We start from the raw sequence: 132,396 nt of genomic DNA, 5'->3' as shown, positions 1-132,396 counted from the left end.
TGTTTATTTCTTTTAATGTTGATGATTATAACTGACAACTAATGAAAGTCCCAAATTCAGTATCTCGGAATATTAGAATATTGTGAAAAGGTTCAATATTGAAGACACCTGGTGCCACACTCTAATCAGCTAATTAACTCAAAACACCTGCAAAAGCCTTTAAATGGTCTCTCAGTCTAGTTCTGTAGGCTACACAATCATGGGGAAGACTGCTGACTTGACAGTTGTCCAAAAGATGACCATTGACACCTTGCACAAGGAGGGCAAGACACAAAAGGTCATTGCTAAAGAGGCTGGCTGTTCACAGAGCTCTGTGTCCAAGGACATTAATAGAGAGGCGAAGGGAAGGACAAGATGTGGTAGAAAAAAGTGTACAAGCAATAGGGATAACCACACCCTGGAGAGGATTGTGAAATAAAACCCATTCAAAAATGTGGGGGAGATTCACAAAGAGTGGACTGCAGCTGGAGTCAATGCTTCAAGAACCACCACGCACAGATGTATGCAAGACATGGGTTTCAGCTGTCGCATTCCTTGTGTCAAGCCATTCTTGAACAAGAGACACCGTCAGAAGCGTCTCGCCTTTGGACTGCTGCTAAGTGGTCCAAAGTTATGTTCTCTGATGAAAGTAAATTTTGCATTTCCTTTGGAAATCAAGGTCCCAGAGTCTCGAGGAAGAGAGGAGAGGCACAGAATCCACGTTGCGTGAGGTCCAGTGTAAAGTTTCCACAGTCAGTGATGGTTTGGGGTGCCATGTCATCTGCTGGTGTTGGTCCATTGTGTTTTCTGAGGTCCAAGGTCAACGCAGCCGTCTACCAGGAAGTTTTAGAGCACTTCATGCTTCCTGCTGCTGACGAACTTTATGGAGATGCAGATTTCATTTTCCAACAGGACCTGGCACCTGCACACAGTGCCAAAGCTACCAGTACCTGGTTTAAGGACCATGGTATCCCTGTTCTTGATTGGCCAGCAAACTCGCCTGACCTTAACCCCATAGAAAATCTATGGGGTATTGTGAAGAGGAAGATGCAATACACCAGACCCAACAATTCAGAAGAGCTGAAGGCCACTATCAGAGCAACATGGGCTCTCATAACACCTGAGCAGTGCCACAGACTGATCGACTCCATGCCACGACGCATTGCTGCAGTAATCCAGGCCAAAGGAGCCCCAACTAAATATTGAGTGCTGTACATGCTCATACTTTTCATGTTCATACCTTTCAGTCAGTGTCGGATTAACCAATAGGCACATGTAGCATATGCTACGGGCCCCGTAATTTCGGGAGCCCCCAAATGGTGGACCCAATATTTAATGAAAAAGTGTAGCATTGAAACCTGGTCTTTAAAAATATTATCTTTATGTTTTTAAACAGTAAATTGCTTACACAACAAAACTTTAGGGGCCCAACATATAAAATTCACATAAATATTATAAGATTCTTATTACAATCGAGAGTAAAATAATTATTTAGTCCGGTTTGAACTGTTCAGAATCTAAACTTCAGGTGATGCAGACCAAAAGGGCCCCCAAAGCTCTTAATCCGGCCCTGCTTTCAGTTGGCCAACATTTCTAAAAATCCTTTTTTTGCATTGGTCTTAATTGATATTCTAATTTTCCAAGATACTGAATTTGGGACTTTCATTAGTTGTCAGTTATAATCATCAACATTAAAAGAAATAAACATTTGAAATACATCAGTCTATGTGTAATGAATGAATCTAATATACAAGTTTCACTTTTTGAATGGAATTACTGAAATAAATCAACTTTGTCATGATATTCTAATTTTATGACCAGCACCTGTATAGTATTTGGAAAAAACAATCTGAATTAAACAAGTAAAACTGTCTAAAAACGTGATAACAATGAAACAAACTGGTAAGACCAGGCCTGTAAGGCAGCTGATTTAGCAGATCGTCAGGTGCACAAACCTCCACTTACACCCCATACTAAGTGACTGAACTCCAGCTTTGTATTATCGTAGTATTTCCCTCTACTTACCCTTTACCTGTTTTCCCTCAAGGGTAAGTGTACTCGTCAAGTTCATTATCGGGTTGGTCTACTGTTGCACTTTAAGATGAACACACACAGACTCTAAACACAACAGTGCCCCATGAATGACACACACGCTGATTAACCTTTAGCACTTTAAACAACACAAGTGCTTTAGAAATAACACAGCCTGTCACTCAGCACTTCAAGAGACTTATTATGACATGTCATGAACAACATACGATGTTTTAATGATATCTCAGACCTAAATTTAACTTTTGGTCTACAAGAATACATTTAAACATACAAAGACTCAGCCCTCTTGACTATAGGTCATTTATTAGCCAAGAATACCTTCTTTACGTACTGTTCCCTACTATCGAGTGGAGCTCTCACTTGCAGCCTTAATAAACCTCACAGCACAGAGGTAATGGCAAATTTACGGCTGCGCTAGGTGCTCAAAGAAATCTAACTTATTATTTCAATCACTCTGTAGACATTAAGACAAAGCATAGAAAGTTAAAAGCAGCATGGTATTTATTACAAGAATAATAATAATACCATTGGAACAAAGAATAATAGAAAATAGGTACTGATAGGAAAGTCTGGATATATATAGTCTTTAGGAAAAGCTTACGAAAAAGAGTAGAGATGACAAGGATGAATGTCCCAGGGCGGTGTTTGATTTAGCAATCGATGTTCATGAAAATGCTGTTAACTGATGATCGGATGAAAACTGGTTATACTGTTTCTCTTCTTCTTCTGATGCTGCTTTCAAATGAAACATATTTATTATAAACTTTCATGCCGTGGTTTCACAACACATGAATGTTCCATGTACCTGATTGGCTGGCTGTCAATATGATGGATGAATCTTGCTTAAACTCTTTAATCTATCCTTTCCCAGACTATAAATCAAATTGTTGTCCCAGATGTCCATCCTTAAAGTAATCAGTATCCTGAGGCATTAGCTCAGTCTTCCATTCCCAGGCTGTAAAACCATTTTAGCACTATGCTGTGAACAACTGTTATAAAAGTGAGGTGTAAGGGAAGAGGATATGCCTTTTTATTATAATGCCTCCTACATTTCAATTCATCTTGTTGGGATTGAGCAAAATATAATAATAAAAATATGGAGAATAATTTGTAGATTTTATACACCATAACAAGCTTGTACCAAGATCTGAGTGGACATCTCTCCAAAGGCCCCTCTGCAGACATCTTGAGCCAAAAAGTGCAAAATGGATTCAAGTAAAACCAAAAAACTGTAAATCAGTGAATGATGGCTCTGATGGACAGAAGAACTTGCTTATGAGGTCACACTGATTTTGTAAATGGAAGTGATAATAATCCAATCAGGTGAAGTTATACATTCTCTTAAAACTTGTTTCACTCCTCCTATCTGGGATACACTCTGGATACTTACTGAACTCCCTGGAGATTTTCTCAAAGAGGCAAAAATCTGCAAAATGACCTCTGAAACTTTAAAGTTATGTGCTTCTCTTCCTCTAAGTCATTTCATTCTATTCAATAAATGAAGTGCAGCTCTTAAATTTCTGTTTATATTTGAATGCCCTTCACAGTAATGTTATAATAATTGTAATATATTATTTACATATAAAAAGGAAAAACAGGCACGTTAATATAATAAAAATAATAAGTCAATATAATATAAACTGTATATGGTATATGAAAATAATCTCATGGGCAGGTTATGTGTGTACAGTAAATACACTGCTAAGGCACAAATCAAAGTGCTGCATTGAATGTGAATTAAACTTCATTGCTGTCTGGAGTGATCGCTGGGACAATAAACAACATTAGAGCAGTATCAACGAGAACAGACCATTCAGCCCAACAGAGCTTGCCATTCCTTCTACAATAATATCAAGTCTAGTTTTGAAGGTCCCTAAAGTCCTGCTGTCTTCGACACTACTTGGTAACTTATTCCATGTGTTCTCTGGAAAGAAAAACTTCCTAATGTTTGTCTGACATTTACCTTTAAGAAGTTTACAACTGCGTCCCCATGTTCTTGATGAGCTCATTTTATAGTAACAATCTCGATCCACTGAACTAATCGCCTTCTTAATTTTGAACAATTCGATCATGTCTCCTCTTAATCTTCTTTTGCTTTAACTGAAAAGGCTCAGCTCTTTTTGACGTTTCCTCATAACTCATCCCCTGTAGCCCTGCAATCAGCCTAGTCACTCTTCTCTAAACTTTTTCTAGTGCTTTTATGTCCTTTTTGTAGCCTGGGGCCTCATGTATAAATGGTGTGTACGCACAAAAATGTTGCGTAAAAACGTTTCCATGTTTAAATCGCAATGTATAAAACCTAAACTTGGCATAAAGCCATGCACATTTCCACAGTAGCTCATACCCTGGCGTACGCAAGTTCTCTGCTCTGTTTTGCAGACTGGCAGAACCCAGCGTCAAAGTCTTTGTATTTTAAAGTCAGTTTTGAACAGCACAGGTTACCAGTGTGACACCCCTAAAACTGGTGAGATGTGCTCAAATGTTCTTTTTCTAGTTAAGATCCTGGCTGCTGCATTCTGCATGGATTGCAAACGATTTCTGTCTTTCTTAGGTAACAGTATGAATGATTACTTAACTTACTTGATTCATGGCACTGGTTAAAGAATAAAGCAGTCAAAAAACAATTGATGCAGCTCATTTCATTTTTCTTAAAAATAATTTTTAAACAACTTTTTTTCAAATTAGCTCACCAATTAACATAAAAGTAGTTCAAACTGTAGCGGTTGTTGGATGTATTTGCTGTGTCCATTTGTACCTTTCATTGTTTTATAATAATACATCAATCAACTTTCAAGGGCTTTTCAAGCATTGGACTGCTTTGGAGGGACCACTTGACTCGGAGGCTATGGCGTAGCAATGGATTGTGCAGATCATGCAAAGCGCAAGGGCCTATGAGCTTGGGGGGCCCACTGGGGGGCCATATAGTTTAAAATTTTTTTTAATAACTTAACTGAAACAGCAGTTTCACAGCCTTGATGTAGTGGCTTCAACGTTCAGTATCTTGTTACCATCAACTCTGACCTCGATGGCTGATGATGAATTGTATTCTGATGCCGACCTTCTCATTGAACGCTATACTGTAGCACCGACATTTCACCGGCGTTTTCCGCTCAATTGTTGTCACTTCATACATGTTTTCTTTTTTTTTTATTTTATTAATTTTATTGTAATCATTCCATACAAATAAATCAGTTTTTACAAGAAACAGAATTGAAAACAAATCGACCCCCACCCCTGAGAAAGAGGGTAAACCTTAAAGCTTGTAAACATACCTAAATTGATTAGTTTAATAGGGCAATAGAGATAAATGGAGAAGAGAAAGAAATGCAGAGATGTCTTGAGAGAATTGCTTCCTCAGTGCTTTATGAGCTTATTCTAAAATATTATTGATTAGATCCTGCCAGGTTGTGAAAAGGTTCTGTACAGATCATCTAACTGAGAATTAGATTTTTTCCAATTTCAAATAGTATAGAACATCGGTTTCCTACTGACTTAAAAGAGGAGAATTAGGATTCTTCCAGGTTAGCAAAATAACTCTGCGTGCCAAAAGTGTAGTGAATGCAATCACAGTTTGTTTGTCCTTCTCCACTTTAAACCCATCTGGAAGAACACCAAACACAGCTGTTAATTGGTTAGGAGGGATTGTGACACGAAGACTGTCTGAAGGCACTTAAAAATTTTGGTCCAAAATGATGTTAATTTGGCGCAGGCCCAAAACATGTGACCCAGTGAGGCTGGGACTTGATTGCAGCGTTCGCAGGTTGGATCTTGCCCTGGAAACATTTTGGACAGTTTTAAGCAAGACAGATGTGCTCGATATACAATTTTGAATTGAATAATTGTATGCTTTGCACATATGGAGGTCAAGTGAATTCTCTGTATTGCTACTTTCCACTCCCTTTCTGATATATTGATTAAGAGATCTTTTTCCCATTGTCCTCTTGGATCTTTGAAAGGGAGGGACTGTAAAATAATTTTATATGTTGCAGAGATGGTGTTTACATCCTCGAAATTGAGCAATATTTTTTCCGGCATGGAGGAGGGTGCAAGATGATCAAAATTGGGCAGGTTCTGTTTAACAAAGTTCCTAATTTGAAGATAGTGAAAGAAATGTGTAGCTGGAAAGTTAAATTTGGAATGTAATTGTTCATAGGATGCAAAGCTGTTGTCTATCTAAAGATCTCTAAGCAATTTAATCCCAAATCTTTTCCAGATATTAAAAACTGCATGTTTGCGAGGGTTGAAAGAAGTGGTTCTCTTGCAGAGGTGCCACAGATAAAAGATTCTACATCTTAAAATGCTTTCTACATTGGTTCCATGTTCTGAGTGAGTGAAGCACAATTGAGTTATTAGTATATCGGCGATAACTTGCATTTATTGGGGCACAAAGCAGGGAATATAAAGAAGTACTGCAGGATTAAACTTCTATTGCGGACCAAGCCTGTGTATGTTCATCTATTTGTTTCCAGGTTTTTATAGCTTGTATGTTTGCTGCCCAGTAATAGAACTGAAAGTTGGGTAGAGCCATGCCTTAGGTCTTTGTAGGGTCGCTCTTTGGATATGTGGATGTTTTGAGTTCCAAATAAATGAGGTTATTGTTGAATCTAATTGCTTAAAAAATGATTTATGCACAAATGTTTGGGCCAAACCCAAATTTCTCTAAGGTGAAAAGGTATTTCCATTCAATCATGTCAAATGCTTTTTCTGCATCCAATGATAATAATATTTCTGGCGTATTTGACTTTGCTGGTGAATATATTACATTAAACAGGCGTCGAAGATTGGAAGATAAGTGTCGACACTTGATAAATCCAGTTTGATCTTGTGATATTACTGAAGGCAGCACTTTCTCCATCCTTCTAGCTATGATTTTTGACAGTATCTTAACATCATTATTCAGAAGTGAAATTGGTCTGTATGATGCACATTGTAATAATTCCTTATTTTGTTTAGGAAAGACAGTGATTAATGCTTAGCGAAAAGGTTGAGGTGGAATTTGATTGTCTCTAGCTTCTGTAAATGTTGCTAATAGGAGGGGAGCTATCTGAGTGGAGAATTTCTTATAAAATTCTGCAGTGTAGCCATCAGGGCCTGCTGCTTTCCCGCCTTGAAGTGACTTTATAGCATCTAGTAATTCTGATTTACAGAGGTTTATCCACTTCGTACATGTTTTCAATTCATCCTGTCAACCAAGTCGACTGTTTTTGAAGTAGCTGAACTGTTGCTGATAGTAGACAACAGTGCACAGTGATCTTTCAGTGACGTTTGCACGGCTTACATGTTACTGCTGACTATGCCAGTGACTGTTGCTGCGTGTGAACGATCATTCTCCAAGTTAAAACTCATCAAAACTTTCCTCAGAAGCACCATGTCGCAAGACAGACTTAGTGGTTTGGCTGTACTCTCAATCAAAAACGAGCGTGCCAGGCAACTTGACATGTTAAACATCGCTGAGACTTTTGCGCAACAGAAGGCATGCATGTGAGTATTTTAAGGTACTAGTGATGTTATAAGTAATATGACTTGTGACTTTTCAGTCAGTTCGAATTTTTGTAAGCTAACAGTTTAACATATCTGTAATCTGTTTTATTGTGTACCTTAGTATGGCTTACTGTGCATTTGTGTCACTACTGTGAGGATATGTAAGTGTGACCACTTTATGATGTCCATTTTCTCAGAACGTATGTAAAACAGCTCGATTGTGTAGTATCCTGTCAGCCAGTGTTGTTGTTTCTACTTTCTAGCTTACGGTACATTTTAATCATCTTCCTTCACAAAGTTCTCTTGTAAAAATAAGTGGGTCCACATTTTACATACTACTACTACTACTACTACTACCACCCACACCTCCCATATTCCATTCCCACAATTTAGATTATTATTTTATTTTTGCTAACTTACAGCGGCTATAATAAAGCGATTAAAAAAGTTATTACAAACTCCATTTAGAGAGCTGAATTCTTTGTCACCAGTATGTGATCTGATAGTGACGCGGTTGCGAACGCCACTGCCCAGGCGGCCCCTAGGATCTAATTACAAATAAGTTGTTAACAGTTATGCTAAACAGGAGGGGCCCACCTCAAGGCGCTGCACAGGGGCCTTCAGCAAGCTAGCTACACCACTGCTCGGAGGGTCCAATAAGAGCCATAAGTAAGTAAGGGAGGCCAGCGCCAGTGTAAAATAAGGAGAAAGTACCAGCTGTCAAGGAAATGCACACCTGCAGGAAGCCATTAGGTTTGTCTGTACAGGAGCGAGAAGGTTAATGAAGGGTGGGAGGAGCAGCGGGAACTCTGGAGAGGGCCTGGTGGACCTTTGGAAAGGGACTTTGAGTGTTATTTCGGCTGGTGTCTAAGCTATAGCTTGGCGAAACCCTCTCTAGCATGAATTTCAAGGGATTTACAGTCAAACTTATAAAGAGTACAAGGACTTTTTTGACATTGTACTATCACATTAAATATAACTGTTATTTGGGTATTATTGGTTTTGTTGTTGGGGGGTTTTGGAAAGAGAGAAGAGGGGTGCGCTGCAGCGTGGGGTGTGGAAGTAACAGATCATTTTTTGGGTGTATGTGTATAGTTACTTTTTCTACAATAACATTATTCATCTCCGTCTGTGTGTTCTGTGCCTCCTTGTAGGACATCACTGTGTTGGTCACTCGCGCTCCAGCTCGTTTATTATTTCAAAAGTTGGCTGCCGCTCTAGGGCATATTATAATCGTGCCATCTCGGGCAGAGAAAGGATCTCAAAGAATGGTACAAAGCAGTTCAATATAGCCCAATTTTCTTAAACTGTTCAATAAACAGAGTAAAAAATGAGTTGAATTATTCCCAAAGATGTATGCACTATTTGTTTTTTATATACTGTAGTGCCTGGATAAATCTTGATGACTAATTTGGTGAAATGTCCAGTTTGAAATATTTAATGCTACCAACTGACATTGTCCTCAATGTCTTTAACTTGTCTCAGATTTGAATATTTTCTGATGTTCTTACAGCTCAGTGGTCATGTCCTTTACACTACCAGTAGATTGAGACACTTTAAAACAGGGGTGCCCAATACGTCAATTGCGAGCGACTGGTAGATTGCGTTGCATTCAAGAAAATTTTTTTTAAATGTTAGTCTATCATATATCCTCCTTATGGCATTTGCCACTTGATTGACATACAGGGCGGCTAGTCTGAGATCTCTTTTCTTCTAACACACTGATCATCCCACACGCACGATCAAACATGCCAGGTACTGCAAAACTCCGGCTGTGATCTAGTTAGCCTTCCAATTTATATCGACTAAAGAAAGGATTTAAAAAAAAATTGTCTGGATGTGGAATTGAAAAAGGATTTTTTTTCTCACAATGTCACAATTGAAGTGTGTTTGTCTGATCTGTCAATCTATCATTGCTATTCCAAAGAAGGAAAATGTGGAAAGGCACTTTCAAACTGTTCATAAAAACCACGCAACTGACTTCCTTCCGAAAAGCGATCTGAGAAAGAGAAAGGAGAGGGAACTAAAATCGCAGTTAATCGGATAGCCGTCATTTTTCACTCGGCTGAATTTAAAAGCAAAGGCAGACACACCGAAGCATCGTTCCGGGTGAGTCACTCAATCATTAAGCATAAGAAGGCCTTCCAAGATGGAGAGATGATAAAAAGAGGCCTTCGTTGAGACAGATGACTAGGGAGAAATTCCTGCTGAGATTTCAAGACCCCTGGCCGGAGAAAAAGGAGTTTCTCCTTGTCATTAAACATGCAGAATACAAGCAACTTAATAATGATCAATGGCCACTAGACTTGGCATTTTTTTTCCTGATCTGACCAACATGTTGAATGAGCTTAATTTACAGCTGCAAGGAAAAGAGAACTCCATGGTCAATATAATTAGCTCAGTTAATGCTTTCAAACGAAATATGCAACATCTGTCCTCAAAGCTGCAGCTCCTTGATTTGGGGAACATCCAAAACCTCGAGTCAGAGCTGGAGATGCAATGGAAGGCGTGTGTGCAACTTGACAGCGTACGCAACACAGAGCAGATTGAAAATTGTCTGTCAGACTTTGACAGACGGTTTCAAGACTCAGCTTTACTTGAGCCAATTGCTACATTTAAGTGCTATCCATTTAGGGAAGATGTTGAGGGAGATTCACCCGCATCAAAAATTGCAACACTGTTTCACCTAAAACTTCTCTACAGTGGAGGATGAGATTTTGACACTACAGGATGACATTTAGCTGAAGTCTGGGGCTCTTGGACAGTTTTGGAACTTACTCACAGAGGAAAAGTACCCAAACATGAGGAAATGTGCTACCTCCTTGACTGCATTATTCGGCTCTACTTATTTATGCGAGTCAACCTTTTCCCACATGAAGATTATTAAATCCAAATACTGTAGTGACCATAAATGTATTGAATTGTTATTGTGCCATAAAAGGTATTCAGTTATGCAAAGTATGACAACATATATTTTATGTATAAAGTATATATATATAGCATTTTTAATGTAGGTAGATCATTTCGACCTGGTCATTTTAAAAGTAGCTCACAAACCGAAAAAGTGTGGGCACCCCTGCTTTAAAACAATGTTACGGGAAGGGATTCTTCCTCACTGAGGCACATTAAAATTCAAGCAAAATCTTCTTTACGCCTCTGTTACAGACTTAGATTTAATTTCTGTTGTAACAGTGAGCACGCAGTGAGGCACCAACCAGTTGTTCATGGCCAATGTAACTGCTTTTCTGTATATAGCTAACTCTGTTCAGTCGTAAAGTGTGCTACACCCGTTAATTTTGTTTCAACATTTCACACTAGCGCCACAGCCTTTTCACTTCACAAGCTCATCCGTATCTCCCTCCTCTCTCCCTCTTTCTTAAACAGACTTTGCTGGTCAGTCACTGAAGTTTGATTGTTGTGAGAGGGTAGGTAGTGTCATGGGGAATATTTTTTCTTTATATTTTTTTGCCATAGACAAAAAGGGTGTAAGTGATGCATCAATGGCATTGTTTCACATACTACCACAATAACCAGTATGGTGAATAGAGAGCAGTGTATCACTCATCACAGAACTGAGGCTTGGATTAACTAGGCTAACTTTACTCCACAATTCCATAGAGACTCATCACAAACATGTCTGACCCATAGTTTTAAAAATCGACTTTCTCGTATACAGTACTGAGATCAAGGAAAAGGTCATCAGAACCACTTCCAGTTGCGCAATATTACTCAAATATCATATCTCTTTGTTTCTCATCATAATTAATTGATAGTATCGATACACAATCATTTATTTCTATTTATATTCAAACTTTATATTAAAATATTTTCACACTTAGGGAGGATGAAAATGGTGGTGGAATTTTTTCATGATTACATATGCATTACCTCGATTATGTGCAAAGTAAAGAGAGTTATAGTCACCTACCTAAAAACATAGAAAAAATGTTAGTATTATATAAAATTTGTTGCAATAAATTGCTAAGGGTAAAACTGCATTTCAGTTACATTATTATAATGATGGCAGAAATAAAAAAAAATCATAATATTAAATGTGTTACCAGGAAAACAACGGGGATGTAAGCAGCTTATTGTTCCCATCACATCTTTATATTTACATGGCATGTTCATTGTTTACATGTTATTGTTAAACTGATGATGTATAAATTAAAATAAAATTACTAATAGTTATTGAAAGAATGTGTTATATTGAATACAGTGGACCCTTGACTTACGAACTCAATTCGTTCGCGAGGGCTGGTTGTAACTCAAGTTGGTTGTAACTCAAGACTATTTTTCCCATAAGAAACAATGGAAATACCCATAATGCATTCCGAACCTCCCACAGCAACACTTACTTAACCTTTTCATAATAAAAAAGGGTTGTATAATGTGCATAATTTACCAAAACACCAATAATTTTTCTAATGCACTAACCAAAAAGTTATAAAAAGTGCCTAGCCTACCAGAAATAACAATTTCATACTGTACTCACCATTTAATTTGACATCTTTGGGCTGCAGGAAGGGAGGAGGAGGAGAATAAAATGGAAGGTGGTTATTGTTTGGAAGGAGCCTCCTTATACAAATCTTTTCTTTGTAAAATTGTCGAGATGGTGGATTTCAACATGCTGTACATATTAGCGAGATCGGTCACACGAACACCACTCTCATATTTCCACACAATTTCCTTCTTTGTTTTGATTGTGATCGCTTTCTTTACCTTCGTTACCTTCTCTTCCTTCCTTAGCAATTATCGAAAAAAATTATATAAATCACTGCACTGACCGAAATTACATCCACAAACACATGTACAGTATCTGGGCTCCGACTGACGCTTACAAACGCTCTCGGCTGTTTGTTTATAATCGTGCAAGCGGATACACGTGACCGCATTCAGGTCGTAACGCAAGATGTTGGTCGTAAATCAAGTTGTTCGCATGTCAGGCCGGTCGTATATCAAGGGTCGACTGTAGTTTTTAATATTATGTATACATTTACATTTCCATGATACAAAAAACTCGGATGGCTGTTTAAATAAAATACTACTTCTGGTCGAGTATTTTTTCTCAAATTTCATATCTGTCTGCTTTTTATCATTATAAATATCTACACAAAATTTGAATCATCTATCTGTAATTATAACCATAGTTTACTTGAAAATTCGCAAAAGTATTCAGTTACAGTAAATTACCAATTCCAGATGCAGAAAGTGGCCCAAAAGTTGATAGGATTCCCTATTTTTGATATAAAGCAGGTGTGCAAAATCTCAATAACCGAAGTCAAAGCATTTGAGTTATCGAGTTTACACACAGACATAATTTCAAAAATGGTATTTTCAGATTCAGGAAAGTCTAAAACATCAAGATTCATCAAAATCTCCCGGTTGAATTTTTTCACGATTCCCACACTTTCTCTGTACTATGTATATGAGAAAGTAAAAACACTGCAATAGTCTAATCTACTGAACGAAAGGAAGCAAGTTTTTAGGGTTCTGCAATCACCGTCTACTGTTGAATTTTGCTCTGTACTTGTAATATTTCTATTGCACTATTATATTGTAATAAGGATTACTTGTGTTCTGTTTGGTGTATTGTATTGTATTTACACCTTTTTTTTTTGACACCCACTACACGCCCAACCTACCTGGAAAGGGGTCTCTCTTTGAACTGCCTTTAAAGCCAACTGTGGTACTCCTTGTGTGATTTTGAGCTATACAAAAATACTGTAGATTGCATTGTATTGAATTGTAATTGTATTGTGAGGGAGCGTCAGTTACTGCACTACAGCCATGTGGTGCAATTCCCTTATGGTGATCTGGCTCACAGGATCCTCATTGTTCCATTGTTGGCTGCAGCAGATAGATGGTCATTTCCGGGGGGTGGGGCTGGACTGCACGTCTGTCTGTGGTGTTGTCAAACGGGATTCCCAGCTGTTTCGTCATGTGTTGGGTACAGCAATGCCCTGTATCAGTGTGTGCTCCCCAAACTGACTTGACCTGTTGTACCTCGACATCTTGCACTTGGCTTGTCATTTGGATTCCCGATAGGAAGTGAAGCAGTGTGATTGAGGATTGCGCACCCTCACTACCACCGATATCAACAATTCTTTTGTGCAGGCTCTTCCTTCCATCAGTCTTACTCGTCATTTCTCCTTCATCAAAGTCCTATGATGATGGGCAATAGAATGCGAGTCTTGGACTCCCTTTCTGCACACTAGAAGTGTTCCACATCCATTGACTCCAGAGGCCTCATGTATAAGCGGTGTGTATGCATAAAAATGTTGTGTAAGCTTGTTTCTATGCTCAAATCGCAATGTATAAAACCTAAACTTGGCGTAAAGCCACGCACATTTTCACGCTAGGTAAAGCCCTGGCGTACACAAGTTCTCCGCTCAGTTTTGTGAACTGGCGGTACCCAGCGTCAAATCAGTGCTTTTGTTCCAGTGTGGTTTCCCTTTCTTTTTTAGATCCACATCCCTGACGCGGCTTTATAGTAACACTAACATTAACCGCATATTGTTTATTAGTTTAATGCATCTGATTGTAATTAACCTGTAACACTATAATGGTCCACAGAATGGCCAAACTATTCTAAATACCATAGCTGCTTTAGCGTTGTTACTCTCACTGCACCTTCTTCTTCTTTCAGCTGCTCCCGTTAGGGGTTGCCACAGTGGATCATCTTTTTCCATATTACTCTCACTGCACCACTTGGAGTATTTATCCCACTGTATCTGAGTGGTGAATCACAGCTCTGCAGCAGCTGATAGGAAAGAGAATTATCGGTATACAGCATCAAGCACACGCTGCCTTAGCCATGCTGTCTATTGAACTGCTCTCACACGGCAAACACTTCAGAGCCTTTCCTGTACGGACCTTGCGGTTGAGAAACAGTTTCATCCCAAGAACTGTAAACGTACTCAATCAGTCCCATCAAGTGCTCCTTGTAGAACTGTTTGTACTTATTAGTACAATTACCTCACTGTAAACTTGCAATGCAGCTTTAATATTGCACAACCTGAGCCACTTTATAAAGCGTGTATTTACATGATGACGAAATCATTTTTAAGATGAAATACAGCAAAATATGTTTATTATATTATACAGGTAAAACTTTAACTTCATTTAAATAATCTATATTGTTAAAAATTAAACATGTGAGGACACGGTGCCGCAGCGCTAGCAAGGAGCTGGTGCTCTGTTCACGGATCGTTCCTTGCCTCGCGCTGTAGTCTTGCTGGGGCTGGCGCGACACTGGAAGGATAGATGGATGGAATAAACATATACTATGAAGATATTTCAAATGTTCCTTAAAAGTTTTGAAGAATCAGCGTTCTAAGCTTACAGATGGCTTAACGTCTATTACTGAGCTGAGTGTGTGGCAATTGGGTATTTGGAGAAAGAAAAGTAAGGACAGGAATAGGAGGTTAGTACATTTGAAAAAGACAGTACTGTTACAATAAATTATTTAATCGAAGATCGCACAGCAAGCATCTTGCGTGAGGCATAAACAATCACTGCACCACCATGTTCCCATGTTCAATAACATGCTTTAACTCCTATCATCATGAAAATGATATCAAGTATACATCTCAGAATTTTAATTATTCAGAGAACTGTAATATCACAAATGTAATGGATTCTGTGCCCTGTCGGAGGAAGAGATAACCCGTTTAAGAAGCACATAGTGATTCACGCACATAGATCAAATGCAAAACAAAGCATTTAACGTGCTACTTTAGTTACGATGGGATTTGAGAAACTAGTAAATTAAACGATTTTAAGATGGAGTTTATGATGTTCTACTTTAATCTATACATATTAATAAAAAGCAAAGCCCTCACTGACTGACTGACTGACTGACTCACTCATCACTAATTCTTGAACTTCCCGTGTAGGTGGAAGGCTGAAATTTGGCAGGCTCATTCCTTACAGCTTACTTACAAAAGTTAGGCAGGTTTCATTTCGAAATTATACGCGTAATGGTCATAACTGGAACATATTTTTTGTCCATATACTGTAATGGAGGAGGCGGAGTCACGTATCGCGTCATCACGCCTCCTACGTAATCACATGACCTAAAAACAAGGAAGAGATTTACAGCACGAGTCAAACGCGGGAACGAAGGTAAATGACGTTAATTTTTGACTGTCTTTTAATACTGTGTAAGCATACATATTAACACATGTGCAATTAAACGTGTGCATTTACGGGGTGATTTCTCAGGCTTAAAAGCTCGCCTTTTACTAAAAAGGTAAATGCAAAACTATTTTCAATCATTCTATGATCTGCTTCTCACAACTGAAGGCACCGTGGCTGATGTTACGTCACTTGCTGTCCGACCATAAGCTTTACCTGGTAGGTAGCCGGACACTCACTTCACTCCCTTTCGGGAATCGAACCTCTGAGGTTTTCTTTTGTTCTTAATTAAAATTTAAAACCAATACTTCACCGCTGCTAAGCCCCTCTACTGCTGACGTCCGAGGTTCGATTACCGTAAGCAAGTGCAGTGAGTGTGTAATTACATTCACGAAAAAAAAATATCCATTTTACTTTTTTTGTATCTCTGTAGTAATATTTTAGTGTAAAAGAATAACCAGTATTTAAACCTTTTATGTTACTTTATACATTTATTTTACACAATGTTGAAAAATTAATAAGAAAGCTACATATTTTGGCAGCTGCTGCTTTCATTTTCAATGAAATGAAAAAAGCTCTCCAAGAGAAAACGTCAATAAAGAAGAAACAGTTTGCACTATCTAAAAATCAGAAACCCTCATTTATAAAAGTTTGCTGCAGATGACTTAACTGAAAATAAATGAATAGTTCCTATGTGTATAATACATATTTATCTATTTTACTTATGCCTTTATTCCACCAACTTACAACATCTGAGGTACAATTTGTTACATTACTTTTGTTTTTTGCACAACATGCAGGTGAAGTGACTTCCTCAGGGTCACACAGTGGTGTCAGTACCAGGATTTGAACTGACAAGCTCCGGGTTTGCTGAAATATTACTGAAGAAAGAAAAAAAACGAAAACGGGCAAATGGGGCTATGCATACAAATATATATAGCAAAATGTTTCCTTTTCTTTTTCATAACCTCTTTAACACACTACTTCTCTGCTGCGAAGCGCGGGTATTTTGCTATTTATCTATATATATAAAGGACAATTGGGATCCGAGAGACTGTGTTTGTGTGTTTGTGGAGGGATGGAGAGTTAAGGCGGGTGTTGGAGTCACGTGATCATCTCCCCTCCCATTCACCTCATTTCATTCACTTCATTTCGCTCCAAGCTGAGCTCCGCAGCTGGCGCGGTCTTGCTGTTCTTGATTTGCTTTTCACATGGCCAAGTATACATTGCATGCTCAAGAGTAAGCTCACCGCACAACTTGGTCATATTACAACCGGAGGGTCGAACTGACAACATGGTATACAAAGAGATCCTTAACAATTATTGGTATAATTTCCCTCAGTTTATTATTTAAAATTTTAAAGCAGTACTTCGCCGCTGCGAAGCGCGGGTATTTTGCTATATATATATATATATATATATATATATATATATATATATATGTGAATGTATGTATGTATATATGTATGTCTATATTTATATATATATATATATATGTAGATATGTAAATTTGTATATGTATATATATGTAGATATATATATATGTAGATATGTAAATTTGTATATGTATATATATATATATATATATATATATATGTATATGTGGATGTGTGTATGTATATATATATATGTATATGTAGATATGTATATACAGTATATGTATATATGTTTATGTATATATATGGTTACATAACCTCTTTAACACACTACTTCTCCGCTGCAAAGCGTGGGTATTTTGCTATATGTATATATATATATATATATATGTGTCTGTATGTGTATATACTGTATATATATTTATATATATATATATATATGTGTGTATGTATGTATGTGTGTATATGTATGTGTATATATATGTTGATATATGTATATATATGTGGATGTCTATATGTATATATATATATATATGTACATATGTAGATAAGTGTATATGTAGATATGTATATAAGTATATATGTTTATGTATATATATGTTTACATAACCTCTTTAACACACTACTTCTCCGCTGCGAAGCGCGGGTATTTTGCTAGTGACAAAATAAACTACGTGATTAAAGTGGAAATTTAGAGATTAAAGTTGACATTTTGTGCTTTCCCCACCTTGTGTGCCTATTTTTTCTTCTCTGTACCCTAATAAGCTTTCATATGACACGCAAACGGTGGGCTACGACTCGTCTTTTCACGGCGACTTTGATATCGGACAACTTCTTTTTTATTTCGGGCTCTATGCGACTTTGTGAACTTGAGCTTTCGAGTTTCTCAGACACACTATGTCACTCGATCAACTTCCTTTTGTTGTTCATACCACTGTTTAAACCAACAAATAGTATGTTTTTCCTTGCCTCCACTCGGTATTCACTGAAATTCGTTTATTTCCCCCCGTGTTTTTGCCATTGCCTTTTCAGAGAACGCTGAGCTTAAGGGCTATTTATATTGATTTGCATATTCAAAGAGGGGTAATTCTGGGAGGAGTTTGGGGAGTGGCAGCAGGCGCGTGCACGTGTGTTACTTTTCACGCTGACCGGGATTTATGGAGCGGAAGAACGTGGAAGTTGGCGAATGCACAGATTTATGCATCTGGATTTTTTTGTGCATACGAACATTTCCGCTTTTGTCCTCACGCCATGTTTTAGTGTGAATTCTACGCACAGAGTTATGCATGAGGCCCCAGAAGATCCTGGGCATTATTTGGGAGGACAGGGTTCCACACACTAAAATTCTGGAACACTGCTCATCAATTGAGCTGCTGCTCAACCATGTCCTCCGCTGGACTGGGCACATTACTTGCATGGAGGAGTCTCAGTTTTCCCAGATGGTCCTATATGGTGAAGTCACGGAAGGATTCTGACCTCATGGTAGATTGAAGAAACGCTGGAAGGACTGCTTGAAGTATTCCACACATGCAGCTTCAGACACTTGCTGCGGAATGCGTGCTTTGAAGACAGAAGGACAATAAATGAAGGAGTCTGTCACTTTGAACAACAACCGAGACATCAACAAGAGTAGAAGAGAATGGCAACACATCACCATCGAAACCAACCCACTGTGCCTGGGAAGCAATTTCCTTGCCTATAGTACCCCTGTGGGTCTGCCTTCCCTGAATTGGCCTGCTCTCCCACCAACGTACACACAGGAGGAGGAGTGACAGAGACAGACAAACAGATGAACAGTGTCATTGTCGGATCTACGGACAGCCATGTCCATTGGTGTTGTATTACTGGTACTGTTCTGATAAAAGACATGCAAGTAAGAATTTCCTTGTCCTCTATATGAAAATGTGCCTGAACTATCATTCTGGGATAGCAATCAAAGAGTGCCTCATAGAGAGAATGTATTTTTTTAAAATATCTAAACAGTTAGTACCTTCAGTTCATACAACTTTATAGATCTTATTTTGTAACCACCACCTTTCCTTCTATTTTAAGAGTGACAGGCACACAATAAAATTAACATGCCCCCAACTCTGTGAAATGTATAAAGGAAGGTTTGAAGGAAAATTCACACAAGGTTAGTCGTTCCAAGACATAGCAGTAATACTTGTCAATAACTTTGTCTTTTGAAATAAATGAATAAACAAGACTAAGAGTTGTATTATGCAATAGTAACCCAGAGACACAAAACAAAACACACACAAATAAAACAAACAATGTAAACTTAGATGAAGACTCCAGACTATACTGAAGATGCACCCCTCTGAATCTTTACATAAAATATAAAACTACATCACAGCATACATGTACAGCAATGGCAGCCTCTTCCTCTCCTAACAAAAAATATTTACAAAGTACACAAATGACAAGAATGAACCATTGTATTCACATAATCAATTTACACATAAATGACCACAATTAAGGCAAAAAGACTGATTTAAAAGGTGGTGAAATAACACGAAGTTCCAGCTGGCAATAAACAGATGAATCAGTTCAGTGCTTCTAAATATACAAGTCAGAAATGTCTCAAAAAGTGGAGGCTGCTCCTTGCAGTTTGCCACTACTGTCTGTCACCTTGCGAGTATGCTTCTCCTCTTTTCATTTCATCTGTTTAACAGCTATTTTCCAGGTATATCAGCTGCCCCGACAACCTTTCTCCTCCACAGACCTATGCATCCTTTGCGGTAAGTCCCATTTTTTTTTTTCATATCATCTGACACCACCTTCAAGCACGGCTTTATCTCCTCCGCACGCATCTTGATGCATCTCTTCATTCAATCATCCTCTTTCGAAACCATTAGTCTGCATCATCACAGCTCACGAAATCTTCCTCTCACTCTGCTACACGCCATAAATTCATTTATTTTCATCTCTGCTCTTTCTAGTTTTGTGTTATGTTTCATTTTCATTGGCCATGTCTCACTTTCACACAGCTTCAGTGAAAGAGAAGGGCAGCACTTAGAATTTCTTCCACTAAGCTCCCATCCTGACTATCACTGCTCTGCCCACAACCTCATCTACAACCAATATGTCATCTAAATAGCAGAACTCCATGACTGATCTTTAAGTTTTACTTCTTATACAATCATCCAGCATCCTTTTCACACACATTGAACAAAGGTCATGACTGCCAACTGCATATTACCCTTCACAACTCTACATCTTTTACACATCCACTTCCAACAGCACATGCATTGGATTGAACTTCTCCCAGCACCGCTGCCAGACTTGCTGCATGGTCACACATCCACCTCTTCCACACGTCATACTCTCTTACCTCCAATTACACCACATTGGTCTTTCATGTATTTACCTTGCTGCTTTTGCTTCAAAAGTAGCTTTCTGTTTGTTTCCCAAAGAAAGATTCTCAATTCCATCTGATTCTGACACCTCACAGCCCAAAATGGGACATCATGAGAAGGTTATAAGATTGTACTTAATGTGACACTTCTTAGTGCCTGCAACTTCCTCTCTAACCTTCCATCATTTATTAAAAAACTAGACAAAGAGCCCGTTTCGACAACGTAAGATGAAACGGGCACGAGTTTGTGTCAGCAGTGTATGAAGAACAAATGATAAGTAACAAAGAAGTTATTTTGTAATGATTGTAGTCCGCTTTACTCATTACTGTACAGGCTTGTACTGTTAGTTGATGAATGTTCCAGGCCAATGTTATAATATTGAATGATGAATGTTCCAGTACAATATGGAATAGTAATAAGTATAAGCACCACAAACCTGATATAGGTGTATTGAATGAATGTGTAATTGAATCAGAATGCGTAATTAGGCCTCGAGCTGTAGTCGAAATCGCCTTTCAGCCCTCTAGAGATTTAATCGAAGTCGCCTTTCTCTTTGAGTACTTGCGGCCGTAAATCCGCCGCCTGCCGCGATGTTGGGGTTGGATGTCGGTCTCGTAAGGTTTTTTGGGCAGCTGCGCAGAAGGTGACTGCACATTCGGCTTCGGATAGAAGTAAGTGAGTGAAGAGGCTGGCGAATTATGTATTAAGATACATGCATGCAAAGTGAATCCAAAACTCCTTTAGAGCTGTGCTGCTGGGATTCTTCTGACAAGATAACCATTTTAACAGCAGCACATCACCAGCTACTTAACAATGCTCCATTTTATAAACCAACGATCAATGGCAAAAGGAGTCGAAAAGAGTCGATCTACAGTTCTACCCTCACATATGGTCACGTGCTGTGGATAATGAAAAAAAGAACTAAATTGCAAATACAATAAACACAAATGAGCTTCCTTCACAGGGAGTCAGTGTTGATTTTTTTTCTTTACTTTTCTAAGAGCACTGTTAAAATATTCTGGTGACCTGAGCAAATCAACATTCCTGAGACCGACACCCTTTTTATTTTCAGATATTGTATGATGGTCACAGTTTGCTGGTCATGTTTTGATTCATTTTGTATCTCATTATTGTTTGGCTGGTAATTAAGGAAAAAGAAACAATTACTGGGTCTGAGTCTTTAAGAGCAAGTCAATTAAAATTAATTCAAAAGAATTAATTAGCAGCCATAACAGGTCACTAATTAAGAGAAAGGTTAGAATGAAAACCTGCAGCCACTGTGGCCCTCCAGGACTGGAGTCTGAGCTCCCTGGCTTAAGACTACTGCCCCCACAATTCAGACCTGGATAAGCAATAGAAAATGGACGGAAATGTAATAAACTGTCCAAAAGCAAATATCAGACTGTCCCAGAAATATTCCTCAAACAAAATTTATCAAAACTAAATGTTTAACAGGAGGATTTATGCAATACAATTCCTTTTTACAGTCTCAATGTGCTTGTAAATGAATCTGAAAATCAGGAGTTTGGGGTGACAGGAGCATATCACAGCAGCTGTGTGTGCAAAGTAGGAACCACCTCTAGATGGGCTGTCAGCGAGGATTCAGACAAAGGGGTAAGGAGTGCGTCACGTAAGTGGTTTTTTTTTTTTTTTTACTAATTCTAATGAAGTGGTGTATTTTATGAGTCTCCGTGACTATGGTGTCAGACGATGGCAACATGTTGCATGTTGGTTTTACAAAAAAACTGTACACTGTACCAGGACAAGCCAATGTTACTACTACTTACATGTACACTGGCACTGTAATTGGTAGCCTTCTAACATAATAAATTGGTTGTTCTCATTTACTTGCGACAAATTCCTTTTCACTTTAACTACCCTTGTTACACAAGGAGCTAGCATGCTTTTCACTAAAGACTAGTAATTAATATTATTTTATAATGTCAAATCTTGAAAATGTTTATTTTTAAACATCTCATAATCTTGGTTCTAAATTAAGCATTTACTGGCAAGGGATGAAGTAATAAAAATAATTAAATAGTTGTTTGAAGTGGGTTCAGTGGCAAGAATGATAATTGTACTCTAAATGTTAACATCATGAGTCAGGGTTAGGTCATAAGGTTACTCAACAGCCTCTCATCATATTGCATACATGAATATAAGGTTTGTTTCTTATGCATATTTTTGATGTTGCATTTAATGTAAACTGTTGTATTCATTGCCTGCTATTGACATTGCACAACTCTTAACTAGTATGTGGGAAAGATACAAGTAAGAATCTCATTTTACTGCGTAACCATGAAAACAAACTTGAATTTACAATTCACTCCAAATTCATCTCCTCCATCTCTAATGGATGATATACAAAGGTAGGTGAACCACTAGGAGAAGACTCAACTAAAGGAATGATCTGTATTTTTACTCCAAACTTCAGTAAGGAAATAAATGCAAGACTTTGTGTTCAAATTAATAACTACAACTGGGCTGTTTTCCTAATGAATAAATATTTAGTTCATAATATTCAAAAATGTTTTCAAGTGTGTTTTTTTTCCTCTGCATTAACATCTAATAGATAATTTAAGTACAGACCACTTTAAAATTCTCAGATTTTAATTTGTGGATAATTATGGTGTCTAATAGTTGGCTGCACTTTTTATTATATTTTACTTTGAAATGATACCAAAAATATATATCTACATAGTGACTATGGCATTATATTATAGAAAAAACATGAATAAGGGGTACAATCACAGAGGTCTAAAACAGCACATTAAGGAATATAAATGGCATATTTTGATGAAGACCACTTTTCATAAAAAGCCCTGCGTCTTCTTAAATAAAAATCCCAACGATTTATATGGTACGCTTTTAGATGCATTCCAAGTTTGTAACCAATAGTGGAAGATAAACACCCTACTATAGTCTACATCTATTCCATACACTGTAAATTTAGTAAGAGGCCACAAAATTCTGACATTTTTGTTGAATTCATGTGCAGACACATATAGTGTGCATCTGCAATACAAACATTTTTGAAATTCAATATTTATGTAGCAATTATATTGTATACCAGCTCAGTCAATTAATCATCAATGTAAGAAACTCTTGTAAACTGAAACCATTTAATTTGCACTCCTGGGTTTTCTTAGCAAGGAGCTCAAACATTTTAAAGTATGGACTTTTCCAATTATGAACAATTTGTTTTCTGCACTTATTGTCAAACATTACATTTTTAAGATTACTATATGGCAATATACACCTGCTGCAATTTTTGGCTCTTGTCGCTTATTACCCAAGGGGCCAAAAATTAGACAAGAAATAGCGAAATGGTCTACATAAACTGAGCAAATCCAAATTTCAAGTTATTCTTGTGTTATTGCTCTAACCCATCTCTTCATTTCACATTTCTCTCACACCAGCTCTAAATTAATGAACAGTTCTGGCATGTACAATCTGGTTAGGAAAGGATGAGGCTGAATATACCATATGACTTACACGAAACACACCAGCTGGGGGCAGCATAACAAAATGCAAACAAAAAAGTTTGCAAAGGTATCCCACTGAACTCACACAAAATTGTAGTTCACTCAGACCAATGCAGTTTATTATGACCTACTGCTTGATAGTCAGTACACATCTATGTATTCATTTTTATTGTATTAATTCAGTGCAATTGCTTTTGACCTTTGTGGTGAACTGCTATAAATTTTACAACTTGAAAATAAATGACTGTAGAGAAATTTTACAAAAAAAAAAAAAAATATTATTAGCATTGGGTAGAAAGTATTCAGACATACGAGTCTCATTTATGCAGACCGTCAACCAATTAAAAACACAAATTGGTATTACAACAGTTCCTTCTAAATCATCCAACGTTCAGGATATCACTTGGCAAAACAGATGCTCTCCCTAAAGTTAAAAAAACACTCCAAACAGGACTAGTCAAGCCAAGTCTACAAAGTAGTAGTGGTTTCTTCACTTAATATTTAAACGTCACTCACAACAACAGATGTTAAAGTAACATGATTTCCAATCTGTTCCTAAACAGCCAAAGAAAATTTGCTTGCCAATGTATATAGAAAAATAGACAGGACACTTTGTACATTGGACAATTAAAATATTAATATTAACAGATCTTTTTGTACAATGGCTGAAAAAGACTTTACAAAATTTAAAATCCAAAGAATGAGGATGTTGATGAATCATTGAAAAGTAAATGAAGGTTGGGGGTAATGCTTTCTTCTTGAATAATTGATTTACCAATACGTAACTGACTACAGGTTGAATCATCAGTAAAGCCAATAAATTCATAGTCATTATCCTCACTAGACTGAAAAAGTTGCCATAGATCCTGTGTAGAATGGCATGAAATGGCTTCATGTTGTTGAAACTGACATTCTAAGTTTTTCTTACGAACTATGACTGAATTCATTTCTTTTTTATCCTCCAGTTTAGTTCTTTTCCGACTTTTAGATTTCCTTTTAAATTTTATTTCAGGTGATGACGTTATACAAGCAATATGAGAACTGGTGGTACTTGCTTTGTCTCTTTGCACATTGTTTAGAGTTTGATTTGTCTCGCACGCAGCTAATTGATCATTATTCATTTCAGCTTCAACAGCACTTGCATTTAGTGAACTTGATGTACCAGTCACAAAGGTTTTAGAATGGTTAGAAGCAAATGCTGCCTTTTTACGTTTTTGCTCTGGACTACAATCCCAAGGAATTCTATTAATGTTCCATTGTTGGTTAGTTTCAGTAACTGGAAGGTCTAATCTACACAACTGGAGAGTAACTTCAGAAGATTTTCCAAGAAAACTTGCATGTTTAGGGCTCAGCTGCTTTTTATTTTCAGTTAAACATGTCTCACAATTTAAGAGTTTTGAAGGTGACACTATGCATCTCTGGATGTTATTGGGTTGCTTTTTAATCAAGCAATGTTTGGTTTCACTTGTGTGCAAATTTCTAGGTTGAGAATGTGATATCTGTGGCTCTTGGTTTGTTGGCTGCTTTGGAGACTGGATAGCATTTTGTGTGGCAGTGCTGTTTGCAATATTTTCTGGAAATAAAACAAAAGGTCCAGTACAATGGTTATTCCACAAAGATGATACACCTTTATCATTTGTGTGGCACAAAAATGGATTACTTTCATCAGATCTCTCCATTTTCTTTGAGAAGACGTGTGGAGCAGAGGAAAAAGTCTTTTCCTTTTTTTCCAAATTTCCTGTGTTGATATCTTTTGTTCGGTCAGCATTTTCCTCCATAGCTATGGCATGAAAATAAACACCCAAGCTGCATTTTACCCTGGGAAGAAATAAGGTACAGTCAATAAAAACATGATGACAAAATTTTGGCATCTGTCTTTTGAAGATCTTGAAGAAACCATGATGATATCTAAAGAAGCCATCTGTCAGTACTTTTCTCTGCATTTGTGAACATTTAGAAGCCATGCCATTAATGAGAAAAACATGGTTGTTACACTTTTCCCATGAGAGGATACATTGAGAAAATTAGCATTTTGTGAAATTTCTGGAAACAAAATAATGGTTTCTAAATAAAGTATATACACTGTACATTTTAATAATTATAAAGAGTTAAGTAATTTGTTATATAAAAGAGCAAAAATGCTCATGCATTATATTTACATATTAATAAAATGTACAAAGAATGTACATGTATGTTGAGTATGGATGCATTAGATCTCACCTTTTGGTATCCTTCTTGTCTAAAAAATTATGCACAAGGTTAGAAGCAACTTCATCTACTATATCATACTCCTTGCTCTTTGAAAAAGACTTGTGGCGCTCACCTTCCAGGTGCTGCAAAAAAAAAGTAAAGTCAGCCTAAACCCGTGAAAAGGCAGTATGTCTAATAAAATATCAACAAAATGTAAACTAATGTGAAACATGTTAAGAGAATAAAAAAAGCACATTAAAACAGATAGAAAGCGATGAACTGATTAATAAAATGCACTCACAAATACTTTCCACCCAGTCCTTCTGGTAGTGGCATAACAGGCTACCTCTTTGTCCTTGCATAGGGAGGTTATGGAATAGTTGAAAAATCAGGTCTACATTTTGAAAATTCTTACAATTGCCAATCCTGAGATATCTTGTGGGAGGCTTCCTAAGAATGTGAGCTTCCAGAATCTTCCTCTCTCTGCAAGTACTAAAACAAAAGTGTACCCATTCTTTATTTCTAGGTAGATTTAGGACTCAGCTGAGGTTCTGCCCTGCATTTTTTCCTGCCCAAAAGTTTTACAGAGATAATGTAAGCCAAAAGAGTGTCCAATTTGAGGATGCGTGTATTGGATTTCTTATGTTGCAGAGTGTAATCTCTAGCATGGAATTGAATGGTTTACAGTTGAATGTGAAGAGAATAAAGTAAGAATTGCCACCAGGAAATCTGAGGTCACAGTTGTCTCCCAGAAAACATAAGTATTTATACAGTTGGAGTGGGGAGTAGCTGTTGAAAGTTATTTAATTAACTTGGGAGTAATGAATTCGTTCAGTGGCAGTATTACAGTACTTCACACATATTATTAAATGACTTAAAGTGGAAGAGAATTTGTTTTAAGAATGCCAAACACTATTCTATTGAAATGTGTATAGCAGAAAGTGTTCTTCCAGAATAGAAGGCAACACAATCTTTACTGCTCCTTTGGCCAGAAACATGGGCAAACCTGTGAGGTATGACAGACAAGTCTGCATTAGAGAAGACAGCATTTCACTGTTTGTACTGGACTCCTGGTTGTAGATGGCAGTCATAAAGGTACACACTGAGGAAGAGAATTACTTAAAATAAAAAGAAGCAGTTGTGGCAACAAAACCTGTCCAGACCAATGGATCGTGTGAAGCCTACTATGTGAACACCAGATCTCATCATTACACATACCTAGTGATGGGTGGAGTGAAACCTCACGAAGCAGAAAAACATTTGAAGCAATTGTGTTGGAAATCGTGTTGAAGCTTTGAAGCATTTGCCACTCGCCTCTCTAGTGACATCTTCTGGCCATTTGCATTAATGTTACACAAACTCAATCAAATTCAATGACATCTGTTAAACTTTTATTTCTTTTATGTTTCGCTGCTACGGATTGGCAATGAACAGAAGGGTTCATCAGTGGCTTCCAGTGTCTGATGTCTAAAAATATATAACTAATGCCGACAAGCGTAATGTACTATACAACAAATAATAGATTAAATAAAACAAAATAAGACGCTTCACTCATGGAGTCCTGGCTCTTTTAATAAATATTTCCTTTTTACACTGCATTATCATTATTATTACTCCTGTTATCACTTCCAAATGATACGCACAATGACTGCAACAGCAATTGAGAATTTAAAAATATGTTCTAAACAACTGTAGGGGCTTCAAAACACTAAACTCTACCGGCACTCCTTGGTTCCCAGGACAGAAAATAAGACACAATTTTACTGAAGATGCAAAAAATCATATATTTAGTTACAGTTACATTTGTAGTTCACAATTTCCTATTGAAAAGTCATAGTCTAAGATTTCTTAGTCTCCTGTTGTCTTCACAGCCTAACAAAATTGGCAGTGCACAGCCTAATTCAAGTGTACAACAGGTTGTCAACTGATTTATTAAAAAAAAAACCCAAAAAAACCACACACAACTTTGTTTCAAAAGCCAAATATTTATCAAGTAAAAAAATGCAAAAGTTTAGCTTTCAAATAGTTGCTCATTTGCCTCTGCATACTGCAGTATTTGCCCGATGGTGCATTTTTTTCTTTTTTTTTTATCAAAATGGGGTGCAGCTTTAATCGGGTCCAGTCTCTGAAATCCCTTTCTAAGACATATAGACTTGCCTCTGTAAATTGCAGAGATTGCTTAATAGGACAACAAAACTCAAAATAAGATTTAGTCTGTTAAATACTTCTGGAAAATCAAAGCAGAGCATGCAGAGGCAACAAATTCATACAGGATTTTGAACTAAAGACAGACCTCTTGGCCAATAAAAGAGCAAGAGATAAGTGACGAACACCTGAAGGTGGAAGTTGAAGCAGGAACATTATGGCTAAAAATGTGCTTTAGACATAATACAAACACCTCCTGCTGTGCTGATAATAATCTTAATTTACAATTGCCTTTCTTCTTTCCCATTAAACAAGGGAACCAAGTTTTTAACTTTTACTAATATGCCAATATTTACTAAGCATATACTTAAGAGCAGTTCAACATATGAGAAAATTATATATATATATATATATATATATATATATATATAAAAAAAAAAAAAAAAAAAAACCATACTCACAGCATTAATATCTTCATATTTTGTTGCACAACATTCACAGTAGCCTCTCTTCTTTTTGCCTTTAAGGTCCATTATTTTAATTTTGGTTTGAAAGTGCTTTTTAATATCCTGCTCACTTTTACTTTGTACATGCCCTTTACTCCTGGAAAACAAAAAACAAAAATTCATCGAGAGTTTAAATAAACACATTTACATGCCATTTTCATAAACAAATTAAAAACCTTTTTTATAAGTGATGCAGTTTAATTAAGTATCGCATCTAATGACAGCAGGCAGCTTTATTTAACAGAAGATCTTACATAAGATGGTAGAATACCATTGTATTATTGTATAGATGGATAGATAGATATTTTATTAATCCCAAGGGGAAAATTCACATACTCCAGCAGCAGCATACTGATAAAAACAATATTAAAGAGTGATAAAAATGCAGGTATAACTGACAATAACTTTGTATAATGTTAATGTTTACCCCCCTCCGGTGGAATTGAAGAGTCTCATAGTGTGGGGGAGGAACAATCTCCTCAGTCTGTCAGTGTAGCAGGCAGTGACAGCACTGTCGCTGAAGTTGCTAATCTGTCTGGAGATGATACTGTTTAGTGGATGCAGTGGATTTTCCGTGATTGACAGGAGCCTGCTCAGCGCCCGTCGCTCTGCCACGGATGTCAAACTGTCCAGCTCCGTGCCTACAATAGAGCCTGCCTACAATAAAGCTAAAAACCTTTAGATACAGAGAAAATAAAAACATGTTCACACGTGAAGGTAGAGATGAGCAAGTATCAATTCTCTATTCAGTTTACATCCCCTTCCTCTCCTGTGTTCAAACGCTCTGGGTAGTGACACAAAGAATGAGGGTGTGAGTACAAGCAGACAAAATGAGGTTCTTGTGCAGAGAGAAAACCCTGGCAATAGAGGACGGACTTTGGAGAAGAACAGCTGCTTCTCTGGATCAAGAGGAGCCAAATGAGACTGTTACAGCAATGAAGCCATTACAAGTGAACAGAAATGGGAAGATCTTTTCAAAAAAAGATCAACATTTCTGTTGGTGCAAGTTATTTGCACGCACAAACGTTTAGCAACAAATGTAAGAACTTGAATTTTTACAATCGCAAGAACAACAAGAATACAAAAAAAAAAAATTAATATTTACTTATTTTTTGGATGAAAGAATGTCTATTAGACATTTAAGATATTTTTTCCATTTTGTGCCATCTTCTGGAATTCAGAAGCAATTCATTTTATTGGTACTTGCAAAAACAAAATGCTTGGTCCATGTTTTAAGTTGAGCTTTTGAGTTTAATGTATATCACAGAGTAGAAAGCATCATAAAATGTGCAATTTGCAATAATTACCATATACATCAATATATTACATATTATTATTAATATATTAATATTAAATATTACAAACAAAGACTTTCCCTTCCTGTTAACATACGACCCATTTATAATGAATTTCAACTTCTCTACACCCACAAACTGACACAATTAAAAAAAAGAACTTTGGGTAGAGGAAACCCAAATTGAAGTTGCTTGTTAATAGCGGTGTAATGCTACACAAATTTCATGATACATAGATATCTTGATTTTAGGATCTCATTTTTGATACTTATTTGGTCGTCATTGTTGTCAGTAAGAAGGAAATCATTGCATTTCTAAAAAAAAAGTTTTTGTTTTTTTTTAGCTGTAGCTTGCTCTTCCCTACAACTTCTTACTGCTCTGCCATGGGCTCTGAAACACTAATAACAGAAAAATTCAAAGAGGTGGCATGTAGTTTTGCCCAGCTTACATGCTGATTCAATGATTTAGGTATTCAACAAGCCATCCGCTTTATTAACGTGAGATTAAACATCTACTTATACAGTAAACCAAGAAATACAAAGTAGCAGCATTCATTGTTCTAACCCAGCAAGGAGTTACTATAATTATGGAATCCAAGAATACATAAAAGTGCAAATTTTCAACTCAGGAGAAAGAGAAATTCATAGTTATTTGAGAGGGAGTGGAGATGAAGGGACACTTGCATTTCAGTCAGAAATGACAAGAGGGTCAGCTGTTTCCGACACTAGCTGTTTCCGACACTTTTTTTGAAAGTTAATTAAAATTAAAGAGCCGTATTCTATCAAGGCACGGGAAAGACCCATGATCTGATCGCTGGATCCATGTTTAAAGAGACTGGTATTATAATTATACATCTCTAATTCTCTTTTTTTTAATTTTTTTTTTTATCTGGACTTTATATGTTTATGTTTTAATCAGAGTTATAGAGTTATAGACGTGAGTGTGAAAATGTGGAAGTGATTAAAGTAGGTTTCGTTTTTTTTTTTTTTTTTTTTATTTCTTTTCTTTTTTTTTTATTATTTTTCTTTTTTTTTTTTTTTTATTTATTTATTTATTTTTTTTATTTTACTATACCTTAAAGTAGACCGTTTAACTTCATACCCTTGGTTTATTGCTTGTTCTACTATTTATATAATTACCATTATACTATTACAGTATGAATTACCAGGTTTATCCTGGACTAGTTTTTAAAATCACTCCCAGGGTTGTTTTTTTTTTTTTTTTTTTTTTTTTTTTTTTAACCTTAATATCTTAACTTAAAAGCGCTGAAGATTATTTCAAGCTTAAATATTGTTAATGAGAACATTTTCGGCAGATAGTATTAAGGATTTAACTGTAAAAGATATCTCTGTTTTAATTCTGTAACGCCGCTGCAGGGTGGGGTTTGTTTTGTTTTGGACGTGCTCTGTCTCTTCGTATGTCAGAGGACTGGAACATCGCGAAGTGGGGTCTAGCCTCATGTGGGGAGGCAAAATGGGGGGGTGGGGGGATAAAGGGGGGAGAGAAGGAGAGCAGGTTATATCTAATCTATTCTTATAATCCTTATAATTATAAATATCAATGCAGCAACAGGCTAACATGCAACAACTCCTGGGGAATCTTGAAACTAAGATTAAAACTGCCATATTACCAATTAAAACTATAAAATGACATTAAAAACTCAGAATCAATGTCTCCATGATGGGACAGTTAACTTTGTGAGCTGGAATGTCAAAGGCCTGAATCACGAATTAAAGAGAAAGAAAGTATGCTCTCACCTAACAGGCTTAAACGCTAAAATAGTATTTTTACAGGAGACCCACTTACTAACCAAGGATCAGTTCAGATTACAAAAAGTCTGGACTGGCCAAATGTTCCATTCTAGCTTTATAAAGAAAACTAGAGGGGTGGGAATTCTCATACATAGAACAGTTCCATTTGTAGCATCAGAGGTAGTGTCGGACCCTGAAGGGAGATATGTGATGGTCATGGGCAACTTATATAACAGTAAAATGATTTTGATAAATGTTTATGCACCCAATGTTGATGATAAGGAATTCATGCAAAATCTATTTGCATCCATTCCCAGTGTGAACACTCATAAAATTATAATGGCTGGGGACTTTAATTGTGTTTTAAATCCACTCTTAGATAGGACTCCTGTGACAGGGGGGACGACATCTAATACTGCAAAGATAATTACACAGTTTTTAAATGATCACAACTTATCAGACCCCTGGAGGTTTCTTAACCCAAACTCAAGAACATACTCGTTCTACTCACCAGTGCATTATAGCTACTCAAGAATTGATTATTTTTTTATAGATAATAATTTCCTGCCTACAATTAAATCATGCAAATATGACACAATTGTTATCTCTGACCATGCCCCTCTAGTCTTGGAGCTAAAATCAATAAGCCCCTCGTACTCACCTCGCAGATGGCGTCTTAACCCTCTTTTATTGGCAGACGAGAACTGCACAGAATTTATATCCAAACAAATCAGCTTCTTCCTAGAGACAAACACGTCTACAGAGGTTTCTGCAGGAACACTCTGGGAAACTCTAAAGGCCTTCCTAAGAGGCCAGATTATTTCATATCTTTCCCATAGAAATAAATTAGAAACCAAGAAAGTGTCAGAGCTAAGAAATGAAATTACTAGAATAGATGAAGAACAAGCCAGGCGTCCAAGTGAAGCTCTTCACAGGAAAAGGCAGGCCTTGCATACAGAACTTAACATCTTAACAACTAAAGAAACTGAACAACTTATTTATAAGTCTAGACAGCATTACTATGAACACGGAGAAAAAGCTAATAAGCTTTTAGCTCAACAAATTCATAAACAAGAAGTTCACAATGCAATACCAGTAATCACCAACAAGAATGGAGAAGAAATCATCGACCATAATAAAATAATGCACACATTTAGAGATTACTATAAGTCTTTATATTCCACTGAGCCCAAAGAAGACAACACGCAATCTAATGCATTTCTGGATAATTCACAAATACCACAAATAGATGCTTTAAGTGCTGAGGAACTAGATAAACCTCTAACGCTAACAGAATTACTAGACGCTATAAAGTCACTACAAAGCGGGAAATCATCAGGCCCTGATGGTTACCCCGTAGAGTTTTATAAGAAATTCTCCACTCAGCTAGCTCCACTCTTATTGGTAACATTTACAGAAGCTAAAGACCACCAAATACTACCCCAAACATTTCGACAAGCATTAATCACCGTCTTTCCTAAACAAAATAAGGACTTGTTACAATGTGCATCATATAGACCAATTTCACTCCTGAATAATGATGTTAAGATACTCTCAAAAATCCTAGCTAGAAGGATGGAGAAAGTGCTGCCCTCAGTAATATCACAAGATCAAACTGGATTTATTAAAGGCCGACATCTATCTTCAAATCTCCGACGCTTGTTTAATGTTATATATTCACCAGCAAAATCAAACACCCCAGAGATATTACTATCATTAGACGCAGAAAAGGCATTTGACATGATCGAATGGAATTACCTTTTCACTGCATTGGAGAAATTTGGGTTTGGCCCGAATATTTGTGCTTGGATTAAACTACTGTATACCAGTCCAGAAGCTTCAGTTTGTATTAATAAAATTTGCTCAGACTACTTTAAACTAGAACGTGGTACCAGACAAGGATGTCCCTTGTCGCCACTGTTGTTTGCAATCGCTATTGAACCACTGGCGGTTCACTGCCGAAATTCTCATCAGATAAAGGGGATTGTCAGAGAAGGACTGGAACAGAAAATTTCTCTATATGCAGATGATATGGTCTTATATATATCGGACCCAGAAAACACTGTCCCTGCTGTTTTAACAGCACTAACAGAATTTCAAAAGATATCTGGTCTTAGAATTAATCTGAATAAAAGTATACTCTTTCCAGTGAACTCACAAGCATATAATATTAAATTAGACACCCTACCTTTTACCATAGCAGATCAGTTTAAATACCTAGGGGTAAATATCACAAGTAAACATAAAGCTCTTTATCAACAAAATTTTGGCGTCTGTATGGAAAAAATTAAGCAAGACTTGCATAGATGGTCAACCCTTCATCTCACTCTAGCCGGAAGAATTAACAGTGTTAAGATGAATATCCTTCCTAAACTTCTCTTTTTATTTCAAAACATTTCAATATATATCAATAAATCGTTTTTTAAACAGTTAGATTCAATAATAACCTCATTCATTTGGAACTCAAAACACCCACGTATCCGAAGAGCGACCCTACAAAGACCTCAGGCAGAAGGTGGCATGGCTTTACCTAATTTTCAGTTTTATTACTGGGCAGCAAACATACAAGCCATAAAAACCTGGACACAAATAAATGCACATACACAGGCTTGGTCTGCAATAGAAGTAAAATCCTGTAGTACTTCTTTATATTCCCTGCTTTGCTCTCCAATAAATGAAAGTTATCGCAAATATACTAATAACCCAATTGTGCTTTACTCACTCAGAATATGGAACCAAATTAGGAAGCATTTTAAGATGGAAAATCTTTTATCAGTGGCACCTTTGCAAGGGAACCACCTCTTTCAACCTTCGCAAGTATATCCAGTTTTTAATACCTGGAAAAGTTTTGGGATTAAAATGCTCAGAGATCTTTATATAGACAACATATTTACATCTTTTGAACAATTACGTTCAAAATTTAACCTCCCAGCTACACATTTCTTTTACTATCTTCAAATTAGAAATTTTGTTAAACAGAAATTGCCCGATTTCCCCCACCTTGCACCCTCCACAATGCTGGAAAAAATACTGCTCAATTCCGAGGAAACAAACACTATTTCCGCAATATATAAAATCTTATTAGAGTCCCTACCTTTCAAAGATCCAAGAGGACATTGGGAAGAAGATCTCTTAATCAATATATCAGAAAAGGAGTGGAAGGTAGCAAAGCAGAGAATTCACTCGAGTTCTATATGCGCAAAGCATAGAATTATTCAACTAAAAATTATATATCGAGCTCATCTGTCTCGCTTAAAACTGTCCAAAATGTTTCCAGGCCAGGATCCAACCTGCGAGCGCTGCAACCAAGCTCCTGCCTCACTGGGTCACATGTTCTGGGCCTGCACCAAACTAACATCATTTTGGACAAAAATTTTTAAGTGCCTCTCAGACAGCCTTAGTATCACAATCCCTCCTAACCCACTAACAGCTGTGTTTGGTGTCCTTCCAGATGGACTTGAATTGGAGAAGGACAAACAAACGGTGATTGCATTCACTACACTCTTGGCACGCAGACTTATTTTGTTAAATTGGAAGAATCCTAATTCTCCTCTTATAAGTCAGTGGGAAACTGATGTTTTATATTATTTGAAATTGGAAAAAATCAAATTTTCAGTTAGAGGATCTGTACAAAATTTTTTCAAAACTTGGCAGGATTTAATCAATATTATTTTAGAATAAGAGAATTAACTATTATTGTATTTAACTCCCTTCTCCATCTCTTATTTATATAGATATTTACTTCTCCCCTTCTTTTGTCTAATGTTGCCTTATTAAAAAGCTTAAAGAAATTTTCCTTTAGCTAAGCTCTCCTTCTCAGGGATGGGGTTTGATTTGTTTTCAAATTTGTTGGGTTATAAATGGATCTGTTTGTATGGAATGATTACAATGAAAATTAATAAAATAAAAATATAAAAAAAAAAAAAAAAAGAAATGACAAGAGGGTCAACATCTGAAAAACAAATATTTGCTTTCTCGTCTTAAACCATTATACAAATATACTTGGGAAAACCTGGGTACTTCAACTAATATAAAATAAAAGGAATGTTTTTCACTCTTAAATGAGGAATTCTGCAAGGATATTTGGACAATAGGAAAGTTACTTTAGCAGGTAATTTTATTTTATACATGTATGCATTTAGCTTTTTTACACAAGTTATAATATTCTGAAATTTTTGTACTGAACACAATGAAAATCTTAAAGGAATACTTAACACAAAAATGATATTTTTTATGTTACTTAATCCATTGCAGTTTGCGGCTATGGTTGAGAAAAATTTTTCACCTCACGTTTTCGTGGAGAGAAGACCTAAGTAAAATTCAAACTGAACAGAACCCAATAATGACCAACTCTGGAGAACGGCAAACAATGTGAAAAACATTCATGGAAAAAAGAAAAAAAAATTTCAAGTAACCTGTGCTACATAATCCACATGTTTGTTATCCATTTACATTCTTAGAATGTGCAAAACAGATGCATTTTTTGCTAAAAACTATTAATACTTAAATTTGGAAAACTCAGCACTAAAGATAAATAAGAAAGACACATTTTCTGAATACTGTGCATTTGAATTGAAGAAAAGATTCTTGATCAGTAAGTGGGGGGTTGTGGGTTTCTTCAATTCAAATGCACAGTATTTTGAGAATGTACCTTTCCTCTTATGTCTAATTCAGAGTTGTTCAGACGCAAGTATTAATAGTACTTAGCAAAAAATGCATGTACTTTGCTGTCCTGAGACTAGATAACGGACATGTGGATTATGCAGCCTGAGTCACTTGAGAACTCCCATTACACCCCCTCCCCCCCATGGACATTTTTCCCCAATGCTTGCCATTGCCATTTTTTTGGGTGGAGTATTCCTTTAAAGCCTGTGACTTTATAGCATTTGTTAAACAGAAATATAGCGTGTTAATTAAATTGAATACATACCTATTTTGACGTGAATGGTTTCTTTCAATGCATTTTTTTTTTCTTTTCCAGATCAAAAGGACTATATGGAGGTGTGCCAGCAAAACTTAACTCTGGAAAACCTGGCAGTAGCTGATAAAGTGGTCTGTAATGTCTGTTACACAGGGAAAGGAACATGCAATTTTATCATTCTTAGTAATGTATTCCAAAAATAATGGCACAGCTTCAAAAATCAAAGATGCAAAATAAACATAAAAAGGATATACCTGCTTCTGTCTTCAACCTTAAGGAAAGGTTTTGCCAGTCTTCCAGCTGAAATAACATTGTACATAGGGAGGAGGGTCAATGTGTCAACCTTTTCAAAAAATAAACAACTGCTCACTTGAAAAAGTAAGACACTGAAAGAAATATCTTTCTCTTACCTTTAAATTTGCTATTCAAGGGCTTTTCAGTGTTATTTTTCCTTGTCTAAATACAGAAAAATATCAAATACATTAGAAAAAAATTAAACTTGAAGCACAGACTTCAATATCTTACTTCACAAATTCCTACACTTCTAATAAATGGAGCTCAGTATCCCTAAAACATTGCAAATTTTATTTCAGTTTCAATGGATTAATTTTATTTAGCGACATAAGTCAACTTAGACAATAAAATAATGACAGTGCAAAAGTCAAAGAGTTAGAGAAACATTAAATGAACAGTTAGTAGAATTCAGCATCATCTTCACAAGTTGAGAGGTTTTGTTAGAGAAAATACCTCTTCTTCCATAGTTACAAAACAGCTTAGGAAGTGAAGCAACATTGTTATTTTTGCCCAGGTGAAGTCAAAGTTCAGACTGACCGTCTTTGTCACTTCATTTAACAGAGTTACCAGCAGATTCTAATCTCAGTGAGTTTAGGGAGCTCTGAGGCTACAAAAGCCAGAGCTGCATTAGTTTTACCTATAAGTCTAAAAGAAAACCACATGCTGTTGCTTACAATCTCCAGAAGAATAAGACAATGTGACTGGTGTTTTTCTAAAACATGCTCTGTTTACAACCACAATTAACATCCTGAATGACCGTCTATGAATCAAGACCACTTTTCTACAACAGGTACACAAAAATGTGGGAGACTAGCTGTAAAGCATCACTTCTCAAGACATCAATTAACCCCTTAGATCAGAAGCCACACTCAAGTACACCCTGACACTTACTCAAACCCTGATAGTTTAAATCTCCAATTGATTTTAAGTAATATCTATGGAATATGAGAGGTAACCACAGTACTGAAAAACAGGTTCTCTAAAGCTTCAGACATCAGTGTTAACCATTAGGTCAACTTTGTTCCTGCACAAGTGTAAGCCAATGACACTTTGTCTTTATTTGTGACACATTTACTTGATAGACAATACATGCCATACAAACACATCTCTGTCCAATATCTGTCAAAATAATAAACCATCAAGCATATATTAAAACAGCCAATATAAATACAAATGCATAGCTGCAGCCATTACAATATGGATAGGGGATTTCTTTTTTGAAGCACAAAAAAAGCATATCATTTAGGCAGAACAGTAATGTAGTTATTAGCACTACACAAAAAACAAAACAAACAGATTTGTGTAAAATTTAAATAAAAATATTAATGCTATAATTAAACATTCAATTGTAATTCCACAATTTTTATAAGTGCCTATGTGGAAATGAACCGATACATTTTCAGTTTTCAGAAATGCATAATTTCAAAACTTAAGATGTATTCAAATGTGAACTACACACAGTTTGAGTACACTTGCAACTCAAGGAAATAAATTTGTGAAGTTCACTTAATACTGATTAACAGTTATGCAAGTAACAATACAATCTAAACCCACGGTTACATGACGAAATGCAAATATGCAAAAAGTTGTAAGGATTCAGCTTCTTTCAGCCCTTATTTAGCAAAGCTGGGGGGAGGGGTACTGGTCAAATATTGAAATTACATCATTTCAAACTATTTTTCTGAACAGATGTAACAGATGCAAAATTAATGATTTTCTTATCATGAACTAGACTATTACAATGATAATGCCATATTTAGTTAAACGTGTGTTTGGTCAACTGCAGACTGAATAAAACATCAAAAGCCACTCTTATCCTTGGTTACTTAGAAACAGATATATACACTTTCAGCATAAATAAATATAGATATAATCAGTAAAAAACTCACTGTCTTTTTAGAAGTCGTAATTACAGAGTCTCCAGGAAGGTCTTTTCTTTTTCTTTCAATGTAAGACTTAATATCTGAGCACTAGAGTTAAGCAGCAATAACATTTTCAAAATGTTAACATTTTTGTGATTTTAAATGTATAAGGGTCCTTCAAAATGGTTTTCCACTTTTTGGTTTCCAAGACATTTTGTGAGGTAGCATGGTGAGAATTTTCAACATTATAATCCTTAATACTTTTAACCTTGCTGTCATCATGCAAAATTCAACCAAGTTGTGAACATGTGTAGCTGTGTATCAATTTTGACTAAAGAACTGTGGAGTGCCATGCAATTGGCTTTATTTTTTTGTAGACCGAAATTATTAAAGGAGCTGAAATTCACATCTTACTGTGTACATAGAATAGAAATGTTAAAAAATGGTAAGACAAGTTAACATGTATGCAGAGTGCTTGGGACAGTTGCTAGCATCAAACAGTGGTGAAAAGAAGAAAGAAAATAAAAATATTGTCCTCAATGAGAGAAAATTAACATTAGAGGAAATTGCTTTATAAATAAAGGAGACTGTCAATCTGCTTATGATAAAAAAGTGGAAAAGGCTGTGCATAAGCTTCATAATCAACTAAAAAACTTTTTGAAACTTATAGAACACTGAATAAGAGTCTGAGTGAAGCAGATAGACTAGATAATTTAACACAGTGATTTTGAAATGTCTCTAAAATAAATTACAAAATAATCAAATGGCGGAAGCTTTTTGAAGAACACTCATTAAAAAAAAGGAATAGTCTTAAAACCAGAGTAAAGATTAAGAAACATAAAATAAAGAAAGTCACTTTCTTGAAAATGTCCTCTATACTGTAAACTAAAAAAATTAAAACAAATGCATAAAGTTTATAACCCTAATAAAACAAAAATTTGTAGTACACCCATCAATGTAGCTCACTATGTCTGGAAACAATGAGAAGGATACCATCAACATAAAGAATTTTGACTCCCCAAGCCAAAGCATTCGAAAGGATTCGCTTTGCAGGTATGAATTCCTGAAAATATATATTTTTTGGAAGTTGCCATTACCCAAAGAGATTAATAAAGTCAATTTACATAAATACATTTGAGTGATTACAAATTAAAAAGTTAACCAGCAATGAAGAAAAAATTTATATGAAAATTTAGACATGACTTTGTAAAATATAAGAAAACAAAGTGGGTGAGGGAGATATAAAATTTCAGCATAAAAACAGTGATAATATCAGAGACAATTTATCTTAATGTTTGCATATTAAATTTATATTAAATGTATTGATAGTGTTTTCAGAAATTGAAAAACAAATACAGTATTATTTAATCAATGGTATAATCAAATCCAAACATCATACTATCAGTGCCACATGCCATAATATACACTGATATTACTTAAAATATTTCTATGTACAACATTCAACTCTAAAGATGGGTTTATAATAAGACACTTCAAATGAAGTTTTTTAAGGTATCTGACATTGTTTGTGATAGTTATTCTTGAATGTATACATTCGGGTAACTTTCACTTAGTAACACTTAGCAAAAATAGACTATGATTTATAATGGTTTACGGAAATTTCGCCTCTCACATTTCGCCTCCATGATATTTCTCTCCTACCCCAGTAACTTCTAATACCTACACCCAGACGTTTTGAGTGTTCGAAGTTTCTAGAAAAAATAAAGCGGATAATCATTCTCAGCATTCAAAACTGATTTTCCTAATTTAAATAATGATAAAAAAGCAATAGTGCATCACTTAAATGAAGCGCTCTGTAAACATATATAGATTTTTATTTCGATTAAACGAATCCAAACGATTTTACAAAAATTAATATCACATGCTGTTGCAAAAATACATACATGAAATACAATTATGTACTAAATTAATCTTTGTAATTTTAATGTTCACAAAAAATGATTTCCATTTATAAAATTATTGATTAGAACTCAAAGTGGTATGCGATGCCTCTAAGGTAATTAATTACACTACGATTTTCAAAATTTTGGGGTATTCCTTTGATTCCAGTAGAAATAGCAGCAAGTAGTTGTGTAATTTCGAAATCGTCCGATAATAAAGTTGATATTAGGTTTAGTAGCAATTCAAAAATAACACTTTCAGTGAGAAAGTAATACACGATGCGGTGAGTGGTGACAGAACAGTTTTGATATTGCGTAGTACTATACTAACCTTTTATGGAGGCAATCACGCATACTATTTTCAGGGGAACACGTTCATATGTGAGTCTTATAAGAACACTACCTGAGTGAACATTTTTATATTTTCAATGTTGGGTAAGGTTTATTAAATTTTTAATTTCAATTATAGATATGTACATAAATACCAGGGCAAAATATAGTGGTGGCAAAATGTGCTGGGGTAAAATGTGAGGGGCGAAATGTGGGGGCAACTTATCTGGACGGCTATTTCTAATACAGTACATTATATTACATTATGTGTAATTGTAGTTTTTTTTAAACTTAGTTATTCCACAATTTTTATAAGTACCTATGTATACAAAATTGTAGAATAACAATTACAATTATGTGCTTAACCACAGAATGTTTCTCTCATAACTGATTAGCTGGCCTTGACTATACTAATTACATCATCCTTCAACGTTAATGCTGTACCATTTAGAACATAAATCATTAAATGTACATACTGTATATGGTGCAAAGTGAAAAGTAAAACTTATTTGCTGAATTGCAAAAAGCATATACAGAGATTTTGTCTGATACAGTATTTCAAATACTTAAATACATATAATGTATACTGGTATCCTGTGTTATATATGCTACCGTGAATTATACATGCTTTGAACTGAGCCCTTGTTGAACTGTGTGCTTTGGAGCAACATCTAGACATGCTGAGATGTACATAAGTACTGTAATTTTACTACTACTGTACTTCAATGACTTAGAAAATTATTCATGTGTGTTGACTCTCCTGTTAAAATACTTTTATTTGACAGATAGATAGGACGTCATGTTAAAAAAGTCTTAGAATTTTGCATATTTAATTATATAGAATATACAGTAAGCTGCATGTAAACTATAGTTATTTCAATATGCAATGATGACATTTCATTGAGGTTATGTACGGTATGTGTTTCAGTATAATATATTTTTATTATGTAAGAAAATATATTAGCCAATAAATAACTTGTTCTCTACTAATGGTTTAAATAGATCTGACAGTGGTATTTACCTGCTCTTTAATAACTTTTTCGACCAAAGACTTTCCTCTACTTGTCTGGGCCTATAAGGGATAGCAAAAGTAGAATTTATAACGTAACTGTTACAAAATTAACAAAACAATAAATCATAATGCAGTCGGTGTTCACATAATAAAGAAAAAAACATTACCACATCAGCCGCAGTGTGTGAGCCTTCTTTAAGGTTGTTTTTTTGACTACTAGGACAAGGAGAACTATTTCCTGTGGCATTGAAAGAATCAGGACTCCTTGCTGGAGAGTTTATTCCAAGGCACTGTACAAATTTTGCCTCTTTTTTGTTTGTAACAAGATAACGAATGTCCTTGCTAAAGAATCGTTCGATATTCTAGAATAAAAACAAAGACACATTCAGTAAAAAATACCTCAACAAAATAAGAATCAATTATTTAATGAAAAGAATCATTACTACATAAAAACTTACTTACCCCACCTAGATTTAGAATGTCTTTCTCTAATATTTCAGTTGATTTCCCAAATGGAAGATCTAAGTAAAACACTTTTCCAGAAAGTGGTTTTAAAACTGGCTGAGAAGATTTGTTTTTTGAATCATTTACTTTACTGACTATCCCTTTATTTTTATTTTCCAAAATTCTAGCACCTGTAAATAAAAAAAAAACCAAACATGTTAAAACATTTACAATTTGTAGTACATTCTAAAAAAATATTTTACTTTAATAAAACATACTAAACTATTTAAGTAGAAGCAATCCAATATATATTAGATGAGTGGCTCATACCTAATTATACTATTTATTTAGTCCAGTGCTTCGTAAATGGTTTCCTAATGTAGCCAAATTTTATCCTTGCGTGCTGTCAGCACAACACTCTGACTAGTCTGGGGAGATGGTTACTGTTGTCAGTTTTTCCATTTCACTTCATTAAGGTTATTTCAATAGTTTACTTAGGTTCACTCACTGACAGCTAGTACTAATACCACTGCAGGTTGTGGACAAACTCTCAGCTGCCTGCTGTAAAGATAGTGTTCTTGAGGGGTTGGAAAGCCCTTGAATTTCACTAAAACTGGTACCAATTTTAAAAACACACGTGTCTCTGTTATTGTATCAACATAAGCAGATTTCCACAAACAAACAAACAGATTGTAGAAAAGAAGAGGGAGGGCCATGTTACTAAATGCTATAGCAGTATCAACATGTTTTTTCAACTACGCTAATCACTGTCACTTTCAGAAGTAGAAGCTATTTTAAAAACAGTTTTATAGCAACATGCAAGTTAAGGACCGCTGTTAGGTACTGTTTTTGGCAGAAAAGCCAACAGCCACACTTAAACTGAAGTACCTGATGAATTATATATGGTTTGTGTGTAAAACAAGAACAGCGCATAAAAAGATCTTATACAGAAACTACATTTTTAGCTTTTCTTCTTTGATCATGCAAATTAGAGTTATATAATATTATATCAAATTATATACATTGAGCAGAAAAAGTGCTATAAAAATTTTCATTAATGAAGACAGGGACGTCACAATATCAAAACCTTTGTACTTAATACCAGTCAAATGTTATGATGCTCAACAGCTTTCGATACCACAACAAAAACAGAAATCCCATTCAATGGTTTGCAATTAAAGTACATCCAATTACTGAGGTAAATAATATTGTGCCTTTTTCTGTAATGCAATATAAAATATATAAATAGTAACAGTAACAACAGCCTTAAAATACTGGGGTACTCATCAAGTAATTACCCAATTATAATTTTAGTAAACAAGTATTGGCAATCATAAACATCAAAATACAATGCAAAGCTTTAATTTTAGTGTTTGCCAGAGATTGGGATCCCCACAGTGTAACAACAGATGAGGAGATTATAACTTGGGGGTTGGGGATTTCAGCATAGGGTGTATAAAAAAAATGATATGTTATGAACTAGCTGATTTATCTTTCCATGTGCACATTCTAAATGTATTTTACATTTTCTGTTCACTAACTGAAAACTAATACATACTTAAATTCCAACATTATGTACTGACGAATTAGTGAATTCCAACACAATTCAACACATTTCCATTTAAACCAACTCTTTAAAGCCACTTTTGTAATAACATGCTTTTAAAGTCTGGCTTATCAGTAAACTAATCGGTTAGGTTTGTAACATTTGCTGTGGTATGATTTATATTTGCATCATTAGCTGGTTAAATGTGTCAAACTGCTGGGGTTTCAATTTCCAAATCTGTCTGTCCATTTATAATAAAAAAAAATAAAAAAAATTTGTCCTAGCTCTAAGCTTCCTATGTGAAATTAAAAATGTATCAGTTTTGCATTAATCCTTTATTTCAGAACTCCTGTTAAACCGCATTTGTTTTGCTGTTTTCAAGGTTTCTTGTACCAGAGATCAGACTTTATTATTGCTTATGCCTGTGTACAATTCCAGAATTTGAAAATTACTTAGGCTGTTCCTATATGTACTCAGTGTTAAAGAGCATTACATTCTTTAACATACCATTCAAATACATGACGTATGCTTTCACTTATAGGCTATACCAGGGGTAGGCAACGTCAGTCCTGGTGAGCCGCAGTGGCTACAGGTTTTCATTCCAACCCAATTGCTTAATTAGAAACCAACCATTGCCAATCTCAGACCTTATTTAATTTTATGGCTTGTTAGTCTGTGCAATGTAAGACTCTTATATCGTAGATTTTTTTCCTTTCCAAGGATATCATCCAAATGATATGAAGCCTAAAACAGATCATTTTCAGTCTGTCACATTTGTGTTTTATTAAATCAAACAGTGCATGATGAACACACACAGATGTAATTGGAAAAAAGCTAGCTGGAGAACTGCTAGCTGCTTTGTCTTTTACATCTTATTGCTAATAAGGAGCAATTAAAACACTGAATGCAGCAGTTTAAGATGGAAATAAGCAATTAAGGTTGGAGAACCTTAACAAGCGAGACCACTAAAATGAAGCATCAAAATGTCACTTAAGCAATATGTGCTTCATCAGCAATAATTGAGTTCTCGTTAAAGAACCGGGTTGGAACAAAAACCTGCACATACTGCGGCTCACCAGGACCGACGTTGCCTACCCCTGGGCTATACCAGTGTTTCCAAAATGTGGTCCTGGGGACCCCCTGTGGCTGCAGGTTTTTGTTCCAACCGGATGCCTAATCAGTGACAACACCTGATAGCACTGATCTCATTTAATTAGCTGGTATTTTTTTTCTTTTATTCGACATTCAGAAAAGCATAGCAGCATAATTTTTACATTTATAAGACATTTAGAAATATTTCTGCTTTTGCTATAGATTTAAATGCTTAACTCTCTTTTGTTGATTTCATTATACTTTGCCCTTTGTGCAGTTTTTCCCCCTTCGTAGTATAATGACAATTTAAAACGAGCAGATCAGACACCCAGGCAAACAACACTGAATAATCAAAGGCTGCAACTACTTTAGCGTCAGACCCAATAATTAGTAAATAATGGATTAATTAAACAATTAGAAGATCTAGAAAAATAGAATGAAAATCAAGATGAAAATACTGTTAAAAAGAAAAACAATACATTATTCCTATATAACTGCTTGGTACATTTTAATATATATATATTTTTTTAGCAAACTTAGTTTTCTAATTTCTATATTGTTCCCTAAACTCAGAACTTGGGAAATATCAGTTCACTTAATTAGCCCAGGAGTTCAATTAAAAACAGAAGCTGGTTGGAACAAAAACCTGTAGCCACAGGGGTTCCCCAGGACCGAGTTTGGGAAACACTGGGCTATACTATACATGAGCTATATTAATGAACATTAATTTGCCTTCAGAAAGCAAATGAATGACACATATTCAGTATTTGCAGATACTTATTTAGCAATGAATTATGCTGTGTTGATTGTCCTATTTTGGGTGATTACATGTCTCTGTTAATACAGGACATGTTGTATTACTTATTACGTATTATTTATTTTGGTATTAACAAATGGAGAAACTCATGACATCATTGGTATAGACAAGCCAAATTGCAAATTCTTTTGAATGTTCCATTGATGTTTACTTGCTACACCTGTTGTTTTCAGGCAGTCCTCCCACATTTCAAAGTCCAAAATGCCTAAATGGGAATGTGTGCGGCGCACCCAAGTGTGACGGTGAACTGTATACACTGGTTAGAAGATAGACAGATGATTGGATTGATGAAACATTTGTAGAAGTGCTCAGTACAATCAGAGAATGAATGCGAAGACTCCACTAATTTGTCAGGGTTGTGTGGATCACTATTTAAAAGTGATTAATCTTGTTATCTTACTGACAAATACAAATTAAATTATTACACATCATTTGTTCGGTAATGTTATTTTGCTCTGAAAGCATGCACAAATCTGTTTTTGAACTATGTTCATAATGAGATAAAAGTGGCAATAATGCGACCCAGTGTGCATATTTTTTAAATAACACAATTCCTGAACTTGCACGCTGAAATTTTCTTACCAACACAAAAGCATTTTCAGACACGACCTCTGCCGTTTTACTTTTCGACATGTGTTCAGGCAGTGTTGTATCATCACCACAGTGAGCTATTTTTATACGTAGTTTTAACTGTTTTTATCATGTATTACTGTGCGTTCCAGAGTAATTTATTTGCAGTCATGAACAAGTGCAGTAATGACTTTCCTAGTACAGTACTAGCAATACTGTAAAACAGCTGGTACCCTATTGCTTTCAGTGCTTTGGTACTTAGTGTTTAAATATTGGTTCTTTTGACATTCATAATGAAGATACATAGAGGACCACTATAAATAATCACATCTTACACCTTTCTATACAATCCGAACCTGTAATACTTACAGAAAGGGCTGCTACACATAAATGACTTAATCAAAAAACTCATTATAAAAAAGTCCTTGATTAATATTCACCTTAATGAGTTATCTGTATTATGGTGGAATGTAATGAAAGCATAGATGAGGGTCCGAGAAAAAAGCAACAGAAAATTTCAAATTGTTTGAAGGCATTTCACAGTGGAACTGAAATAATGCACTGATTCAATATACTGGATTGGATTGGTACTGATACTGATCTGAACCACTCCCTATGCCCAGCCGCCCCATACCACCAGCACTTCAGAACAGGTAATCCACTTGAAGCTAAACATGTTTGGGCCTGACAAGTACATGGGTGGGAAGTCATCTAAGAAAAGCTTGGGTTGCTGCTGGAAGATGTGTTGGTGAGGCCATCGGAGGCACTTACCCTGTGGTTTGTGTGTGGATACCAATGCCCCGGTGCAGTAAAAAGAACAGTGTCCTGTAAAAATTTGCAGTGTCTTTCAGATGAGATGTAAAACCAAGGTCCTTACTCTGTGTGGTCATAAAAGATCCCCTAGCATCTTTCGAAAATAGCAAGGTGCTTCCCAATGTCCTGGCTAAATTGCCCACCATGGCCTGGTAGTTATCCAAAATCCCTTATAGGCTAAATATCTTTCTCACCCCTTAACCACCTAATAGCTAATGTGTGGTTAATACACTGCATTATTTCCTTTTGTTAATAGAAATATACAGTACCTCAGAAATGCAGAAGGCAAATTTTCTGAACATTTGCCACTTCAAAAATGGATGCATTTGGAAAGTCTTAAGGTTTTTGCTTATAAGTTTATGTTGGTGTCCTGTAGAGAATATTTTAAACTGCAAGAGCAGGTGGTGCATTTTTTTAAATTTATTAAAATAATGTTTCTCTTAACAACACAATTTCTTGTTTCAAATCAATGTAGGTTTGTGAAAAAATAACCAAATATATGCTTTATAAGATCACTTTATTACACACATACCACCATTAAACAAATTATCTTTAAACTGACACACAGTAGCTCTCTGTGTTATCTGGGTAAATAAATGAACAGATATCAGCATTTGATTGTACATTTGTGAGGTTTTCGTAACCTTAGCTTAAATAAAAATCATTGCCAAAGACAAGTTTATGAGAAATACACAAGATCTCATCTAAAGAAAATGAAAATAAGAATGACATGCAGCCAGTGAGCTCATAGGCATGTGTCATCAAAGATGAAGTACATAAAATTACAGTTTATAAAATGGTCTAATTTTTACAAAAATGTCATAATAAAAGATGTTTACGGTAGTTAATAGGAATTTATAATACTTTTAAAATAACATTACAATTTTTAAGAGTATATTTTCACATTGTTTTCCTGGATGTAGTGATGGAAACATAAACCTCATAATGGCAAATATCACAAACCCCCCAAAAAAATAGATCTGTGACAAATCGGAGATGAAACAGTGTTGTTACAAATCAGCTTTAAAAAGTTTCTGTAAATGAGATTATTAACCAGAGTAATCGGCTGAATTTACTAATAAACATGGGAATAATCTAGCAATGTTTAGATTCTGATTTTGTTAGTTATGATATTAAGCAATATTAAATTTTAGTTACCAAACAGGAATGTGAGAAAATAAATTTGATATGTGCACACTGTAATATAAATAAAGCTAGTCCATGATAAAAAAAATCATTTGTTATAAAGTCGACAATAAAATACTCCATATATTTAGTTGCATGGAGAATCCTCACTGTCAAAAAATGAAACTAAGGCCCTGTGTGAAAGCCAACTTAATGAAACACATCTTTTCTAAAGGAGTTAATTAGGTTTATCTACTGCAAAGAAATATAGAACAAGGTGAAAAATATCTGATATGTGGCATTTACCAAATAAAAACTTGAAACTAAATTAAATCTGGATGATAAATTGGACTGGACTGCCAATACTGATTCTCTGTGCAAGAGAGGACAGAGCCGGCTATACTTCCTTAGAAGACTGGCGTCCTTCAACATCTGCAATAAGGTGCTGCAGATGTTCTATCAGACGGTTGTGGCGAGCACCCTCTTCTACACGGTGGTGTGCTGGGGAAGCAGCATTAAGAAGAAGGACGCCTCACACCTGGACAAACTGGTGAGGAAGGCAGGCTCTATTGTAGGCATGGAGCTGGACAGTTTGACAGCCGTGGCAGAGCGATGGGCGCTGAGCAGGCTCCTATCAATTATGGAGAATCCACTGCATCCACTAAACAGTGTCATCTCCAGACAGAAGAGCAGCTTCAGCGACAGACTGCTGTCACTGTTCTGCTCCACTGACAGACTGAGGAGATCGTTCCTCCCCAAGCTATGCGACTCTTCAATTCCACCCGGGGTGGGGGGTAAATGTTAACATTATTCAAAGTTATTGTCTGTTTTTAACTGCATTTTTATTACTCTTTAATTTAATATTGTTTTTGTATCAGTATGCTGCTGCTGCTGGAGTATGTGAATTTCCCCTTGGGATTAATAAAGTATCTATATCTATCTATCTATCTATCTAAATCAATTAAACTCCGGGGGTATTTTGCTGAATCCAGAGAAGCAGTCCACAAAAAAAGTTATTAAAATATGCAGAGGTTGCACATCTCTCAGAAAAAGCATCTTTTTAAACTGACACACCTCTGTCACTGAATGAAGAATTAGCGTAATATGTCTGGGTCATGAAAAACAGCCTGCTCTTTACATATGGTTTAAGACAATACACTACATTATTCGAGTCTGCTGAAACAAAAAACTCTAGCTCTTTCACAATACTCTGGTCTTTAAAAGATAACAGATCACTAAATCCTAACAATGGGTAAATGAGTTTACAGGAGATCTGCATTGTTTTAATAAAATCTACAACATACTAACCACTTGCAAGTTCAAATGTGACCATATCTATATGAAGGGTGAAAATCTGACTGGTCAAAAAGGGCAGCAAAGTTTTTAAAGAAATCATCCTTAAATTCTCAAAATTTCCTATTTGTTAAGAGGCCAAAGTACCAACTTCAAAGTTATGGAATGTAATTGCCCTGTTATACATTTTTAATGCAAACATTAATAACCTAACATATTTAAGATCATTTGGGAAAGTATTCACAATCTTATGTTTTTGAAGAAGTTTTTGTATTTTTAACTACTTCACCATAAAGATTTAGCTCCATGAACAAAGTTGACCAATAATGCCTTAAAATTCATTTAATGAGTAATTATTGGAAGTATGTTCATTTTTAAAATTCTGACTAAATGTATTTTTCAACTGCTTTAAGACTTCATGTTATAATTGACTATTTTAAGCTGTGAAATAAATGACCTAGGACAGCTATTTAGTAACAATGGGGTGTAAGTGAGGTGACACATTGCTACAGCAGATCAGTTGGCATTGTACAGTAAGTTAGCATATATTGTCATACACTTTCTCAGAAATAACTAATTTTTTTAATTCAATTTATTTTCGCATAGCACTGCTTACTTGAGTACATACTCAGAGCATAGCAATAAGTTTACAGATAAAATGCAAATACACACATAAGTGAAGACTTTTTCTTATATTAGTGTGATTTTACTCAACTTTATTTTAAGTAGGTTGATGTTTTTGTTTGCTTGCATGGCACAGCAATGGATAACAAATGAATGCTGTGTACCTCAAAGATGCCCACCCTACTACAACTAACAAGTCAGGATAATCTATCATCTCACCAAACTTGAACACAAAACCTGTTCAGCAACCATCAAAGAAACTAATAAAAACACCACAAAATCAAAAGTGTAATTATAATAAGCTCTACTGTTTGTGACAAATTTCACGAGGTAATTTCCAAACCTTAAATTATACAAAAATAAAATAAAATCAAATGAATTGTTTTTTCTAAACTTAAGACTGTCCTCTCAGGTTTTTTTTTAGAATTTTTAAAGACTTTTTTGAAAGAAAAAGGTCCGAAAATATGAAAACAATGATTGGCAATACCATTGCAAAATAGTATTTCATTCTACAATTTTGTCCTTCTTGGTTAAACAACTGATAAATGCTACAATAACATACCTTTTGACTGGTTTCTGGCTTCAGAGGGAACTCCACCAGGTTTCATTTTGAGCAACAAATCACATCATTTGTAATAAAATGAGGCTGGTTATGGGAGTGAACCTTAAAAATGTTAAAAAAAGGGCAATAGTAAAACACGTTTTTGTTTCTGAATCTGAAATAAATTATACACATCAGTATGCGAAACTGCACATTTTAAACCTGTATTTCAGTTTTTCCTTCGCTTTGAAAATTTGAAAAAAATTTTAAGTTTTATTGGCATGAATGACTCAGGAACTTGCTTAGATTTACAGTAAGTCAGTGGTGGAGATACAACTGGGAACTTCAAATTTCAATCTTTAAACCCTTCATTTACACTCCAAAAAGTAAGTGTCATGTTTTATACATATTTCTACGTACAGTATGTGTACTTCAGGTTAGCGGCCGTTTCATAACTATTAGCCTTAATTCAAAAACAAGACACTTAATTGCAAATTGATTCGTGTTGATCCAGGAAAACAGCAGAACTGGCAATCGATAAAGTTATGGTTTAGTGTCCCCTTGCATCTTTTCACGTTTTCATTGCCATGCCTTACGTATGTAAAGATCACCCAAAGTTACACCTGCCAATGCTCGATTTTAACTACAGACTTTCAAACAGACATTTATCAAAAGAGATATTATTCATATCATTCATGTATACATTGACGTGAAAAATGGGGACTAACCAGTTCACACCAGCCATTTAAAATTACAGGTCGCCTGGGACTGCAATGAGAAATCAAGTCGAACACAAACTCGGAACTTTTTCTAAAGTGTGCTTGAGCAGACGTAACTACGATGTGAGACGTATTATTGCTCTTTACACTTAGAAATAATTCAAGTTAACCGAGGTGTACACACACAACAGGCGGAAGGAGGGGGTGGATATAATTTTAAATTGCACAGCGAACACATTTTTTTCTCCAACAAATTTTACCTATCACCTGCATTTAACACCAACCAATAAATTACCAGTTTATAAAAATTATGAAACTAAGAAGTATTTTACCTGGTGTTCTAGAATTAATTCCACGATAAATCCCTTTTCTATTTCTTCTTTCCCGCCCCGTACGAGTGAACGTATCCCGTGAGCCACTGTGGAAATGAAGGAAAGTATTCGCTTTGTGCTTTTCGGGACATGTGAGAAGTAAAACCAAAATGCCTAAGTAAAAATATTTTAGTAAAATATCATTTTAATTATTTTGGCATAAAAAAATAATAAAAATTAGCGTTTTAAAACTTTTTGAAGTACTGTATTACAATTAATGGCATTAAAAATAACAATATTGTACTACATTTTTGTAAGACACTTACTTTATTCTGCTCAACTAACTACTATATATAAATAACAACTGAAAAAGTCAATTACAATCATTGATCACAGGAAGGAAGTTATTAGGGCCGAAGTTTAATAGTTAACATACGTGAAGAAGAAGAAGTGACGAATGTGCGGAGGCGAATAACGAAGGCTTGCCTGTAGAGTTGCAGACGGAAACAGTGGAGGCAACGTGATATGTGGCACAGTGGGTCAGTACCTCTGTCTACAGCTCAAAGAGAAATACCATGAGATCGTGAGTAGCAGTGACAGAAATGGGACACAATAGAAAATTCACAATTATTTACACCTGTTTACTAACATTATTCCTGGTAATTTGTCAGTAAAGACGAACTAAAGCAATGGGTAAGTTTTAATGTCACCTTTTTTTTCAGCACACATGCACGATTAAATGTGTCACCGTGGTGCCGTTTACAATATTTTTATAGTCCGCAGTTTGTTTTTCTACATCATTTTTAACCATTGGCGCGAAATTAAATGTTAATGTAGTTTGTTGTATTTCTCACACATATAAGTAATTAGGTAAACATTGTAATTTTCTGTAATCCGTATGGTTCAGGGAAGGTGTTTGTACACTACCAACATATACATAGTCAAATTTCTCTTTCCCAGTAAGACTTTACACAGGATGGAAACCAAACTCTGGACAGGATGTCAAAGCACAAAGTACACTCGTCAACAGTCGCTCGTACTCCTGAAGTTTAGTCTTTCCTTAATGTGCACGGCTTGTTCAGCTCCGTCTTTCTCCTTTCTTTTGAATTAAGATCTCAAGAATCGGCGTTTATTGTCTATAACCTACACTTTTGTATTTTTTTCTTTTTTATGTTGCTTAGCCAACACCTCAGCTGAGTCAAAGGGCATCACGCCCATCCAGCGGATGTTAGCTTCTTGCTCTGGGGCTTTGCTCACCTCACTGTTCGGTAAGCAGTTAACAGTAGAAGTATATTTTGTATAATTTCATGTGATTTAGCAGAGTTGCTAGCTGATTGTTTTTGTTTTGCACCGTTACATTAGAATTTAATGGTTGTAATTTAAAGTTACAGGGTTCTATTCCAAAGGAATATGGTTTTGATCTGGCATTCAATTTATGGGGTGGTCCAGATCTAGTTATGCAATTTTCATTACGCTATAACTTACTAAGTTTATTACATTGAGAATTCACAGCACCTGCCCAGCACGTAGAGATTTCACTTAAAATTCTTTTTGTTGCCGATAGATGGCAGCACCTGCCCTGCATTCCAAAATGGCGAGGAGACGGTTGTCAGTCGAACAGTTGCATAATTAGTCTGGTATAGTGTCATGCTATTTAAGAATCCTTTATCACTCAAGTAAATGTCGTTTAGCTATACATTTTTTTTAATCTTTCATGACACCAGCAAGGTAGTACAAACTCCATCTACAACAGTTATTATACTACTTATTGTATTATTTGTTTTAAGCTGTTGTCTTATACTTTATTCACTAACTTTGTATTTTATTTTTTTGCTGTGGTACACATTTGAAATTGCAGTTGGGGGTTAATAAAGTATTTCTGAAGTAATTATGTTTTGAATTGCCAAAATTATGAGTAGTAATTTATTTCTAGCCATACAAAGCATCCCCATGTATGAATTACCTACATTTATTGGTGTTTAGGTTATAAGGTAGTTATTGGTGTGTATTTTAATTTTAGCGGTAATATTGTAATATTTTCTTTTGTAGTGACTCCGTTGGATGTGGTCAAAATAAGACTCCAGGCACAGAAAAGTCCATTTTATAAAGGTACTTTTCCAGGAAATGAGTCCATTTATTTATCACTGTCACATAATGATTATATAAATTCTGATGCTTTATTTCTATTTACATGAACAATGATGGGAAAACATTCATTCCTTATCTTAATACATAATTCGCTTGCCTCCTCACTCGCGTCCGTCTGAAGCCGTCGCCTTCTGCGCACGTCCGAAGCCGAATGCGCAGTCGCCTTCTGCGCAGCTGCCCGAAAAACCTTACGAGACCGACATCCAACCCCAACATCGCGGCAGGCGACGGATTTACGGCCACAAAAATTCAAAGAGAAAGGTGACTTCGATTAAAGCTCTAGAGGCCTGAAAGGCGATTTCAACTACAGCTCGAGGCCTAATTACGCATTCTGATTCAATTACGCATTCATTCAATACACCTATATCAGGTTTATGGTGCTTATACTTATTACTATTTCATATTGTACTGGAACATTCATCATTCAATATTATACTATAGGCCTGGAAAATTCATCAACTAACAGTACAAGCCTGTACAGTAATGAGTAAAGCGGACTTCAATCATTACAAAACAACTTCTTCGTTACTTATCATTTGTTCTTCATACACTGGTGACACAAACTCGTGCCCGTTTCATCTTACGTTGTCGAAACGGGCTCTTTATATATATATATATATATACTAGACAATGTGAGTGGAATGTAGAGGACACCAGCCCCCAGACACAACTTCACAGACACAAGTCCTGTTAAAATAAAGTTGGTTTGTTTCCATACTAACTTTCACAAAGGTTCCCAAAGTGCAATAAACACAAATCTTTCAATGCTGTTTCTATCTTTTCTCCTCCTCTACACCTCTCAGGTGGGATTTGTCGACTTCCACCATACTCTGACTCGCCTGGATGAGGTTGAACAGTTTCTTTTATTTAGGACCCAGCAGTACTTCCAGTGTTAGGGCATAGCCCTATGGAAGCACTTCCAGGTCAAAAGGAAGGCCCATAAAGTAGGGATGAGGAATCCCTGTAGCACCCCCTTGTGGGCCCCGCTGAACCAGACAAGGCTGTTCTTGAGAACTACAGCATTCAATGTGCCTTGCAGGTATCTGCTCAGGTACAACAGCCCAAAGAAGCTGTCTCCTATTGTGTCGGGGGAGCCCGTATTTCTACCGGGTTGTCACCCCTGTCTTTCCATTATGCTGTCCTCCTGGCTGAGTATTGTCCCAGGGTCCAACCCAGCCACTACATCAGTGTACCCACTCTGGCATTAGCATCTTTGTCCTATTTCTTCTGGTGGGATAGGGCTGGCCTCCCTACCACTTAAATAACCCTGCTCCATCCTGGCCAGGATGCCTGCCCATGTATATATACTGTGTACACATGTATGGTGTAAATACTGTAAGCATCTCTCTCTTAGTAATATGTGAATTCAGAAAGCATTCAGACCCCTGCACACTTTAAAATGTTGTACACTTGATTTGAAATTGATAAATTTGCCATGGTTTCACACATAAATCAACATAAAACGTCTGTTGCTGCCTGTTTTACCTGCTGTCGGTGCCTGTTTGCAGCAGCAGCGGCTCGACAGCCAGCAGGAATGCACGGTGGGCTGGCTGTCTTTGTGAGACTGGTGGGCAGGGATGGCACCAGCAGTGAGATGCAATGTGGTTTGTAACTCCTGTCATCATGTCTGTCCTCCCAGGTGAACGTTGCCATAGGTGCATCAGCTACACAAATGTGTTCATCACCACAATCAGCTGATGCTGGTACCTCAGTTTCGTTTTCGATCTACATCTTCAGATAACCTGCATCAAAATCGGAGTCCAACAAATCAAAGTCCGATTCAGCGATAATACAAAAAAGTTTTGCTTTGAGCATTCACTGTGGTATATCTCCACGTGCCATTTTAGAAGCAATTTGCTCTTCTCTACTCATGCATGTACAGGGAGTCGAGGTGAAATCAACAAAGTTAATTTTCCTTCTAGCAAAAGCGTATCGAAGTGCGCTGTAACAAGAAGATCACTGATCTCTATCAATCGCTAGCGAAACCTGAGGCTTTCAAAATAATAATAATAACAAAAACTGTTAATGCGCGATAAAATAATTGTCGGCGTTAATTAATGCGATAATAATGCGTTTTATACGCTAGCTGTGTAAGCCTGTGCTGTAAAAAGCCCATGCTCCAAGAAACCATGGATTCTGGCACTTCAATCAATCAATCAATTGCAGTGGTTGTGCATTAGCGGCTAAGTAAGGTTCTCTTTACTCAATGGTTTCGTTTTGCCGACATGCTCGCCGCCGTTGTCTTTCAGTGGCTAAGTGACTTTCTCCCTCCTTGGAGGTTTAGTTTTGCAGACAGACAGACACTTCCACGTGTAGGCATTTATTTATATTTATATAGATCTAGATTATTTTATATTGTGACAGATAGGGGGCGCTATCGCTCCCTTGAACCCTCTGATCAGACGCCAGATAAAAGTCCAAATATAATATTTATTTGAACAATAATGTGCACCAAGCACCCTCCACTCCACAATACTCATAAATACACACAATAATCAAATAAACAATAACAATCCTCCACTCCCAGACGCGTTGCCACCCTTCCACTCAGCTCAGCTCAACCCTAGGATCTCCCACAGTCCTTTATATAGTTCATGACCCGGAAGTGCTTCTGATCCCTCAGTCCATGTGATTATTCAGCACTTCCAGGTCAGGTGAAAACTCCTCTTCTTCATCCCGGAAGTACGTCATTCCCTCTGTCGCCGTGACTAAGACGTACTTCCGGGTTATAGGTGAAACTAAAGTCTCTGGGCCTTCTTGCAGCGTTCCCTAGAGGCCCCCATGGTATCCAGCTGGGCTGTGATGAAAAACTCCACTGTCCATGATGCACTGCTGGAACTTGGGGCACCTCTATGTTGCAGGCAGGGCACCACCTGGCAGCCTGGGAGTATTAGCCGGAATAAAAGGCCGGCCATATCCCACAATATATATATATATATATATAGATAGATATATATATATATAGATAGATATATGGCAGGGTGCATTCTGTCAGGGAGTGCTGTTTGGTCAGGTCAGCTTGGGGAGCATGCACTGGTACAGCTCGTTGCCACAGCCACCAAATGACAAAATAGCTTGGGATCAGGACATGAGTGCTGCTGTGCAGCAGGGGCAACCCCTCAGCACCACACCAGTTCTGATCCCCGACAGGCCTGACCCCATTGGCTCTCCCAACGGTTTTGACTGTTCCAGGGATGGGGCTATTGAGGGCTTTCCCCCATCTCCTTCATAATGCCTTCCTATGGGCGGCTGCAGCAGGGCTACTCCCATGGATAGCAGAAAGGAGTCCTTTCTTTTGTCTCGGAGCTGTATGAAGTTTTTGTTATGGTGGCTGGAGTGACAATCCTGCCACCAAGCCCCATGATTTCCCTGCAAGTTTGAGGTCCGCTTGCAGGGCTGGATGCAGTTTAATGTCATACCCAGGACATAAAAAAAAATTATATTGAAAATAAATTTTATATATTGCATAAAAAAGTACTGCTCCCATTAAGTAATATATCTGGTCTGCAGCAATGTTCTTCCCAGCAGAACATTGCCCAAAGCATTACACTTCATCAAATGACTTGTGTTCTTCCCACAGTGCATCTTGGAGCCATCTCTTTCTTAGGTAAATAATGTACATGTATACAGCCATTCACATATTGCAACAGAAAATATTAATAATAATGCATTTTATTTGTTAATAGGATTCATTGGACCAAATAACCTTCTTCTATTCATTCATGGTCCAGTACTGACCATTGTGGCGGCTTTTGACATTGGACAGGAGTTAGTGTGGGCACTCTGACTGGCCTGAGTGCTACACAATCCCATACCTTGCAGGGTTCAATGCTTTGTGTGTAATGCCACATTACTGTTGTAACCATCATTAAAATTATCATTGATTTGTGTCACAGCAGCCCTTTTGCTGCTTCATACCAGAGATACCATTGACCTCATGCATCAGTGAGTCTTGATTGTTCAGCACCTTGTTGGTGGTTCAAGGGTACCCAAGTACCCAAATGTCCGCTTACCATCTAATACTGCATATACCTGAGCTTGACATGCTCTGTTGTTACAAGTCAGTTGATGATTTTTTTTTTCATATGGGAGTGGCCATAATGCTTTGGCTCATAATTATAGGTGTGTTTGTATAAACAGATGTGTTTTTTTGTTTTTTTTTTTTGCTCCTGAAGGAAAATGTTTTGTATACTGCAATGGACTTATGGATCATTTGTGTATCTGTGACAATGGCAATAGCAAGATGTGGTATAGAGCCACAGGACAATTCAGAGGAACACTGGTAAGCTAGTTTAATTTTTTGTTTTACTGTCTTTTTTTTTTTTTTTTTGTATTTATTTATTTTTTAATTTTTGCTGCAGAGCACATATACTAAAATGAGCTACTTATGGTTACTTTTAAAACACTGCAATAACTGGGCTAATAAAATGTGGAACTTTCCAAGAGTCTTGTCATTCAGTCTAAAGCACTGGTTTGATTAAACTCCGGTTTTCAGTACAGTAATCCCTCCTCCATCGCGGGGGTTGCGTTCCAGAGCCACCCGCGAAATAAGAAAATCTGCGAAGTAGAAACCATATGTTTATATGGTTATTTTTATATTGTCATGCTTGGGTCACAGATTTGCGCAGAAACACAGGAGGTTGTAGAGAGACAGGAACGTTATTCAAACACTGCCAACAAACATTTGTCTCTTTTTCAAAAGTTTAAACTGTGCTCCATGACAAGACAGAGATGACAGTTCCGTCTCACAATTAAAAGAATGCAAACATATCTTCCTCTTCAAAGGAGTACGCGTCAGGAGCAGAGCATGTCAGAGAGATAGAGAATTGCAAACAAATCAATAGGGCTGTTTGGCTTTTAAGTATGCGAAGCACCGCGGCACAAAGGTGTTGAAGGCGGCAGCTCACACCCCCTCCGTCAGGAGCAGACAAAGAGAGAGAGAGAGACAGAGTTTGTTTTTCAATCAAAAATCAATACGTGCCCTTCGAGCTTTTAAGTATGCAAAGCACCGTGCAGCATGTCGCTTCAGGAAGCAGCTGTACAGAAGGTAGCAACGTGAAGATAATCTTTCAGCATTTTTAGATGAGCGTCCGTATCGTCTAGGTGTGCGAACAGCCCCCCTGCTCACACCCCCTACGTCAGGATCAGAGAAAGTCAGCGCAAGAGAGAGAAAAGTAAGTTGGGTAGCTTCTCAGCCATCTGCCAATAGCGTCCCTTGTATGAAATCAACTGGGCAAACCAACTGAGGAAGCATGTACCAGAAATTAAAAGACCCATTGTCCGCAGAAATCCGCGAACCAGCAAAAAATCCGCGATATATATTTAAATATGCTTACATATAAAATCCGCGATGGAGTGAAGCTGCGAAAGGCGAAGCGCGATATAGCGAGGGATTACTGTAATCTAGAGAGGGACTTCTTGTCATTATTTTAACATTTTTACATTTCCATTACATTTAGTGATGGCAGAGACATTAAATACTTTTCACTTTCTTTTCTTTGAATTTTTAGTTGTTGGACATCATGGGCCATCTCAACAGGTGGTAGCAAGTGGCAGTTGTTGCTGGCTTTGTTTGTGCATGCACCAGCATGTGACATTAGTAATGTTATTTCATTGAAAAGTGAAATCTACAGTAGTTATGGAACTTGGACTAACCTTGAAAAAAACAGACTTCTTGAACAACCTTTTATTAAATATATACAGTAACCTGAAATTTATTCTTTCTGTTTAATGTTTATGCTTGATGTTTAGAGCTCTAAGACAGCAGCACTATCACTGGATTTAAAACCAAATCATATGACTTACATTACAAAAAATACTTTCACAAACTCTTCATATTTATATATTTATAATTAGTTTTGATATTTTGTGCTTTCCTTTTACAAGCTCAAAGATACATTATGTACATAAATACATCATCATCATCATCCCTGGGTTAATGGCCATTTTCTGAGTTTATCCAGGTTAGCCTGTTTAATCCCCCCAATCTGTTTCCTTAACTGTTTGCAGTCCTAGGCTTCCTTTGGGGAGAGACTTGTACAATTCATCCAACATCATCTTCTACCATATTGTCTTTGGCTATCCCTCTGGATCTCATCCCCTCAACCAGTATGGTCCACATGCTTAAACCACCTCAGTGCATTTCTCCTCACAAATACAGCAGTTCAAACAAAGCACAAAAATAACATTCATTGAAATTTAAAAAAAAAAACAAAATCTGCTTTGAATATACAATACAACACAATATATAAATATGTACTGTATATCCTTCTGGATTTTTATAAATGTGGAAATGAGGGTATAAAGTTCTAAATATTTTAAATATTAGTAAAATGTTACTTTCTCCCCGTGTCTGCATGGGTTTCCTCCGGGCGCTCCGGTTTCCTCCCACAGTCCAAAGACATGCAGGTTAGGTGGATTGGCGATTCTAAATTGGCCCTAGTGTGTGCTTGGTGTGTGGGTGTGTTTGTGTGTGTCCTGCGGTGGGTTGGCACCCTGCCCGGGTTTGGTTCCCTGCCTTGTGCCCTGTGTTGGCTGGGATTGGCTCCAGCAGACCCCCGTGACCCTGTGTTCGGATTCAGCGGGTTGGAAAATGGATGGATGGATAAAATGTTACTATGTCATATGTTAAGCTGATATGAGGATTTTGACACCAAAATTATATTTATTTTTGTCACAAATTAATAGCCAAAAAGGAAAAAAACTATTATTTTAAAATATAATTTTGTTATTTTTGAAGTTGAACCAGCGTTCAGTAACCACCTAACACACTCTTCACCAAAAGTTAGGAAACATATCCTAGCTTTCCTAAAGCTGTAGTGAGCAATTGTCCAAAAAAAAAAATCTTATCTTTGTGTGGCTTGCAATTGCTGAAAATACGGTACCAGTCCAAATGTAAAAACTGAAACCTTAAATCTAGTACTTAAAATTTTTGCTTTCATGTAATATTTGATCGGGGGTTTGACTGTGTACTTAACAATAAAACAAGGTTAGAAGTAATTAATAGTATACCTGCTTTTTCCAGTATGTTTTCAGAGGTTCCCAGTTTCCAGTGACCAGAAACAGTAGGATAGTCAAGTAAACAAAAGTACATGAGAAGTTGCTAGAGAGCCAAAGTCCTTTGGCTTTAGAAACATACAAAACTGAAATGTATGCCTTTAGCTGTTTAGCACAAAACAACATTTTTGCTAAAATGGTAACTGAAATACACACAGAAAATTTGAAAAGATTTTTAAAAATTGTGTGCTTTTGCTTTCCATCGACACCTCCCCGCATTATTATTCATGATATTTGAAGCTGTGGTTTGTAGTTGTAAACTCCTCCATATGAGAACTCTGAAGTGCATGAATCTGTAAGATTTGTTATACACAGTTTTACAATAATGACCATTTGCTGTCCAAGAAGAAAAGAAAGTAAAATAGACTTCTACTCTCCTTAATTGAAGCCTGCTGCTTAGACCTTAATTAATGCCTATGATATGGAGCATCAGTTAGTGTCAGATAGGACACATTTTACGAATGTGCAAATATTCTCTGGCCTCAAGCCATCCTCCTCCAACATTGATTTTTCCACTTACGGTATACTATATTATGTGGAGTCATTAAAAGTCTGCCATGTATAAAATCGGGAATGTGCAGACTGTTTGAAAAGGACAGGTGCTCAATTCAGGTTAACAAGACATACAAGGTGTGAGAGAGAATTCAGAATGAAATTAGGTGAATCATTCGAGGTTTGTCACGTTGACTTTGCAGGGCTTGAATTCAGTTCAGTAATGTAGGCATTGTGTCTGTTATTTTAACAAAAATGTAAATAGTTTTGCTCTTTCAGGGCAAAAAGGCTTTAGTTATTGTTACATTTACACCAGTCTGATTTAGTTTAGAATGATATAAAAAAGTGTATTAAAAAATGATTTATATTTGCTTTCAGAGCATGAATATGTTTGTTGCAAATAGTAAAATCAATCTCTTTTTAATGCAGCACTTTGTTAGATTTCCAATAAAGCCCAGTAGGTTTTGTATTATCTAAACATAATGAATATAGCTACATTTGTTCACCTTTCCATCCAATTTGCAGCTTATTTATACCTGTGGCTATACTACAAAGTTGATGAAATGAGCTAGTTACAATGCTTTGAAGCATGAGGAAGACTAATTTGAATACACAATCTCAAATTCAATAACAGAAGTGCATAATTGCTGAGATGTGTAGTTGGCAGAGCTGTTTAAAACCACATAGTTCAGTTGGAAAATACTGTATTTGTGCTATTTGTTGTGCTTTTGTAGGCAAAAAATGTGCATTAGTGTCAACTAAAATGTGACAAGAACTGAAAGCACATGTGACACACATTTGATTAGTGCAGGAAAAAAATGGGATGCTTCAATTGCACATAATTGCTATAGGCATGGTCAAACCAGTTCAGTGGCTAGTTTAGGTTTAGGACACCGGTTAAGCAATAACAAAGTCTTAGCACTTATGAGAAGCACCTTGAAAACAACACTGCAAATGCAGCTTTACAGAAATTCTGTAATAATGGATTACTCTTCAGTTGACTAGTTTGATTCTCAAATGGAGCTATAAAGTCGTGGCAAATGTTTAAAAAATGAGAGATTTGTAAAATGAAACCATCAGGAGTTTGTGATATTTGAAATTTGAATTAATATAACTTGCTTATTACCGTAAATATTACCCTTTAGTAAGTGTTATTGTACAGGTAATATTTCCTCCACATACTGAGGCAAGCATAAATCTCACAACAGCAAATGTCACAAACCTGACAAACATGATTGTCCTATAAACTTTACTGAAAAAAAATGTCTGTATAAATCAAAATGTCTAGAATAATCATTGTATTCACCAGTTTATGTGGTAGTTATTATACTGTTGTAAATTTTATTTTTTAACATTGATTTTAAGCAGTATTTCATTTTTGGTTACTAAACAGAAAATGCAACTGGCAGGTGTCTCCATCAAAGCAAGGCTCAAAGGGACATTTAGCACAACAGGTACAGGTGATGTGACACCCTCAACCTTCAACATAAGCCTGGAGTTCTGCTCCATCAAGATTTCAGACAGCTCACATGTGCCATACATTTGTTGTTTGTCAATTTATTAGTGGCTATAAGCCTTTCACACTATCGCCCAAATTTCTCTGCCAAAACATGAATATGATAGGCAGCAGTTGCAGACAAAGGTACATGTTGATAGATTCAGTAATAAAATCACCTGAAAGCAATGGTAAAATGGCTATTAAATGCTCTGTGTAGTCTTTATTGTGCCTAGCTAGTCTCTATGTAGCTTGGAGGAAGGCACATTCTTATAAATTAATGAACGGATGAGCATTTTTTTGTTGCTATGATTGTAGGTTGCTTTCTAGACTGTTTTTCCCCCCTTAATCTGATGGATAAGATTAATTGAAAGTGCCATGCTTCTGAAAATAGTAATGCCTCACATTGTTCTCTTTTATAATAGTGAGTGTTTCATTGTATATCATACAGGTCTGTTGAGCATTTCTAAATAATGGCATTACAAATGCATACTTTGTTGGTCAATTCATCCTTGAAATGATTTTTCTGTGTTAGCTTCCACTTTTTTGCAAGTGTTCCTAGATGTTTTCATAGCTGTGTGATTGCAATGTGAATTTTTAACTATGTAACATTTTAGTTGAGTAGTAAGTTACTATATGTGATAGGGCACAGTCATTCTGGATTTTCATGTGAAAAAAAATGAATATAAATGATTTAACTTACTCAGTGCAACATATATGTAATGATTCCTTATCTTGCGCACAGGTTTTAAAATGTGTGTGTAATGTTCATGAATGGGTAATTGAATGAGGAAGTGTGTCTGTTAAAATGTTTGAGATGTGTGTATGGCGAGGAACAGGTCTTTGCTCTACTAGATACAAAATTCTTTGACCTCTACCCAATAGTTCAGGTAATAGTTAAAAATATCAGACTACTTATTTGTTTAAAATATTTTTTGTTCTGCCAATGTGGAACATTTTAAAAGAGAAAATCTAACTAAAAAATTGTATGATAACATATAAGTAAAAGCTTAGTCCTTGTGAAGTATATATTTGCAGTTTGTTTATTCAGTTATTTTAGTCAGTTTCATTTGGTAGAAACAAGTATGTGGTTCTTTTTAATGCTTTGTGGTAAATATTGATAATATCAATAGAAGTAAATTAAGAAGGAAGATGTGCACATTTGCATATGTAGGTTTTTGTATGTATGTAGAAATGAAGAGAAAAACAGACTAAAGAATATTGTATGCACTCTAGACATCAAAGTTATTTATCAGTAATAAAATAAGATTTGTGGGTCTAGAGTTCAGCACTGCAACTTCATAGCTTCAATAAACTGAATCCCTGGATAAGCATCATCCATGAGACGTTTGCACATTCTCCATCTGCCTGTGTGGGTTAATTTCTAGATATTTTAGCTTTCCTCTCACATCCTAAAGAAGTGCTAAGTTAGCTGAATTTACTGTATGACTGTCCAGGGGTGGTTCTTGGGTTCTGCCTTGTGCCGAGGGTTAGAATCCTAGCCTTATGACTTTGGTTTACAGAATTTCAAAAGTGGATAGGTATAATGGATTTACAAAGTGATTTTGCATATTGTTTGTTTTCATTTAGGATGCCTTTGTAAAAATTGTTCATAATGAAGGACTGAAATCTTTGTGGAGTGGTCTTCCACCAACTCTGTAAGTTTTAAAATAAATGCTTTATTTCAGTTAAAAAGGGCATGCAGTCAATGTATACTGCACATTAAAATAGCTAATACAGAGTTCACAAAAATGAGATGGAAGTAAAGATTCCACTTAAACTGCTTCAATAATAACAAATCTATGATCGGAGTCTGTGTATCTTCTTATTTCATAGATTTAAATCTCTTTGTCAAATATATTTGTATGGAATGATTACAATAAATTAATAAAATAAAAAAAAATAATATATATCTTTGTCAGTCAGATATAGGTTTTGGTTATAAGAAACCATTCACCATTTACATTATGATAACAAGTTTAGACTAAAAACCTTCAAACTTGATAAGATTATTTAAGGGAAAAAGTATAGATTTTAACTGAACCTTCAAGTAATAACCATGATTGTTCTAACTGTTGCTAGTTTAGTTCAAGTACTATGCATTTTGCTGTTGTCGTTTTTATTATGTAATGAAAAAGTACTTTTCTATTTTTTTGACATATTAAACTTTAAGAAAGTCCACCTCAGTTGATGCTTTAGATCCCACTTCTTATTCTCTGAGTGACTCTGAACCTCTCAGTGCTTTATTTGTAGAAGCATCTGAACAATTTTGCAGTCCACTTATAATCTGTACATTACCTCAGAAAAAGACATCAGCTAAATAGGTAAAATTATTTAACAGTTTTCAGTTTAATAAATATCATCTTTTAATATTTTACTGTAAATTATATATGTAAAGAATTAACACTATATATTCTACAGGTATCTAGTGAAATGATGGAAGTTCCTTTGTGGAAAGTTTTAATTGGGCATTGAGCCACTATTATCCTCTGACCTCCATGTCAGCTTCACTTTATCCACAATTCCTCATTAAACAACAAAACATTAAATAGTTTTTATCTTTGAAGCTTCTTTCAAATATTCCCCAGCAATGATCGTTCACTAGAATTCACTGATACCTATTTTCGGAGCCAGAGTAAACAACATAATGAGCAATTAGTCTTTTTTATTCATTAACCTAGACGATATGTTAGTTATTCACCAGTGAAGCAACTATTTAATATATATATATATATATATTTTTTTTTTTCTCTGTTGATTCAAATGTTCTCCTTATTTCTCCCACTTATTTGAATATCTTCACTAATTACAAAGAATTTTGAAAACATGATTAAAAACATACTTTGTTTTTGCAGTGTAATGGCTGTTCCTGCCACTGTTGTGTACTTTACTTGCTATGATGAGCTTTGTGGGTTTTTGAAACACAAAATGGAGAACAATCCTGACAAAGTACCTCTTTTAGCTGGGGCAGTAGCAAGAGGTAAGTAAAATGATTATTTCCCTGTAAATTACAGTAAAAAAAATAAAAGGAAAGATGCATTTTTATATAGAATTGTATATCATTTTGTTGTCTGATTTTTTTTTTTTGCTTTGTAAATAACTAGAATTTATATGATGCAACAAAATAAAGGTGATGTTTTCCAAAATATCCTTACAAACGCCGAGTGTAGTAATTAAACCAAAAGCTTAGTATGTTTTATATACTGTAGAGTAACTTTAAATTGATCCTGAAAAAAAACAAAAAACTAAAAATATAAAGCATAATTGAAATGAAAAATAAGGTCATAACTGCCTGCTTAGACAGCTATCAATTGATGTCACCTGTTTTTTAGCTCATTTTATGATGATTTCTTCTGCAAATTTTATGCAAAAAAACCTCTTTGAAAACTCATTTCAGTACAAATAGCTGGTTCATCTGTATCTCAAGTGCAGGTAGACAAAGTAATACATCCATCTTTTAATATATAAAATATGTGTGTAGGTTGTTTGTTCAAACTCTATCCTATACCCCACCCGTCTTGAAGAGAGGGAACCAGTAGAGGGCATAAAGTCTTAGGAGATTCGAATATGGAATAAAAATAAATACTGTATATTCTTTTATTTTAGTTTGAACACACATGAAAGATGAACTGATATCATTTTTACACCCCCGAATGTACTACATCCACTTCTGCTGCTTATCCCTAACTTTTTTTTTTTTTTTTTTTTATAAAGGTTTGATGATAGACACTGCTTCACAAGTTATTTCCCCCTTCTTTAAAAATCAAAAGTGTATAATTTGATATTACGATAATGTCGTTGCAAATAAAAGTTGCATTTAAGATATAACCATTGCTGTTCACTAAAGCAAAGCTGTCAAAATTGACAGTGGTTGATGCATGTTGTAAAAAGTCTTTCTTCTCTGAATATAGTCCGTGGAGGTGTCTCAGCTTTGGGAATGTCTGTATTTATCAGCCAAGATAGTGTAAGAAAACAAATCATTTAAGTAGAAATCAGTGTTCCTAACTAGAACTGTTTTATTTCATAACAAGCTGATGTTCACTAGATACACTATTAACATTACATTTTATTAATAGTATCTGATGTTAATTTTGGTTATAGTTGATTTTATATATAAAAAAGTTCAGTAATTGTTCAAGTTCTTCTACACAGGGAATATGGGTATAAATTTGAAAAAACACACCCAAATTTAACCCACCTCAGAACAACCAAACGGACTGTTGCCCTTCCCAAAAATCGAAATGGTTATTGTTTTAATGCAAACCTCTAAATTAAATGGCTAACCAAAACCTAGTATCTTTTAAACGTTCCTTGTCAAAATTAAAAATGTGTTTTGTTTGCTTAATTGTTAATTCTGTCTTTCACCTTTCCAGTTTAAAGCAAGGTTGTTTAAATGTAAAATAGGTATTGTAACATCACATGCTAAAATGGGTGTACATGATCCCAACACGTTTGCAGTTTTAAAAACGGCTTCACAGAGCTGAGGGTCTTGATAGTGTTAGCAAGTAATTAATAAGAAAACATTTTACATTCTGTTGGCATAAAGCAAAATAGTCCATCCAGTTTGAATGAAAACCGCCTTTCTACAAAAGTCAAGGCAGTTCCCAAAATTCATCTTGGTTTTTTTTTTCCAGAAGTTTTTTTCACTTATTTGTATAATGTACAGTCTAAGAAGCTCATAGCCTGTTTAAAGTAATTAAGGTAATTTATGTCTTAAAAAAATTAGATTGGCTTTACTTTTCCAGTGTTCGTGCTGGTCAAGTCTGGAGTTTATAACATTTTTACAGTAAAAAGTAACTGGATTATAAACATTAAATTTAAAATTAACTTTACATGACTCATTAAATTCTTAATATGAATTAGACATTTTTTTTACCTGTTAAAGGAAAGCAATTTGGCAGCGATTTTTGTGGTATAAAAACAACATACTGTATGTTTTTTAGTTTACTGTAGGTTTTTAATTGTTTAATACTGGTATTGGATATTTTAAGAGTTTTTTTAATTTTAAGTTTTTTTTTTCAATATAACTGCATTTGAATGTTCCTTCAATCATAGCTTCACATAAAAATCATTAGCTTTGAATTTCCTTACTCTTGCCACAGCAGGGCAGATATCGATTACATATATTATGAAATATTTTAAAGTCTAATATCAAGAGACCCAAAAAGAAACATTTTTAAAATTTATGCCAATACATTTAAATTTGATGTTGTAGCTAAATGACAAACTTGGTTTTGTATATATAATTTTATATACAGTATATATATTTTTTTTCTTCTAGTGGGATCTGCTTCAGTGATCAGTCCTTTGGAATTAGTTAGGACAAAAATGCAGTCGCAGAAACTTTCTTATAAAGAGCTACGAATTTGTATTCAGTCGGCAGTGGCTTCAGATGGCTTGTTGTCTCTTTGGAGAGGCTTGAGTGCCACATTACTGAGGGATGTGCCCTTCTCAGGTATGCTAGCATAAGCTTTTGATACTTGCTTCTTAATTACAGTATTGCCCTTCCTTATGATAAAGAAAAATATGTTTTTGCTTCACAAGCCCAATGAATAGTTATGTTATAACCTTGTGAATTTAAGGAACTATGATTGCTTATAGTTTCAAAATTTGTTTGAATTAGGTTTGAGGGATGTTTACAAGTTTATCTTCAAAGCTGTTGAATATCAAGATGTGCATAAACTCTGAATAATTGTTTCAGTATTAATACAGTAGGCATATTTTTATTGTATGTATTGAACATTATTTATTTTACGTTGTAAAGGCCAGTATACAAATTAGCCCAGACTGAATAATTCTGCAGCCAAAGATAAAAAGTTTGTCACATTGCTACAGGAAAAAAAATATTGTAAGCACATAAATCCATCAGAAATCTTTCTGTACTTTTGTGAACGGGTTCCTGCTGTTCTGCAGATCTTCAAAAGAGAATTGTATCAATTCAATTTTAAATCATTCCAGTGATATTTCAGCATTAAAGGAACATTCTACCCAAAAATATTTTATATGCTACTTACCCCATGTAGTTTCTGTTGATGGCTGACAAAAATTTTTAATCTCCTGCTATCGTGAAGAACAGAATTAAAGTTTAAATGGTGATCAACGCTGGGCAACTGCAAACATTATCAAAACATCCATGAAAAAAATCTTCTGCTACTTGTGTTGCATAATCCATACATAAGGTCATTCAGTCATATGCTCACAGCTTTTTCATAAATTTATTGTTAAATAAGTAACTTCTGGAAAATAAGTGGTCCACAAACGGAGCCCCTTTACAAGACTGGGTGACTTCATGTGTGAATTTTGCGACATGACTAACGAAAGATTTCTTTTAAGGATGTTTTTGCTATTGTTGGCTAGAGCTGGTCATCATTGGGACACATTCTATCAAAAACTTTATGTCCACTCTCCATGAAAATATAAGAGAAAAAAAAACTACAAACTTCATGGGGGTAAGTAACTTTTTAAAAAATACCGTATTTGGGCAGAATATTCCTTTATGGCCAATTGGGCACTGTCCCCTCAGCATATAGTGCTGTTGTGCAAAAGGTAAATAAGTAGTAAACTCACCTCAGTAATTTATCTTACTGTTAAAATGTTAATTGAAAGCTCAACTTTCTTGTCATGATTGTATTTTTCCAATATTCAATGATATGCTCAATTCAATTTCTTATCTAGAAAAAAATTCCTTTTTGATGTATGCAAATTTTTCTTTCTGTCTGGCACTGCTAGTCTTTTTCTGGGTCGCTTAAGTTGGCCCTTAAACCTTGCAATATTTTAGGCATACTTTTGCTCAGGTGTGCATATGTGCACCCTGAATTTTTCAGTTCCACCTAGAGGATTGATGATTAGTCTTTTAAGAGACCTGTTGATTTTTTTTGTGTGTGTATTTGGGCTCTCTGCTTGTTTTGGAGTAGTTATCATTATCATGAATTATGGGAATTACAATGCATATTTGCACTACCTACATACTTGTATATTCCAAAATCGAGCCATACAGCAAAATGCACCAGTTACTAAGATTCTGAACAATGCAACATGTCTTCTTTAAGATGCACGCTGTTTGTGAATTTTGAACTTGGCAGATTTAAGTTACTGGGTGGGGCAAAACTTTATTGCATATCAAATATCCATCCATCCATTAACCAACCCGCTATATCCTAACACAGGGTCACGGGGGTCTGCTGGAGCCAATCCCAGCCAACACAGGGCGCAAGGCAGGAACAACCCTGGGCAATTGCCAATGCACCTAACCTGCATGTCTTTGGACTGTGGTAGGAAACCGGAGCACCCGGAGGAAACCCACACAGACACTGGGAGAGCATGCAGACTCCATGCAGTGATGACCTGGGAAGTGAACCCAGGTCTCCTTACTGTGAGGCTGCAGTGCTGCCACTGCGCCACCGTGCCGCCCGCATATCAAATATTCACACTATAAATTTATTTGCTTGGCAGATGCTTTTATCCAAAGCAACTTACAAAACAGGTAAACATGATTGAATAACATTAGGCTAGAGCCTGTTTGTTCAGGAAGTGTAATAGGACAGGTAACAAAAGTTGATTGCCACAAGTGAAAAGATGTAGTAACTGATAGTTTACAATCATAGATTATAATTGATAAAGTTGTTTAAACTTAAACAATAAATTACTGTAACCAACAATATGAAAGATCTCAGAGCCTATTTTTTTCGTTCTATCAATTAGACAGATATTTACAGAACAGATGAGTCTTCAGAAAAAGGACGTCAGGAAGTGACATCTCTGTTCTCAGCGTCACTGCAGTCTGTGTAGTGCTGCTAAGATTCTGTTGAGAATAAAGTTGACATTTCCACTTTATTCTCACCGTTTATCCATCCATCCATCTGTTGTCTCCCGCTTATCTGAGGTCGGGTCGCGGGGGCAGCAGCTTGAGCAGAGATGCCCAGACTTCCCTCTCCCCGGCCACTTCTTCTAGCTCTTCCGCGAGAATCTCAAGGCGTTCCCAGGCCAGTCGAGAGACATAGTCCCTCCAACGTGTCCTGGGTCTTCCCCGGGGCCTCCTCCCGGTTAGACGTGCCCGGAACACCTCACCAGGGAGGCGTCCAGGAGGCATCCTGATCAGATGCCCGAGCCACCTCATCTGACTCATCTTGATGCGGAGGAGCAGCGGCTCTACTCTGAGCCCCTCCCGGATGACTGAGCCTATCTTTAAGGGAAAGCCCAGACACCCTGCGGAGGAAACTCATTTCAGCCGCTTGTATTCGCGATCTCGTTCTTTCGGTCACTACCCATAGTTCATGACCATAGGTGAGGGTAGGAACATAGATCGACTGGTAAATTGAGAGCTTCGCTTTGCGGCTCAGCTCCTTTTTCACCACGACAGACCAATGCAGAGCCCGCATTACTGCGGATACCGCACCGATCCACCTGTCGATCTCACACTCCATTCTTCCCTCACTCGTGAACAAGACCCCGAGATACTTGAACTCCTCCACTTGGGGCAGGATCTCGCTACCAACCCTGAGAGGGCACTCCACCCTTTTCCGGCTGAGGACCATGGTCTCGGATTTGGAGGTGCTGATTCTCATCCCAGCTGCTTCACACTCCGCTGCGAATTGATCCAGAGAGAGCTGAAGATCACGGCCTGATGAAGCAAACAGGACAACATCATCTGCAAAAAGCAGTGACCCAATCCTGAGCCCACCAAACCGGACCCCCTCAACGCCCTGGCTGCGCCTAGAAATTCTGTCCATAAAAGTTATGAACAGAATCGGTGACAAAGGGCAGCCCTGGCGGAGTCCAACTCTCACTGGAAACGGGTTCGACTTACTGCCGGCAATGCGGACCAGGCTCTGGTACCGATCGTACAGGGACCGAACAGCCCTTATCAGGGGGGCCGGTACCCCCCACAGGATTCCCCGAGGGACACGGTTGAATGCCTTTTCCAAGTCCACAAAACACATGTAGACTGGTTGGGCAAACTCCCATGCACCCTCTAGGACCCTGCTAAGGGTATAGAGCTGGTCCACTGTTCCGCGACCAGGACGAAAACCACACTGTTCCTCCTGAATCCGAGGCTCGACTATCCGACGGACCCTCCTCTCCAGGACCCCTGAATAGACTTTTCCAGGGAGGCTGAGGAGTGTGATCCCTCTGTAGTTGGAACACACCCTCCGATCCCCCTTCTTAAAGAGGGGGACTACCACCCCGGTCTGCCAATCCAGAGGCACTGTCCCTGATGTCCATGCGATGTTGCAGAGGCGTGTCAACCAAGACAGTCCTACAACATCCAGAGCCTTGAGGAACTCCGGGCGTATCTCATCCACCCCCGGGGCCCTGCCACCAAGGAGTTTTTTGACCACCTCGGTGACCTCAGTCCCAGAGATAGGTGAGCCCACCTCTGAGTCCCCAGGTTCTGCTTCCTCATTGGAAGGCATGTTAATGGGATTGAGGAGGTCTTCGAAGTACTCCCCCCACCGACCCACAACGTCCCGAGTCGAGGTCAGCAGCGCACCATCCACACCATATACAGTGTTGACACTGCACTGCTTCCCCTTCCTGAGACGCCGGATGGTGGACCAGAATCTCTTCGAAATCGTCCGAAAGTCGTTCTCCATGGCCTCCACAAACTCCTCCCATGTCCTAGTTTTTGCCTCAGCAACCACCAAAGCCGCATTCCGCTTGGCCTGCCGGTACCTATCAGCTGCCTCCAGGGTCCCACAGGACAAAAGGGTCCTGTAGGACTCCTTCTTCAGCTTGACGGCATCCTTCACCGCCGGTGTCCACCAACGGGTTCGGGGATTGCCACCACGACAGGCACCGACCACCTTACAGCCACAGCTCCGGTCAGCTGCCTCAACAATAGAGGCACGGAACATGGCCCATTCGGACTCAATGTCCCCCACCTCCCTCGGGATGTGGTCGAAGTTCTGCCGGAGGTGGGAGTTGAAGCTACTTCTGACAGGGGGCTCTGCCAGACGTTCCCAGCAGACCCTCACAACACGTTTGGGCCTACCGCGCCTGACCGGCATCCTCCCCCACCATCGAAGCCAACTCACCACCAGGTGGTGATCAGTTGACAGCTCCGCCCCTCTCTTCACCCGAGTGTCCAAGACATGTGGCCGCAAGTCCAACGACACGACCACAAAGTCGATCATCGAACTGAGGCCTAGGGTGTCCTGGTGCCAAGTGCACATATGAACACCCCTATGCTTGAACATGGTGTTCGTTATGGACAATCCGTGACGAGCACAGAAATCCAATAACAAAACACAGCTCGGGTTCAGTTCGGGGGGGGCCATTCCTCCCAATCACGCCCTTCCAGGTCTCACTGTCACTGCCCACGTGAGCATTGAAGTCTCCCAGCAGAACGAGGGAGTCCCCAGATGGTATGCCCTCTAGCACCCCATCCAGGGACTCCAAAAAGGGTGGGTACTCTGAACTGCTGTTCGGTGCATACGCACAAACAACAGTTAGGACCCGTCCCCCCACCCGTAGGCGAAGGGAGGCTACCCTCTCGTCCACCGGGGTAAACCCCAATGTACAGGCTGCAAGTCGGGGGGCAATAAGTATACCCACACCCGCTCGGCGCCTCTCACCGGGGGCAACTCCAGAGTGGTAGAGAGTCCAGCCCCTCTCAAGGAGATTGGTTCCAGAGTCCAAGCTGTGCGTCGAGGTGAATCCGACTATATCTAGCCGGAACCTCTCAACTTCACGCACTAGCTCAGGCTCCTTCCCCTTCAGAGAGGTGACATTCCACGTCCCAAGAGCCAGCTTCTGTAGCCGAGGATCGGACCGCCAAGGTCCCCGCCTTCGACCACCACCCAACTCACATTGCACCCGACCTCCTTGGCCCCTCCCATAGGTGGTGAGCCCATGGGAAGGGGGACCCACGTTGCCTCTTCGGGCTGTGCCCGGCCGAGCCCCATGGGTGCAGGCCCGGCCACCAGGCGCTCGCCATCGAGCCCCACCTCCAGGCCTGGCTGCAGAGTGGGGCCCCGGTGACCCGCGTCCAGGCAAGGGAAAACGCCGTCCAAAATTGTTTTCCATCATAGGAGGTTTTGTTTAACCGCTCTTTGTCTCGTCCCTCACCTAGGACCAGTTTGCCTTGGGTGGCCCTACCAGGGGCATAAAGCCCCGGACAACAGAGCTCCTAGGATCATTGGGACACACAAACCCCTCCACCACGATAAGGTGGCGGTTAAAGGAGGGGATTGTCTTTATTAACATATATTTAAATATTTATAAATAACATAATATTGTGATTGGATAAATATTGTGATATTAAGGACCTAATGCCAAAACTGAACTTTTGAATGATATGCTTTAAAACATTCTTTAGTGGCAGAACAATGCTTCACATGATTTTCACCACCTTCCAATCAATTGCCCAGCATCTCTCCTTCCCCAGGTGGCTCTTGCTTGTGATGTCAGATGCCCGAACTGCCTCAGGCATAATGCAACTCGCACCAAGGACAATGATTGGTGGAGAGTTTTAACTGGAGCGGTACACCTTTTACACTGTAATTCAGATGTCCTAAGGTTAACTCAGACTGAAAAGAGCAGAGGGACAAAAACTCTCTTTGCTTGCTTGCGTCTCTCTGAGCACACCGAATTAATCCCATGCTAAAGTACAACTGAAAACCGTTCGTTTGTTTTCTTATTAGAACATACAAGAAAAAACAAAGCTGACCTGCTGCAAAAAAAAAATAGAGTAGTTTGCATTAGTCTGTGGTATAATGTGTATTTAGTCTAATATAGTAGTACTAGGGTGTTGTACCGTGTTAGCCATTATGAATGTAGTGAAAAGTCAAGCAAAATAACACGTCTAATATAGTGAAAGCCAGCATCCCGAGTAATGACAGCAGAGAAGTGTAGTGGTCTTTTAAGAATATACCTCTACAGCAGCGGACTTCTAGATTTTGAGAGTAGAGTAGCGTAATAGTAGTGCAACATAACAGATAAGCTCAGGCCATTATTCGATCCAGCAGGGTTATGACAATAGACAAGCAGGTCGTTATACTGGGATTTCATATATGTACAGCTATGAAGCTGGCCCAAAAACTGGCCTGCCAGGTTCAAAAGGTTAAAAATACAGTTAGGTCCATAAATATTTGGACAGAGACAACTTTTTTCTAATTTTGGTTCTGTACATTACCACAATGAATTTTAAATGAAACAACTCAGACGCAGTTGAAGTGCAGACTTTCAGCTTTAATTCAGTGGGGTGAACAAAACGATTGCATAAAAATGTGAGGCAACTAAAGCATTTTTTTAACACAGTCCCTTCATTTCAGGGGCTCAAAAGTAATTGGACAAATTTAATTCCTGGAAATAAAATGTTCATTTCTAATACTTGGTTGAAAATCCTTTACTGGCAATGACAGCCTGAAGTCTTGAACTCATGGACATCACCAGATGTTGGGTTTCCTCCTTTTTAATGCTCTGCCAGGCCTTTACTGCAGCGGCTTTCAGTTGCTGTTTGTTTGTGGGCCTTTCTGTCCAAAGTTTAGTCTTCAACAAGTAGAGAAAAGCCAAGCAAAATGACACCTTTTATTGGCTAACTAAAAAGATTACAATATGCAAGCTTTCGAGGCAACTCCGGCCCGTTCTTCAGGCAAGATGTAATACAGAAACTTCAACAAGTGAAATGCATTGTCAGTTGGGTTAAGATCAGATGACTGACTTGGCCATTCAAGAATTTTCCACTTCTTTGCTTTAATAAACTCCTGGGTTTCTTTGGCTGTATGTTTTGGGTCATTGTCCATCTGTATCATGAAACGCCGCCCAATCAATTTGACTGCATTTAGCTGGATTTGAGCAGACAGTATGTCTCTGAACACCTCAATTCATTCTGCTGCTTCTGTCCTGTGTCACATCATCATTAAACACTAGTGTCCCAGTGCCACTGGCAGCCATGCACGCCCAAGTCATCACACTGCCTCCACCGTGTTTTACAGATGATGTGGTATGCTTTGGATAATGAGCTGTTCCACGCCTTCTCCATACTTTTTTCTTGCCATCATTCTGGTAGAGGTTGATCTTGATTTCATCTGTCCAAAGAATGATTTTCCAGAACTGTGCTGGCTTTTTTAGATGTTCTTTAGCAAAGTCCAATCTAGCCTTTCTATTCTTGAGGCTTATGAGTGGCTTGCACCTTGCAGTGCACCCTCTGTATTTACTTTCATGCAGTCTTCTCTTTATGGTAGACTTCGATATCGATACGCCTACCCCCTGGAGAGTGTTGTTCACTTGGTTGGCTGTTGTGAAGGGGTTTCTCTTCATCATGGAAATGATTCTGCGATCATCCACTACTGTTGCCTTCCGTGGACGTCCAGGTCTTTTTACGTTGCTGAGTTCACCAGTGCTTGCTTTCTTTCTCAGGATGTACCAAACTGTAGATTTTGCCACTCGTAATATTGTAGCAATTTCTCGGATGGGTTTTCTTTTTTCGCAGCTTAAGGAAGGCTTCTTTCACCTGCATGGAGAGCTCCTTTGACCGCATGTTGTTTGTTCACAGCAAAATCTTCCACATGCAAGCACCACACCTCAAATCAACTCCATGCCTTTTATCTGCTTAATTGATAATGGCATAACGATGGACTTGCCCATACCTGCCCATGAAATAGCCTTTGAGTCAATTGTCCAATTACTTTTGAGCCCCTGAAATGAAGGGATTGTGTTAAAAAAATGCTTTAGTTGCCTCACATTTTTATGCAATCGTTTTGTTCACCCCACTGAATTAAAGCTGAAAGTTTGCACTTCATCTGTATCTGAGTTGTTTCATTTAAATTTCATTGTGGTAATGTACAGAACCAAAATTAGAAAAAAAGTTGTCTCTGTCCAAATATTTATGGACCTAATTATAAATAAAAATAATGAGACAGTTTGTACTCAATGTGCATGATATAGCAATGTACTACATCCCACATAGAATAAGCCACAATGCATCAAGTATATTTGACGTATATCCAAGCCCTACCTTGGATTTACATTATGTAATGGACAGCAGTTTTGCTTTCAGCATAATTAGTATGTGTGCATTTTAGCAAGAATTTCTTGCTTGCTTTTTTTTTTACTTTGTTTACTATTAAATTTCAATCATACTACAGTACATATTTTTTGTTTTTTCCATTTTCATATCTCCACTTGCATTTAATTCACGTACTGTTTAGTTTATCTCTTAATGATTCCATGTTTTTTTCTGTATTGCGTAGTTTTTTTCCTTATAAAAGGAAAACAAAATATTTAAATACTGATATTTTTTTCAGAACAGAGATACACAATGCAGATTTTATTATTTTATTCTATAACAATATCTCCTTTATTATAAGAAAGTTTCATTTTTATAAATTGAGTTCTGTGGTTCTGTTACATTATGCCATTAACATCTTTTGTGCAGGTATTCCAAAGTTTGCTATTAGATATTCTGTATAAACTCTTAGGTAGGTAGGTATTCTGTGTATACTCCTATGTTTTTTAAAAATCTGCTAGCTAATTATCTTGAATTTGAAAACTTTTTAAAAACATCTCATTGCAGATTTTTACAGAAAAATAAATATTTCTTTAGGTGGCTAGATGTGCATTGTTTGCTTTTTCTTTATTTGCACTGTGTGTTCCCACAGCAATGTACTGGTATACCTATGAACTAGGCAAGAAGTGGCTGTGTGACAAGAATGGCTTGAGAGAGCCCACATTCATGATCACGTTTACATCGGGAGCAGTTTCAGGCTCTGTAAGTGCACCTGTAGCAGAACAAATGTATGCTTTTGAAAATGTACACAGTTTATTTATTTTGAAAGTTACTGTTAAATAATCATGTAAGTTAAATGTTCTCTTCAGTGTCATGTTTTAATTAACGCATTATGTACACATTTATTTTTAATGAATTTTGTTCATAGTAAATAATATCTGTAGCCCATTTTTATACTAATACTTTCTGTCAGTGGTCTTCTTTGGTAAGGTAGTTTTAAGTTAGTTATAATTTACTACATGTAAAATATTATAATTTTTGCTTCAGAAGGCATTATTAAATGCTGTAAATATTAAAGTAACTGAATTTAATTATCCTAATAGTTTACAGAATAAAGAAAAAATAAAGTAACATTATAAATTTTCAAATCAAGTACGTTTATGACCAAAGACCAATATTAGGAAAAATACATTTCTATAAGCATCATCTCATTCTCCAGTGGTATTTGTCATATGTTCTGATTCATTTCCAGTTTCAAGATAAGCCATCTTCAAGACATATGATAGATGTTGCATATAGCTAATGCTTTATGTCTTTAGAATAAGATAAGTTAATTAACTACATGATTCTCTGTTTAGATCTGATCAGAGCAAAGATGTATAATTTCTGTGTCAGGGTAATCATGACTTTTGCAACATTTAAAACTACCAAAAAATACATTTTATGTCAAGAAAAGGAATGTTACACATTTTTAATGTATAACATTTTTTCAGGGCAAATGTTTTTCAATGCGGGTGGCGCAGTGGGTCGTTGCTACATTGGTTAATGCTTCAGGCTCAGGGGTGTCTGACCCCTCTTAAACAGTGTTTCAATGGGAAATAAACACACTCTTCAGCTGCTGTTTGTGGGATCAGCAGCAGACATGCTGCCTTGCCGCGCGACCTTCTCCTTGCGCAGGGCTTCAAACATTTAAAAGACCGATTCCTGCTCCTGCCACTGCTTCCGGGCCGCTATACCCCCTTGATGAAGAAGCCGTTTGTGTTATTTTGAGCAGGAATTTTTGACAGCTGTTCCTTGTGAGGCCAGATCGCCTCTGAAAGAGACTGTTTGTGTCTGCCTGAACAGCAATAAAGTTTCTACTTCTTGGAAAACCTTCGGTGTACTCCTGTGCAACTTTGCGACCCAAACTTGACAGTAAGCTGTATAAATGTTGTCAGTGCTGCCGTTCTTTGGAGAAATTACATCTTAAGTATATCCATCCATCCATTTTCCAACCCGCTGAATCCGAACACAGGGTCACGGGGGTCTGCTGGAGCCAATCCCAGCCAACACAGGGCACAAGGCAGGAACCAATCCCGGGCAGGGTGCCAACCCACCGCAGGACACACACAAACACACCCACACACCAAGCACACACTAGGGCCAATTTAGAATCGCCAATCCACCTAACCAGCATGTCTTTGGATGTGGGAGGAAGCCGGAGCGCCCGGAGGAAACCCACGCAGACACGGGGAGAACATGCAAACTCCACGCAGGGAGGGCCCGGGAAGCGAACCCGGGTCCCCAGGTCTCCCAACTGCGAGGCAGCAGCGCTACCCACTGCGCCACCGTGCCGCCCATCATAGGTTTTCATTAATTATGAAATATCTGCATTTTACCAAGAATGAAGATTTTGATGAGAATACCCATCCAGCACAAAAAATGAAAATAATTTGGGAGATATACCAGGCCATTGTAGCAAATTTTCAGAGCGTTTACATTCCGGACCATGATGTCAGCATTAATGAAAGTCTCATGGCTTATAAGGGCAGACTGTCATGGATACAGTACATCGTGTCAAAAAGAGCAAGATTTGGCATAAAGTTTGTATGAATCTAAAACGGGATACATTTGGAATTCGGTTCTGTACACAAGAAAAATGACAATGTTTGATCTGAAATATAATCAGTACGATACTACGTCGTTGGTACTGACTTTGATAGATGCTCTGTTGGATCGATATTACGGTGTAACCATGGACAATTTTTATACATCGCCAGAACTATTTGACATCTTGCTGCAATGAAAGACTGACACAAATGGACCAGTGTGTCCCAGCTGTCATGGCATGCCAGAAGACTTTAGCAGAGCTAAATTACAGCAAGTTGCACTAGTAGCTTGGCAAAAGGGTAAATTGCTTGTACTGAAATGGAAAGACAAGAGAGATGTTTGTCTTCTTAGCATTGTACATAATGAAGCTACAGTCACAGTGCAGGCAAAAGGCAACAAGTAGGTTAACCCTTTAACCGCCAACTCCCTAAATATTCCCCAAGCCAGGCGAAATCTGAACAATTTTCGTTTTTTTACTTTTTTACATTTTTTTTACATTTTTTACATTTATTCAAGCAGTATTGACCACTAAATGTTGTGCAAGTTGCCAGTGTATACACGAAATCTATAAATGTAACCTGAATTCTCAGCTAAGCAAAACATCTTGATACCAAACCGTGCCCTTTTCAATGGTAGATACTGTCGAAACTGTAAGCGGCCCTTCCACGACAATAAACTTTCATCAACTGCAACTGACGGTCCTGGCATGTAGGGCAACTGAAATGCTTCAAATAAATGATCAATCAAAGGACGTAGCTTGAACAAGTGGTCGCGGTTTGGATCTTTCTTATCTGGCTCATTTCTGTTGTCATTCAAATGAAAGAATTTCAGCAGCAAAGAGAATCGGTTACGTGTCATGACAGCTGCAAAAATAGGTGTTGCATACATAGGATCTGTAGACCAGTACATCTCAATATCTGGTTTTCTGATTATTCCCATCAACATCAAAATCCCAATGAATTTTTTCATTTCGTTTTCATCAGTGTCAAACCAAGCACGAACACGGGAATGTGGAGGTAAATTGGGATTTTTCTCAATAAACTGTGCTGCATACAGATTTGTCTGATGAACAAAATGTCTGATCAAATCAGGTGACACAAGCAGCTCATAAAACTGCTCAGCAGTGTAATTGTTTACATCAACAATAAAGCCACACGTTCCCTCAAACGAATGCAGAAAAGGTAGTTCACCACGGGCAGCAGCCCAGCTGAGATGCTGGGGATACACCCACTCAGCGCCGTCATCCGATGCGTCTTCATTCACAATATCATGCAGCGCACGTTGCTGCTCATCACTGTCACTAAAATCTTCTTCAGAACTGCTACAATCATGATCAGAACTGTCCAAAATCGCCTGCAAAGCCTCACTTGAAGTCAGTTTACGTTTCGCCATATTCACAGCTGTTACATGCGAATCACGTCACATGACCGGCCAAAACAACCACAGACTTGTTGAAATACAACGTAGTAATAATACCCACGCCAAACCGTCAGTTATACTACTTGCCAGGCATTCATATAACCACAGGCAAATGTGCCGGATAATTCCGGCAGTATGGCGTTAGCATTAAAACAACGGTGCCGGATATATCCGGCAGAGGGCGGTTAAGGGGTTAAGAAGCCTTGTGCTGTAGTCGACTACAATAGTACGATGGGCAGCGTAGATTGTGCGGATCAAGAATTGACTTTCTTCCCAACTAAAGAAATACTACAAAAAGATATTTCATTATTTGGTGGAACAGTGCATTTGGAATGCATTCGTCTTAAAAAAAAAAAAAAAAAGCTCATGAAATTGTATCTCATGCAAACTCTACATGCCAACTTGTAGAACAAATTGTTGCCGCACATCCACCGTCCACACTACCAGTAAAGGGACGCGGTTGAGCCAGCATATCATGGATCAATCCAGAGCGCTGGTAGACATTTTATTGATTTATATACCGCCAACAGAAAAAAAAGAGAATCCATCTCGTACCTGTGCAGTATGCTGTTCAAAAACGGATAAATCTGGAATGAAAATTCGAAAAGAAACGTGCAATTGTCTCGACTGTGATGTTGGATTGTGTTTTTCACCGTGCTTTAAGATTTCCCACACAAAAGACTCATTTTGAGATTATATACCGTTTAGCATCATTAGTAGCAGCAGTGGCGGTACATTTAATGTCAAGGCATTCAGAAAAAAAAGGTGGTTGGCAACGTTTGGACTCACCTGAAAATACGAGATTGTCACAATTTCATGACAGGGTCCATACAGTCTGTCTATTTTGTTTACCTTTACAGCAGTACCAATATTGTAATAAAGGTGGCCTGAATATTTCCAGTTTTATCTCACTGTCCTAGGCATCATGTGTCAAACCAGCAACAAGGTAAAACTGAGACTAATTGTATGACTTGACTTGTTGCTTGACATGAAGCACATTTAGGTGGGAATTTTAAAGTGTTGTAATAAAAGTAAAATCAAAATTCTGAGTTATTTTTCATTTTAGTGAGAAGGTTAGCAGCATTAAACAACAGTTAGGGATCTTGGGTTAAAGAGAAAATGGGACAGAATCCGATGCAAAATGATACAGTACTTTTACATTACTGCAGAAGCATGTTAATCATTAAAATTCATTTAATAAGTTTAATTGGTATTGGCAATTAAACACTGTTTAAATGTAAATACACCTGCACTTACAGGTTTTAATCATTAATTGTACTACAGCTTTTTTTTTTTTTTTTTTTTTTACTGTTGAAGTACACATTTATTATACTTGTACAAGTGTGTTGGTTTTTTTTTTTCTTCCATGTATCAGCTAGATAATCATAATTATTGAGGTGTAATTATAAATATGGGTTACCATTTTAATAAGGCAGCATTTGTTTCTTACCAAAACTTATACTGTATTACACACAGCAACAATAATAAACAAAGTACAAATCTTTAAAAAAAAGACACAAATTTGTCAAAAGGTCTGAATCATTAAAGTAGCTTTTCTTGTCTTTTGTCTAATTGCACAGGAATACTTCTCTGATTTCTTTTTCTTAGTTTATTCCTCCACTTTCTTTAATGTAGAGACTACTGTTCCAGTTGTCTCTTCATGCTTGTAAAACAAGTCTTGACTTTCTTTGTTTATACTAAACGGACACGGACGCACGCTAGCTCAATTACTATAATACTTCGTGTAAAGGAGCACTGCAACTAAATTATGAAAAGCAGGGGCTGAAAAGATCGTTTTTTGTGATCGGCCAAATTTCCTATCACTGATCGAGTCTTTTTTAGTGAAAATCGACCGCTTTAGATTAGCGTCCAATCGAATGGAGAATCCCCACTAATTTTGGCCATTGATTGTTATAGTAGTGGATCTTAACAGAACATAAACATATTTTTAAAACACTACCTGGCAGAATCGGACAGTCTTTTTTTGTTACTTGATCACTGTTTATAAAATGCGAGTCAACAGTCTTTCATGACATTGCCTACTCAAATACCTTAAATCTTAATTGCTTCATGAGTTTGTTTTTTGTTAAACATTTTATGTATACATTTCTTTTTCTTTTATAGATAGCTGCCATCCTAACATTGCCATTTGATGTGGTGAAAACTCAAAGGCAGATTGAACTGGGGGAGTTGGAAGCTCGGAATAGTAAGTTCTGTGTAATATCTATGTTTTTTTCTTTTTATGTAGTATATGAATTTGTTTTAATTGGAATGCAATTTTGTAACAGTGCTATTTTTTGCAGTTATTCCAAGAAAGTTGTCATCAACGTTTGGTATAATGAAAAGGATTATTGCTGAAAATGGCATATCAGGAATCTTTGCAGGTACCTTTTTATTTTTGTAATTATCAAAATTGCAATACATTTTAGATTAAATTTTCTAGCCTGTATCTGTGATGTTACTTGTGTAAATACAAAAAATAATATAGACAGTTTCATAATATACATAAAGGATATCAATTTATCAAAGCGTCCTTCTTAATAAGGTTAGCATTTCTGCCTCAAAGCTCCAGGAGACTGATAAAACCACTTCCCATTTGCCTCCTCTGTGGGATTTGCTTGTTTTGTGCTTGTTTTTTCAGTGTCTGTCTGGTTATTCCCTAACTGCTTTGTTTTCCTACATCCATAAGTATATTTAGGTTAGGTCAACTTTAATCAGCCTGGAATGAGTGTGTGTGTGTATATGGTGGGTCCGTATGTGTGTGTGCACTGCCTGCTAAAGCGTAAACCAATACAGGACAAATTTAGAGTCTTCAGTCAACATTACACACACATATTTGGAAAGAAACCCCACTAATACATGGGGAGATCTTGCATATTCCAAAGAGACAATGATCAAGCTAGGGATTAGAAGTTATGCTGCACCACCTCTAAACAGAGGGCAGAACACTCAAAGAATGTCATTAATATTTTGAAGCTCTTTTTTTACTTTCTGTAAAATTTCAGAGTTATGTTGTGAAAAGTCAAGCAAAATGACACCTTTTATTGGCCAACGAAAAAGATTACAATATGCAAGCTTTCGAGGCAACTCAGGCCCCTTCTTCAGGCAAGATAAGAAGGGGCCTGAGTTGCCTCGAAAGTTTGCATATTGTAATCTTATTAGTTAGCCAATAAAAGGTGTCATTTTGCTTGACTTTTCACTACATTCATAATGGCTAACACGGTACATCACCCTAGTACTAAAGAGTTATGTTGAATATAAAATGGCAGATTATATGTTCATTTCAGTGAAGATGAGAAAAACTGAGTGGCAAACTTAAGATGAAAGTGAAAGGTAGTTATTTCTCTTTGGCTGAAAAAAGGAATGAATTGATTGGATGTATGGTCATTCAAGTGGAGTTGTGCTTCTTATTGAATTCCCTCTCTTTTGGAAAAGCATGGACACATATAACATTATAAGCCATGTTTATTTTTGTTTAGCAACTGTAGGCCTGGTATAAGTGAGGGGGGATTTCCTGCTGCCACCTCTTTCCCTAGTAAACAATGCACAAACACCCAGCCTTCCACATGATCTAAAAGAAAACATAATTCATTAGACCAAGCCATCATCTTCATTGCTCCATAGTCCAATTCTAACGCCGATATGCATGGGCACGTGGACATTTCTGTGGTTATGAAGCCCCATACACAGCGAGATGCAATGTACTGTGTAGTCTGACACCTTTCTCTCAGGCCAACATTAAGTTTTTGAGTAATGTGTGCTACAGTATCTCTTCTGTGGGCTTAGATTAGACAGGCTCGTCTTTGCTCCCCACATGAATCAATGAGCCTTGAGTGCAAATGCTCCTGTTGCCATTTCACTGGTTGACAAAATCTGTCTACTTAGAGCTGAATTGTTTCATGCAGACAGACCGACCTGCCAATTGCAATGAATGCTTTGCGCATTATTTGCAAACTGTAAGCTTTCAAAATAGTTTATCATTAAAAAGCTAAATTAGGCTCATGCTGATTGACGATTATTTATTTTACTGTTTGTTACATTGTTTCCCATCATTTCTTTGCAGTCAGCCTCCCCATTTTCATCCACGTGCCTTAGGTTTTTAGAATGTCTCAGTGTGCATTTGTTCACTTTTATAATCAGTTACAACCATAGACTTGTATTTATTATTTTTAGGCTACCATTTGCAAATAAGTATTTTTAAATAAAAAAATGCAACTTTTTTTTATACAAAAATTACTTTACAGTTGTACATATTCCATAGGCTACTGTTGGTAATGATGCATCCAAAAATGCAGTTAGTTTAAAATGTAAACCATTAATACAAATTAGACTGGACTGCCAATACTGATGCGCTGTGTAAGAAAGGACAGAGCCGGTTATACTACCTTAGAAGGCTGGCGTCCTTCAACATCTGCAATAAGATGCTGCAGATGTTCTATCAGACAGTTGTGGCGAGCGCCCTCTTCTGCGCAGTGGTGTGCTGGGGAGGCAGCATTAAGAGGAAAGACGCCTCACATCTGGACAAACTGGTGAGGAAGGCAAGCTCTATTGCTGGCATGGAGCTTGACAGTTTAACATCTGTGGCAGAGCGAAGGGCGCTCAGCAGGCTCCTATCAATTATGGAGAATCCACTGCATCCATCTCCAGACAGAAGAGCAGCTTCAGCTTCAGCGACAGATTGCTGTCACTGTCCTGCTCCACTGACAGATTGAGGAGATCGTTTCTCCCCCAAACTATGCGACTCTTTAATTCCACCCATGGGGGTAAACGTTAACATTCAACATTATACATAGTTATTGTCTGTTTTTCACCTGCATTATTATCATTCTTTAATTTAATATTATTTATTGTATCAGTATGCTGCTGCTGAAGAATGTGAATTTCCCATTGGGATTAATAAAGTATCTATCTATCTATCTATCTATCTATCTATCTATCTATCTATCTATCTATCTATCTATCTATCTATCTATCTATCTATCTATCTATCTATCTATCTATCTATCTATCTATCTATTTTATAGTGTCTTTCACATCTATCTGTCTACCTACCTACCTACCTACCTACCTACCTACAACTGCAACAATACTTTAACCCAACTCCCAACATAGAAATTATGTTTAATGATAAGTAATGCTTTCCCAAATTAGTTTTGGTTTCTCACCAATATATTTTCATGTAGAATGCAGTATACATGGCACTGTTCATGATTTCTTCAGTGATTTATATTGAAGGCAGTCAAACATAACTAAGTTGTGATCTTAAATTTTGGAACTCCACACAAGTAATAATTAAATCAAATTAATGAATTGGACCTTTAACAATTTGGCAAAACTGTAATAAGCTTTTAATTTGCCTAAGGTGTTTGTTTACATATCTTCATGAACATTAGAATCGCCCAGCAATGCCACATGATCATAATGTATAATTAGATCCGATAAAAAATTTGCCAAATTCAGTAATAAACAATGAATATAAGGTATTCTATTCTCTTTCAGTATGTAGTAGATGCACATCATCCATCCATCCATCCATTTTCCAACCCGCTGAATCCGAACACAGGGTCACGGGGGTCTGCTGGAGCCAATCCCAGCCAACACAGGGCACAAGGCAGGGAACCAATCCTGGGCAGGGTGCCAACCCACCGCAGAGATGCACATCATAGAATGTGTTATTGCCTGTTTTTAGAAGTGATATGCAGTTCTTTGCATAATATTATTTGAGCACATTCTAAAAGAATAGTGTTAGTTTTTACAAATTTATGTCAACAGGCAAAGATCAGATTGAATACTTAGTATACTGTTGTTAACTAAAACAGCTTTATTTCACAGTGCTTATCAAACTGCATTTTAAACTGCAAAGATATTTTTGGACATATTTTATGTTTTTTTAATTTATTTTATTTTAATATGAATTGAGTTAATAATTGAGTCACCCCTTGAGGATGATAAAAGTTTTGGATTCATGAAAAACTGGATAGTGAGAGTATAGTATGTGCCTGGGAAAAATATTTGTTCCTGTTTGTGGAGTGACTATCTGCTGCAGTTCATAACTACTTTATGGATATATTCTCCAGACTTGTGGTTTGCTATTTCTGTCTGCCTTACCGGAGTTCCGGAACTAATGAATTACATATGCTGAAGAGACGTCCATTGTGACACAGCATTAGCTGGTCTGTTTTTGCCTTCCTGCCTGCATGATTTCCAGCAAGCCATCTTGACATAGTGTCCTAAACCTCTCGGCACAGTTATCCTCTCCTGGGCTTTTTGTCTGGTTCATCAACACAATGAAGTTTTAAGACTCCTCTTCAGCTTGATTCTGTGATTTATTATCACTGTAAAGACCTTGGGGTTACTTGAATCTCATGATATTTTCTTCATTTTTTCAGATGTGATTTGTATGTATATCACCCTTTCCTCACTATTATTTCCACAATCCGGTGCTGCAGGCTGAGTGTTTGTAATCTCTTATAAGATTATGTGCTTAAAATATCTATATGCTCTGGGTCATTAATTTGATCAGTCATTTTTGTTTTGTTCATGAAGTTATAATTTCCAAATTATCTACAGCTACTAATAATGCCACACGTGCCTTGTTCAGTGGTTGCACAATTATGAACAAAACGTTGACCTATTCCAGCAACCAGGAACTATATGCATTTTAATCTGATTAAATCTTCAGTATATATTTTTCTTTATCCAATCCCCATTTGAAATAAGGACAATTGATTGGATACTATAATCTGTAGAAACATAACAGTAAGGGAGGATGCCTTTTTTAATGTAACATCCTTTAAGTACACAGGGCCTCTTGTATAAACAGTGCATATACATAAAAATTTTGTGTAAGCCAGTTTCTGCGCTCACTTCAGGATGTATAACAACTAAACTTGCCGTAAAGCCACACCCATGTTCACAGCAGCCTCATACCATGCACATTTTTCTGCTCGGTCTTGCAAACTGACGGCACCCAGCATCAAAGCAGTGCTACTGTTTCTGTGGTCTCCCTTTCCTTTTTAGATTCACAACCATGACCTGGCTGTATCTAATACACTGAAATTAATTGTATATCATTTACAAATGTAAGGCACTGGATTGTAATCATTCTGTAACAATATAGTAGTCCAAGGAATGGCCAAACTATTCCAAATACCGTAGCTGCTTTAGCATTGTTACTCTCTGTGGTGCACTAAGAGTATTTTAACACATTATACGTGTGTGTGGTATCACAGCTGCATAGCAGCTGATCAGAAAGCTGTATAGAAGGTTGTGTCAAGAGCACAGAGGATTATCGGGATATAGCTTCCAGCCCTGGAGGACATATACAGTGCATCCGGAAAGTATTCACAGCGCATCACTTTTTCCACATTTTGTTATGTTACAGCCTTATTCCAAAATAGATTAAATTAATTTTTTTCCTCAGAATTCTACACACAACACCCCATAAGGACGATGTGAAAAAAGCTTACTTGAGGTTTTTGCAAATTTATTAAAAATTAAAAAACTGAGAAATCACATGTACATAAGTTTTCACAGCCTTTGCTCAATACTTTGTCGATGCACCTTTGGCAGCAATTACAGCCTCAAGTCTTGTTGAATATGATGCCACAAGCTTGGCACACCTATCCTTGGCAAGTTTAACTCATTCCTCTTTGCAGCACCTCTCAAGCTCCATCAGGTTGGATGGGAAGCGTCAGTGCACAGCCATTTTAAGATCTCTCCAGAGATGTTCAATCGGATTCAAGTCTGGGCTCTGGCTGGGCCACTCAAGGACATTCACAGAGTTGTCCTAAAGCCACTCCTTTGATATCTTGGCTGTGTGCTTAGGGTCGTTGTCCTACTGAAAGATGAACCGTCGCCCCAGTCTGAGGTCAAGCTCTGGAGCAGGTTTTCATCCAGGATGTCTCTGTACATTGCTGCAGTCATCTTTCCCTTTATCCTGACTAGTCTCCCAGTTCCTGCCGCTGGAAAAACATCCCCATAGCATGATGCTGCCACCACCATGCTTCACTGTAGGGATGGTATTGGCCTGGTGATGAGCGGTGCCTGGTTTCCTCCAAACGTGACGCCTGCCATTCACACCAAAAAGTTCAATCTTTGTCTCATCAGACCACAGAATTTTCTTTCTTATAGTCTGAGAGTCCTTCAGGTGCCTTTTGGCAAACTTCAGGCGGGCTGCCATGTGCCTTTTACTAAGGAGTGGCTTCCGTCTGGCCACTCTACCATACAGGCCTGATTGGTGGATAGCTGCAGAGATGGTTGTCCTTCTGGAAGGTTTTCCTCTCTCCACAGAGGACCTCTGGAGCTCTGACAGAGTGACCATCGGGTTCTTGATCACCTCCCTGACTAAGGCCCTTCTCTCCCGATCGCTCAGTTTAGATGGCCGGCCAGCTCTAGGAAGAGTCCTGGTGGTTTCGAACTTCTTCCACTTACGGATGATGGAGGCCACTGTGCTCATTGGGACCTTCAAAGCAGCAGAAATTTTTCTGTAACCTTCCCCAGATTTGTGCCTCGAGACAATCCTGTCTCGGAGGTCTACAGACGACTTCATGCTTGGTTTGTGCTCTGACATGAACTGTCAACTGTGGGACCTTATATAGACAGGTGTGTGCCTTTCCAAATCATGTCCAATCAACTGAATTTACCACAGGTGGACTCCAATTAAGCTGCAGAAACATCTCAAGGATGATCAGGGGAAACAGGATGCACCTGAGCTCAATTTTGAGCTTCATGGCAAAGGCTGTGAATACTTATGTACATGTGCTTTCTCAATTTTTTTATTTTTAATAAATTTGCAAAAATCTCAAGTAAACTTTTTTCACATTGTCATTATGGGGTGTTGTGTGTAGAATTCTGAGGAAAAAAATTAATCCATTTTGGAATAAGGCTCTAACATAACAAAATGTGGAAAAAGTGATGTGAAGTGAAGCGCTGTGAATACTTTCCGGATACACTGTATATCACACAATGCCTCCTGAAAGCCACAATCATCTGCATGGATTCCACTCACCCATGCCACAATCTATTTGAACTTCTCACATCTGCCAAATGTTTCAGAGCCTTTCCTACTCCTTGAGGCTCAGAAAGTTTCATCCTAAGAGCTATAATCATACTTGCATCAGTCCATCAAGTGTTCCCAGTAGAACTATTTTTACTTATAATTACAACTACCTTGTAACGGCCGACCCCTTTTACCCAGCCGGCAGCTACACTCCCAAGACCTGTGGCTTGGATAATTGACTGAGAAATAATCTTACCATCAAGCCATACTTCTTACCAATTAAACTTATCCCCCACAATCGACGGTGAAAAGATAAGTACACAAAACAGGATGTAAAATTTAAACGGGTTATATGTATTAAGTGAAATGACATGCAAAAAACAGAAACATAAATATATAAATATCCCTCCACCCCAGCAATAACAAGACACCACCAAATATATATATATATATATATATATATATACAACAAAAACCCTCCCTTGTCCCTGTAACAAATAAACACACAACACGAATAACAACAATGAATGATAAACCGAAAATGAATGAGAACGTGGGTCCAGTAATAACGAAACTGTCCTGAAAGCGGATGACTGAATTAGTGCAATTGCGTTGTTTGATTCTCCCTGGAAAAAATGGAACAGCCTCACCGTGAATCGTCGTGTGTGTGGTGGATGATTAAGTCCTACCCCGGGGTCTCTCGTGGTGAGGTCCTTGAAGTAAATCTGGCAGATGGAAAAACAAACTGGATGGATAAGCGCGATATGGAAAACAACAGGTACAGTGTGGTCGTGATTGTGAAAAAAAAATCTCCTTCTCTCCTCTCTTTCCTTCTCCTCCTGCTGGCTTAAATAATCCTGTGACGGCTGTGATTGATTGATTGTAAACAGGTGTTTTCCAGGTTTGGGGCTGTGGTCTCCTTCCATCATCCGTCCCCCTTTACGGGGATGGCATTAACTGATGCACAAACAGTAAACGGGACAATGAAACGAGACGCACTCAGAACTGACATTTAACACTAACTATGTGGCCCTATGTATAAACTATGTATAAACTTGCAGTACAACTGTAATATTACACAACCTAAGCAACTTTTTGAACCATTTGCACTATATGTATCTTTATATTGTACCTATGTTTTTGTATTGTTTAGTTTTCAGCATTTTTTATCATACTTGAATTAATTTTCATGATGAAATGCATTAAAACATTTATTAAACATGGAGCCAGAAAGACGCAGCAGTAGCAAGTACAAAGACATTTATTATGTGGAGAAAGAAACAGGTCTTGTTGTCCTCAGTTTTTTTTTTTTTTTTTACAGTGAACATGTGTTTAAGTAACAGGATTCTTTGAATAAACACAGTTCCTCTTATTAATCTATTAAAGAAAGATTGTAACAGTCCTATGACTGCCATTTTGTCAGCATTATTTTTTGTCAGCCATTTTGTACAATAAGCTTTACTTCATGTTCCCGAAAGTGTCTGAACTTTGGTATGCATCACTAGGTTCATTTCAAAATCGGACTCCTCCTTCTCACATGTTGATCCTCCTCATACTTGTCTTAAGTTCTGTATCTCAATTCTTCTCTTAAGTTCTGTATCTCACTTATTTCTGGTCCCCTTTCTTATCTTATTAATGCATCTATATCTTGTGCTGGTGTCTAATCTTATCCGGCTGCTGTTAAATATGTTCTCAAGAGAGTTGGTTGTCATTAACTGTTTGAAATCAAATCTCACAATTAAAATTAAATTGTCATGCTTTACAAAAAAATCTTATTTGGCTGCAAAGACTGACATTTGAATGTGAATGAACAATTGTTTGTTATTGTCATATATTTGTACTACTCTAGACTTCTTCTTTTGGCTGCTCATTTTTGGGGTTGCCACAGCGGATCATCTTCTTCCATATCTTCCTGTCCTCTGCATCTTGCTCTGTTACACCCATCACCTGCATGTCCTCTCTCACCACATCCATAAACCTTCGCTTAGGCCTTCCTCTTTTCCTCTTCCCTGGCAGCTCTATCCTTAGTATCCTTCTCCCAATATATGTCCAAACCAACGCAATCTCGCCTCTCTGACTTTGTCTCGCAACTGTCCAACTTGAGCTGACCCTCTAATGTACTCGTTTCTAATCCTGTCCATCCTCGTCACACCCAGTGCAAATCTTAGCATCTTTAACTCTGATTACTCTAGACAAGCTAAGCAATATTGTTTGTTGTTTTTGCATATCACTTCCAGGTTCAACCTAGTGGTATTTATGAATGGCTAGTTTGTATCAACACTATTAAAACAGACTGCCTTCAGCTTCCCATTTTCTTACCCAGCTGCTTTGGTTTTGGACCTACAGATGTAGCAATAAAAGATTTTTAAACAATTGCCAGCCATCATGAATGTCACCATGCACGATGACTTGCTGCTGATTTATACTAGAACTGTTAAGCATCCATCACAGCTTGATAAATGTTTCTTCCTTTTCTTATTAAGCACAATGGAATATAACTCATATTTCTGATTTTCTTTTTGGTGTATTAACAGATCATCATTCAAAGAACCTTACAGATGTTGTCAATCCTCATTTTCATTACCTCAACCAACACACATTTTGTGTCCTAGTTGGCTGGAGACTTGACACACAAAGCCTAAAATAATAAGGTGTACCAAAAATATATTCAGGTCACCTATATTATATTTTTGCTTCTACTGTAAAAGGGAAACTAGGAAGAATTAATTTAGTTTAGGCCCATATGTTGTTCCTTGAACACCTGCTCCCCTCGTGGCAGTGAAGTGGTACCCTGCATTAAAACATGAAGGTGGGTCCAGTATGCTGTTTTTGTTGTCCACCAGCTGTGTTCTTTCCACTAAATTTAGCAATGAAACAACTATAGTTTACACATTTTGTGCTTTACTTAAAATTTACTTTATGTATTATTAATTTATTAGTTTCCCATTAAACACTCAGTAATTTTTAAGTTGTTCTGAATAAAATTATATGGTAAATAAATGATAGGAGAAAATATATAAAAAAATTGTTACAATGCAACTTTCAGTACATTCATTTAATTGATTTGTAAACTGTTGGTCAATTTATGTAAAAGAGAGGTGGGTAAGAAATATTACATTTTTTTGTCCTCTGGGAGCAAAAAGAACCATAGATGGGGAAAAACATGTTTGAACAATCATAAGTGAATTTGTGTGAGATGGCTTACATAGATTACCAGTGAAACGAGACAGTGCAAAGTGTGCCCTGCTCCAGTTTTTCTTTGATTAAATCATTTTATACTTGCAATGAAGGACAGTGTTTTCAAGTATCATATTCATGTGAAAGCTGTAGTTTTATGTGTATGTTTATGTATGAAGATGACAGTGGAGGGGACGCTGATGCACGCAGGTTGCTACTGCTCCTCCCTGTTAACAACACTTTTCCTTAAAATTTGCATTTACCTTGCACTTTTTGCACTTCTTTCACTTTCTTTTATTGTATGGATCCAATTGCCTTGAATTGTATTGATTTTGGATTTAATTTTGTGGACTTTGCCTTGACTGAGTTTGCAGCCTCAGGGATAACTGAATCTTTCTGTGGTTAATTGGATGAGACTTACTTTTGATTACCTGCTCCTGATCTGATGCCAGATTTAAATTTTTTTTTTTTTTTTTTTTTACGAGGTGGTGATGTTCTGCCTCCTTTATTATACTGTAATTGATATGCTGGATTACTGTTGATTCCTTCTATATGTGTTTCAACTGCCAATGACTGAGAAATTATCTGATGTTTACACCTGACTGCAGCTCCGGGGTTATCACAGCTGTAATACTCTGTCATATGTATGTGGTTGTATATTCAAACTTCCGAATTCTGGTGGTTATCTTCAAGTAAATTTGTAATATCTCCTACTTTGCTTTTTCTGGATTTTTTTGCCACTTTATTATCATTGCTCATCTACGCCGCCCCACCCCACCCGTCTCACCTATTCCGCTGTGCTGTGCTGCTTCTTTGCTACTGTCAGATAACTATTGTTCTGTACTATAATAAAATACACTTGTGACAAACTCCTTCATACTAAACAGTCTGTCCAGAGCAAATTTTCAGACTAGAATGTCCTAAAACACACAAAATATTTACATCACAAATCAGGTCTCCACCACTGCCAGGCTGTGAATGAAATATTCACCAGCACCATTTGCTCAGGAGTACACCATCCTATTCATGGCTTTGGAAATAAGAGCGTCAGTGTTTCAAATTTTCAATATGCTAAAATAACCTGTGGCTATGGATCTGTGTACAGCGAAACCTTAATGATGCATTGTTTAATTCAAGATCTCTTAATGTTAAAGAATTCATTAGTATCAGAATTTATTACAGACTCCATACACTCCAAATGCTATGCCTTAGAAAAACCTGGCAAAACACTAAATGATTTTAAATTTACTTCACAAAGGCCAGCAACTCACGACAAGGTGGAGGGGTCACAGTAATTGCTAAATCGGAGTTAAACATCAAAAAGCCTAATTTATTGACCATTGTCTTTTGAGTGTCTGGCTGTTACAATAATAACGAAATCAGTTCCTGTGTTACGTGTTCTCTATCATCCTCCAAAACACAATGCGTCTTTCTTATCTGATTAGACTGAACTAGTTTCACACTTAAATTCCCTTTCCCAGAGAATCATTCTTTTTGTTGAGTTAAATATCTATATTGATATTTCTATATTTAAACTGAGGAATGAATTCCTATCCTTACTGGACTGTTTTGACTTGGTGAAATGTTGATTTTCTTACCCACTCTGGTAGTGATATATTGGACATGATATGCACATCTGGCTTATCCGTCGGCAGCACTTATAGCAGTGATTTTCACTGTCTCATTACCTCTCCCTCCTCTTACCTGTAAATGTTGATTTTCTTTCAGAAACCTTAAAAATATCTGCCCCTCTATCCTTGCTGGATCCATCTCTGAACCTTTTCTGTCTTCCTGGATTCCATGACGAGTAGACAGTCATTTACTGCTATAACACAGCCCTTCATTCAACACTAATTAAAACATCTCCTTTAAAACATAAGGAGGTTGCCTTTAAATGTTCAGATTTATGGTCTATGAAAGCAGCTGGCCGACGCCTTGAGAAAATGTAATATAAGACTGGCCTCACTGTGCACGTCCAGACTTTCTCTGACCATCAAAGGGCTTACAGGGATGCGCTAACTGCAGCCAAGAACACCCATTATGGCAGAATAATAGAAAGTGGTCATGATTACCTGAGGGTTTTGTTCTCTGTAGTTAATAAACTACTTACGCCTGCATCTGGCCCAGTTACCTCATGTACCAAAGACTATAAAAGATTCCTCCATTTTTTCCATAATAAAATTAAAGATCTAAATAATTTGACCAATACATATCCGGGATCCATTTATATCCTTCCTGTCTTCCCACTCCATCCAGCTCCTTTTCTAAATTTTCACCAGTCACATCTGCATTTGTTAATGACTTGCTTTGTAAGATGAGGCTGACTACTTCAGTACTTGCTTTATTTATTGATGGCCTTAAAATATTTTGTTTGTGAAGCAGTTATGGGTACGATTCCACCCTTAAAATACAAGGAAAATTAAGTGGGCAATTATTTAGTCTGCAATATTTTCTTCACACAGAAAACTATAGACACATGGAATAAGCTACCAATTACTGCCATAGACAGTAGGACTCTAAGGACATTCAAAACTCAACTTCATGTTACTTTGAGGAATTAGGCAACTAGAACTGGCAAGCTTTATTGGCCTGAATGGTCTGCTCTTGTTCAAGTTTTTCTAACGTTCTAGTCACCTACTTGAGTAAATTCATAGCATGTGTTATCATCCATCCATCCATCCATTGTCCGAGGTCGGGTCGCGGGGGCAGCAGCTTGAGCAGAGATGCCCAGACTTCCCTCTCCCCAGCCACTTCTTCTAGCTCTTCCGGGAGAATCCCAAGGCATTCCCAGGCCAGTCGGGAGACATAGTCCCTCCAATGTGTCCTGGGTCTTCCCCGGGGCCTCCACCCGGTTAGACGTGCCCGGAACACCTCACCAGGGAGGCGTCCAGGAGGCATCCTGATCAGATGCCCGAGCCACCTCATCTGACTCCTCTCGATGCGGAGGAGCAGCGGCTCTACTCTGAGCCCCTCCCGGATGACTGAGCTTCTCACCCTATCTTTAAGGGAAAGCCCAGACACCCTGCGGAGGAAACTCATTTCAGCCGCTTATATTCGCGATCTCGTTCTTTCGGTCACTACCCATAGCTCATGACCATAGGTGAGGGTAGGAACATAGATCGACTGGTAAATTGAGAGCTTCGCCTTGCGGCTCAGCTCCTTTTTCACCACGACAGACCGATGCAGTGCCCGCATTACTGCGGATGCCGCACTGATCCGCCTGTCGATCTCACGCTCCATTCTTCCCTCACTCGTGAACAAGACCCCGAGATACTTGAACTCCACTTGGGGCAGGATCTCACCACCAACCCTGAGAGGGCACTCCACCCTTTTCCGGCTGAGGACCATGGTCTCGGATTTGGAGGTGCTGATTCTCATCCCAGCCGCTTCACACTTGGCTGCGAACCGATTCAGAGAGAGCTGAAGATCACGGCCTGATGAAGCAAACAGGACAACATCATCTGCAAAAAGCAGTGACCCAGTCCTGAGCCCACCAAACCGGACCCCCTCAACGCCCTGGCTGCGCCTAGAAATTCTGTCCATAAAAGTTATGAACAGAATCGGTGACAAAGGGCAGCCCTGGCGGAGTCCAACTCTCACTGGAAACGGGTTCGACTTACTGCCGGCAATGCGGACCAGGCTCTGGCAACGATCGTACAGGGACCGAACAGCCCTTATCAGGGGGGCCGGTACCCCATACTCTCGGAGTACCCCCCACAGGATTCCCCGAGGGACACGGTCGAATGCCTTTTCCAAGTCCACAAAACACATGTAGACTGGTTGGGCAAACTCCCATGCACCCTCCAGGACCCTGCTAAGGGTATAGAGCTGGTCCACTGTTCCGCGACCAGGACGAAAACCACACTGTTCCTCCTGAATCCGAGGCTCGACTATCCGACGGACCCTCCTCTCCAGGACCCCTGAATAGACTTTTCCAGGGAGGCTGAGGAGTGTGATCCCTCTGTAGTTGGAACACACCCTCCGATCCCCTTTCTTAAAGAGGGGGACCACCACCCCGGTCTGCCAATCCAGAGGCACTGTCCCTGATGTCCATGCGATGTTGCAGAGGCGTGTCAACCAAGACAGCCCTACAACATCCAGAGCCTTGAGGAACTCCGGGCGTATCTCATCCACCCCCGGGGCCCTGCCACCAAGGAGTTTTTTGACCACCTCGGTGACCTCAGTCCCAGAGATGGGGGAGCCCACCTCTGAGTCCCCAGGCTCTGCTTCCTCATTGGAAGGCATGTTAGTGGGATTGAGGAGGTCTTCGAAGTACTCCCCCCACCGACCCACAACGTCCCGAGTCGAGGTCAGCAGCGCACCATCCCCACCATATACAGTGTTGACACTGCACTGCTTCCCCTTCCTGAGACGCCGGATGGTGGACCAGAATCTCCTCGAAGCCTTCCGAAAGTCGTTCTCCATGGCCTCCCTGAACTCCTCCCACGCCCGAGTTTTTGCCTCAGCAACCACCAAAGCCGCATTCCGCCTGGCCTGCCAGTACCTATCAGCTGCCTCCAGGGTCCCACAGGACAAAAGGGACCAGTAGGACTCCTTCTTCAGCTTGACGGCATCCTTCACCGCCGGTGTCCACCAACGGGTTCGGGGATTGCCGCCACGACAGGAACCAACCACCTTACGGCCACAGCTCCGGTCAGCTGCCTCAACAATAGAGGCACGGAACATGGCCCATTCGGACTCAATGTCCCCCACCTCCCTCGGGATGTGGTCGAAGCTCTGCCGGAGGTGGGAGTTGAAGCTACTTCTGACAGGGGGCTCTGCCAGACGTTCCCAGCAGACCCTCACAACACGTTTGGGCCTACCACGCCTGACCGGCATCCTCCCCCACCAGCGAAGCCAACTCACCACCAGGTGGTGATCAGTTGACAGCTCCGCCCCTCTCTTCACCCGAGTGTCCAAGACATGTGGCCGCAAGTCCGATGACACGACCACAAAGTCGATCATTGAACTGAGGCCTAGGGTGTCCTGGTGCCAAGTGCACATATGAACACCCCTATGCTTGAACATGGTGTTCGTTATGGACAATCCGTGACGAGCACAGAAGTCCAATAACAAAACACCGCTCGGGTTCAGATCGGGGGGGCCATTCCTCCCAATCACGCCCTTCCAGGTCTCACTGTCATTGCCCACGTGAGCATTGAAGTCTCCCAGCAGAACGAGGGAGTCCCCCGAAGGTATGCCCTCTAGCACCCCCTCCAGGGACTCCAAAAAGGGTGGGTACTCCGAACTGCTGTTCGGTGCATACGCACAAACAACAGTTAGGACCCGTCCCCCCACCCGAAGGCGAAGGGAGGCTACCCTCTCGTCCACCGGGGTAAACCCCAATGTACAGGCTCCAAGTCGGGGGGCAATAAGTATGCCCACACCCGCTCGGGTGTTATCATTTTTCCATATTTAATTTCTCTTAAATTAAGTGATAAAATACACAGGCTTCATTTTAACAACATACATTAATGCAAAATATACAGCTTGTACTTCAACAATATACTTTAATCCCATTTCATTCCCTTACAGTGTGTATAAATAACCTATGTGTTACTTACAGAGCTGTAGGAAAACCCAACATGCAAAATTCCTCACTGGTGGTTTGCCACCAGAATCCTTTGCCACAACGTTACTACATGGAACCTTCAAAAAACATTCCTGAAGATATAAAAATTGGAACTTACACCATCAGGCATCATGAAATGTAGAGTGTAGCATCTGGGAATGGTAGAAGACGACTTAGGCAAGAAAATCATGAATGTTAAAAGAAATGTAAACTATTGTAATGGATAGTCAGATTAGAAAATGCCAAATTCACATTAAACTTGACAGCCTTGTATTATAAGAATTTATTTTCAAATGTTTTAATTTTATGTATGGGGAATGCTTGTAATTAGTTAACTGTTAGCTTTCTAGTTAAACATCTGTGTGCTTCAGCCTTTCACAAATTTGGCATAAGATGAATTTGTTCAAATGTTGTATTAGTGTGTTTACAATCCTACCTTACCAAACTTTGCATGTCACCTGATTGTAATTTGTGTGTTTTTTTTTCTTCTTTTAATCATTACATTCACAGCATAACCATTAACTTTATAACTTGTAAATGTTTTTTTCTGTAGTCAGTCTTGTGCAGTTAAAGTAGAATGAATTATGCTTTTTCTGTATCTGATAGTTTAAGAAATTTATATAGTTCTCTATTTTTGATCATTTCATGTTAATTCATTATTGCAGTTTCTAAATGTGCAAGATCTGATCTAGTTAGTTATTAATAGACAAGTGGAAAATGTTACAAATCCACTGTTTTTCTAATAATAACGGTGCCTTTATGCTATCTTTACAGGATTCTTGCCACGGCTGATCAAAGTCGCCCCTGCTTGTGCCATTATGATAAGCACTTATGAATTTGGAAAGTCTTTTTTCCATAACTACAACAGTGAAAAAAAACTTGGAGAACTTCACTAGTCCTTGAAGACAAACATCCTGCCATACCATGATCGTAGTAAATAAAAGGAGAATACCACTTACAGTATTGTGATGATGCTGTTGTTTAAAAAAAAAAAAAAAACTGTGAACCTAAATTATATTTTTAAAATTGTTTTATTTTTGTTATGTAAAACATTTAATTATTGAGTCTATATGTAAGCAGAATAATTATGTAAATAACAAGTCTGACAGTCACAGATCATTGCCAAATGTTTTTATTAAATACTACAGAAAATAAAAATTTTAAAATATTTTACTGCATGTATATACCGCTTCAAAATTGTATTTACTTAAATTTTAGATCATATTAAAATGGATATCAAAACTAAATAAGTATTCTGGATCTTTATTAAACATAGTTTACATTTCTTGATTATTCATTCCTCCTTCCATCCATTTCCAGGCTCTTTTTCTTTCGGCTGCTCCTGTTAGGGGTTGCCACAGCGGGTCATCTTCTTCCATATCTTTCTGTCCTCTGCATCTTGCTGTGTCACACCCATCACCTGCATGTCCTCTCTCACCACATCCATAAACCTTCTCTTAGGCCTTCCTCTTTTTCTCTTGCCTGGCAGCTCTATCCTTAACATCCTACTCCCAATATTCTCAGCATCTCTCCTCTGCACAAGTCCAAACCAACGCAATCTCGCCTCTCTGACTTTGTCTCCCAACCGTCCAACTTGAGCTGACCCTCTAATGTACTCATTTCTAATCCTGTCCTTCCTCATCAAACCTAATGCAAATTTTAACATATTTAACTCTGCCACCTCCGGCTATCTCCTGTTTTTTGGTCAGTACCACTGTCTCCAACCCATTAAATATAACTGGTCTCACTATCATCCCATAGACCTTCCCTTTCACCCTTGCTGATACCCATCTGTCACAAATTACTCCTGACACTCCTCTCCACCCACTCCAACTTTGTCTGCACTTTCTTCCACATTCCTTATTGCTCTGTACTGTTGATCCCAGGTATTCCTCACCATTCTACTGACCTCCCTCTCATTTACACACATGTATTCTGTCTTGTTCCTACTGACCTTCATTCCTCTCCTCTCTAGAGCATATCTCCAAATCTCCAGGGTCTCCTCAACTTGCTCCCTACTATCGCTACAGATCACAATGTCATCAGCAAACATCATAGTCCACAGGGACTCCTGTCTAATCTCGTCTGTCAACCTGTCCATCACCATTGCAAATAAAGTGCTCAGAGCTGATCCCTGATGTAATCCCACCTCCACCCTAAATGCATCCATCACATCTCTTCAGCAGACCTCACCACGGTCACACTTCCCTCGTACATATCCTATACAACTCTTACGTACTTCTCTGCTACTCCAGACTTCCTCATACAATACCACAGCTCCTCTCGAGGCACCCTGTCATATGCTTTCTCCAGGTCCACAAAGACGCAATGCAACTCCTTCTGGCCTTCTCTAAACTTCTCCATCAACATCCTCAGAGCAAACGTTGCATCTGTGGTGCTCTTTCTTGGCATGAACCCATACTGCTGCTCACTAATCATCACCTCACTTCTTAACCGAGCTTCCACTACTCCTTCCCATAACTTCATGCTGTGGCTCATCAATTGTATCCCTCTATAGCTACTACAGCTTTGTACATTGCCTTTATTCTTAAAAATAATGATGAGTTGGATGAGAAGTTGGACATTAAGGAGAGAGAAAAGGACCTGTACTGACTGGCTAGACAGAGGGACCGAGCTGAGGAAGATGTGCAGCAAGTTAGGGTGATAAAGATGGAAACATACAAGTGAGAAGAGTGTGTAGAGCAGAAGGTACTTTTGGGACCTTCCTTAATGGGATGACACCAAGGCAACTGCAGATTCGCAACACCACAGAAACAACTACAAGCTGATCGCTGCTGTGCGCAAAGCGCTGATCGCCTGATGGGAGATGCAGGGATCATTATAACTTTGCCATTGATCTGGCCCCGACCCTGCCTGTTTGCTGTGTCTGTGTTTAATAGAATGGTACTACAATAAATAACCTTGCTGTTCGTGTTTCGAGTTGGATTTGCTAAAGTACTGAGACTCAGCCTCGTCTTTAGGGTGCAAGACATCGACTCACGCATCACACCAGTTTCATAACCAGCACTTTGTCTGACACTCTTTTCAGCTCCAAAATACTCTTGACATACTGTTTCTTCAGAATAACTCCGACTCCATTTCTCCACCCATCCACACCATGATAAAACAATTTGAATCTCCCTCTGATCCACCTGGCCTTACTCCCCTTCCATTTAGTCTCTTGCACGCACAATATATCAACCTTCCTTCTCTCCATCATATCAGCTAACTTGCTCCCCTTACCAGTCAGTCATACTGACAACATTCAAAGTTCCTACCCTCAGTTCCACTCTCTTTGCCTTCGTCCTCTCCTCCTGCCTCCAGACACGTCTCCCCCCTCCTCTTCTTCTTCAGCCAACAGTAGCCCAATTTCTTGCCAGCACCCTTTTGGCAAACAGCGACAGCCGTTGTTAACCCAGGCCTTGACCAATCAGGTATGGAAATCTGTATTGTCTACATATTTATCTGGCAAAATTTTACACCTGATGCCATTTCTGACGTAACCCTCCCCATTTATCCGGGTTTAGGACTGGCATGAAGAAACACACTGGTTTGCGCATCCCCTGTGGCTGGGTTTTTCGGCTCTTACTCCCAGTAATATTAGGTACTGTACAAGTCTGTCATTGTAGCAAGACAAAATGAAATAACTTTCTGACGATTTTAGTCCTAAAAAAACTCTTCTTTAGTCATTCGATATGTACATAAGTGACTACACAAAACTAAGAAAGTGGACACCGACACAAAAAAAAGGTTTGCTGTCTGATAAGAATGGCCGCTTCCATTCTAATTAATTCAAAGGAAGACAGGGCCTGCCTGAGGCTAAATATCCAAATGACAATTTCTTTGTTTCATTCCACACTAATAGAAAGTTCTTACACACATGAATGTAGCTCTCAACATAAAAAGAGTCCTTTCTATGTTTAAAAAACCATGTTACATTGACGTTACGCCGCATGTTTTCAGAAAACTCGGTGCTTACAGTCAAGCAGAAAATGACAAGGATTATTACCAGGTTCATGTAGTATATTTGAAATAGTGCGTATTCATCTTTGTAATAAGTTGTTTTGAAAGGTATTATGAACAAAGTAATATTAAACAATGCTTCAGTTATAACTGGTTAAATGATTCAGTTGTTGTAAGTAACTGAGTAATGGAGTTTTGTATCGGCACAAAAAGAGAGTGATTCATAAGGGGAGTACCTCAGGTAAGCTGATTTATCTTTTAAGTTCTATAATTGAAGTCATTCCTGGTTAGTATGGCACCAGAGAGTCACTATGTGTTGCATTTTGGTTGGACTTGTTGATAACAATTTCACAATACTCATGGTAATATTACTGCTACTAGAACAATAAATACAGATAATTTTATCCTGATGCCATTTTATGGTCAAATGGGTAATGTGTTTCTTTAACAAGAGTTTAAACAAAATGCAATGAAATGAAAATAACTAAACATTGTAATACAGAGATTAATATTAACTGACTCCTTTGTTGATAAATTATTATGCTTTTGTGGACGAAAAAGGCACACTGACAACAGGCAGATAATATTTCTTTAGTTCTCTTTATTATTCATCCGGAGTCACAGTAAGTAGAGATTCAAAGAGCATAACTTATTGCCGCAAAGCTCAATTTGAACCCTGATCAAAAGTCAGGAGGGGTTTTTTATACTTCAGCATCTCGTGATTAATAAGACAGAAAAACATCCTTATCATCTAAGTAGAGTTAAACAATATGTCTGTTGAGCTAAGCATTATCTGTGTTCTCAACGCTAAGCACAGGAGAGACGCCTTGCATAAACTACATGTACTTTTCTGCAGCCTTGTGACCTTGTCCCTGAGACATTCACTCTGAGAAAGGGAAAACAAGAAAGAGCTCAGATTTTATTCATCTGGACACTATTTCTCCTGAACCCTGGAATAACATATTTTTGTTAGTTCATAAGCCAAGCGTCTCTCACTGGCAAGTTATTAATTAGTTGTTATAAAATTCTAATTAACTATACATGGTGCTGAGGAGAACATTCTTCTTCTACACTTTCATATGTAGACAAAATGTCCAGTAGTGAGACCAGCTATGTTATATGGGTTGGAGACGGTGGCACTGACCAGAAAGCAGGAGACAGAGCTGGAGGTAGCAGAGTTAAAGATGCTAAGATTTGCACTGGGTGTGACGAGGATGGACAGGATTAGAAATGAGGACATTAGAGGGTCAGCTCAGGTTGGATGATTGAGAGACAAAGTCAGAGAGGCGAGATTGTGTTGGCTTGGACATGTGCAGAGGAGAGATGCTGGGTATATTGGGAGAAGGATGCTAAGGATAGAGCTGCCAGGGAAGAGGAAAAGAGGAAGGACTAAGAGAAGGTTTATGAATGTGGTGAGAGAGGACATGCAGGTGATAGGTGTAACAGAACAAGATGCAGAGGACAGAAAGATATGGAAGAAGATGATCCGCTGTGGCAACCCCTAACAGGAGCAGCCGAAAGAAGAAGAAGATGCAGACAAAATGTGTTGAAAACCATTCCGTTTCCAAGCACTGCTAAAGGTTTGTGGCTGTTATTCATAAGAAAGAAGGGTTCACATGCACTTTAAGGACATTAGCCATCTTTCTCATTTGCAACTTTGTAACTCAGGCAAAGAGAATGCAAGTTTATTCTAACAGTGTACCAGCATTTCGTGGGCCTCTGCTGATGTGTGGCAGAGCTACGTAGCTGTTTGTTCATGTTGAAACACAACTGGTGGTGATCTGAATTAATCTGATAATGGGTTAATCAATTTTAGTGAAAGGACAGTAGTTTATCGGTAGGTTTTGATAGCATAAGAAGGATGAAAATCCATTTCTCACCATTGTTCAATACAGGAAGGTAATGCTTGATGTGCAAGATAGTCCTTAATTCAATAGCAGAGACTCCAAGGAAGGGCTGAGATGGCTCACTGACAAGAACTCAGGCAGTGCTAGGAAAGCAGTTGGGAACATGCGCTAAGCTGATTACCCCCCACATGACGAACCATCCGGATTGGGATCCGAGTGCAGCCATGCAACACCTCAGCACCACACTGAACAGCATGAGGTTTTTGTGTTTGTGCCAATCCTGCCACCAACCCCCAGGTTTACCCTGCAAGTTGGAGGACCTGCTTGCGGGGCTGGATGAAAATTAACGTCATACCCAGGACGGAGCAATTACAGAGCAGAGTCACTTCTCGTGTTTATGGGATTCGAACTGGCAACCTTACGATTGTTGGTGCGGATCCCTAGCCTCAGAGTCACCGGGGACATTAAAATGAATTTTCTTGACCACAACACATTTGAAATTAAGGTGGTCAAACTGCTCAGTCCATAATTTGACTTAAGACTTTTCAAGTGAGAAAAAAGGTCTGATTGTTAGCTTAAAGATACTAGAAATGCAGGATGAAGATGCATTCAGAGAAGTGAAATGGTTGATCACTAGCAAATACAGTGGTGTGAAAAACTATTTGCCCCCTTCCTGATTTCTTATTCTTTTGCATGTTTGTCACACAAAATGTTTCTGATCATCAAACACATTTAACCATTAGTCAAATATAACACAAGTAAACACAAAATGCAGTTTGTAAATGGTGGTTTTTATTATTTAGGGAGAAAAAAAAATCCAAACCTACATGGCCCTGTGTGAAAAAGTAATTGCCCCCTGAACCTAATAACTGGTTGGGCCACCCTTAGCAGCAATAACTGCAATCAAGCGTTTGCGATAACTTGCAATGAGTCTTATACAGCGCTCTGGAGGAATTTTGGCCCACTCATCTTTGCAAAATTGTTGTAATTCAGCTTTATTTGAGGGTTTTCTAGCATGAACCGCCTTTTTAAGGTCATGCCATAGCATCTCAATTGGATTCAGGTCAGGACTTTGACTAGGCCACTCCAAAGTCTTCATTTTGTTTTTCTTCAGCCATTCAGAGGTGGATTTGCTGGTGTGTTTTGGGTCATTGTCCTGTTGCAGCACCCAAGATCGTTTCAGCTTGAGTTGACGAACAGATGGCCGGACATTCTCCTTCAGGATTTTTTGGTAGACAGTAGAATTCATGGTTCCATCTATCACAGCAAGCCTTCCAGGTCCTGAAGCAGCAAAACAACCCCAGACCATCACACTACCACCACCATATTTTACTGTTGGTATGATGTTCTTTTTCTGAAATGCTGTGTTCCTTTTACGGCAGATGTAACGGGACATTTGCCTTCCAAAAAGTTCAACTTTTGTCTCATCAGTCCACAAGGTATTTTCCCAAAAGTCTTGGCAATCATTGAGATGTTTCTTAGCAAAATTGAGACGAGCCCTAATGTTCTTTTTGCTTAACAGTGGTTTGCATCTTGGAAATCTGCCATGCAGGCCATTTTTGCCCAGTCTCTTTCTTATGGTGGAGTCGTGAACACTGACCTTAATTGAGGCAAGTGAGGCCTGCAGTTCTTTAGACGTTGTCCTGGGGTCTTTTGTGACCTCTCAGATGAGTCGTCTCTGCGCTCTTGGGGTAATTTTGGTCGGCCGGCCACTCCTGGGAAGGTTCACCACTGTTCCATGTTTTTGCCATTTGTGGATAATGGCTCTCACTGTGGTTTGCTGGAGTCCCAAAGCTTTAGAAATGGCTTTATAACCTTTACCAGACTGATAGATCTCAATTACTTCTGTTCTCATTTGTTCCTGAATTTCTTTGGATCTTGGCATGATGTCTAGCTTTTGAGTTGCTTTTGGTCTACTTCTCTGTGTCAGGCAGCTCCTATTTAAGTGATTTCTTGATTGAAACAGGTGTGGCAGTAATCAGGCCTGGGGGTGGCTACGGAAATTGAACTCAGGTGTGATACACCATAGTTAGGTTATTTTTTAACAAGGGGGCAATTACTTTTTCACACAGGGCCATGTAGGTTTGGATTTTTTTTCTCCCTAAATAATAAACACCATCATTTAAAAACTGCATTTTGTGTTTACTTGTGTTATATTTGACTAATGGTTAAATGTGTTTGATGATCAGAAACATTTTGTGTGACAAACATGCAAAAGAATAAGAAATCAGGAAGGGGGCAAATAGTTTTTCACACCACTGTAACTACAATTCACAAAATTAAATAAAACGGGTGAATGCTTTCCATACTTGTGCCTCATTAGGAAGAGCTTTTCCGTTTCGTTTCACTAAGAGCGAAGTGAGAGTAACGAAAAGAACAACTGTTATTAAAACGGGGCGAATGCGCCTGTTAGATGAAGACACTGCAGACATTTTTCAACAAGGGAAAGAGTCGAGCAATGAATTCCACGAGTATGACGAGGATGGCAAGTTTCTGTACCTGCAAAGGAGCAATACTGCAAATGCCTAAAATTACAGGAGAGATTATTGCATCCCATTTTTAATACTGGACTGTTATCATTTAAAATCAAAAATCCAAATGGAGGGTGATTGTGTCCTGATGGTGACAGGTGAAGATGTGAGGCAGCTCAGTCTTTGGCATCAATTAAATATTACGTGTTTTCTTTTTTTCCTCAACTATTTCTGCATCTCGGGTTAAGCTAATATTTCTAAAATGGCTTGGTATGAGAAGGTGTGACTATGCGAGCGTGACAGTGCCCTGGGAAGCAGGTGCTCGTGGTGTGCCTCTGACTAATTCTGGCCGAAAAGTTCAAACCCCTGGTGACCCCGTTAAGTATCCGGAGAACTAAGTGTGTTTTATATCATTAACATGATTTACAATATCAGATTTGCCTTCTGATGTGATCGCTTCTTCCCGTTTCCATTTTTTTTTGTTTTCAATTAAATGACAGTGATGAACAATAATCAAAAAGAAAAGCTCTGAATTCTTAGAGTGCTCAGCATTTGAAGAAATGATAATCCAAACATGTCTGCAATGCTTTGAAGAACAGCTAGTCACAGGTCGGAGCTGATGTTTTTTTCAGCTCCAGATAATGTTAGTCAACGTAAAGAGGTGTGAGATGTGACAGATGAGCAAGTCAGTGACTGACTAAGTACAGTGGACCCTTGACTTACGAACTCAATTCATTCGCGAGGGCTGGTTGTAACTCAAGTTGGTTGTAAGTCAAGACTATTTTTCCCATAAGAAATAATGGAAATACCCATAATGTGTTCCGAACCTCCCACAGCAACACTTACTTAACCTTTTCATAATAAAAAAAGGGTTGTATAATGTGTATAATTTACCAAAACACCAATAATTTTTCTAATGTACTAACCAAAAAGTTATAAAAAGTGCCTAGCTTACCAGAAACAACAATTTCATACTGTACTCACCATTTAATTTGACATCTTTGGGCTGCAGGAAGGTAGGAGGAGGAGAATGAAGTGGAAGGTGGTTATTGTTTGGAAGGAGCCTCCTTATACAAATCTTTTCTTTGTAAAATTGTCGAGATGGTGGATTTCAACATGCTGTACATATTAGCGAGATCGGTCACATGAACACCACTCTCATATTTCCGCACAATTTCCTTCTTTGTTTCGATTGTGATCGCTTTCTTTACCTTCGTTACCTTCTCTTTCTTCCTTAGCAATTATCGAAAAAAAATTATATAAATCACTGCACTGACCGGAATTATGTCCACAAACACACGTATCTGGGCTCCGACTGACGCTTACAAACGCTCTCGGCTGTTTGTTTACAATCGCGCAAGCGGATACACGTGACCGCATTCGGGTCGTAATGCAAGACGTTGGTTGCAATTCAAAACAAAAATTTTGGTTGTAAATCAAGTTGTTCACATGTCAGGCCGGTCATATATCAAGGGACGACTGTATATTAAAATCATCCTTGAGAAGGGATCTTAATTCAGTGTTTAAGTTCAAGAATGGATGTTAGTGGATGAAGATCTGATGAAATTCCAAAGGCCTCCAACAGCAGAATAAAAAGAAATGTGGAGTGAATATCATCAGGAAAACAGAGCCTGCTGCTTGGTATCAAGTAGACTTTTGTGACCCTCAACTAAGAGAGCCATATGTGTGTATAATTTTAACCTGTTGTGACCGTGTGATGGGCTTCAACCACAGGACTGGGACAGCAAGCCACAAGCAAACCGTATTTAAACCAAAAATCCAAAGGTTGATATAAATCTTGCCAATCATTCTATCGCCTCTATGGCTTCAGTGACAAGATCTTCGGTTTTCAAAACCAACCACCTACCCCCCAAGTCTTTTGGACAGTCCCTCCCGATCCTCCTTATCTCTATGGATTTTGTCAACAACAGGCAAATTTTACACCCGTCAAAGGTTAGAATTTTTCATTTACTGGCTGAACTCTCTTCCCTTTTGGGTCTCCATTTCATTCAGGCTTGTGGAGGTAAGTGGCCAGAAGAGGCAGCCTCCTTCCAGAGAGGGACCTCATGCCATGAATCCTTCCTCTGCGTTGTTTCCTTAGACCTTCTTGGGAAACGGCGTCTTTCTGCAGAATTTCACCTCACACTTGAGGTATGTGGAGTCCTTCTGCTGTTGTCTAGGTGGTTGCCTTGTGCTACCATAACAAGACATCTCAACAAATTGAAGAGTAGCCTTCTACTGATCGCATGACTATATTATTTAGTATGCAGAAGATGTTTGTTGAGTCTAAAAATGGGATTTCTTACGGCGTCTGGTCTGTGAAAAGTGGATAAAAAAGCTGGTGTGAGGGAACGCCATAACTATGAATTTAGGAAAATGAATCAACTCTTGTAAAACACTCATTAAAGCATATTTAGTGTTTGCCATATCGAAACGAATGGATTATTATGGAAACAATTCATACTTGTTGTAGGCTAACCAAACCTAAAGAGAACAGGACAACTTGTTCCCAAAATAGTTAAACGTCCTCAATAACTACAGCACAGTAGTCACAGATCAACAGCAGTGGATGGCTGGGGGCTGATAGATAGATAGATAGATAGATAGATAGATAGATAGATAGATAGATAGATAGATAGATAGATAGATAGATAGATAGATGTAAAAGACACTATAAAATAGATAATTTTTTTTTTAATTTTTAAAAGTACTTTATTGAACCAAAAAAAATAAGGACAAACATCAATATATTAAAAGTACACATGCAACAAAAAGTATTATAAATAACCAATACAAAGAAAAGTAAAAAAAAAAAACAAATATTCAATCCCTATTAACCCCGTGTAACCCCACACACAGTTATCATATAAATATTTTATATTTTCTCATCTCCTCCCAGTGCCCTCCTCATTTATGTTCATAAAAAATAAAACAATGGCCCAGTCAGCCCCGATTCCCAGTGTTGTTCACAAAGTACCACTTGCAACAAATAACTTCAATATTTACAATTTACCAACAGTGAGTTATAAGTTGATTTTCAGATCTCCCTCCTCTATAGCACACAGTACCCCTTTTGTACACCACACATCCTCAAAAATGTCCATTTTGTGCATTAGTTTATAGTAAGTAAACTCCAGTTTAATCCTGGAATGAATATTTAGCACAGTTCCTTTCCCACACTGTTTATTTTTCCTACTTTTAAAATTGCTAGTTTTGCTTCACCCAGCAACAACTGTGTCCTGTGCCTGTTGTTCTTATTATAAGCGGCACCATAAATAAACATCACAATATTAAAATCTGATCGTAGTTTTCTACACAAATCAGTTAAAAACGAACTCTCAATCGTGCGCATGATGCAAACTGATGAAAAATGTTTTCCCTTTGCCCACAAAAATCACATCTGTCACCCTCTGTAAGTTTGATTCTTTTTAAAAAGGAGTTTGTGGCTATGATGTCGTCCCAATCCTCCATTGTAGGGCGGCTGTCGTTTTGTTGCTCGGAGGATTGTGCAGCTCCCTCCAGGCCGGCACCCTCCCACCCACTACCCCTAAATGTTCCCTCCATTGCGAATCAATGATTGTCTTCAGGGAAAGAAAATGAATCACTTTCATACAATATTGATAAAGATCTTTTTTTGACAGAGACATGAATGACACCACATTTCCTTTGTCAAATGTGATAATTGAGTTTTTGGGGATGGAGTTCACATCGACAGCAGGACAGACCTGTAGTTCTGTGCTGGTGGTGCTGATGGAGTATTTAAGTCTGTTTATGTTCTTTGGCCATAGAAGACAGAAAGCCCTCGATCATCTGCACTGACTTCACACCTAAAATTGAAGCCAAAACTGAAGGCTCCACAAATGTCTGTTGCTCCTTTTCATATACGTATGTGGCTGATTTTTAAAATGCCATTTTTAATCTATAAATCAGTAAAACTCCTCAGTTGAGAGCACGAGAACAGCGAGTTAAAAATAAAAGGCTCATCGTGCAACCAACCTGATGTTTTAAGAAGACATTCAGTACAAGATGACAGGTCAATAAAGCACCCCTATAAAATGTGGGTAACACTGAAAGGTCCATTTCACTAATTTTCATTACCAAAAGCTGCTTGTCAAATCCATAATTCCCTACTCGAAAAAAGTAATGAAGTGCCAAATCCCTCCAAATCAGATGGTGAGAACCAAAAAAAAAAGCTTCTGAATTACCAGGAGTCGAAAGCCTGCGACCTTTGATGGTACATCAATGAGTCCCTGACCCCCTTGTTCCACTGGTAGAAACAGCACACTCTGTCGCAGCCAATGCAGACCATCCCAAAAAAAATCAACCAACAGTTTTTGGATCTTATGTAACATCCCTGGAGGAGGATCTCCACACATGAGTTTATGCCAAAGTGTTGATACAATTAAGTTGTTCACAACAATTACTCTCCCTCTAAAAGACAGTTTGGCCACAATCCATCTCCATTTGTTCAGCCGAGCACTGACTTGATCCAAAATGCCATCCCAATTATTCTCATCCAGTCCTTCACCTCCCAACATCACCCCAAGATAACGAAAACACTTCCTGTTCCAGTTCAGATTTGCAGGAAGCTTTGGCGGTGGACGTTCAATCCAAAAGCCGAGTAGGAGAGCATTTCTCTTAGCCCAGTTGACTTTAGCTGAGGAGATGCTTTCAAATGTTGTTTGGCACGAAACTACCACATTGACATCATGGTCAGATTTGACAAATATGGACACGTCGTCCACATAGGCCAAACATCTGGCAGTGACCACTGGGCGAGAAGGGAGATCCACACCCTGCAGTCTCTGAATAATCTGAAAAAGGAATGGCTCAATCGACAAACAGTACAACATCCCTGATAAGGCGCACCCCTGTCAAATACCCCTTTTGACCAGGGAAGGGGCACTCAATGTGCCATTAATCTTTAAAATACCAAAAACCATAGTATACAAGAGTCTGATCATTTTGAAAAAATTTTCCCCAAACACAAAACATTTCAAGGTGTTAAACAAGTATCTGTGATCAACTCTATCAAAAGTCTTCTCCTGATCAATAGATACAATTCGCAGATCGACGCCATACATTTTAGACACTGCAATCACATCACGCATGAAGAAAATGTTATCAAAAATTGAGCGGTCAGGTACACAGTAAGCTTGGCAAGAATTTACCACCAAACTCATTACAGTCCTCAGATGGTTTGCCAAAGTCCTGGAGAAAATCTTATAGTCTGTACAGAGCAGACTCATGGGACGCCAGTTCTTTATTTGGCATAGATCTCCCTTTTTTGTAAGCAGAGTGATCACCGCTCTTCTGCAGCTCAGAGGTAACTCCCCATCTCTTAAGCTTTCCATGAACACTGCATGCACGTCAGCCCCCAGTAAAGGCCAGAACTGTCTGTAGAACTCAACGGGAAGGCCATCAATCCCTGGAGACTTCCCTGTGTTTAGATGGGAGAGTGAATCCGACATTTCCTGAAAAGTTATTTCAGAGTCCAGTTTTAGCTTAAAATCATTTGGGATCCTAGGAAGTCCATTGAGAAAATCAGCCATTGCCAAATGATCAATAGAATCGTCCTTAAATAAATTTGTATAAAAAGAAACAGCAAAGTCTCAGATATCTTCAGTGGTGCTCAGTTCTCTCCCCTCTGCATCGTGCAGCATGTGAATCAGTTTGCTTTGGGCTTCTTTCTACTCCAACCCAAAGAAAAATTTTGTAGGTGCATCCAAATGATTCATATTTTGAAAATGTGATCTCACCAGGGCTCCTGGCGCACGTAAATCCAAAAGATCAGCAAGGGAACTCTTTTTAGATGTTGAAGCAGAAAAAATTTCATCAAATCCCTTTTGTAAAGCATCCTGCAGTTTCAAAATGTCTACCATGTTCAGCAGGCACTTTCAAGTGACCTCCTGTTTGTATTGTTGGCAAAAAGCCTTTATCTGGACTTTCGAAATGTCCCACCACTGCTTGAATGAATCAAATCTAGATTTGGTAACAGTCCACTGCTTCCAAAAAAATTCAAAACATTTGACATAATGGGCGTCTTCTAGTAGTGAAACGTTGAAATACCTGGAACTGTACAGATTTTGAAAACAATATAGCCACCCCAGCACTAAAACTTGAGCCATGGCTAAGAAAACTTGACCCCCCCAAAAAACCTGACCCCCCATTCTCGTAGCCAGTCTGGTTGATTCTGTAGGTCAGAATGGGTCTCCTGGAGCAGGCTGACATGCAAAGCTTTCTGTTCTAAGAAATTAAAAACCATGGTCCTCTTTGTCCCTCCTCTACAGCCATTAACATTCAAACTCCCAATGTGAAGAGACTGCATTGAAAAAAGCCAATGGGAGTCCACAGTAAAAAACATGACACCAAATAAAGGAGCCGACTAAAGAGGCAATCCATTATTTTGGGTTGAGTGACTTGAGCACTATGCCGATAACATACTTTAATCTGGTGGCTTCTCTTTGCTCCATGCCTAACTGAACTGCTTCACGCATAACCCTTTGTGTAGACACGCGAAATAACTGCAGATCTGGAAAATGATCTTCAGCCTTCACTCCTTTTTTGCCATCAATAAACTCCAAAAAAGTCCTAATATTGACCGTACTATAACTGCCTCTTAGCAGATAATGAGAGGTGTCAGCGTCATCTCACCCTCCACATTGTCCCTTAACTCGTTTGTGGTGTCACTTTGGTTTGTCACACCCTCACTATGTTCCTTGGCTTAGATGACTGATTTGACACAAGGCCTTTCTTTGCCGGTCCTCTATCCGTTGATTGCTCCTTCCTTTTTTCGAGTGGAAACTTTAACGGGCTCGTTGCTCGCACTCACTCCTTCACACACCGCTGCTCTGCCGCTCACCACCGCGGCCACTCCGCCGTCAGTCTCGGCTCTCTCACATCTCTGCCCCTTCAATGAGCTTTCCGGCAGGAGACTGTAATCGGAAGCGTTCACTTTTACAACTGTATCAGTGATCTGAAGCTCATTTACAGCTGGGACCAGTGACGCAGCTTCTCCCGAGCAAATTGCAGCTGCTCCACCCCAGTGCTGTTGATCTCAGGCGATACGTGAACTTCAGTCGGTGTGCTCTCCGCCGGCTCGCGGGGCTCAGGACTGACTGATAGGCGATCAGCTGAACCGCCGGCCTTGGCCGACATATCTGTAACACTTTGAAGCAGACTCTTCTCAGGAGCCGCCGTCACCAAAAGTACTACGGGGCTGATCACAAACAACACCCGCTGCAGCCATCGACTCCTTCATATCAGTCTCACACTCATCCATACTTTCAACCTCATCGCCGCTCTCAGATTCATGCTCACTATCTTCAGTGTTCCCGTCATCTAAATTCTCCTCAGGGTGAGTAGGGGAACCCGCAAATACCACTAATCCAGTTTTACACTGAAGCCTTGTGTCCTGCTGTACCGCAAGTAAAACATTTTTTACGTGACAAAAACAACATAGTCACTGCCGTCCACTTTAAATCGGAGGGCTACATTGATATCGTCATTCATGTTGTTTAGTATCACATATACTTGTCTACGAAACGAAACAACTTGTTTTAATTCATGCCGTTTGCATCCAGGAGGGTTCATTGTTAATTCGGAAACGATCTGGCCATAACGCTTCAGTTCATTTACCTGAACATCGTTCTTTAAAAATTGAAGAACATTTGAAACTATTACTTTTTAGCTGGTGTTGATAAAGGCAAAACAGGAACAAGCGCTCCGCTTATAACTAACCCTTCCTCTACCAGCTGATTCACCAGGGATTCCTCATTTACAAAAACCACCACCGATTTATTCATTCTTGATACAGAGCGAACGTTTTTATATCCAACTACTCTCCCAACCGCCTCCACAAACGTCTCAACAGAGACCATCGGATCCGCCAAGATCTTAGCGCCATTGCGGCGGGACAGATTCTCATAAAACTTTGGCAATAAACCCGGCACTGACTCTTTGGACACGGCCATGGCCAAAAACACGCCAAGGCCACGTCTTAACTAACAACAAACTTTACAACAGTAATATAGCTAAGAAGAAAAAAAGATAGAAAAATACAAATACTCACAAAGACACTCCACGAACGAAGCAGGCCAGCAACCCACAACGACACCCACCGAGACCAAAACAGTCAACTGACAAAGATTCCACAGACAGATATTTTTTTTTTATTTTTAAAAAGACCTTTATTGATCAAATAGCAATAAATCAAATTAATATATAACAGGTAACAAACATATAACCAATATTTTACAGGCTGCTGCATCAAATGAGAATCAATTCCCTTGCAGTCTGTATTTGATATACTATTTCTTATATTAATTTGAAATGACCCCAAAAAAACTTTTCCATTCTTCGAATTTACAATTCAAACCCCCTGAGCCCGTATCAAACAAGCACTTAAAAGTCCCAAATCATAACTTCAACAGAAATATTATGATGTTACACCGTTCGATTAGTTCATCTATTTTACATCATTATAAGAAAACACAAAATCAAAAAAAAGAGAGAACTTCAATAATGTCTCATACATTCATTTTTAGTTCTCCATCATCAATTGAGCAAAGCACCCCTTTAATCCCCCACACATTTTTAAATAAATCTAATGTATTCATCAATTTATAATACGTATATTCCATTATTATTCTGGAGCGTACATTTATCTTGAAAATCAACACAGCATCAGTAGCCCCTGTCCCAGATTGTTTATTATTTCTACTTTTTAAAATTGCTAATTTTGCTTCACCCAATAAATAGTTTAATAGCTGAACTTTTTGACGATAGATAGATAGATAGATAGATAGATAGATAGATAGATGTGAAAGACACTATAAGATAGATAGATAGATAGATAGATAGATAGATAGATAGATAGATAGATAGATAGATAGATAGATAGATAGATGTGAAAGACACTATAAAATAGATAGATAGATAGATAGATAGATAGATAGATAGATAGATAGATGTGAAAGACACTAAAATAGATAGATAGATAGATAGATAGATAGATAGATAGATGTGAAAGACACTATAAAATAGATAGATAGATAGATAGATAGATAGATAGATGTGAAAGACACTATAAAATAGATAGATAGATAGATAGATAGATAGATAGATAGATGTGAAAGACACTATAAAATAGATAGATAGATAGATAGATAGATGTGAAAGACACTATAAAATAGATAGATAGATAGATAGATAGATAGATAGATAGATAGATAGATGTGAAAGACACTAAAATAGATAGATAGATAGATAGATAGATAGATAGATGTGAAAGACACTATAAAATAGATAGATAGATAGATAGATAGATAGATGTGAAAGACACTATAAAATAGATAGATAGATAGATAGATAGATAGATAGATAGATAGATAGATGTGAAAGACACTATAAAATAGATAGATAGATAGATAGATAGATAGATAGATAGATAGATAGATAGATAGATAGATGTGAAAGACACTATAAAATAGATAGATAGATAGATAGATGTGAAAGACACTATAAAATAGATAGATAGATAGATAGATAGATAGATAGATAGATAGATAGATAGATAGATAGATAGATAGATAGATGTGAAAGACACTATAAAATAGATAGATAGATAGATAGATGTGAAAGACACTATAAAATAGATAGATAGATAGATAGATAGATAGATAGATAGATGTGAAAGACACTATAAAATAGATAGATAGATAGATAGATAGATAGATAGATAGATAGATAGATAGATAGATAGATAGATGTGAAAGACACTATAAAATAGATAGATAGATAGATAGATAGATAGATAGATAGATAGATGTGAAAGACACTATAAAATAGATAGATAGATAGATAGATAGATAGATAGATAGATAGATAGATAGATAGATAGATAGATGTGAAAGACACTATAAAATAGATAGATAGATAGATAGATAGATGTGAAAGACACTATAAAATAGATAGATAGATAGATAGATAGATAGATAGATAGATAGATAGATAGATAGATAGATAGATGTGAAAGACACTATAAAATAGATAGATAGATAGATAGATAGATGTGAAAGACACTATAAAATAGATAGATAGATAGATAGATAGATAGATAGATAGATAGATAGATAGATAGATGTGAAAGACACTATAAAATAGATAGATAGATAGATAGATGTGAAAGACACTATAAAATAGATAGATAGATAGATAGATAGATAGATAGATAGATGTGAAAGAAAATAAAAAATAGATAGATAGATAGATAGATAGATAGATAGATAGATAGATAGATAGATAGATAGATAGATAGATGTGAAAGGCACTATATAATAGATAGATAGATAGATAGATAGATAGATAGATAGATAGATGTGAAAGACACTATAAAATAGATAGATAGATAGATAGATAGATAGATAGATAGATAGATGTGAAAGACACTATAAAATAGATAGATAGATAGATAGATAGATGTGAAAGACACTATAAAATAGATAGATAGATAGATAGATAGATAGATAGATAGATAGATAGATAGATGTGAAAGACACTATAAAATAGATAGATAGATAGATAGATAGATGTGAAAGACACTATAAAATAGATAGATAGATAGATAGATAGATAGATAGATAGATAGATAGATAGATAGATAGATAGATGTGAAAGACACTATAAAATAGATAGATAGATAGATAGATAGATAGATAGATAGATAGATGTGAAAGACACTATAAAATAGATAGATAGATAGATAGATAGATAGAGCTAACTACTGTATCTAACTAACTTTATTTGTCCCTTTTTACAGAAAGTCTGTAAATACTGTAAACAGGTAGGTACTGTAAGTACATCAATAAGCACAGACACACTGCGGTCTGACGTGTCTACAGTGTATTGACTGCACACGCCGGCTTCGCCTCAGCTGACACATCTACTCTCCAAGGACATTTTGCTAGAACTGCAGTCCTCGCCCTGTCACTTCAATGTCATTTTTCGTCTCAAAGCCAGCGCTTGTGGTGTCGGACTAAGGCACAGACTGGAACAAGAAGTTCGGGAGGCGCGGGTGTCTCTGAATTAAAGATGCAACACATTTTGCTGGGTTGACTTTCCCCCAAGAAGTCAGTGTTATTATTAAGTATTAGTTATAATACTGCACTGCATTCATATGAAATCTGATTATACGCAGCATGCTCATTGGCTTGCATTGATTTATTATGGTAGAAACTATAAAAATACATATATTTATTTACAGGGAATACCAGCCATCCTTTTCCCAAGGCTGTGAGGCATAACTGTGTTAGAACGCACTTTACAGCCTTGTGTTTGTACACAGTCTGCACTGAAATGACTTTTAAAAATACTAAGGAGTGCAGAAGGGGGTTCAATGACACACATATGTGGCCTGTGCTGCCCTGAAATGGCGATGCAAGTCTATTTTTGGTTCTCTGGTGGAGTCTTTAGTTCCATTTGCGTACTCTGTAAATGTGCAACTGGCTTTCTCTTCACACATCCCCATTGCAGACTCCACTCTCTGTGCCCCTGGGATGAGAACTTGGGTCTGCTTTTCTAAACGAGCTTCTTCAGCTCTTGTAAAGAATGGCACTCCTAATGCCACAGAGGTGCCACTTCAGCACTACCAGACATGCTTTTTAACACAACAATATTGGTGAGTCTTTGCCAGCTGGCCACTTCCCTGATGAGAGGTGCCAAACCCCACCAACAAAGCAGTCCAAGGTGTGCCCCCCTTAACATCCCACAATACACTTGACTCAGTGTAAAAGCAGATGCACATGAAGGTAACAACAATACACCGTGGCCAGTGATTGTGGACACCGGTGCGCCCTGTGTTGGAATGTTGGCCTACCTGTCTAAAGCTCCAACCCTTGAAGCTCTCAACTGGATTCAGTGAGTTCAAAGTTGATGGAAGAAGCCCATCAAGACATCAGCGCGTTCCTAGCAAGCAATGCTGTAGCAGCAGGCCATTAAATTGCTAACTGCCATGCAATAATCTGCTTGATTTGTGACCGAGCACTCACACTGTCAGTCAGGTCGCACAACTCACACGTTTTTATTGCCCGACTGTTGTTTATTCTGTCTGATGCATACTTTACACCTCATATTTATTTTTCATTTGAGTTCCACACTTACTGAAATGTAATGTTTTTTAATTGTGATTGCTGTCTTTAATGATTTGTGTGTGCTGTTTTATTGTACTTTGTCTTGTCACTGGATTTTGTGCCTCATTGCAATTAGCAATAAGTACTTTACATTCCCAGAATGCCCACAGCCTTGGCATTACTGTTTGCCAGGGCATCAATTCTTATGAATCCAAACTGGACTAACACAATGAGGACGCACAAGCGAGCAAGAGTGGGGCAAAGTGCCTTGTGCAGTTTATTCCAAATGAAGCAAACAGGCAGCATCTAATAAATAAGTGCAGTGCAGTCCACCTTAATAAAAGGACAGGGGTCTGTGTGTCCATCTGGGTGCTGCAGTAGGTTTCTGTCATTCCAAAAGATGGCGCATCACAAACATTTTAGTAATAAAATGCATTGCGTTTGTCATTCTATCAGATGGCATGGCTAAGACATTAGCACTGCTTTTACAAATCCCATACCAAGTGGCATATAACAGAGACACGTGCATGGCATGGTGCACTGCAAACGTTAAACCCGTCTTAGATGGTAGCACAGCCAATTCTGAATAAATAAATCATTCATAAACTCCAAGTGCTCTCAGTGGGAGTTAAAATCAATCCAATAAGTCAAGAAATCCAAACAATCAGGATCTCCCTCTGATTATTCTCAACATGAGCTTTGTGTTTTGAAAATTAAAAAACAAACAAAAAAAAACTATTCCTATAAATATGTTAAAATCCAAATGAAGAGGTGAAATCCGTGTCGTGCCTGACCACTCATTTCTTGCTCTCGTCAGGAGTCCTTCTCGCCGTCACGGCCCACCACATCCCACCAAGCTGCCTTCTCTTCTGGTCATCTGCAGTTCAAGGAGCTGCCACTTCCAGCAGTCACTGCAGCTCCCAAGATGAAGTGCGCCAGAACCCCCAGCTTCCAGCAGCTCTCAGGGCCCCTCATCTTCTGTAAAATAACAAACCGAATTAAACCGAACTGAAAGCATGTCACTCACGTGTGGCTGATTGGGCTGGCAGCACTGGGACAATTTATGTGCTTTGATTTCTTCAGCACCATCCAGCCATCCCTGTTGAGGGGTAAACTCAGAGATATGCAGGTGGTGGTCCTGGCTAATGGACTGTCTGTCAGGCAGGCCGCAGTTTGAGAGACTCGAGGACCGTATCTCTGATACGCTTGTGAGCAACAATGGAGCACCACAAGGAACAGTCCTGTCTCCTCTTTACTTCACTCTGTACACCTCAGATTATAAATATAACAGCAGGTCATGTCACTTGTAGAAATTCTCAGATATTTCTGCACTTACAGGGTGTATCGATAAGGGGGCACGAGGCTGAGTGTGGGAGTCGGGTGGAGAAGTTGGTTTCTTGGTGCAAAGAGAATTATCTGCAACTTAACATCAGCAAAACCAAAGAACTGCTTACTGACTTTCACCACACCAAAGAGCTTCTGTGTCCAGTCACTATTCATAGAGGTGGTCCACTCCTATAAGTACTTGGGGGTCCAAATTAATGACAGGCTGGACTGGTCTTGTAACTCCATCCATCCATCCATCCATTTTCCAACCCACTGAATCCGAACACAGGGTCACGGGGGTCTGCTGGAGCCAATCCCAGGCAGGGTGCCAACCCACCGCAGGTCTTGTAACTCTCCATAACGCATTTTTCCTTGACTCCTCCCACAGTTTTAAATTACCAATCAAACAATTCAGATGTGATTGACGTGCACGTTGCCATCCATACATTTTGGTCACACCATGTAGAAATGACTTTTTCTGCATGGCGCCCTCATTTCAGGACACCATAATGTTTGTGTTTGTGATTCCTCAGGTGGGTCTCATGGCTTCATAAGATAGCTAGGCTTCTTCTGCTCTTTGGAGTCTGTAGCTGCCATCATTCAACATGACCACAGGAGTTGGGCTAATGAAAGTCAAAGAAGCCATTATGAGGCCGAAAAGATAGAACAGAACCATTCAAGACTTCGGTACAATGTTAGGATTACCTAAATCAACTGTCTGGAATATCATTAAGAAGAAGAAACGCACTAGTGAGCTCATCAATCGCAAAGGGGTTGGTAGAACAAAGAAGACCCCCCAAACCCATGCCCCCCACTGCCGATGACAGAAGAATCCTCACTACAGAAAAGAAAAAGACCCAAACACAGGAGCTGAAGATGGCTGCATTAGGGGCTCAGCAGAGCATCACCAGAGAAGATCCTCAGCACCTGGTGATGTCTGGGACATGCAGACCTCTAGCAGTCATTGCATGTAAGGGATAAGTGACAAAGTAGTAAGTATGACTGTTTAATAGACCTGCCATTGTGATGTCCCAAACATTATGGTGCCCTGAAATAGGGTGGTCATGTAGAAGAAGTGTCCTCATGTCTACATGGTGTGACTGAAATGTATGCAGCTACCCAGAAATGAAAGTCTGCAATGTGCACTTTAGTCACGTCTGAATTGTCTGATTTATCATTCATTCATCATTTATTTATTTATATAGCACATTTTCATACAAAAAGTAGCTCAAAGTGCTTTACATAATGAAGAGAAGAAAAATAAAAGACAAAATAAGAAATTAAAATACATTAATTACAACATTAATTAACATAGAAAGGAGTAAGGTCTGATGGCCAGGGTGGACAGAAAAAACAAAAAAAAACTCCAGAAGGCTGGAGAAAAAAATAAAATCTGTAGGGGTTCCAGGCCACGAGACCGCCCAGTCCCCTTTGGGCATTCTACCTAACATAAATAAAAAAGTCCTCTTTGTAGTTCGGGTTTTTCACGGAGTCACTTGATGCTGATGGTCATACAGAATTTGTCATTTTAAATTGTGGAACAGAGGGGTGAATCAAGGAAAAATGTCCCAAACATTATGGAGGGCAGTGTATGTAAGCAAGGGCAGAGCAGACTCATTTTTTTCATATGTGAGTAGTGACATCCTTCACATCTTCTGTTACTCTGTGACAGCGAGTGTGATTTCCTATACTGTGGTGTGCTGAACTGGTAACGTCACTTCAAGAGAGGCCCACCGAATCAACAAGCTGATTAAATGGGCACACTCAGTTATGGGAGACAATCTGGAGGTCTCATAGTGAAGGAGAGAATGAAAACAAAACTGACTGCCATTAAGAACAAAGCTGCACATCCTCTCTCTGACGCACTGAGGTCTTTCAGTCAAAGAATTACGCAGCAGAAGTGGATCAAGAAACCCAAATGGAGCTCCTTTATACCAAATGGCAACACGACTGCATAAGGCCTCACTGTGATTGGGGCAGCCAAGTCAAATGTTTTCTTTCTTTTTTAGTCTTTCTGGTGTCTATTAGAGGGGGCTTTTTTGTTATAATATTTATGTATAGATTCACTGATTTAAACTTCTGTAAAAAGTTAAATTTCCTCCTTGGGATAAATTAAGATCTATCTGTCTATCAAAACCTATTGAGACTTGTATATCAATAAAATATTAGCACCTTTTGTCCAACATTTTTCCAGATAACATATAACAAAACCTTTTTTTTATCCAAGTCAGAGATTTATCTACTAAAAGCAATACTGCTTACCTTTCTAGTGTTTCACTTATAAAAATGTAAAGAATTATTTTTATTATTATAACACACATATACTTACAGTGCGCAACAGTTATCCTGGCTCCGTAGCTCGGCATGTCCAAGTAGCCTCCTTCATTATCAGTCACACACTGCATTCATCATTTGTGGGCTCTAGAGGGTGCTATTGAGCAAAATTCAAAAGTTGGCCGTTGTATCTCACCTCATGCCTCAAAGTATTAATTCACGTTGAGCGGGCTCTGTTCATGTGACGGCTTTATACGTGTGCGCGCGCACTGAAGTGAATATCAGTGCAGAAGTAGTGCAGTAAAATCAGTCGTCAGCTTACATCTTAATGTATGCTGGACCCTTGACTGCTCTGGCTCGGTGTTTCTATGTTAAACTGTGGATAACTGGACCGCAGACATGTTTATGCAGTAATATTTCTCAGGTCCACCTAAACGCGTGAAAATTATACTGAGCTCTGTTTAGCGTACTGATTATTAATTATGCGATCTGAGACGTTATCATATAAACAACGCCGCTGAGAGAACTTTCATTTGTTTGGAACGAAAGTATGACACCTAGTCCGACTTCACCACGCCCCCCACACCCCACCTGCAGCCGGATACAATTGGGAGGACTCACAATCAAAGCCACGAATAAGAAAAAGACGGGCAGACTTGCGGTCACAGGTGAAGGCGGCGCAGCCGCAGCGCTAGTTTGAAATGTTGCAATACAAACAACGGGAGAGGTGAAGCACAAGGATGTCATGATTGCCACTGTGTTGTGGGTGTGTGTGAGTCTATAGGGTGGGGTCTCTATATATAGCGCCGTGACTGTGTTGTATGCTAAATTCATGCAGTTCTACTGACCACGGACAACTGGTCAGTGTCTCTGCCTCACTGCAAGTTTGTAACTGCCGTGCAAATTCCCCGATCAGCTACAACATTAAAACTACTGACAGGTGAAGTGAATGGCATTGATGATCTCGCTACAATGGCACCTGCAAAGGGTGGGATAAATTAAGCAGCAAGTGAACGGTCCTTTTCTTGAAGGTGATGTGTTTTTAAGCAAGAGAAATGGGCAAGTGTAAAGATCTGACGAAGGCCAAATTATGAGGGCTAGATGACCAGGTCAGGGTCACTAATTAAGAAATGGGTTAGAATGAAAATCAGCAGTCACTGCCGCCCTCCAGGCCTGGAGTTTGAGATCCCTGCCCTAAGGCATCACTCTGAAGGACCACTTTGGCACGTTTGTTTTTATGAGTGTGCCTCAGAATCCTTTACCATGTTTTGAATGATAATTATTCTTACTTTTTTTAATCACAAAAGACGCCTCCTTCTGGGCAGCTGGGGAATCAGAAGGGGCGGGGCTTAAGTGTCCTCACTGGGCGGTTTCTCAGTGCTGATGAGGAGAAGAAGAGAATGTTAGCGACGGCATCGCCTCTCGTCCTCCAACACGCATGTGTGACAATACATATATATATATATATATATATATATATACACAGTAATCCCTCCTCCATCGCGGGGGTTGCGTTCCAGAGCCACCCGCGAAATAAGAAAATCCACGAAGTAGAAACCATATGTTTATATGGTTATTTTTATATTGTCATGCTTGGGTCACAGATTTGCGCAGAAACACAGGAGGTTGTAGAGAGACAGGAACGTTATTCAAACACTGCAAACAAACATTTGTCTCTTTTTCAAAAGTTTAAACTGTGCTCCATGACAAGACAGAGATGACAGTTCCGTCTCACAATTAAAAGAATGCAAACATATCTTCCTCTTCAAAGGAATGCGCGTCAGGAGCAGAGCATGTCCGAAACAGAGAGGAAAGCAAACAAATCAATAGGGCTGTTTGGCACCGCCGGTACAAAGCTGTTGAAGGCGGCAGCTCACACCCCCAAAAATCAATACGTGCCCTTTGCACCCCGTGCAGCATGTCCTTCAGAAAGCAGCTGCACACAGAAGGTAGCAACGTGAAGATAATCTTTCAGCAATTTTAGACGAGCGTCCGTATCGTCTAGGTGTGCAAACAGCCCCCCTGCTCACACCCTCTACGTCAGGATCACAGAAAGTCAGCGCAAGAGAGAGAAAGAAAAGTAAGTTGGGTAGCTTCTCAGCCATCTGCCAATGGCGTCCCTTGTATGAAATCAACTGGGCAAACCAACTGAGGAAGCATGTACCAGAAATTAAAAGACCCATTGTCCTCAGAAATCCGCGAACCAGCAAAAAATCCGCGATATATATTTAAATATGCTTACATATAAAATCCGCGATAGAGTGAAGCCGCAAAAGGCGAAGCGCGATATAGCGAGGGATCACTGTATATATATATATATATATATATATATTGCCGTGGGCTGGCACCCTGTCTGGGGTTTGTTTCCTGCCTTGCGCCCTGTGTTGGCTGGGATTGGCTCCAGCAGATCCCCGTGACCCTGTAGTTAGGATATAGTGGGTTGGATGATGGATGGATGGATATATATATATATATATATATATATATATATATATATATATATATATATATATATATATATATATATACAGTCATATGAAAAAGTTTGGGATTCCCCTCTCAGCCTGCATAATAATTGACTCTACTTTCAACAAAAAAGATAACAGTGGTATGTCTTTCATTTCCTAGGAACATCTGAGTGCTGGGGTGTTTTCCGAACAAAGATTTTTAGTGAAGCAGTATTTAGTTGTATGAAGTTAAAAACTGTCTGTGCAAAAATGTGGGTCCCCTTGTAAGTTTGCTGATTTGAATGCATGTAACTGCTCAATGCTGATTACTTACAACACCAAATTGGTTGGATTAGCTCGTTAAGCCTTGAACTTCATAGACAGGTGTGTCCAATCATGAGAAAAGGTATTTAAGGTGGTCAATTGCAAGTTGTGCTTCCCTTTGACTCTCCTCTGAAGAGTGACAGCATGGGATCTTCAAAGCAACTCTCAAAAGATCTGAAAACAAAGATTGTTCAGTCTCATGGTTTAGGGGAAGGCTACAAAAAGCTATCTCAGAGGTTTAAACTGTAAGGAATGAAATCAGGAAATGGAAGGCCACAGGTACAGTTGCTGTTAAACCCAGCAGGTCTGGCAGCGGCATATGCGCAGGATTGTGAGAATGGTTACAGACAACCCACAGATCACCTCCGAAGACCTGCAAGAACATCTTAATGCAGATGGTGTATCTGTACATCGTTCTACAATTCAGTGCAATTTGCACAAAGAACATCTGTATGGCAGGGTGATGAGAAAGAAGCCCTTTCTACACTCACGCCACAAACAGAGTTGCTTGTTGTATGCAAATGCTCATTTAGACAAGCCAGATTCATTTTGGAACAAAGTGCTTTGGACTGATGAGACAGAAATTGAGTTATTTGGTCATAACAAAAAGCACTTTGCATGGCGGAAGAAGAACACCGCATTCCAAGAAAAACACCTGCTACCTACTGTCCAATTTGGTGGAGGTTCCATCATGCTGTGGGGCTGTGTTGCTAGTTCAGGGACTGGGGCCCTTGTTAAAGTCGAGGGTCGGATGAATTCAACCCAATATCAACAAATTCTTCAGGATAATGTTCAAGCATCAGTTACAAAGTTGAAGTTATGCAGGGGTTGGATATTCCAACAAGACAATGACCCAAAACACAGTTTGAAATCTACAAAGGCATTCATGCAGAGGAGAAGTACAATGTTCTGGAATGGCCGTCACAGTCCCCTGACTTGAATATCATTGAAAATCTATGGGATGATTTGAAGCAGGCTGTCCATGCTTGGCAGCCATCAAATTGAACTGAACTGAAGAGATTTTGTATGGAAGATTGGTCAAAAAATGCCTCCATCCAGAATCCAGACACCATCAAAGGCTATAGGAGGCGTCTAGAGGCTGTTAGATTTGCAAAAGGAGGCTCAACTAAGTATTGGTGTAATATCTCTGTTGGGGTGCCCAAATCTATACTCCTGTCTAATTTTGTTATGATGCATATTGCATATTTTCTGTTAATCCAATAAACTTAATGTCACTGCTGAAATACTACTGTTTCCATCAGGCATGTCATATATTAAAAGGAAGTTGTTACTTTGAAAGCTCAGCCAATGAAAAACAAAAATCCAAAGAATTAAGTGGGGTTCCCAAACCTTTTCATATGACTGTATATGTTACCGGCAATGTATGAACTGCAGGCATCGTATAGAATACCAAGGCAATATATAGAATGCCGCAAATTGGACGTCAAAGTATGAAACGATTAATATTTCACACATTTCCTAGGCATTCTATGCAATGCCAAAAGACAAATTAGCAAAGTACAAAATACTCTCGCTAATGACGTTTCTAATGTCACGTGACTTCTGACGCTCGCCTCAGACGGAGAATTCCATATTTGCATTTCAGTGCGATTTAAAATACATTTTTTTTTTCCTTCCTTGTTGCAACAAGTAGGTTCATATTTTATTTTCTCTTGTTTTCCTCAGTAAGAATTATTTTGTTTTTCTTTTTCATATACGTCTTTTCAATAAAAGCCTTTTCATGACTCTCTGTTAATACTTTGCCTAAATAACATTTGTCATTCTATACAATGCCAAGGGAAAGTATATAAAATATTAAAATAATTCGGATATTTCATACTTTGCCCAAAAACGGCAGGAATTCTATATATTGCCTAGTCATTCTATACAATGCCTGCTTTTCTTACATTGCCGGTAACATATACACTGAAGCCTTTGCAGAGTGACTTAAGAACATTTATTTAAAAGTAACTCATTCTTTATTAATAATTTATAAAAATAATCCATTTATTTCAGTGCAATTCATAACAGCTACAATCAAGAATGGCTGTGTTCAGTAAGCAGACTTTCACATAATGCTCCTTCGTTTCGTATAACTTTCTAACCTGCTTAATCCAGACCATGATCAGGGGGGCCACTGGACGCTATCCAAGCTAGCACAGGGCACAAGGTGGGAAAATCCCTGGACAGGACATCAGTCCATCACAGGGCAAACGTACACACAAACACACACACACACCCAAGAACCAAAGAGCCACTTGGACTTATTTAGCATCACCAATCCACCTAACTTGCACGTTCCTCTGGACCACATGGAGGAAACCCATGGAGACACAGGGAGAACATACAAGCTCCACAAAGGGACACAAACCCCGCTCTCCTGACTGCGAGGCAGCAGCCCGAACACTATGCCACCATGTCTCCCCATGACTTTGTTCATTAGATAAATAAAATACTGTAAGTTACAAATAAACTGCATTTGTTTCCATGCATGTTCTTTATCTGATATTCTTTTTTATTGAATGTCTTAAAATATCCATCCATCCATTATCCATCCCGCTATTTCCTAACTACAGGGTCACGGGGGTCTACTGGAGCCAATCCCAGCCAACACAGGGCGCAAGGCAGGAAACAAACCCCGGGCAGGGTGCCAGCCCACCACAGGGCACACACACACTAGGGACAATTTAGAATCGCCAATCCACCTAACCTGCATGTCTTTGCACTGCGGGAGAAAACATGAGCACCCTGAGGAAACCCACGCAGACACGGGGAGAACATGCAAACTCCACGCAGGGAGGACCCGGGAAGCGAACCCAGGTCTCCTAACTGCGAGGCAGCAGCGCTACCCACTGCGCCACAATGCCACCCTGGTCGTAAAATATTCAAAGTCAAAAACTCGTAATTACAGTGGTAATCGGGAAGAGGAAAACTTCATTTTTATTGACCAGAAGCATAATTTTTTATGAATCATATTTTGCAGAAATCACAATCTCTGAATGCTTTGCTTTTCCAAATTGCCATTGGTCTTTGTATGTCTTTAATGTTATTATTGTCACAAATAACAGCCAGCTAGTTATGTAGAACAGATGAAGGTACAGTTAAATTGTGACACCTACTGTATTCGCACCACAGCTCCATGACTCGGACTTCTGTCCTTGTGCTGAAGTTTTTTACACTTTTAAAAGAAGCAGCCATTCTTGCTGAACTAAGGGAATGCTGCCATACGTCAGGATGCTGATGGTCGCTCTTGTTTAACACGCTGACATTATTGAAGCAGGTTTTCTCCTTACATTTCTTTTAGATGATACACTAGAATAACTCGGGGACATTTTCTCAGTACCCACTTGGACAGAAATTCAAATTTCATACACTGGGCCACTTTAGGATGAAGATGCCTAAGAGTAATAGAACTGATGAAGGTGAGAAGAGCTCACTCAGAACAGACTAGCATTACATCACCAATTATAACTGAATATCTTAAAGAATAAAGTTTGCCATTTTCCAAGTCAAAAATTTTTTTTTTCATAATCACGATTTATATTATTTTCCCACGGGAAATCGTGTTCTAAACTGGAAATTTTTTAAATGATAAAAATCTGTTGTCCATGCTTGCAATTTAAAAGGCACCCGTCCAAGTATAAAGCAAAATAAATGTGCCAGTTTTTCAAGCCAAGAATGTTTTTTGAGGATTGATTTGTGTCTTGAGATTGTAGAAATGCTGTGAAAAAAATGTTTTAGTGAGATGCTACCATTTTAAAAGAAATTTGGCAGTGCGCCTCACATCGTTGCCCGTCTCCCTCCGCATCGGCCTTTCGTCCCTGAGTGTGCGGCTTTCTGTTGCTTATGAATACTACTATTGTTACTTTGGAGTGTTTCCATTGGTTAGGACACGGTTCACATTTATAGTACAATGGATTTCTTACAGTCATGTCTCAACAGACAATACCAAATAAATTCTATGAATGCTGTTTAACATTAGACATATATAAACGAAAGACCTGTGTGTGTGTGTGTGGAGCACTCCGCTCTGCTCACGCTCAACCATAGCCACAGAAGTTGGTGTCAATTCTACGGAAGATGTAGAAGCTTATACAAATGTGAGTTGCACTTGCTGAGATGGCACATGCATGCCCCTTTACATTTTTTGGTGCTTGTATGCACCTCACTCTTCACTGTGATAGACCTGTGTGCAGCAAACACACAACTTCAAAAGGAACTAAACGCCGTGGCCCAACAACTTGCAAGTGAAACACCTCAGCAATGGAGGGCAATGCTTGAAGTTTTCACTAAAACATTGTTTATCTGGAGGTATTTCCTCGAGACAAAGATTAATAGTGTCTTCTTAGGAAAGCCAGTGGGGCACCAAGTGCAGGTGGGTCCACATCCTCTGAACTGGGTAATTCTTAAGAGTTAGCTGATGCCTCTCCAAGTTCATAAATATAGTAGAACTTCCCCCAGGGGCCTCAAGCCCAGTTTACACTTGATGAGTCCACACAGGGCGTGAGGGCCCTGCAATGAAAATGACATCAGATCTGGAGACCCACATGCGCTGCTGCTGCTGTGTATCCCAAAGGGTGAACTTCAAGGAGAGGCTGGTTACGCGGATTCCAGAATGATGAAGGAAGGGCTGAATACGATGCAACAGGTCTTCAAAATGCAAAGAAGACATGCAAAAAGATGTGAAATGCATCATGTAGGTCTCTCACACACGAGGACATTACACTTGCCATTCCTTCACCACTTTTGGTCAATAGGCCTGACACTTCACCGTCTCCTTTTCTGCTTCTTAAAAGTCAATAATTGCAGGCACAACTCTGATTCCATCAGGAGAGTCTCACATCCTCTGCTGTGACATTCTTAGCTATGTGACATTGACCAAACAATATCACTTATTGACTAGAAGAATACTGAACTGAACAAGTATAAATGTGTCTTGGTCAATCACTGAGCGTGTTTTGTGGTGCAGTCTGAGTTTACACGCTAGGTTTTAATTCAGCCTTGATACGTTTCAGTGTCTTGTCTTATTCTTCGTCATTTAAGTGCGAGTTGCTTAATGCTCAGCAGATGTCACTGCTCCTCATCTTTTTCCTCCCATTATTGTAGTTATCACTTTATTTGATTAGTTTGCAGTAAACAAACTCTAGTAGCATTTATCAAGTGTGTTAAAAAAAGTTTCAAACAGAGCCACCAAAAGGTGTCAACCAGTATGACTCGTACAAAAAATTAGACAGTCCGATTTTCCTCATTTTGATAGTTTTAGTGGAATTCAAAGCAAACAGTACACACAAAAATAAAGGACAGAGATGGATAATACACTCACAACATCTGTGATGTTTTGTTCAAGGCTTAAGTGTCTTGCTTACATTTCTTAAAGTTTCTAAGTCATCACATACACTAAGACGCAGGTTTAACATAAGTCCTCAATGGACAGAAAATTATGCCTTTAAAACCTTTGTGTCTGACAGTTCATGTCCTTATTTAGCTGTCTGTCTAACGACCGGAGATCATTCTGTTGTCAGACTGGAGAATCATCAGAACATTAACCACGTTCCATGAACATGTTAGCCTTGTGGGGTAAAACAGAATCTTCCGTTATGAATGTAACTAAGTGAAACCGACATTCTATGCAAAATAAGCAAAAAACGTCTGTGAAGTTACCATTAACGTAAGTTTACATTAGGCTCTTACACACATGACCACAGGTCCCTTTGTTGTAATTTATGCACATTTAATAAAGTTCGATGATCAATAAATACAATAAATTCAAAAATAAAATGTTGTTTTTAGATGGTAAAGAGCCTTTAGAGGGGGAGCTGTGTGACACAACAAAAGGCTAGTTGTTAACACACATAACAACTTACATTTGATTATGAATTCTGAACATATTGGACGATCTTCTTGATTGCTGGCATGCATGTCTCCATATTTGTCGTTTTTGCCATTTGTATTCCACACTGGTCACTCAGTAGACATCGTTGCTCTTCTTCCTCCTATGATGGTGCTCTACATCACATAATTGGCTTCTGTGATTTGCTTGATGTTCTGAAAGTGTCGCTGCTCTTCTTTTTCTTTCTGTCATAACACTTGGTTTTGTGATCACTTTACCATAATAAACACACAACCACAGGTTACTTTGCCGAAGTGGCCATTACATAACATTTTAGTATTGTTTCTGTTCCAAAGAAGGCAGGCAACTCTTCACCCAATGACTGCAGACCAGTGGCACTTACATCTCATATCATGAGGGACTGGTCCTGGACAATATGGGTCCACTTGCGGACCCACTGCAGTTTGCCCATCGGACAAGGATTGGAGTGGAGGATGCAATTATCTCTCTACTCCACAAGACTTATACTCACCTGGACAAAGCTGGCAGCACTGGGAGGATTATGTTTTTTGATTTCTCCAGTGTCTTCAGTACCATCAAGCCATCCCTGTTAAGGGGTAAACTCAGAGATACAGTATGCAGGTGGATGAGCCTACGGTGCCCTGGATAATCAACTATCTGTCAGGCAAACTGCAGTTTGTGAGACTCAAGGACTGTGTTTCTGATATGGATGAGCAACACTGGAGCACCAAAAGGAACAGTCCTGTCTCCTTTTCTCTTTACACCTCACACTATAAATATAACACCAGGTCATGTTACTTGCAGAAATTCTCAGATGACTCTTTCATTTACGGGATGTACTGATAAAAGGGACGAGACAGAGGAGAGGAGTCAGGTGGAGAAATTGGCTTGGAGA

The 132,396-nt window shown here is 38.3% G+C and overlaps 2 protein-coding genes across 4 annotated transcripts; one reads left to right on the top strand and one right to left on the bottom strand.

Moving 5' to 3' along the window:
- Window positions 1-24,490: 24,490 nt before the first annotated feature.
- dbf4 (DBF4 zinc finger) lies at window positions 24,491-120,207 on the bottom strand. 3 transcript variants are annotated; one of them, XM_028817135.2, is made up of 13 exons: window positions 51,995-52,142; window positions 50,965-51,066; window positions 42,541-42,713; window positions 42,246-42,440; window positions 42,088-42,138; window positions 39,829-39,898; window positions 38,863-38,936; window positions 37,090-37,135; window positions 36,934-36,979; window positions 36,689-36,821; window positions 28,668-28,809; window positions 26,092-26,204; window positions 24,491-25,689 (listed from the first exon to the last, which is right to left on the bottom strand). In XM_028817135.2, exons 2-10 carry the CDS (start codon window positions 51,008-51,010, stop codon window positions 36,713-36,715), a joined length of 810 nt encoding a protein of 269 aa, XP_028672968.2. In that variant the 5' UTR covers window positions 51,011-51,066; window positions 51,995-52,142; the 3' UTR covers window positions 24,491-25,689; window positions 26,092-26,204; window positions 28,668-28,809; window positions 36,689-36,712. The 3 variants fall into 3 exon arrangements, with proteins under 3 accessions (XP_028672968.2, XP_051791991.1, XP_051791990.1); XM_051936031.1 differs by lacking the exons at window positions 50,965-51,066; window positions 51,995-52,142 and adding an exon at window positions 120,074-120,207; XM_051936030.1 differs by lacking the exons at window positions 36,689-36,821; window positions 36,934-36,979; window positions 37,090-37,135; ... (5 more) ...; window positions 50,965-51,066; window positions 51,995-52,142.
- slc25a40 (solute carrier family 25 member 40) lies at window positions 52,420-100,120 on the top strand. Its single transcript, XM_028817133.2, has 11 exons — window positions 52,420-52,666; window positions 53,155-53,241; window positions 54,023-54,082; window positions 58,297-58,403; window positions 64,755-64,822; window positions 66,020-66,144; window positions 68,446-68,619; window positions 77,765-77,874; window positions 83,245-83,326; window positions 83,424-83,504; window positions 99,645-100,120. Exons 1-11 carry the CDS (start codon window positions 52,663-52,665, stop codon window positions 99,764-99,766), a joined length of 1,020 nt encoding a protein of 339 aa, XP_028672966.1. The 5' UTR covers window positions 52,420-52,662; the 3' UTR covers window positions 99,767-100,120.
- Window positions 120,208-132,396: the final 12,189 nt, after the last annotated feature.

This window comes from Erpetoichthys calabaricus, chromosome 13 (genome assembly GCF_900747795.2).
Source record: "Erpetoichthys calabaricus chromosome 13, fErpCal1.3, whole genome shotgun sequence".
NCBI lineage: Eukaryota > Metazoa > Chordata > Cladistia > Polypteriformes > Polypteridae > Erpetoichthys > Erpetoichthys calabaricus.
This window is presented reverse-complemented; position numbering and strand designations above follow the sequence as displayed.

Excerpts from the sequence above, each read along its gene's own strand:
- slc25a40 (XM_028817133.2), top strand. Across the intron at positions 66,145-68,445 it reads AGCTGGGGCAGTAGCAAGAG|TGGGATCTGCTTCAGTGATC; the intron begins GTAAGTAAAATG and ends TTTTTCTTCTAG. Across the intron at positions 77,875-83,244 it reads CGGGAGCAGTTTCAGGCTCT|ATAGCTGCCATCCTAACATT; the intron begins GTAAGTGCACCT and ends TTTCTTTTATAG.
- dbf4 (XM_051936030.1), bottom strand. The coding sequence starts at position 28,739 with ATGGACCTTAAAGGCAAAAAGAAGAGAGGCTACTGTGAATGTTGTGCA. Across the intron at positions 26,205-28,667 it reads AATATGAAGATATTAATGCT|CACCTGGAAGGTGAGCGCCA; the intron begins GTGAGTATGGTT and ends TTTTTTTTGCAG. Across the intron at positions 25,690-26,091 it reads GACAAGAAGGATACCAAAAG|GGTAAAATGCAGCTTGGGTG; the intron begins GTGAGATCTAAT and ends ATTTCTTCCCAG.